The sequence below is a fragment of the Mustela lutreola genome, chromosome 11 (genome assembly GCF_030435805.1).
Source record: "Mustela lutreola isolate mMusLut2 chromosome 11, mMusLut2.pri, whole genome shotgun sequence".
Classification (NCBI taxonomy): domain Eukaryota; kingdom Metazoa; phylum Chordata; class Mammalia; order Carnivora; family Mustelidae; genus Mustela; species Mustela lutreola.
The window spans coordinates 16,743,651-16,864,694 of NC_081300.1; the positions used below are offsets into that span (position 1 = coordinate 16,743,651).

Here is a 121,044-nt window from a genome sequence, read left to right on the forward strand (position 1 = left end):
TGATAACTTTTGTTTATTTTTTATCATCACACCTTCCTCTTATCTGCTCTCTTAACTTAATGTTCTCTCCTTTTACTTGGAAGGAGCCTCTGTGAAGAGGATCCAGCTTTAAATAAAACCAGCCGATGGCCACCGTCACCAAGGAGTGGTAATTTCTACACGTGGTTGCCTTTCATAGATGTGTTCCCAACGAGACAGTCATTATACTTTAGAGTCTCTCAGCTTTCAGAAAACTGAGAAACAGAACACATCAGCCGTATACTTCTTGATATTTAATAACTTTAGATGATGACTTTTCTTCTTGTGAAAAATTTCATTCCTTCCTGGTGTAGTGATGCATACGTTGCACTGTGTAAGAACAGTCTGCTTTTGAGGATTCCGCTGCCCGGTACAGAGTGAATATATCCAGTTCTGTCCCTTTCAAAGTCACCCACTCAGAGCTGCTAATTTTAGCCGTCTCTGTGAGTGTCCTGAGACGTTTCTTTCCAAGCTGTCCGTTTCCAGGTGTGGCACACACTTTTCCAGAGAAACAAAGTAGTTACAGAAGAACACGTCTGGATTTTTTTTTTAATCTTCTGTCTTGGACTTGGACAAAATTCAATAAAAGAAATGCCCCCGTGACAAATTCTACTTTGGTATGTAACATGAACAATTCTTGACAGTTTGACGGATTTGGGGGGGGGGTTCTTCTAAGGTGTGCTTCCTCTCTTCTTACTACTATGGTCAAAATAGGAAGAGAGAAAATGTGTGTGCGTGTGTGTGTGTGTGTGTGTGTGAGAGAGAGAGAGAGAGAGAGAGAGAGAGATTGAGAGAGAGAGAGGAAGGGAGGGAGGGGTGTGGGGGGAGGACCATGACAGGGGGAGGGAGGAGGGCGGATCCTGCCTTGCGGTGGTTTCTGCGTTTTTCAGAGAACTTCAGAGAACGACTGTAACGCCAGTTCTAAACGAACAACATCATGCCTCTTCTTTCTCCTCCCCTCCACCCCCTTGCACCCCCTACACCGGTTTCCTACGTGTGCTTCAGATGCCTTGTATTCTTGGTATGAGAACTGCCCATGTTACTCTGGCCTCACAGACCTTATCAGACAGCAAGATTCTGCTTTTCTAAGAGGCAAGGCACTAAACCTGAGGTCCTGCACAGCCCTGAGAGCAGTGCTCAGTGTCCCAAGCCTCAGGGACAGAGCCTCGGGGACAGCTCCTCTGCGTTTCGTTTCGTCAGCTCACTGGAGCTGCATTTCACCAGCCCCCTCTGCCAGGGCCTCCCCGGCGGCGTCAACAAGTGTCACACCTCCTGCAGAAACAGCCCTCAAGTTTCATCACAGGGATGCTAAAAAATATTCTCCAGCTTCAGCAATGACCTAGTTCATTCAAGGGCAGAGGAAAAAAATGTCTTCTTCCAGAAGTTCCCCGGGGAACGGAATTTTCCCTCTTAGGAAGATAGGAGCTTTTCTGGAAACAGACCCAACTGTGCTTTGACCCGAACGTGGAAAAGACCCCGAACCTGGTAACTTCTCTGAATCCCCTGTCCCAGGAGCAGGGACACCCAGTGAATACCTCCCACACAGCCCGGGGAGCCCACAGCCGAGCCAGTCCTCTTATCACGTCTCTTGGATAAAAGGTATTGAAAAGTAAGTATCTAGCCTTTGGTTTTTACATAAGGAATGGCTGCGCTTTAAATATATAGTTGTTTGCATTATCTGCAGTAAGGAACAAAGCCGATGGTTTCCTTAGGACCTAGAACAGGAGGGAACAAGGAGGAGCTGTCTGGCATATTTGGCTATCTAGGGTTTTAAAGTGGTCAAATTATCATTTGTAGTTTAGGTCCATTGAAACCCTTTTTTGGAAATATTTTTCTTGTCTGTTTATTTTGACCTGGCAGCAATTAAAATAGACTCTCTCACATCAGGGCTCTCTCAACACGTATAGAAAACAAACATATAGGATGACTCAAAGGAGTGATCCGCAAAGGCTTTGCAAAGTAACCTGAAAAACTGAAGTAATTACCCAGGTAACTCAGGCCCCAGATCCTTTTGCTTGGAATATTTGAGGATTTTAGTCAAAAGTTATTGCTTGAATTATATGAATGATTGAAAATCCCTACTCTCTGGGTAGGCTCAGAATGACACCCAGAATGCAAGTTGCTGAAAAGCTATCAAGCATTTCAAGATGGCTGACGCAGACACTCATTGAGTCATTAGATAGATTTGCTTTCCTCTCTCCCCCGACTTTTTTTTAAAATTGAAGAATACTTAGCATGACATCTACTATCCTGATGAATTTTAAAGTGTACAATACAGTATTGTTAACTATAGGCATGACCTTGTACTCTAGTTGTTAAACGGAATCTTTAAAAATCTAAGGCAAAAAGTCAATCAACAAATCCACCAATAAAATGGCACCACTGTCACATTGCATTTTGATGAACACATCTCAACTTGAAAACCACTGATTGAGGGTGTCAGTTACAGACATCTGGCAAGCATTTAAAAATAGATAAAAGCAAGAACATCATTTAGAGCTGCTTCTGCTCTAATATTTCCCTTTGCCAACCTTTTCCTGAAGCAAAGGTATCCTTCATTTTGGAAGCTTAAGTAACCAGGAATGGAAAGAGAAGATTTTTTTTACTAAGGGTAAATTGCTGTGAGGCTTTGGTACCAAAATCCAGCATGCTGGGAGTGACCTCAATCAACAAACTGACAAATCCTGTATTATCAGGCACTGATGGTCAATAAGCATGTTCAGATCTGGGAAATCAGGATTTAAAACAAGTCTAGTGCCAAAGTTATTTTGAAGTTTTACAAAAACAGTCACAGTTTGGGGCATACTTTTGGGTCGGGTGGAATTCCTGTTTTTGTCAACTGCAAAAATTATCCTCCCCCGGCCCCCATCTAATTCATTTTTAAGCACCCCATGCACACCTACATGTAGATATGAGCCTATGCAAGCAGGAAACAGTGGGTGTTGTCACCTGGGTGGATGCACGGGGGAAGCAGGGGTGCTGAGTAAAGTCCAGGCTCTAGAGTCAGATTTCCAATCAAATCCTGACTCTAGCCCAGTTTCCCAGCTTGTCTAAACTTCTCATCTATAAAATGATGATAGCAACATCCAATCTGACAGGAGTGATGGGGACATGAGTAAATGTACCTAAGGTATGTGTTACATCCTAGCTTCTCCCCAAAGGCCAGTTCTTCTTGGTTAATTTTTAAAAAAAACCCTCTCTCTCTCTCTCTTTTTTGGCTAAAACTTCCAAATGCTTTCATAATGCAAACTATTAAAGCAGTAGGAGCAACACATTTTTGATGCCATGATCAAACAAAAATAACATAGGAAATTAGATTTTTCGAGGAATCTTCTGACCTTAAAAACAGTGTGTTTGAGACCAAAACAAAAGGGACTATATTTAAGAACACATCTATGATAAATAAGAAAAGCTATTTTTTGTTTGGAAATGGTTGATGGGGCATATATTATCTAAAAGGAGAGGCAGTGATTTCTCAATATCATCTGGCCTGATACTTCTTAGTATATATCAGTACTGTATTTATATGAGTTCTCATAATTCATAGGAATGGAGGGTCAAGTTAAATCCATGCATACAAGGTGATATCTCTGTGATGATTATGAAAATTAAGGCACAAATCCAGTCTTTTGTCAAAGGTTCTAGCTGTGCCTTTCACTGATCCCTTTTTGCTTGGATAGAGGCAGAATGGAGTGAGGGCACGTGAGACTGAAGTGGGCTGGCCATAGTGGCTGAGTGGAGACAGTGACTGGGTGGACATTTCAGGAGCCATGAAATTTCGAGGTCAGTCATGGAAGTGCATAACGAACAGGATGCTTCCTGGTTCTGGAGTGAGGGCGAGTCAGGCACAGAGGGATGGAGCAGACAAGGGTCACAAGCAGGCCTCATGGAACTGCTCCAAAGAAAGCTATCCACATCTTTATCACTGCACTGTCTTTACTGAGCTATGCCACAGCTTCTGCCCTGGCACACCAGAGTAGCCTGATAAATTCTTTGTTTGAGCTACTGACAGATCCCCAAGGAATCCTGTTATTCTGGGTTTAATTCTACCAAAAAAAGAAATCTAGAAATTCAGAAATGTAAAGAAACTTGGGAGAAGGTAAGCATATCATCTTAGGGTTGGCAAAAAGGAAAGAATAAATGCCCAACCTCCAGAAGAGAAAAGGACCCACAACTCACCTTGATCTTCACTTCGGTCCTGCTCTTGGATAACCAGGCTCATTTGCTCCTCAGTTGGTAGTTCAAGATTTTCTTCTACTCCACTGGTTCTCAAACTATAAAGTGCAACAGCATCCAGAGAGCTTGTTAAAATGCAGGTTACTGGGGCCCTCCTCCAGAGTTTCTGGTTCTGAAGATCCCAAGAATTTGCAGTGCTCGCCAGTCCCCAGGTGATGCTAATGGCGCGGTCCAGGGACCACACCTGAGAACCATTGCTTTAGCCGGTTCTTTGGCCTGTAATTCCTGAGGAAAACCAATTCTTTTCAGTCACTAACCTTGCTTCTTTCTCGGGAGATGTGGAAGGCCCAGCCACAGTATGCTAGAGCTGGGGTGACTATAAAAGATAAGCCCAGGAGTTGGCTTGCAGGCAAACATCTCACAGTGAGTGTGTTTGTGGGGGATACTGACTGTGGGCCCGGCCCATGGAGATGAGCGGTCCACCATTTGGGAGACAGCTGTTTTGTTTTGTTTTGTTTTTCCCCCGAGCTGAGGCTGTCAGGGCAGGCTTCAAGGACAAGCTAGCACTTGAGCTGGGGTTTGAAAACTGGTGGGACTGATCGTAAGAACCAGATGGAAGGTGGTCTTTCTGTGGAAACAACAACAAAAAGCGAAACAAAACACAAAGGCCAGAAAGAGGAGGCAAATCCAAAGGGAGCTCAGAAATTCATGTGGTTATATTAGGCGTCCCCAGAGCTTTCTTGGAGAAGCATTCCTTGATTCATCTGTCTAATCTTAAAGGCTTCCCTTCTGCCGGTAGCTTGGCAAAGGGAGGTCGCACGAGATGTGGAATGGAGAGCCCGTGGTAGGAATTTCAGGCGCCATGGGCCAGGGAGGAGAAGGTACGGATGCTTCAGTATGCTTTCGAGAAGCAACAATCAAAAATCAACTCAGACTAGCTTAAACAGCAGCAACTGCGGGAGTGTACTGCTCACACAACAGAAAAGTTCAGGGGTTCGGTCAGGACCTCGGTTCTGGTTCTCTGCATTTCGGGAGATTCTGCTCTTCTCTGTGCTTTGCTTTCAACCTCCAGCTGGCTTTCCACGGTCTCAAATGGTACCCTCCTCCCTGGGGCTCCGCATGCGTTCTTTTTCCTGTTTACAAACCTGAGCTTTGCGCTGATTGGATGACTCTTGAACCACTTTCTGGAGAGAGCCGCGTGCTGATTGGCTTAGAACTAGGTTCACAAGCCAATCACTGAGCAAGAGTACGTGACCAATTTGGACCAATCAGGGCCCACGAAGTGGGAAGGGTGAGGTCCCGCATGTTGGTTCCCAGGCTTGAGTGATGGGAGAGGCCTAGGGGAAGGCAGTGAGGACAAGGCAATGGCCAGGAGGTTTGGGATATATTCTAAAGTCAAAGCATCTCTTCCCTTAGTCACGAGGATACCTCATAGCTTAGGATGGGCCTGCTTTAAACTCAGCCCAAACCAATGAAAAGGATCTCCCGTAGGAGAGTCCCGTGTTTGAATGCAGTGCACTCACGGATGCAGTACTACTCCCGTGCTTTCCTAAGGGGCGGTGGTGCTCCTTACCTCTAAAGCACCCTTTACCAAAAACAATTCGATAATGAACGATAAAAATAATTTTTCAGGAAACAAGACAAATGGAGGCAAAACCACAAAGCCTTCTCCTGAGACCGTCTGACTGGCTGGGGGAAGGGCGGTGGATGAAGGTGGCCCAGGTGACGCTGGCCCTCCCCACAGCTCCCCTTCCTCGACCCAGGCAGGAAGGGGACAGAAGGGAAGATAACTTTTCCTGGGTGCTCCCTTTTCTGCAGAGGCCTGAAATTGCACACCTCTTGGTCCACTTTAAAACAGACATTCTCTCTAAAGAGGGACACAGGTTGCCTAGAGAAAGCAGAGGACAAGAGGAGAGGGGACCAGAGAGAGGGTGTTTTCATGACACAGTGAGGACTCTGATGACCCATGCCTGGATGGGACACCGCCTTCAGCCCACCATCTTCAGCCTCGAACCAAAGTGATGTTAACCAGTTAATCCACAGCAGCTGGTCTCATTAGCAGCACTGTCATGCTCTGTATGTTGCCAGCATCGTGATCTCTCCTTTCCATTACCCTGAGAGAGGACAAGGATAGCCCCAGCAGAGAAATATGTCCTCTGAACAGAGTGAGTTGAAAATCAGAATCAAGAATCAGGGGCTCTGCCACAAACAAGTGGTGTGACCTTGGAAAAGTCACTTGAGCTGCCTGTCCCAGGGGAATTCTTCAGTTGTAAAATCAAGGAGATACTAAACTCTCTCATAGGTTTCACTGAACCTTGAGCTCTCTGTTTTAGCCCTCCCTTAAAGAAGTGGAAACTCTCATAGATTTTAAGTAGCAGAGGAGAGGAGCACTAGTGGAAAGGCTCTATTCTACCTTAAAAAAAGTTCAAGCAACTTCCGCATGCAGAGCAAGAGGCAGCTGGGGCTCCGTGGTCTGCACAGATATGTGCCAGGCATGCCGTAGGCACATGGAGTTGTTCAATATTAATATTTAAAAGTTAAATTGTGTTTTTTAGGTAACGTATAAATTTAAATTATCCAAAAGGATCTGTAGAGACAATTACTGTCCTTAACAGGTTCCCCACCCCTCTTTCCTTGGATACTTGGACCTCCCGGCAGCAACCACGTTACTGGTTTCTTGTCTGTTTTTAGAATCCTTATATGTATAAATATGCATATTAGCATATTCTTCTTGTTTTGCCTCTACAAGTGATAGCATACTCTACACTCACTTCTATATTTTATTTTACTGAACAATATACCTTGGAGATCATTTCATAACAATGCATACAGAACTGCCTTACTCATTTTTAATGCCCATTGCCGTCAGTAGAAAATCCCGTTCAACAGATAAACTGTAACCATATTCCTACTGATGAACATTTTGGTTGCTTGCAATTTTTTGCAAGTCTGCAATGAATGTAGTATGTGCTTATGAAATGTTTGTCTCCTTCTTGCCTCTATTTTAAAAATTAACTTTATTGAGGCATATACCATATAATTCATCTTTTTTTTTCTCACCCACCCCACACCCCTATGATTCACCTTTTCTAAGTGTTTACTTCAATGATGTTTTTAGTAAATTTACCTAGTGGTACAACCATCACCATCAATCAGTTTTGGAACATTTTCATCACCCTAAAAAGAAACCTTGTGCACATTTATTATTATTTTTTTAAAGTAGGCTCCACATCCAGCATGGAGCCCAACATGGGACTCAGACTCAAGACTGTGAGATCAAGACCTGAGCCGAGATCAGGTGTTGGATGCTTAACCAACTAAGCCACCCAGGTGCCTTCATGCATATTTATTATTAATCAGTGTTTTTCCCTCAGCCTCCATCTCCAGCAATCACGAAATTTTTGGTCTTTATGGCTTCTTTTTGATATCTCATATAAGTGGAACCTTACAATATGTGGTCTCTTGTGTTTGGTTTCTTTCATTGGAATGCTTTTGAGGTTCATCTGTTTGTACCCAGTATCCAAGTTTGCTTCTTTTTGTTGCTCCACAGTCTCCTATGGTTGGCTTTACCCCATTTATCTATCTATTCACTAGTTGAACATTTAGGTTGTTTCCAATGGACATTTAGGTTATTTCCAATTTGGGGTTATTATGAATAATCCTGTTAGGAACATTTGTGTGCAAGTCTTTGGGTGGGTATATGTTTTCATTTCTCTTGGGTAGACACCCAGGAATGGAATTTCTGAGTCTTTTGTTCAATTCCTGTTTAACGTTTTCAGGAAATGCCAAACCGTCTTCCAAAGTGTCTGTCCTGTTTTACATTCCCACCAGCCGTGCTTGAGGATTTTCTCCACATCCTTGCCCACATTGGGCTGCCCATCGTGTTATATAACCATTCCAGTGATTGTGAAACGCTATCTCATTCATTACGGTTTTTAATTCGAATTTCCCTAATGACTAATGATATTGAGCATCTTTTCCAGGGCTGCTTTTCTTGCCTCTACTTCCCACACACAACCCTAAAATCATACCCAAGAAAGACAGCAATGCTTGAACTACAACAAACCTGAACTCCTATCCCCACTCTGTCACTCACAGGCAGTGAGGAATTAAGTTTGTTACATCGACGCTTTTAAAGTTACCTTAAGCTTTAAAGTCATTATCTGTGAAGTGGGCAAAAACACCTGCCTTGATAATTTTGCTGTGAGCATTAAATGTGATCATGTCCCTGAAGCATCCAGCCTGGCTGCTGACCCATACAAGGGACCCAAGACATGTTCATTGTGTCTCTCCCCGCCTGTTCGCCTCCTCCCCACCAACCTCCCCAGATTCTCAGAACCCATCTTTGGGGAGGGTACTCTTCCCTAACTAACATGGGATAGTAGGCATAGTTACTCAGCGCGTGCAGGAACCCAGTGGCCATTGGATTAGGCTGGGTAATCAGAACTAATCCCTGCTGTCCCCAGTGAGAAAGCACTGTGACAGCTGGCTTTCCTGCCAGCTCCCGAGGACCTGGTTCCCCGTTATCTGCACGTGGACTGAGATTGCTTCCCTGACCCTGTCAACTGACGGCAGCTTTCCTGCTGACAGCAGCCACGCCACCAGCTATCTGAACGGGGCAGACTGGCCAGAAGAAAACTTGGCGACAGTTGAGGGCTCTAAATATTCAAAGAATTCTCCTGTAACTTCTGGTCTGTTCTCTAATTGAAGAGGAAGATATTTGAGTAATTTTACTGATCTTAACCCCAAAGCTCCTGAGAGCAATTAACACAGAGTTCTTACTCTGCCATTTAGAAGAGCTTTATACGTACTCAAGTCATTTTCCTAACAATGAGGTTGATACTGCGATTATCTTAGTTTTATGGGTGAAGAATGTCAGCAGAGCAAAGGTGAGCTGGGAAGGGGCAGAGCTAAGATTTGAACTCAGGAATCTGGCCTTTCGTCACCACATCCTTTTACTGCTCTGTAAAGGGCCCAGTCCATTTGGGAGTATCTATCAAAAGGGAATCTGGGAGGGCTCTCTGATTCAGCAGCTTAATTTCGTGGTATTTAATACTGAACCACTTATGTGCCTAAGGAAGCATGTAGCAGGATGGGTTTTGTTTTTGCTTTTATTTTAAAGATTTTATTTATTTATTTATTTGACAGAGAGAGAGAACGAGAGATCACAAGTAGGCAGAGATGCAGGCAGAGGGGGGTGTGGGAAGCAGGCTCCCTTCTGAGCAGAGAGCCCAATGCGGGTCTCGATCCCAGGACCCTGTGACCATGACCTGAACCGAAGGCAGAGGCTTTACCCACTGAGCCACCCAGGCGCCCCTAGGTTTTGGGTTTTTTGTTTTGTTTTGTTTTTTGAGGTTTTTTTGAGACACATTTTGTAAGTGTGAAAATCTCCAGCCTGGTTTTATGTCCTCAATACAAGAACACACAGATTAAGCCTGGTGTTGCCGTGCTAGGCAATACTGATGTCTTTGAGTAGTGTTTCCAACATGGTGCGGCCCTTTATGGATTGGATTGACATTGGAAGACTGTCTATACTTACTACTAAGTAAGATAAACCAACTGTCTGGGAAATTAACACAATTTAATGCCATGCATGCAACAAAATTATATATGTATGTTTAGATGACTATACACATGCATGGGTAGAAATTGTATAGATATGTTTGTGGATACATATATAAATATAATAGAATATAAATGTAAATATAGACACACACACACACACGTATATATATATATATACTGAGATGATGATATACATACATGGATAGAAAAGTGCCTGAAAGTCTAGGAGACCCCTCCTTTTGAGAAGGTACTGAGATGGAGGGAGGCTTTGCCTTTATATGTATTTTTACAAATACAAATGTATGCATTTATAATCTGTACAATTAAAAGTAAACCAATTTTTTTTTTAAATGAAGTGGGTTTGGGGTACCTGAGTGGCTCAGTTGGTTAAGCATCTGCCTTTGGCTTAGGTCATGATCCCAGGGTCTTGAGATCGAGCCCAACATTGGGATCCCTGCTCAGTCGGGAGCCTGCTTCTCTCTCTCTCCCTCTACTGCTCCCCCTGCCTGTGCTCTCCTCCTCTCTGTCTAATAAATAAATAAGTAAAATCTTAAAAAGGAAGAAAAAGGAAGCAGCTCATTCTGGACTCCACAGTTTAAAAAAAAAATCAAACAAAACCCCCCCCACACACAAATAAAATCATGCAAATCTTGCGTTCCTTCCAGTTAGCATGTTACCTCTCCATAGTGTCTCCATGGCCCCCTCTGGTCATATCAGTAATTCAATATTGGTTGTCCACATATAGCTGAGAATGATAAATCTGTCTTCAGGGGTTCTAATCTTCAGAGAAGCCACGAAACATGAACCACAGCCTGACTTAACTGTCCTCTCTCCTTTACAGTCAGTACCGCGCTGGTGACTGAACCGTCTCTATGAGTCAAAGAGCCTGTTTGTCAGTGTTGTAACCTGTGGGACCTCACTGTCAGGAAGCAGTCACCTGGGGAGGAGTCAGAGATGACACATAAGGTTCCCAGTGTCGCCCCAGCTCTTCTTGGCAGTTTGACTTGTCCTTTCATCCCTTTCCATCCATAGCAGTGGACCCTGGGCATGGGAATGGGAGGAGCCGTGTCTTGAGATTATTATTACAGGTGAATGTTCCACGAGGAGAGATTTTTAGACATTTAATTGGTATATCACTTAAAAAAATAATTGTGGTAACCCACAGCAGGAAAGGAAATTGATGAAACCAAGTGACGTCTTTCCCTAAAGCCTACTGATGATCACCTCAGAAACCGATTATGTAGCAGATTCTCCCTGGGCCATTTCTATAAGGATTATTCTAATCCTTAGAATATTAGCATTATCTCCTTTTACAGATGAAGAACTTTGACCAGGTAAGTGGCAGAGCTAGATGTAGATTTGTCCCTGACCCGGCTTGGGTGAGTCCTCAGTCCTATGATGCTTACTGATGAGGAGAGTTTTCTGGACTCTGGGGCCCTTCCTCTGCTACCGTCCTGGTTGTCTGAGTAAGTGTCCTAGGAATGTGGAGAGCCAGGGGAGTCACACACTTCTGCCCCGACAGCTGCTCCGAAGAAGGGTTGTAGAATGGTGTAAAAAGGACTGAATACTGACCTGTGCTACACCACGGAAGAACCTTGGAAATGTACGAAGAGAAAGGAGCCTGTCACAAAGGACCATGTAGCGTGTGGTTCGATTTACCCGAAATGTCCAGAATAGGCAAATCCACAGAGACAGAAAGGAGATTAGTGGTTGCTTGGGGCTGTGTGTTTGGGTGGAGGGACAGGAGGATCAGGACTCGAAAACTAAAGAGTGGGGGATTCTTTCTGGGAAACGAGAATGTTCCAAAATTGATTGTGGTGATGGTCGCACAACTCTAAATATATTGAAAGGGACTGAATTGCATACTGCAAATGACTGAATTATATGGTATGTGAATTACATCTCATTAAAGCTGATTAAAAAAAAAAGTGTCGTAGAGCTCTCAGCCTCGCTGCCAGTTGTATGGGCTAGGTTTTTTTTTTTTTTTGCTTTTTTCAGTAATCATCTGAGCACTTACATTTGTGCCTAGTGCTGTACTAAAAGCTCTACAGGCAATAACTCATTTGATCTTTATAACAACCTATGATGTATAGACCATTTTACAGATGAGGAAGCTGAGGCATGGAGGGGCTCTGACATGCTTATTGACAAGGCTAGTAAGGAGTGCAGCCGGAATGTGAACCCAGGGCTCTGGAGCTCTTAACCCCCTGTGCGATGTTGCCTCTCAAATATGATAAATGGTTGTATTGGAACCAAAACTTCTGACTCTTACTCTACTGCTTTTCTTGGGTAGGAAAACCTACCCATGTGCTATGTCCAATCAATATACTAACTGGGGATATAAGATATGTAAATTGCATGCTTATCATCTTTGGGAAATTTACCAGACCAACAATAAATATCCCAAATATCCTTATTTGGAGGACAGTTCTAAATCTGACTCTCTACGCCTCTTTTTCTTGCCTTTCTTCCTTCCTTCCTCCTTCCCCTCTTTCCTTTCCTTTCCTTTCTTTTTTTTTTTTTTTTTAAGATTTTATTTATTTATTTGACACAGAGAGAGAGAGATCACAAGTAGGCAGAGAATCAGGCAGAGAGAGAGAGGGGGAAGCAGGCTCCCTGCTGAGCAGAGAGCCCGATGCGGGGCCCAATCCCAGGACCCTGAGATCATGACCTGAGCCTAAGGCAGAGGCTTGACCCACTGAGCCACTTTTCTTTTCTTCTTTTTCCTTTCCTTTTCTTCTTTCTCTCTCTTTCTGAAGCTATACTTTTATGTGTTTGCCAACCCTTGTTCTGTATTTTATACTGAGTTAAACCAGTAGAGGAGGTCATGAATACAACTTGCACTTTCAGTTGTAAAATACCATAAAAAATTTGAAATTGGTCTTGGGTTCCATTCTTACAGCCTTATGCTTACATTTAGCCCTAACATTGTTTGTTCAATAATACTGAGAAATATTAACTTTTATCTCAAGTCAAACCCACAGCTCTAGCTTCCATCACCTGCTCAAACCTCTGAAACGGATAAGCAGACACACGGGCATTAAGCAAAAAGCTGCTGCTTTCTGTGCAGGTTTGTGGGGGTGGGGTGGAGGGGCAGCATTTCCTCGGCAGTGAAAGGACAGCATGTTTCCATTCATTTTGTGGGTTCTCTGTGCACTGCGGGACCCGTGCTCATTCTGGCTTAGCCATCTAGTCATACAGTAAATCAGCCACACTCACCACGTCTTCTCTAAATAGTGTTATCCTTGTGCAAGGTGGCTGCCATGATGGTTGTCCTTTGGAGTTATTCGGTTTTGAGACTTCTTTCAACCTAGGTGAGAGAGTTTTTCCATTAGGCATTTCTGTGATTGCTGAGTAAGTAGTAAGACATGTCAAATCTGGCCTTTTTATACAGATCGGAACCATCAACCATCAAATGTACTTATCACATAATCTGGAGTGCAGGTGTCTCTTTGCCATCTTGCAGATGGAGTTTCTTTCTGTTCTGTTCAACTAGATTACCATCTTTTTTTTTTTTTTTTTTGAGATTTTATTTATTTATTTGTCAGAGAAATAGAGAGAGCACAGGCAGGCAGAGTGGCAGACAGAGGCAGAGGGAGAAGCAGGGTCACTGCGGAGCAAGGAGCCCGATGTGGGACTTGATCCCAGGATGCTGGGATCATGACCTGAGCCCAAGGCAGCTGCTTAACCAGCTGAACCACCCAGGCACCCCACCAAATTACCATCTAGATCAAGAGGGGCTTATGATGCTTTTAAATATAACCCCTGTTAACCATAATCCCCTTGGGTCCAGTCTCTGCACAGCTGAATTAAAATGCTCTATAACCAAAACCCACTGGAAATGCAATTCAAGTCTTTATTAAAGAATGTCGAGAGGGTTCAATTAACAACCGCAGAACAACAAAACTCCTTCCAGTCCTCCCTTCTACCTCTCTGGCTCGGTCTCCCACACTCCTCCCACTACATCCCTGCAGCTCCTCAGGCTTCTCTCCCTGCCCTCGTGCTCTGTTCCAAACCCAAGCAGTTGTCTTCCGTTTTGATGCTAACATACTGCTTCTTCAGCTTTCTGGCTTTTTCTCCCCATTAGCTGAACCTTAGGTCAAAGCACAAGGTTGCTTCCTGTACAGGAAGAAAGGAAAGGAAGGAGAAAGGAAAGGGGGTGTATTCTCCTAAATTGTGTTTACCCTGCTATTCAGAGAGCTTGGGTGTTTCGGTTTGGGAATTTTTTTGTTTGTTTCCAAGGAATAACCTTATTTCTAAACAAAATACCTAGAGATTAAGGAAATGCTGTGGGAACTTCAGAAGCTGCAGGACAGGCCTAAAGGGGAAGAAAGAGCTAGGGGTCATTCATGAGCTGAATGTTCCCGGGGCTGTGTCAACCAGGCAGGGCCGGCCTTGGGATCCCACAATGTGGGCCTTACACACTGATCCCCGCCCCCCGAAGGGCCCCAGTGCCCAGTTTTTGCCATCACAAATAGCTTAATCATTTTTGAACAGGGACCCCCTCTTTTTCATCTTGAACCAGGCCCTGCAACTTAGAACCAATTCCTAAACAGTTAAGAAACTGGTCCACTCATACGGAGAGAGGTCCCCCTCCTAGAATACAGTTGTAACCAGGAAGATCCAGCCTTCTCCACCCAGAGCTCCACTTGCTCCTGCTGTAGGACCTTCAGCACCCCTGGAATCACCATTTGCAGGTCTAAGTGCCCCTCTCCCGTCCACGCCAAACGGATCCTACTGTGAAGGGGGCTGGCCTTCTCCTTAGCTTGGTGGCACATGACACTTGCTCACCAAGGTAAGGAGAAATGGGAGCCTCACATGTGGACAGTGTGAAATGTTATTTACAAGCGTGGGGCTCTCCAGAGGATGGTTTGGGCAGAGCGGTGCTAGCACTGTACCCAGAGGATATTGTGGAAAGGGTCCTCTGGGTTCGGACAGACCTGCCTTCTTAGGGGGTGTAAGTTGCGCACTGTGCAACTCTGGGGGTGCCCTGCACACTGACAGTGTCAGCCGGCACCTCTGCGAAGGGCACTCGAGGGCAGCAGCCGCTTGAGCTGTGTGATCTTGAGCAAGTTGTCACATCTCTCTGGGCCTCCGCTTCCTCCTCGGTAAGGGGCAGGAGGTGCTAATCACCATTCAGGGAAATTAAAAAGACATGAAATGAACTAACACACATGGTGACTAATCAGGTGTTAAATGCCTTCTTGTATCCGGGAGCCCAGACTTGCCCAAAAATGCTAGGCAAAGGAGCAGTACTTTCCCCGTTTCAAAGTAACCCCTCCTTGAGATTCATCTGCATGCCATCAGCTCCTCTATTTTGGAGGCAAGTGTGGCTGTGTCCTTTTTGAGTCCAGTGAAAAGACTTTGAGGACAGGAAGAAAAGAGAAAGGAGACATGGCAGTGGCTGCAGGCTTAGGTGATTCTCAGTCTGGGTGCGGGCTGCCTGACCCTCCTCGAGGACCCGTGGTTCTCCACTGGGGCTGCCCTCCCCAGGGAAACCTACGATGTTTGCAGATATTTTCAATGGTCACGACTTGGGGGAGGGGTGCTGGTGGCATCTGCTGGGTGGAAGCCAGGGGTGCTGCTGAGCACTCGAGAGGGCCCACGACAGCCCCCTGCAGTGAAGCATCTGGTCCTGAGAAAACCAGCCCATCTGCCCGAGTGCCAAGGTCCAGCCTTTTCCAAGCCAGGGAGTGGTGCTAGCTCCTTCCCTCCCAAAGAGCCACCGAGAAAGTTGGAGGTGTCCCGGAACCACTGGTGTGATGTCAGGGATTTTTGTTTTTCAGATTCACGTGGCATGAAAGGATGACAGACTCGGGAGAGCCCCAGAGGCGCACACTTTGTTTTCTATCTACATTGCTTTCCCAGAAAGTTCCTGAGAAGTCAGATGCCGTGCTTCGCTGCATTATATCTGGTAACCGTCAGCGGCTAATTACCCTCTGAAATCTCCCTGTGGACTAGGGTTTTAGGTTCACAAAGAGGGCATTATTAAAACATCATTTGTGGGAAGGATCTGGGATGTTTGGCCTGAGTGGCGGGCAGAACAACTAAACCTTCTATGATGATTTTTCTTTTCTTTTCTTTTTTTTTCTGGAGGATTTCTTCGAGTAACTTCCTGGACACGTTTTAGTGTTCTTTTTCACTTCACATTGTGGTTCTTGGTGAGACGACTCCCATACTGGTTATTTTTTCAAATAATACACTCTTCATTTCCTGTGTGCATAGGAATGGCTTTGCTTCAGACAACTTACTGAATTCTTCCATCGCTCATTCCTTGATATCCCCAAGCTGGCTAGATGCATCTCCGGCTGCTTGCCATCTTCAGGTGGCCCAGTCAGCAGTGCAGAGGCCACAACCAAGGCAGAGGGTGCCCAGTGGAGGAAAAGCAGGGACCTGGAACTGGAACTCTCCCCGGACTGGAGAGTGCATAACCCAGACCCGAGCCCAAATAGGGACCCCCAGTGGTAAGAAGGATTTAGTATTAAAAGGAAATAGTAGAAGCAAAATAAAAGGGTAGCGAAGCACCTTGTACCTTGTGAGCTGTTCTCCTTCCTGGATTCTGTCCCTACTTTCTGAAACATAGAGGCACCAGTGGTCTTTCTTGAGGGTTCACAGAAAACTCTTCTCCCCTGAGATCCCTTTTTCTAGAGAAAAAAAGAGCCAGCTTTAGAAATGGCCAGGCTTCCTTAGCTAAAGTCATGATAAAATCTCATCTCTGGTCTGGGGGCTGGGGTACACAATTGTGTGCTCAGGCTCTTCGATGAGGGCAGAGCCAAGCCACCCCCACTTCTTGGTGTTTGTCCACAGCCTATCGTAGGAGGGACAGGCCCAAGTCCACCACTGGGCCTTCATACCCCGCGGCTCCTCAGGAAGGCCCACTGCTTGGACATGCCCCGAACGTGGCCAACAATCCCCACACACATTAGCCAGGTGCTTGTGAAACATTCTGGAGGTGGCTCTTAGTATGTGACCTGCAGGTGAGCGTAAGAAAACAAGGGTAGGAATTTGGGGTGAGGTTTCCAGCAAGCGGAGGGAGAGAAGAGAACCGCCCACAAGGTCTAAGATACCACTTCCCTGTGCCGGTCTCATTTATGGCTGATTATTCAGATCTATACTGCTCAGAAGGAAAATACCAGTCAGCCATGAAGAAACGAGGGGCATCAGCCAGTCCTGATCAGTCTGAATTAAAAAAAATAAGAAATGGGAGCGCAAGTGATTAGAATAGTTTCTCAGGCCCAGTTACATACGTACTTTATTTACCTTCTTCTTCTTCTTCGTCTTCTTTTTAAAAGATTTTATTTGTCAGAAAGAGAGAGAGAGCACAAGGATGGGGAGGGACAGGCAGAAGGAGAAGCTGGCTCCCCAGTGAGCAAGAACCTAATGCGGGTCTCGATTCCAGGACCCTGGGATCATGACCTGGGCCGAAGGCAGAAGTTTAACTGACTGAGCCACCCAGGTGCCCCTATATACCTTCTTAAAAAAAAAAAAAAAAAAAAAAAAAAAAAAAAAGAGTCAATTATACACAAAAAAGGAGCAATTAGATGCTTCCTAAGGAGGAACCTAATCAAACTGACTGAAAGGGGGGACGCAAGGCTGATAAAAACAGGCGAAAATGAATTATGATCAGCAGTGTCCTGATGGTTTTTCGAGGAAGCTCATTTTTGGAGGTTTAGTCATTTGCCTGGAAGGGACTCAGCCAAGACACCGGTAAAGAAGGATGTGTCCTTGCACGCAGATCTATCTGTTCCCGGTTCTGGGGACTGATGGGGCACCGACCTAAATGGGTGGGGGCAAGGAGTAACAAGCGCAGATGCCACCAAGCACATTTGTGGTGTTAGCACAGAGGTAGCCTAGCTGGGAGACCCCGAATCAGACGAGACACAGAGAGGGAGGCAGGGCTCTGAGCACACTCAGCTCCTGTCCACGGCACAGGTCCCAGAAGCACATGGAGGGGCACCTGGGTGGCTCAGTGGGTTAAGCCTCTGCCTTCAGCTCAGGTCATGATCTCAGGGTCCTGGGATCGAGCCCCGCATCGGGCTCTCTGCTCGGCAGGGAGCCTGCTTCCTTCTCTCTCTCTGCCTGCCTCTCTGCCTACTTGTGATCTCTGTCTGTCAAATAAATAAATAAAATAATTAAAAAAAAAAAAAAAAAAGAAGCAGCACATGGAGTTCTCTCAGTGGTCTCGGGGGTTGCTCACCAAATACGCTGAGATAAATCAGACTGAAACACAGGAAGGCTGGATCTAGAAAGTGTCTTGTTTCCCAATACTGGGCTTTCCTCCTACACATATGGCACATTTTGATACATTTTCAATGATACAGAGGCTCGGGGGGGTAGCTCCTTGAGACACACTGGAAACCTTCCTCTGCCTGTCACAAGGGCGAGGTGGGGGCTGGAATTCCTGGGGGTTTCACCAGATGAGTCCGTGAGCATCACAAGGGCCAGGCGAGCTGCTTCGGAGGGAGAAGGCATAGGGCAGTTCCCGTGATGACCTCACTCAGGTACGCACAGTCCCAGCCTGGGACACATACACCCCGGACTCCTTCACCCTCGGGAGGCCGCATTGGCTCCTCCCTTCCATTCTTCCCTCCACCGACCGACCGTGCCGTAACAGACGCTCCGCTCTGAGCACTGCTGAAGTATAATTTTCCAAAGGTCGAGGGACATCCATGCAAATACGAAACAAACATTTCAGTGGTTTTGTTCAGTTCTTTGAGTAAAGAGGGAACTGCACAGTGGGAAGTCCTGGTCAGAGGACATTTGAGGAATTAGGTATTTATAGGCAATTTAATAAAAAAAAGTTAGAAGATTGCTGACCTAGGTAAACCCCTGGGTAATGTCCTGTAGGTCAATAAGTCATGACTTACAGAGTAATTTTTTTCTGCCAGGCAAAGATGACTTAGATCTCCATTGGATAAAAATCGACCAGTTTACATGTAACTTTACTAAATCTGGGAATTTTCATCAGTCATTGCTTAGCGAATGATGCATTCGAGTCAAGGGAAGGGAGATTTTCCGGTTCCCCGGCTGACATACTTTATCATGCTCACCCATTCTCGTTAGTGGCTTTATGATCTTCTTTCCTAAAAATACTTAATGTAATAAGAATATTCTTATTTTCTTCATTATCAGGTCAGCCCAAGCCAGAGGTAACTTGGTATAAGAATGGCCGAGCCATCGAGGAGTGTGGCATCATTTCCAGCTACGAATTCTTCCAGAATCAGTATATTCACGTGTTACACCTCTATTGGTGAGTCAGCGTGCCTCTGTGGACCATTTGCAAAGGTCCCTGCATTCTGTCATTGTCATTCTGGGTGCTATCAGGTAAGGCCAAAAGATTGGCTCCTGTTGGCCCCCTTTTTTTTTTTTTTAACATATAATGTATTATTAGCCCCGGGGGTACAGGTCTCTGAATTGCCAGGTTTACACGCTTCACAGCACTCACCATAGCACACACCCTCCCCAATGTCCATAACCCACCCCCCTCTCCCGACCCCCCTCCCCCCGGCAACCCTCAGTTTGTTTTGTGAGATTAAGATTCTATTATGGTTTGTCTCCCTCCCGATCCCATCTTGTTTCATTTATTCTTCTCCTACCCACTTAAGCCCCCATGTTGCCTCTCCACTTCCTCATATCAGGCAGATCATAGGATAGTTGTCTTTCTCTGACTGACTTATTTCGCTCAGCTTAATACACTCTAGTTCCATCCACAACGTCGCAAATGGCAAGATTTCATTTCTTTTGATGGCTGCATAGTATTCCATTGTGTATATATACCACATCTTCTTTATCCATTCATCTGTTGATGGACATCTAGGTTCTTTCCATAGTTTGGCTATCATGGACATTGCTGCTTTAAACATTCGGGTGCACGTGCCCCTTCGGATCACTACATTTTTATCTTTAGGGTAAATACCCACTGTTTGCTTTTTATATCCTAATGTACAATGTTGTGAGCAGGTGTCAGCCGGCGCACCCAGCTGAGCTCTGCCTGGCAACTGTTCCCACACCTGTAAGTTGCTGCCGTTGATGGAATCAACAACTTTATCTAGAATTGTATTCAAGGTGCCCAGCCTTTTTCATTCATTAAATGAGCTTTTCATTTAATCTTGCTCTCTCCGGCAAGTCAAGAAATTCAACAGGGTTTGGGCGCTGTCATCCGACCTTTCTTGCGAAAGGGTAGGAAGGAGGCGTGGCTGGCGGCGACCCCACGGCACACTGGCACTTGTGATGGTGGAGGGCTGGAAAGCAAGGCCTTCTGGCTTTATTTTAGGAAGTGGTCTGGTTCAGTGCGGTGGTTTCTATTCTTTTTCGTTTCCCCAAGAACTATTTGTTCGGATGAAATCAGAAAGCTCCGCGTGGAAGTAGAGAAGATGAGAGAACAGCTTTGGTTGAAGCTGGGTGGAGAGTCTGTGCTCTTGGGCCCCAGTGCTTCTGAACGGGTCACGATGCTCCTTATGGGGACTCTGAGGAGCCCGAGGTCTGCAGAGCGTGGTATGAAAGTGGTAGGCACACGCATGTGCCGATAGCCTTGGATCTGAGAATAACAAAGGTTAAGACGCAGGTGTGAATTCTGGCTCTAGTATTTTCTGGCCAGTGGCTGTAGCCAGCCTTTGAAACTCTCCAAAATGGAATTTCTTTATCTGCAAAATAAAAGGACTGCTGAGAGAGTCAAAGCGAAGTTCTTGCTATGTAGTGGTTGTTCAGTAAACAACCACTTTCTTATCTTCTCACCCACACTTTTGTATCAAAGTATGATCAGAGATCATTTTATCGTGGTTGAAGCGCTTGACTCAGCTGGCTTACAGGATAGCTAACCTGATATTCAAGACATTCATTTATTCATCTTCTATTCAATCCTTTAAAAAAAAAAAGTATTTATTTATTTATATATGAGGGAGAGAGAAAGAGTGTGTGTGTGCAGGGAAAGGCGGAGAGAGAAGCAGAGTCTCAAGCAGACTCTGCTCTGAGCTTGGAGCCCATTGCCGAGCTTGATCTTACGACCCTGAGTTCGCAACTTGAGTCAAAACCCAGAGTCAGGCGTTGAACCGACTGAGTCACCCAGGTGCCCCCATCTAGTACTTAATTCTTTAAACAATCTTCATCAAACAACTATTACCTGGCAGGCATGTTACATAACGCTAGGGCTAGAAATGGACAACACAGATGTTGTCCCTGCCTTCATGAAACCTCAAGTCCGGTATAGAAGACCCAGGGTGAACAAATCACATGAACAAATCACATGCCGTTTCCCCCGTTGCTCCCCAGTATACTGGGATCCAGACCAGTTGCCCCTTGCTGCCCCCCCAACATGGAGCAGACTTTCCTGCCTCTTCAGTTCAAATTTGCCAAGACCTTCCCCTCCCTCCTCTTCATCCTGTTCAACTCAGAATCCATCTGTACGGTTCACAGTAATCGTAGTTACCACGGCTCTGTCCAGGCTCAGACATTCTCTTCTCTTTTGCACAGGCCCTCCCGCTGGTGCTTATTTATTGCTTCAGATTGACATAGTTCAGTAGACTCTGGGTTTTGGGGCAGGAACCTTCTCTGTTTCACACTAACACATCGCCCAGGGCTTAGTACAGTGCAACGTACATATTTAGTAAGAGGATGGGTGGGTGGATGCTTTAAACATACCATAAATAGACATGATGTTAATTTAGATCAGCGTTGGCAAACTTTTTCTATAAAGGGACAGATAGTAAATAGTTTAGGCTTCGAAAGCCAAATGGTCTCTGTCACAGCTACTCAACTCCACCATTGTTGTGTAAAAACAGCCATAGGCAATATATATATATATATATATATATATATATATATATGAAAGAACACAACCATGCTTAAAAAATATATATATATTGCCTATATACATATATATGTGTGTGTATATATATATTTTTAAAAAATATTAAAATCTTAAGATATATATAATATATATATATAAAATCTTAAAAATATATATATACACACACACATATATATGCCTATATAAATATGCCTATATAAATATGCCTATATAAAAAATATATACACACACATATATATATACCTATATATATAAATATATATATATAAATATATATAAAAATCTTAAAAATATATATATACACACACACACACATATATATAGGCCTATATATATGTGTGTGTGTGTGTATATATATATTTTTAAGATTTTTTTTATATATTTATACATATAGGCATATATATATGTGTGTGTGTATATTTTTTATATAGGCATATTTATATAGGCCTATATATATGTGTGTGTGTGTGTGTGTATATATTTTTAAGATTTTTAATATATATTTATATATATTTTAAGATTTTAAAAAATATATATACATACACATATATATGTATATAGGCAATATATATATATTTTTAAAGCATGGTTGTGTTCTTATGCCTATATATATGTGTGTGTGTGTATATATATATATTTTTTAAGCATGGTTGTGTTCTAATAAAACTCTATTTACAGAAACAGGGAGGGGACCAGATTTGGTCTGTGGACTACAGTTTGTCAGTCCCTGGTCTAGCTATAAGATCCTTGAGTAGCTACATACTGTATACTTCTTTGTATGTTTTCCATTCTTGCCTTTGTCCCTCTGAGCACTCAGTGCATATTTCTTGATTAATTTTAGTCTCACACTAAGCTAAAATATCATACTCACTTTTTTTAACCAGAAGAGAGACCCAATGGGTGAGTATCCTTTTCCTGACGGAATGCCATTTAAGAATTGAGGTTTGTTATTTCTGTTATTTGCTGTTGATACGGGACTGGAAATGTAGGCAAAACCAGTTTGTGGGTAAGGGAGCTCAGGGATGAAGGAATGGGAAGGCCGTGACGAAGCCCAGGGGCAGGTGGGCAGGTTAAAATGGGAAGAGAAATTTAGGAAGAGACCTTGAGCTGCAAACGGGGCATGGAGTCCTCATTCTCGTCCGGGAAGTGCAGCAGGGCACTGGTTTACGGTAACAGCTGAAGATGTGAGATGACAGAATGTACTCTTTCCAAACTCCTCTTCTGCCATTTTGAAAAGTAGCCCACTTCCTAGAAAAAGCGTTCAGTCATGGTGTGAGAAGTATTGGTGGGACAATATGATAATAGATGAGGTTGTACTTTTTCTGCTTAGTAGTCAGTGTGCTGGGTACTAATCATCTTTTGAAAGTTCCAACTTTTTATACCTGTAAAGTTCTGAACCATAGCTGCCCATGTGCATCTCCCAGGGAAATTTTAAAACCCCCTAATGCTTGGCCTTCAACCTTGACTAGTTCAATCCGGACCCCAGGTGATTCCAGTGTAATTGCCCAAGGTGAAAAATTCTTGTTTATTTATTTAATCTCTACACCCAATGTGGGGCTTGAAATCACAACCCCAAGATCAAGAGTTGCGTGTTCTTCCAACTGAACCGGCCAGGTTCCCCCGAGATGAAAAATTCTTTACATCCTAAAATACCTGCCAAGTCGTTTGACTTCTATGAGCGGTTAGGCAAATGAACGGTAGTTTGTGCCAATGCCTTCCAAAGATTAAACGCTGGTTGTTCATTATAATATTAGTCTCAGATTTTCTTGCCATCATCAAATCACCATAAACCACAAGATTTAGTCATCATTCCCCTAAAGAAAAGTACTTTTGTTTTTAACCTCCCTGAGTTTAGTCTTTGGGTCATTACATCTCCATTCTTGGATGTTCCAAAGCTCCCAGGTGAAACACAGGTGTATCCCAGGGTTTTTTGTTTGTTTGTTTGTTTGTTTGTTTGTTTTCTGGTTTGACAGACCTGGTCTGCATTTCCACTGTGGGGTCACGAGCTGATGAGTTGACCTCCCAATCTTCCCTCTTTCCTCACCTGGCATGGTCCTTCTCCATCCTCCCTGGGTCCTACTCCACATGCCCCTCTAATCTTGTCACACCACATACTTCGGACAAGTGAGACAGCTCGGGGGAGACTGGTCAGTGCTGTTGGGACCTTTGCATACCACAGGTCAAGTGTGCTTGGCAGGCAGAGGAGTGGAAAGCCGGGAGAGCATTCCAAGGGTGAGCGACATCAATAACAGTGTGGTTTTCACTGTAGGATGAAAAAAAAAATTTTTTTTTTCAGAAGATGTGGAGGTTGGGAGGAGGGGAGGAAAATGCAACTAGATGTTTTCTACCTCATAGAAAGCAAGTTGCAAAGAGCACGTACACAAACGAGGAATTGTGGTCTCTTCTGAACATGATATAAAGAAAGGCAGCTGAACAAGAGATAAAAATCTGTCCAGGAACCCACACCTAGAGAGCGACACCCCTCTTCTCAGCAAGGAGGCCTCTTAGCGGTCATGATTGTGTCCCGTGGCGCTGAGCACAATGACAAGAGAAGCAGAAGGGAGGGGGATGGTGGGGGAGGGTGGACTGCACCCCCCGAAAGCCTGGAGCAGAAGGAGGGGTGAGGCTGCTCCTCCCGCCCCTCCTCAGCTCAGCCCTGGCCCCTGCAGAGGACCTGGTGGGAACCGTGGCCACGAGGCCTGCACAGTCACCACGAGCCAGTCTACTTATGATGTGTGTGGGTTGAATGGTGTCCCCCCCCAAAATTCATGTTCACCTGGGACGTCAGGATGTGACCTTATTTGGAAAGAAGATGTTTTCAGCTGTAATTATTTAAATGAAAGTGAGGTCATGGTGGATTAATGTGGGTGTTAATTCAATAACTGGTGTTTTCATAAAAAGGAAAAAGCAGACGCAGAGGGGACATAGCCATGTGAAGACAAGCAGAGACCACAGGGACTCAGCTACAAGTCAGGAAGTGCTGAGGACTCCCTCCTCACCACCAGAAGCTAGGAAGGGGCAAGGAAAGAATCTTCCCTAGAACCAACCTTCAGAGAGAGAACCTTTTCCACACCTTGATTTAGGACTTCTAACCTCCAGAACTGTGAAAGAATACATTTTTGTTGTTTTCTTGCTACCCTCTTTGTAGTAACTGTGTTATGGCAGCTCTAGGAAATGAGGACATGGTGTATCTGAACATTCTAGAAAAAACACTGCTGCCATTTGCCTACCCTGACTTAGGGCTGACCTTATCTGACAATGTAGTACTCCTTCCTCCCAGTACCAGCTGGGTTCATCTGGACCTCCTGGGAGGCATCTATGGGTCTGGAGCCAGGAACATTTTTCCAGTTATGCCTCATATTGGATATCGATTCCTCAAGAACTTGAAGGAAAAATCAGTATGAAGGTTTCCTGGGTCACTTGTGTTTTTTTCTCCCAGGGGACATTTGGCCATGTCTAGAGATATTTTTGATTGTCCCTGCTGGAAAGGAATGCTCCTGGGATCCAGCGAGGAGAGGCTAAGGGTATTGCTAGACATTAGACATTGCCTGGGGCAACCCCCCACAACAAAGAACTATCCAGTCTACAATGTCAATGGCATTGAGGCTGAGAAGCTATGTGATAAGCCACCACAAAACAGAGGGCCTTGAATCAGCACTGGCTTATTATTTCTCATGGTTCAGTGGGCCGGCTGTGGTTCTTCTGCCGGCTTGGCCTGGCTCACCCAATGCTCCCTCCGACCACTTGAGTCAGTTGGAAGATTGGTTGAGCTGGAAGGTCCAAGACAGCTTCACCAACAGGTCTGGCCATTGACGCTCGCTGTTGACTGGGCCACCTCAGCTCTCCTCCATGTGGGCTCCTGTCCTCCAGTAGGCTAGAACCTCTTGAGCTCCACGGTAACGCCAATCCCAACACATCCCCCGGTCAGAGCAAGACACCGGACCCAATTTCAACATCACGAAAGTAGGTGCCACCCCTTTAAGAGTGGATTGGTGAAGTCAGAGTGCAGTAGGGCACGGGTAGTGGATGGGAGGAATTCATGGCAAACTGCGCAATCTACTACCCTCTCTATCCATCGAACACCTACCTAATTAATCTTTTAAAATCACCTACTTGCAGGCCTCTTTAACCTGCTTGAAAACAACTTTCTAAGCCTCCCTTTTTGCCTATAGAACAATTGTTTTCATTCTTAATACATTTATTGATTCTGCAAACGTCAAGGGTACCTTGTTGGTTCTCATCCCAGCCCGAGGTTGGAGGAAGCCTGGTGGTGAGAAGATGTCTCGCCCCTGTCTTCTGTGATCTCACAGTCCAGTGGGGGAAGCAGACACGTAAGAGGACAGTCAGCAGAATGAGTTGGGGTTTTTCCTCCTGACCCAAGCCAGTTCTGACACCAGCTGCCTATTGTTCAATCCTATTCCGTTCTGACGCCGAATACTCAGAGGGAGCATCTGACCCCATTGGTGTAAGACCTCACTCCCTCAAGACTGCCCTTCTACCCCCACTTGAGACACCAGATTACCCACATTTCTCTCTGACTGGCTACAGAGTTAGGGGGTTCCCACGATCTCCTCTCCCTCCTTCAGGTTCCATGGTTTGCCTGACCAACTCAGGACTCAGGGAAAGCACTTGACTTACAATTACCATTTTGTTAGAAAGGGTACAATTCAGGAACAGCCTAATAGAATCACTACGTAGGACAGGGTGTGGAGTCAGGGTTGCCAGGCTTGGTGACCTCTCCAGCTATGTCACTGTCCCAGAACCTTGATACATTCACTGACCTGGACCCTTTCTGAACCCTGTCCTTTAGGGGTTTTTATGGACCTTCCATTATGTACATATGACTGACTGCATCAGTGGCCCTTGGGATGAACATAGTCACGAGCTCCTCTCCCTCCCTGGAGGTCTGGGGTTGGGGCTGGAGGTTTCAACCCTGTAATCATGCCTTGGTCTTTCTGGGACCAGCCCCCTCCTGAAGCTACTTAGCGGTTCCCAGCCACCAGTCATCTCATTACCATGCAAAAGACATCACTCCCGAGATGTCAAGGGTTTTCGGAGCCCTGTGCCAGGAACCTGGACAAAGACTGAATATTCGTCTTTATTTAACCACACCAAGCATGTGCTGAGACGGAGGGGAAGATGAAAGCATCCTGGAAGACCAGAGTCAAGGCAGTGAAGTCAGCCTCTCCCTGGTAGGGATAGGTGAGGGCCCAGTGCAGATGCACTGGAAAGTTTTCTCCAAGGTTCCCCAGCACGAAGCCCTGAAGGGCCTGGAAATGTGGATGGGAGGGAGAAGAGGACCATGCGAGCCCTGGGATGAGAAAAGCATGAGCAAAGGCACGAGGGCATGGCTTCCTGGGGTGACCGGGGTGCATTCAGTCTCTGGCCGGGGTACTGGTAGGGCCTGGCGGGGGAGCAGCATGCAGAGAAGGACAGCCAGGAGGGCGGGCAGGTGCTGGACCGAGAACCTATGTGTCCTGGCTAAGGGGTTTGCACCCTTGTCCTGAAAATGATGTTCAGACTAGGAAGGAGTTTGTGGCAGCAGAGGGTCATGGGAACATTTGCATTTTTAAAAACCCCCTCTGACTGGGACCCCTGAGGTCGGTCGGTTAAGCAACTGACCCTTGATTTCACCTCAGGTCATGATCTCAGGGTTGTGAGATCGAGCCTGGCTTCTACTCTTTGTTGGAAGGCCAGCTCCTCGGGGCAGGGACTGGGATTTCTGTTATCCCTTATCCCTACAGCCTCGTGTGTTTGCAAATGACGACAAAATTCTCCAGGTCCTTCCCCAAAGTCCACACTTTTGCTGTTGCTGTGCTCTGCCACTTATTAGCGGCGTGGCCTGGAGCAAGTCAATTAACTTCTCTGTGCTTTGATGTCTTCATAAAACGATTTTTTTGAGATTAGCCATGCAAAATGGTCAGCAAAGCATGTATTACGCATGCAACAAATATTAGTTATTAACTATTAGTTAATTAGCTATTAATTATTAGTTAGTAACCAGTATCATTTTACTGTTCACTCCCTAAAAGCAATGTGGTTCCAGAGTTACTCTGTATCACTCTGCCCTAGCTTATAGTAGCTGTATTTAGAGTCAGGATACTTTGATGTGAATAGTTTTGAAAAGTGTTAGAATCAGTGGAGCATTTTCTTTCTTTTTATTTTTTTATTTTTAAAGATTTTATTTATTTGTTTGACAGAGATCACAAGTAGGCAGAGAGGCAGGCAGAGAGAGAGGAGGAAACAGCTCCCTGCTGAGCAGAGAGCCGGAGGTGGGGCTCGATCCCAGGGCCCTGACTGAGATCATGACCTGAGCTGAAGGCAGAGGCTTTAACCCACTGAGCCACCCAGGCGCCCCCAGTGGAGCATTTTCAAAGACCGGAAACAACTGGACATTTAGCAGGGGAGCTGGAACCCAGACACCGGTTGAAGCTGCTTTTCTCATCCATATTTGTGCTCGAAACCCTGTTTGGATGGTTTTTAGTAGGCGCATTCTATGATTTTAGCAATACCTTGGACTTTCTAGTTATTCCTCACACCTAGGTAGACAGATGGATGCCAGGAGCTTTGGGATACTGTTATATTCTTGAAGCCATTCCGGTTTGTAACAAAAAGTTGTTTACAAGTTTTTGTTGTCTGAGTTAAAGACTTTGGTTTCTGGAGGGCTCTTGCTGGACATGATCACCCAGAGAAACTCAAAGTCCTTCCAAACATTGAAGAAACTTGAGTTGTTGGTCGAGAGTGAGTTTGGGCAAGTGAGTATTAGGGAATTGGTTTAAAACCTCTCTATTCCAGCAAGAAACCCTTCTGACACACATCCTGCTAACAGTAGAATTGTTACCATCAACTTTACCTACAAAGGACAGGAGGTTATTTCCACCATGTAAAACAAAGATCTGAAGCTGGTTTGTCTGGATTGACTGATTGATTATTTTATTTTTTTAAAGATTTTATTTATTTATCCGAGAGAAAGAGAAAGAGACAGTGACTGGGGGGGTGGGGAGGGAGAAGCAGGCTTCCTGCTGAGCAGGGAGCCTGACTCAGGGCTTGATCCCAGACCCTGGGATCATGACCTGAACTGAAAGCAGACACTTAACCGACTGAGCCACCCAGGTGTCCCTGGGTTGTCTGAAGTAAATCCCAGATCTTATGCATTGTATCATCTTCAGCAAGTTATGTAGCCTCTCTGAGACTCAGTTTTCTCATCTGCAAGAAGGGGATATGATAGTACCGCTTTATGGGCTCGGTATGGGGATTAATCAAGATGTAAGATGAATTTAGGATACTCTATAAATAATAGTTATCTTATGCTATCTCAACATGTCCCCACACTGAACTGTGATTTTGGAACTGATTAAAAATAGGGCAACTTGGAGATAGGAAAGGTGACAAAGCTTGGCAGCATTTTCCCTCTGCTATTTCCCTCTTAGAGGATAAGATATAAATAATGTGTTTCATCAAGGAACCATCAGGTAGAGGGGGGCCTGGGCAGCTCAGTCAGTGAGGTGTCTGCCTTTGGCTCAGGTCATGATCCCAGGGTCCTGGGTTGGAGCCTCACATTAGGCTCCCAGCTCAGCAGGGAGCCTACTTCTCCCTCTGCCTCTCCCCCTTGCTCATGTTCTCTGTCTGTCTGTCTGTCTCTCTCTTTCTCTCACTCTCAAGTGAATAAATAAAATTAAAAAAAAAAAAAAAAGGGAACCATTGGGTAGAAATAGGGATGACTGAATCTTGCTATGTCTTGACTAAGATAGAAAAGGCATTTCATCTGCAGTTGGAAAGCATTTTGTGAACTTCATGTTCCTGTGAGCTTAAGTAGGTGTAACAAGTCTTAAGGATGACTGGTCGAACTTTCAGCACTCTGAAGGCCTCTGTGTTCCCAGGTCAGCATTCCTCCTGAATGAATTCAGTGTCGTGGTCATTTCTCAGACCACGCCTAGAGTATTTCTTGAATGAGTCCTGAGGGTCTGACGAGAAACTCCCATTTAGTCCCCAGGGTAATATGTCTGTGCTGAGAATCCACAGCCTGTCCTCACATTCTGGTTTTGACTTTGGTTAGATAAGTGTGTCGGAGGAGTGAATGGGACCCTCCTCTTTGGCTGGGGGCTGGACTTGGGCGGTTGGTCTCACTATGGTGTTGGCTCTCAGGGCATATTATGCTAATATGGGAACAGGTGACAGTTTGATCCAGGAGCCCCTCCCAAGATGCTGGGATGGAGAAAGGTGCAGTAATCCCTGGAAATTGGACGTTGGCTCCTTGTCTTTGTAAATACCACTCCATCATCACCTTCTGAGGTGAACTTAGAGCAGATGGTAACATTAGGGAAGTTCTGGGCCAGTTGGGGTTCAGTCTTAATTTGTAATCACAGAACCTTGGTCCAGTACTTCTGATGATTGACAAGATGGGGAGTCTCACTGCTGTCGCAATCACAGCATTAATCCTAGCGGTCATTTCACTGACTTCTGTTTTAATGGTGAGCATCATAAAGAAGGTATTTGATGAGGGCAGACCTCTACTTGGGGTAAGAGCTGGAACCAAATCAGGCCCTGTGAGTCCCAGGATGGGCTTTGCTTCAACCCTGAAGGGAGGGGCTCAGGGCAGGGGGTTAGGGGTGGGGGGGAGGCAGGACTAAGAACAAAATTTGGTTTGGGAACATGTGTCCTTGTCCTGGCCAGCACAGCCTTATTTTCTCCCTCTCGTGCCCTCAGCCAAGGGCCTCCCATGAAATTTACCTCTATCATGCCCCATCATGCCTGGAGCTTTCCATATCTCTGACTCTATTCCCCTCCTCCCCTTTTAGTTCCTTGTGAGCCTTGGACCCTGAGCCTTCTCTCTGCCTGCCTCCAGACTGCATCACTTCTGACTGCCTGGTCTGCCCTCTCCCTTCTCCTGAGTCCTACAAGTTCGGGCCAGTCCCAGCACCTCAACCTCTCAGTTCCTAAGACTAAATCCAAATGATTTCTCAGTGCCCCTTTGCAGTCCAGCCCGCCTCCCCTCTCTCCCACGCGTCTTTACACAGCCACCTATCTACCTTCTATCCCTGGCGACAGGTTGGTCTTTTCTATAATTTTATACAGATGAGATCATAGAGCATGTTCTCTTTTGTATCTGGCTGCTTTCGCTTGCCATAATTATCTTCAGAATCATCTGCATCCTTTCTGGTGTCAGTAGTTCCTTCCTTTTGTCATTGAACAGTGTTCAGTGTTTCATTGTTTGGATCCACCAGAAGTTGTTATTCTGTTCACCTGTGGATGGACACTTGGGTTGTTGCCAGTCATGATGCATATTTATTTGTATTTGTGTTTATTGTGAGCATCCCCCAGCTGGAATGTAAATTCCACAGGAGCAGAAATGTGTCCAGTATTCCCTGCTGTGCCTCCAGGGCCTGCTCTGTGCCTGGCTGTCACCAGACGTTTCAGTAAGGATTTATGGGATAAATTACATAATGGATTCAAGTGCTTTTGTTGTAGTCTCCACTATTTTTGCCAAGAGAGCGGGAAATGCTGATAGGGTTCAGGCACACTTCCTCAAAATATGTCACCTTGGCATATTAAATAACTTAAGCTGAAGGAATTATTAAAAATGGCAAGAGGAGGAAGGTCTGAGCCCTCCACCCCCTCCACCATCTGTCCTCTCCCTGTTTCCCTGAAACAGGTCATAGAACTCCTATGTGAAAGGTACATTCCCTGTGCCTGGAGGACAGAAACCATTTTTATCACCAGATACAGGGAATTTGAGGCAAGAGGAGATCTGTACAAACAACCCTGGAAAACTCATTCTTACCTTCTAGTTACTTCTTCACCATTTGCTACCTCTAGCCCAAACCCCTTTGTCTTATCAACTCTTTACAAACTTATTATTTCTTTGCCTAAAAGGTATAAAAGCTTTCTGTTCTTGTCACTTTTTGGGTCTTCATTCTCTTGTGAAAGCTCTCTTATACGTGTAAAAATTCATTAAAATATGTATGATTTTCTCCTGCAAATCTGTCCTTGTCATTAAATGTTCAAACCCATCCAGGGACCCTAACAGGGTTTAGGAAATTTTTTCCTCCCCCGCAGAACCATTTCATAGTTCCTCCCCATGGACATGGGGACCTGATTTTAATTACTGTGTCTTGGTGGTCAGCTGACTATGACTTTAGAGACTATGCAGTCTAAGGGGATCATTATATAATTATAAAAGACCTCCCCTACAGCCCCAAGAGCTGTAGAAGCAGGCAACTATGTCAACAACCCCTGGGGCCATTTGAGCTCCAATGAGTCTGAACTTCTGGTCATTATGTGGCTACCCCCCTCTCTGTCCTTGTCATTTCCCACTCCCTGGATTGCCATGCCAGCGGGGCAGGGGTTCTTCCTCCTCCCAGCCTAGACCAGCTTTCCTACAACCTGGGGTTACTCTTCCCAGGTGCCTTGTGGCTCCCTGCTTTCATGCTGGATGCCAGGGGCCTCACCTACTCACCCACAAGGTCCCAGGACATAGGAGTGAGGCAGAGGTGCACTGAGATGGCCCCAAAGAATGACAGAGAGGGACATCACCAGCACCAAGGCTGCAGTGCAGCAGCAAAGAGAAGTGACCCAATTGTCCCAGTTTCTTGCCTCCCGGGCAGCTTTTGAGAGAGAAGTTCTCAGGTCTGGTTTTATGCGTTCCCCCTTCCTAGGGTGCAGTGGTTGGTTTTCTAAAAAAAAGCACAACTAGCTCCAGCACCTACAGAGCTGCCTGCGAGGGCAGCCCGTCAGGTACTTATTGGGAACTCAGCTCAAAGTGAGCAGTGAGTCAAGTGACAGCTGATATTTTTCTACAAATTCACTAAAGGGACTTTCACTCTTTAGAAACACTGGGGTCCTGAAGCTGGACGTGAACCTAAGACCTTGCTCCTCAAAATTTATTTCAGAGCAGAAGCAGCAGCCACCACCCCCGGAGCTCATTAGAATGTCTGAGTCCTAGCCCCTACCCCTGCCAATCAGATTCTGCATTTTAACAAGATCCCAGGGGATTCTGTGCACAGTGACACAAGGAAGCCCAGCTCTAAGGATTATCCCACTCCTGGCTCTCTGTTACACGTGAAGAACTCTAAAAAATATGACACTCAAGGTCCAGTACCTAAGAAGGGCAGAGGTGATTGGTCAAATCCCATTGATTTTTTACTTTATAGATCACCTAAGGCCCAGAGAGGTCATGGGACTCATCCAAGTTCTTAACAACTGGTTAGGAACAAAGCCAGGATCAGAAGCCAAAAGTTCTGTCTCCCAGCACCCACAGGTCCTATTATATTACTCACTGCATTTCCCTCTACCAGAGCTATCCTCCAAAAACAAAATCTACTTACATGTGTGCTGCGGTATAACTCAAAAAGAAGTGATCATGAGAACTGCCTTCAAAGATCAAGATTAATGGAGGGCCTCCTGTATGCCGGAGCCATTTAAGACCCTGGGGACCCAGGAGGGAGCACAGTGAAGTCCTGATCTGATGGGACAGGGATAGAGTCATATATTAGTAGCACCAGCAAAACCAGCAGTGTCAGGTGACAAAGAGTAGAAGAGGGGCAGGGAAGGGATGGAGTCTCAGGAAAGAAGGTGTTTTCTGCTGAGGTTCCATGGCACAGGTGGGAAGGGTAAGAGTGGGACAGTGGGGAGATTAACCTGTGGCAGAGTGTTCCCTTCAGAGGGACCAGAAGGGGCAGAAGGAAGCTGGAGGTGGGAGCATTCAAGGTCACTGTGGCTGCAGAGAAGACAGGGCAGAGTGAGGAAGACTCACAGGCAGCCATGCCATGATCCAGACAAGAGAGGAAGTGGCCCAGTCCAGGGCTGTCCTGGAGCAGGTGGCATGAAGCCACCAGGTTCCGGATCCATCTGCCAGGAGTTCCTGCTGGATTGGATGCAGAAGAGGAGTGAAAAATGGGACTCTGACGTGTGCCCCATGAATGATTAGTAGAACGGAAGGGTGAATTTTTTTGAGACAAGAGCAGGTTTGGATAGGAAATTCCAGAATGTGATTTGGGGAATGCTGGGTGTTTGATGAGTTAGCAGCACTGGTCTTGCAGGATGTGAAGTTAGCTTGCTCTTACAAAAGAGCTCTGGGTCCTGCAGTGTCAGGGGGTGTGTTCTTGGTCCTGTGCTCAAGATGCCATGTCTTTCATAGATGGATTTACAACTTAACATAGGAGTTTTTCTATTGTCACAATGTACTTGAGATTTTTGGACACATTCTGGGCATTATGCTAGACTGAGTGCAGGGTAGGGACTATTTCCAACCATCTTTGAGTTTTCTTTTGATAAGAGGGTTCTGTTGTCTATTAACTAAGCCTGATGGTAGTAATGCTCTAATTGTTTGTTTGTTTGTTTTTTCTCCTTTCTGAAGTCAGTTGGCTTCTTTCTTATTTAAAGACTATCTGGTCAGCCACCACTATACCCAAAGACTCAAAATGCTGTCAAAAGCTTAGTGCTTTTATGCCAAAAAAGAGCCAAGAAATCACTCCTGATACACGCCAAGCAAAGATCCTTCCTCTTCCATCAATTTACCAGCTCCCCTACCTCTTTCACAACCACACATGGGCTAACATCCTTTTCAGCTCAATGCCTCTGAGCTCTGGCTCCCCTTTAGAGTCACCTAAGAAGCTTCGAAACCACCCGTGGTGAAACCCATCACCTTTGAAATGCTGCTTAATTGCCTTTTTTTGGTAGAGCCCTGACCCTGGTATTTCTCCCCCTTTTAAAATATTTCACTCTTTAGAGCAGTTTTAGGTCCGGTGCAAAGCTGAGCAGAAAGCAGTTTCCATAGCTGCGCTTGACCCATCCCCCTGCGCAGCCTCCCCCACCGTCAACAACCCCCACTGGGGTAGTAGCGCTGTTACTCATCAGTGAGCCTACAGCAGCCACCATCCTCACCCCGAGTCCGCGTCTTATGTTAGGACTCACTGTTGGTGTCGCACAGCCCCTGCTTTTCGATGACCGCGTAATGACATGTATTCAACATTACAGTAACCTACGGAGTGCTTCACTGCCCTAAAAAGTCCTCTGACCCTGGTACTTTTAGAAAGCACCCTTAGTGACCGTAACGTCCAGCCAGCCCTGAGAGCTCCCAATTCCCGGCTTCCTGTGCATGGGGCCCTGCTGTAAGCCCTTGTAGGAATAACCTCCCTTCGTCCTCATGTCATCCTCTGGTGTGGGTCCAGTTACAGTACTTTCGTAGCTTGTCCACGTTGCACAGTGAGTGGGCAGCGTGTGGACCCCGGCAGTCTTGCCACTAAGTCTGCCCCTTCACCCTTGTGCTGTACTGGCTTTGCATTCTGCCTCTTCTCTGCTCAGAATTACACTCGGGTGAAGGCGAATAGTAGAATTTCCACTGCCGTTCACTCATGCGCCATGCCCCTGAGCAGAATTCTGTGCCTTTCAGCCCCCAGCTCTGGTCCTTTAGAGCTCTCTCCCTACCAGCTCATTCCTTCACTGTCCCTTACACACGATCTGCTCCTTCCAGCTCTGGTACGTCTGCCAGGAATGCCCTCCCCACTTCCCCACCAGCCAAAATTTAATCCTTCCTACTACACTCAAGTTGCATGCTCCTGGCACACTGTCTGAAGATCGGGGCCACCCTGACCTCTCCCCTCCTAGCACCAGAAATGCTCCCTGCCTCAACTGTGCTTTTTGGGATTCAATGACACTAGAGTTTGCAAATTGTCTACTGCTCCCCATATAACACCTGAAAGTCTTACCTCTCTGCAAAAAGCTCCCCTGGGGAAGGAGACAAGTCTTATGCTGTCAATTTCTCTCCCTGGTTTCTGCCTGTGGTTTCGGTGTAAGTATTGATAGTGTCCCTTTTCATCCTCAAAACTGTTGTGTGTAAATAATAAATAAAGAAAGTGGCCCTGCCTTTTAGCCCACTGTGCCCTCAGTCTCACCTTGAGGCTGTTTCTTCTGCCTGGAGTGATCAGCTCCCTCCCCCACCCCAGCCAGATACCGACTTCCCTGCCAAAATCCTACTGTGTATTTCGCAGGCCTGCTTCAGCTTATTAATTTATTTTTTTTAAGATTTTATGTATTTATTTGAGAGAGAGAGTGAGCAAAAGAGAGAGAGCACAAGCCAGGGGAGGGGCAGAGAGGCATACTCCTGCCTGATTCGAGACTCAATTTCAGGACTCTGGGATCATGACATGAGCCAAAGGCACTGGCTTAACCCACTGAACCATCCAGGTGCCCCTGCTTCAGCTTTTGAATACCCAGGAAACCTTCCCTCATTATCTTGCACCCCTGACCTGAATCTCCATAATTGATTGGATTTTTAATTGCCCTTACCACGTACCGTCCTGTATTGTAGCTGTTGGTATATCTACATCATTTCTTATTGGCTGAGAAGCTCCTAGAAAGGGCCTAGGAATTTACCATCTTTATTGTCTACACAGAGCCTACTATAGTGCCTTACACCTCGTAGTTGTTTCTTATAATTTTTTAACTCTGTTACATAAGACGCTCACATCTTCCCAGGGCCTCAGTTCCAACATCCATGAACTAAATCATCTCTCTATCTGTCAGGGTCTAACCAGGAAGACAAAAACTATCTTCGGGGCACCTGTGCCGCTCAGTCAGTTAAGCATCTGCCTTTAGCTTAGGTCATGATCCGAGGGTCCTGGGATGGAGCCCCACATTGGGCTCCCTGTTCAGCCAGGAGCCTGCTTCCTCTCCCTCTGTCCCTCTCCCCACTCATTCTCTCTCTCTGTCAAATAAATAAATAAATAAATATTTAAAAAAAACAAACAAACAACCAACTATTTTCGAACATTCAATGTGGGGTTGTACAGGTGAGTGATCCCAATGCGGGTCACCCAGAAGTGAGCACCAGTAGGAAGCCACCATTCCCTAGGCTGCTCGGGCGAGGGGAGGCGGTAAGGCAACTAGCTCTGGGTTACAAGGCAGAAGCTGGAACCCTGTGGGCCTGTCCTGTGGGACCTGGAGCTGCTGAAGAGGACAGAAGGAATGTCCCTAGAAACAAAAGTTATAAAGGGTGACTTTTCCTTTCTCCCCACTCTCCAACCTCCTGCCTCCCTGTAGTCCAATGCAAAAGGATGCCAGTGGCCCCAGGAACTGGGGAGTCTGGGCCTAAAGGGTCAGCACCAGGAGGCAGAACAGAGCAGGGAAAGGAGCAGGGGTTAGGGTAAGGAGGCAGGTGGGCCTAGGAGCCACACAGTTCCAAGTCCCCTTTCAGTCTTCAGACTCGTGGTTCAATAAATCCATTGGATAAATGAGTAAATTGGGAAATGTATATGGAAACGCCTCATCGGTGTTGAAATGTATCTCACTGCTTATAGAAAATACGATCAAGAATTGTGTGTTGCTAGTATTAGAATTCTTCTATCTCTACAACAAATTTAGCTTGAGGGCATGAAAAAACCCAAGCCTTTCTTATTCCTTTAGTCATTCTGAATAATTCAATCCATCAAATTGATAGTAGCAAGCAAGTAATAAGATACAGAGAATATTCTGACCTTCACCTGGCGCTGTGATGGCAGCAGGGACCCGGATGTCATCATGTATTTACTGAGCCAGGCGCTCTCCCTCTCCCTGCTGCACCGGCAGGCAAAGCTCAGAAAACCCACAGGGCGCGGAGGGGGTGGGAGGCCTCCAAAGTCTCCCCACCCCCCACATTCCTGGCTGCCCCGGTGAAGACATTGCTGACATTTTGTTCCCAGATATTGTTTTCCTCCCCTGGAAAGTGGCGCAAGTAAAACAGAACAACACCTGAAGCCCAGAAAGGATTTCGTGTCTTACCTTCAGCCAATGGCTTGAGCTCTGGCTCCCACAAACTCTGTCCTTGGGGCGTCTGGTCAGATGCAGGGTTTGTTCCAGCAATTTTAATCTTGTTGAGAGAGTTTTCTAGGGGAGCAGAGGAATGACCTCCAGGAGACAAAAGGGAGAAGAGAAGCAACTGAGCCGGGGAAACCCACTTTTCAGTCCACATGGGAGTAAGTCGTTCTGTTTTATGTGTGTCAGTGGAGTGGGGAATGAAGAGGTAGATGGCCGAGTGTGTGTGAAAACCCAACCCCCCAGGGGGGCAGTAAGGGTGGGGATTGGAATGTAGGGGTTTCAAAGACGATCTGGACTGATAGGTCTGTCACCCCGGTAGCTAGATGAAAAAATATGATTCCTTCTCTTTTCGCACCTGTTACATTCTATTTCCCAACCCCCTATTTTCATATTCTTGCTTGTCCTGTGCCCTCGGTTCTCTCACATTTATAATCCTTGTTCCCAAAGCACAAAACCAACCATCCTAAGTTGGCGAGATCCCAGGGAACTTCTAAGGTTGGCACCCTCCCTTCCACTCCTGGATTGATGGACCCAGCCTTCTGCCCCAAATTAAATCGAGGAACCCCATGCACTGAGCATTAAATCAGAATCTCTAAGGGGTAGTGGGACCCAGACATAGGTCTTCTTCCTCTTAGTAAATCAGGAAATTGAGGCCCAAAGAGAGGAAGTCATCTGCCTAAGAGAGCACCTAAGTGATTACAGTGAGCACAATGTCAGCCCCCCCTGCTGCTGCCCACTGCCAGAGTTCAAGAGCCCTCCTCTGCCAGCTATGTGCTATGAGAAAATTGCTGAGAGCATTTTAAAGCTTCCCTTGGTGAATAGCTTTAATTAGTGGTTTTCAAAGTGTGGTCTATGGACCCCTAGGGTTCCCAATGACCTTTCAGAGAATCCAGCAGATCAAAACTATGATCACAAAAATACTGAAACATTATTTGTCTTTTTCACTGTGTTGACATATGGAGTGATGATAAAAAGCAAAGGATGGGAAAACTGTTGGTGGCTTAGCATGAATCTAGGCAGTGGTTCCAAATTATCCTAGCTGCCACAGAATTCTTCACTGCTGTACAGCTGCAGTTAAAAACAAACCAAAACCCAAAACATTTCACTTCATATGTTTCTGATGCATCAGTAAAAATTGTTAATTTTATTAAAGCTTTTTTTTTTTTTAAAGATTTTATTTATTTAGTTGACAGACATCACAAGTAGGCAGAGAGCCAGGCAGAGAGAGGGGGAAGCAGGCTCCCCACTGAGTAGAGAGCCTGATGTGGGGCTTGATACCAGGACCCTAGGACCGTGACCTGAGCGAAGGCAGAGGCTTTAACCCACTTAGCCATCCAGGTGCCCCAATTTCATTAAATCTTGACAAAGCCCTTTAACTGCCCTGTAAGGAAATGAGAAATATGCTCAAAACATCTCTGCTGGAGGAGCACCTGAGTGGCTCAGTAGGTTAAAGCCTCTGCCCTCAGCTCAGGTCATGATTCCAGGGTCTTGGGATCGAGCCCCACATCAGGCTCTCTTCTTAGCGAGGAGCCTGCTTCCCTTCTTCTCTCTCTGCCTGCCTCTCTGCCTACTTGTGATCTTTGTCAAGTAAATAAATAAAATCTTTTAAAAAAAAATCTTCTAGATTTCCTTGAGAGGATAGTCATCTCGAGGGAAAGCACCTGTATGATTGTTTAAGTTGCAAGCTGAACTAGCCGCTTTTTCATGGAGTATAATTTTTGCTTGAAAGAACAATGGACAAATGATTTTCAATCCTCAGATATGTGGTGAACATCGTCTTGAAAACAAAGTAGACCTGCCACTTCAAGGAAAACTGAAAGTATTTGTTGCTAGTGATAAAAATCCAAAGTTTTTTAAAAGATACAAACTTCCAATTATAAAATAAGTAAGTCCTGAGGCATGGTGACTATAGTTAATAATGCTGTATTGTGTATTGGAAGTTGCTAAAAGAGAAGATCTTTAAAGTTCTCATGACAAGAAAAAGAAATTTGTAGCTATGTGTGGTGATTGATGTTAACTAGATTTCCTGCGCTGATCATTTCACAATGTATGTAAACCTTGAATCATTAGGTTGTACACCTGGAACTAATGTGGTGTTATATGTCAGTTATATCTCAATTAAAAAAAAATAAAAAATCCAAGTGTTCAAGCTATCACTGCAGTCTCTTCTCTGAACTATGAACTTCCACTTTCTTCAGATATTCTTTCTGCCTCTTTCATCTCCTTCTGGGACTCCCTTTATACATATGTTGTCTCTGAGATTCTGTCCACTTTTTCCCCATTCTTTTTCCTTTCTGCTCTGAAAACTGGGTGATCTCAATCCATTACCTTCAAGTTCACGGCCTCACCTCTGCTCTTGAGCCCTCGAGTGAATTTTTCATGTCAGTCATTATACCTTTCAGCTTCGAAATTTCCATGTAGTTCTTATTTACAATTTCTGTCTCTTTACTGAGACATTGTTCTGACATTTTCCTTTCGTTGTTTAGACATAGTTTCTTTTAGTTCTTTGAACATGCTTAAAATCGCTAATTAAAATCTCTATCTAGCATGTCCACAGATGGTTTCTATTATTTGCTTCTTCCCTGCCCCCCAACCCTGTATGGGCCATGCTTTATTCTTTCTTTGCATATCTCCAATTGTTTTATAAAGACTGGACATTCTAAACAATGTAATGTGGCCACTCTGGAAAGCAGATTCTCCCCCTTTTCCACCATTTGTTGTTGTTTGTTTAGTGACTTTTCTGAGCTAATTCTTTAAATCCGTATTCTTTGTTGTTTGTGATCACTGAAGTCTTCTGCTCGGTTAACTTCGAAGGAGATGTCCTTAGATACCTGGAACCAGTAAGTCTCCCACTTTTTGTTGAGGAGCTCTGTGCACATGGTAGGGCATGCCTTCAGCACTCAGCCAAGCAGTGGACAACTCTATCTTAGCCTTTACTTCCTGCTAGCACAGAGCCTTCAGGTCAGTTAGAGTTGAGAGCTTAATGTCTTCTCAGGTCTTTCCTGAGCATGCATACAGCCCTGGACAAGCTCACAGCCATACACATGTGCACGGCCCTCTGGATTCCCAGAAACATGCTGGAGATTTTCAATGCCCCCTGTGGACATCTCATTCCCTAGCCTTCCCTTTTAATCCTTTTGGTTAGCCTGTTGTTTGTCTCACCAGTTATCTAGTGCCTCAGGCAGCCATGATGTTAAATAGTTGCCTCTGAATATTTTCCCAACAAATGTCTCAGGGAGAAGGTTGCTCCTGCTAGTTGAACTCTGAGTCTGAACACACAAAGACAGTCCTGTGAGTGTGATTGTTCAGGGGGCCACCAAACAGGTCTGATGACAATTCCCTGGGAATGGAGCTTTGCAGTTGCTCCAACACTGTTCTGCCCCTTCTGGTGGCTGCCAGAATGATGATTTTTACCATGATTGTCAACACTTGGTTTACCAGACTCCATGGAGGTGGGGATGAGGGGTAGGACAGGAAAAGTGACACCACCAGAAAATTTGCTATTCTTCCTGAGATTCAGCCATTTTTCTTGAATAAATCCTCCTCAGATTTTCCAATTGACTTTCAGAATTCTGAAAAAGCTGATTCAGATACATTTTGCCAGCATTCTTATTATTTTTATGGAGGAGAAATGTTCAGAAGTTCTTTACTCTGCCCTTTTACTGATGTCCTCAGCCCTTCCACTGCTGCCAAGCAACTTAGCACAAAATAGACTTACATTGTTATGATCAATTAATATCCCTAACTAGTATTATTTCCCTAACTAGAAATTTCAAAAACATATCCTTCATCAGAAGCTTGACAGTTTCCCAATACTTCCAAATTATCAGTAGGAATATTAATTAATGTGATTTAAAAAAATGTATAATGAAGTGTGTTAATGTTTAGGATATCTCACAAACCAAGTTCCTCCAATTGAACAATGTATGATGTTATAAAATCACATCTGAGTAAAGATGCATGTAAAATGCAGTCAAAGCCAATGGATTTTATGTAACTTGCTGATAGGGTTTCAGATCCAACATTGCAACCACTCTTGTTATAGTATGAAATATTTTCCGCAATCATATGAAAAGACTATTAAAATACTTTTCCTTTTCCAACTACATATCTGCGCGAGGCCAGATTTTCTCCATATACTTCAACCAAAACAATGTATTATTACATCACAATGCAGAAGCAGATTTTTAAAAAGCTATCATTTATTAAGCCAGATATTAGATGTGTGAAAAATATAAAACAATGCCACGCTTAAGAAATTTCCTATACATATGCTATTATATATCATATATGCTATTTGTGCTAATGTTAATGAGCTTATTTGTGTTATTTTTAAATGAATAAACATTTAAAATTTTTTTGTTTTAATTTCAATATGGTAAATATTGATAGATAGAACCCGTAAACAAGCATTCTTGGGAGTCCTCTGTTGTTTTTCAGAGTCTATAAAGAGTTCTTCCTGCTCAAATATTTAAGAACCTCTGGTTTATACCAACTCATGGGGTTCAAGCCCAGAAGAAGCCCCATCCACTTAAGGTCACACGGAGCTCTTTTTTTAAAATATGGAAGTGATTAATTTAGAAAGAACCTAGAGGATTCCAGCAAGACTTTTACAGCAAGGTGGAGGAACGCTGCTGCTTCCTTTAGTCAAAAGGAAAGATCCACAAGGAGGGAACACAACTAATTGTTCAGGGAATTTCTTCTGGGATGCTTCTGCATTCCTGTCAAATGACTGTGGAGCAACACAGGTCACTCTGCCAGCATCTTGCAGATTCTAAAGCCCAACCCTACTCACACCCTTCCAGCTACTCCCTCTGGAGTCCCCTCTTTGAGCTTCTCTTCTCTTCCAGTTGCCACCGGACAACGCAGCGCAGAACTAACCTACAAGGTTCTCGCAGAAATTCAGATTATCTCCCCCAGTAAGTTTTTAGTCATTTTAGGGCTGGACATGACGCGGTACGCATCTCTTTGACTCTGGTTTGGCACTCAACGTAATACTGGGCACCGCAATGAACTCGTCACTAGTGTTGTCATTTGGCCAATGAAGATGAAAACTTAAGATAGAAACACTTTATTTGCAAAAATGATCTCTCTACATTGGCCACTTCCCTTTTCTGAATGTGAGTTTTTTAACATGACATACCGAGCCTGGCTTCAGAGTAGAAGGCTCTGGTTTCCTAGCCCCCTCCACCACTTACCAACTTGGTCACTTCGGGGAAATTACTCAACCCCCCCCCCCCGACCCTCTGTTTTGCACGCAGAGGAATGGCACGCACATTGTTCACTAGTGGGGACATTCAACAAATGCCATGCTCGTGGCCGAATTGCTCCCTCTCTTCTTTAAGATGCTTAGAGATAATGATCAAGGACATGTCAACCACAAATCGTAAGTCTCTGAAAAGAGGTCATTAGCCAGTGAGAAGAATTCTACCTAATCAACTTCTGAGAGGTCAGTTATATTTTTCCTCTTAAGTAAATTAAGATAGTTTGTAAATCTTCTATCGGCTAAAACACATACTCCATAAAATCACACATTACTAAATCCTAACATTCTCCCCTTCACTTATTTAGTCCTTCAGAAGTGAAATATATTTAACTCAATCATTTTCTCCACATTTTTTCCTAAAATTTCTTTGGTTTTCTCTCCTTGGTTCTTGAGAACCATCTCTGTTCCCTGCCTTTAATGCTTTCTTACCTGGTCCTCTGGCTTCTCTGTCTTATTTTCTTCTCTTCCCTTCTGTTTTTTCCATAAGTCTTGGTGCTTTCAGGGTGGGTGGTTTCTCTGGCACTGGGATCACGGTCTGGATAAATCAGGACATCGGAATTACTTGGGATGTTCCAGTAGACCATGGTACTGTCCTGTGCTCCTTTTAAGTCCAAAACTGAGGACAGGTCTCCAAGAGCTAAGGAAGAAGAGGCAAGATGGCAGTGGTGTGGGCCATGTGAATATCAAACAGAGGCCCCTTTCTCTTTATTCAGGTTTAATTCCGCTCGATTGAGATCTACGTGTAAGTAATGAGGACGAGGATGAGGCTGTCTCCAAGGGCAGGCCCAGGACAATTTGTAGCAGAAGGTGTTTGGGATCTTTTTTTTTTTTTTTTTTTTTTTTTAAGATTCATTTATTTATTTGGAGCCCCTAGGTGGCTCAGTGGGTTAAAGCCTCTGCCTTCGGCTCGGGTCATGATCTCCAGGTCCTGGGATCGAACCCCATGTCGGGCTCTCTGCTCTGCCGGGAGCCTGCTTCCTCCTCTCTCTCTGCCTGCCTCTCTGCCTACTTGTGATCTCTGTCTGTCAAATAAATAAATAAAAATATATTTTTTAAAGATTTATTTATTTATTTGAGGGGGGAGGCACAGAGGGACAGAGAGAAGCCGACTCCCTGCTAAGCATGGAGCCTAACATGGGGCTCGATCCTATGACCCTGAGATCACAACCCAAGCTGAAATCAAAAGTCGGATGCTCAATTGACTAAGCCACTGTGGCACTCCTGTTTAGGGTCTTTAAAAGCAGATTCTTAGGCCTTTTACCCATGGGTTTCTGTTTCAAAAATTTTAAGCAGTTTCCTGATGATTCTTCTGCACACTTCTTGAGAACCCGAGGTAATCTGGTTTTAGAACTCTCACATCTTTTTTGTTTGTTTGTTTTGAGTTATAGTTGACATACAACATTGTGTCTGTTTTAAGGTGTGCAACATATTGATTTGATGCATTTATGATGGCCATAGCAGTGTCAGCTCCTGACTCTATCCCATCGTGTAAATATCACTTATCACTTCCACATTCTTATAGAATATATATGGCATAAACTTTCTGCTTTGCCAAGCCCCTTCACATTGATTTTTCTCATTTGAACTTCAGCATAACCTTGTGAAGTCGACAGGAGGGGCAGGTACTATTTCCTCTAGAAAGTCACCCTAAAGTCCAATCTCCCCATGCTGTTGCCCAAGGTAAACCCAAAGATCAGTGGTGGCCAGCCTCAGCCACCCCTGACTGGCTTCTACTTGGGAACCAGATTATTAAAGACCAAGATATTAACAAAATTGCAATTAATCTATGATTTTTGAAAAATGAGGCATGTGTGAGCAGGTACCCAAATATTGAGGGCTTATGAGCACATAGGAGCTTGGAGAGACACAGGGAAGCAGGCCTTCAGGGAGAAAACAGAGAATAAGACTCTGTGCCATTGAATCTCTAACACTGAGCCTTCTGGCTTAGATACTGGTGCACATTTTACACAGATCAGTCAATAAATATCTAAATATGACCTCCAAATCTGGCCAGACCCATAGCTGCCGCCTTCCAAAAATGCTGATTGACTTCTGAGCTGCATAATGCATGGAGTGAGACCAGCAATGTTATAGCTGCACTGAGGTCCAATGAGATAAATGAGTGTAAATTATAACAAGTGTAACAAGTGTTTATCCGGACTGCAGAGTCTGAAGGGAGGCCCTAGTGGGAAAGGTCACCGAAGCCTGTTAGGTTGGAGTCAATAAAGGGAGGGGCCACGGGAGCACCGTCTCTCCTGGAGCAGGGAGAGCAGGCTCAGCATGATCTAGGATCCAGTTTCTTCCCTGCTGGGCCCAAGCCGAATGTCTGACTTGGTCCAGGTAAGTCAGGATGGCATGTGGACACGAGTTTCCAGCCAGAGGGACTTGTGGGGTGGGGTTTGGACTTCACAGTCATGTAAAATGTAGAGAAATGGCACCATTCTTCATACACATAATCCCAGCCTGATACCTTTATAGCTTCCTGGCAGGAACCTTGCCTTCTCAGCACAGGCTTAAGAAGAGCGATGGCTTATGCCGTTCCACTGCATGAGGTCGAATTCTTCAGCTGTTTGTATACAAGGTCTCGCTCCAGATAATATTTTTTTCAAACCCCCAGCATAGAAAAGACTTAAAATACGAGGAGAGAAGAAGAAAACTAGAATATCAGATGCTTCCCCATTCATCTGAATAATTCTCAGCATTTTTCAAGTTGGGGCAAGCATGTGGAAAGTTCTATGGGAAAGTGCGGAACTTCCTGGATTCTCAGCGTGAGCGCAGCTGGAACTCAGAAGCTGGTTTGCGGGGAGCTCACAAGCCCCTTTGCGGGGAGACCACAGATCCCCTTGAGGGGGCAGCAAAATCATGGGGGTTTTCTGGGTGCTGTGACATGAGAAAGGTTGGCATATCCATCCAAATGCGGCAAACTTACCTGTGTATTCTCTTCATCCCAGCTGTAGCCCAGATGACGCTGCTGTTTACCAAATCTCGGCTAAAAATTCTTCTGGAATGATTTGCTGCTCTGCTTCTGTTGAAGTCAAGTGCTCAGCAGAGAACCCACAGCTCTCTCCTGACCCAAAAGATGGTGGGGGCACAGGATGGAGACATGCAACAGAGGCATGTGCGCAGGAGAAAACAGATCAGCTCGATGAGAAAGACCATCCTCGTGAGGGGGAGGAAAATGTCTCCACAGGTACTGCCATGTCAGCTGATTCCCCCTCCTCCAAATTCAGCTGTTCCTGCTCACTGCAGGCCAGTAGTGACCCTCGTGCCTCCAGCTCGGAAAATCCCTTGGATGTTAAAGGAACGAGGCCAACCGAAGAGGCTCGTGATCTGGGTGACGCCGAGGAAGTTGCAGACGGGCTGCTTTTTTCTAATTTAAGTCGTATTCCCGCCAACCACAATGTATATTGCCACAGGACAGTCCATTCCCAAGGATCGAGGCTAACAAATGCCTTACACAGTGATGGCCCTCAGGAGGGAGTCTCGGACTCTGGCCAAGCAGACCCCACAGGACAGAAATACATCAGCTTCAGCCTGCCGCTGTCGGAGGGGACTGCATCCGTCTGCCCAGGTGACAGGGCCTCGATCAAGCAGCAAGTCAGCCCACAGGTGTCCAGCGAAGACTCTGACAGTGACTATGAACTTTGCCCAGAGATAACCCTAACCTGCACCGAGGAGTTTTCAGATGATGACCTAGAGTATCTGGAATGTTCCGACGTTATGACGGATTACTCTAATGCAGTTTGGCAAAGGAACCTGCAGGGGACTGAGCATGTTTTTTTATTAGAAAGCGATGACGAAGAGATGGAATTCAGTGCGTCTTGCCTGGGTGGGTGTGAGCATCTCCTCGGTGAAATGGGTTGTGGGCCTCGGGTGTCAGATGACATCGGGCCTATGGAGGCCACCACTGGCCTCTGCGGTTATCACTCACACCCCCAAGAAGTGGGGGTGAGGAGCGGCCAAGCCTCCACCCACAGTCCCTCATCCCTGCAAACGGGGATGATTCTGACTTTGGGACCTCACTGGGACGCGACGTCTGCGGTGACAGACCCGGGGAGATATAAACCACCCGCTGCTTCCGAGGCCGCTGAAAATGATTATCCAGGAATTCGAAGAGAAACCAGAGACAGCCATCAGGCAGGAGAGGAATTCACCAGTGACAATCTGCTAAACACAGATAAAGCAGTGATCGAGACGGCAATGCAGCGCTTGTCTGGTGAGTTAGAAAAGCCAGGGGCGAGCCAGTGGTTGGAGATCGCAGCCGAGGGAAGAGTAGGGGATGAGGGTTCGTTAACCAAGAGGGGCTCAGAGAAACCTGCCAGGCTGAGGCGGCCCAGCATGAGAGGAAAACCCAAGAAACTGAGCCCCAACCTGAAATCGAATACAACAGAAAGCACCTTTAATCTCTTCTATCCCAAAGAACCTGTTAAGCACCCACGAACCCAGAGTGATAAAAGAGACGGTTCTTGGGCCAGAGCAGAAGCTGACTGGAATTCCCAGCTCCCTGCAGGACAATGTGCTAGTCCGGTCCAAGCAGAGCGAGAAGGAAAAACCCCGCAAACTCCCCTGGGCTTACTCCCCCAAAGAGGCTTCTCGGGAGAAGGGATGCCCGTCCAGAACCTGATTGAAACAGGTGGAGTTCCAGACTGGAGTGCTCATCCTCGGGTAAGACTCCTCTTTTTAAAAATTACTAGATGAAAGGTATTTGTGTGTGTGTGTGTGTGTGTGTGTGTGTGTGTGTGTGTGTGTTTCCCCTTTCCCTTCGTAGTCATGATCACTGGGCCACAGTGCAAATCAAAAGAAGTCTCCCAGTACAATGAGGGTACTTGTGAATGACAGCTGCTGCTGCTGGGAAGGAAATCTGGTTTTGAAAAAAGGCCCAGATAAACCCTAAGCCATCCTAATTATAGCAAAAGACAGATAGGAGTAAGAGGCACTAATGGGATTCTGGACAGCTGGAAAGAGAAATTTGATATTTTGTCGACTGCATGTGTTTTACCAGGCAATGTCCCTATTCAGAACGTTTTTCAAGCAAATGTTTTGGGTGAAGAGTTTAAAAGAAAAAACAATTCTCTTTAGTCATTTTTCAGGAGCGCTTTGAAAACGATAAGCGTTGGTTTTAATCAGAATTTATAGTAAAATGAAAGATTTTGGTGTGTCTGATTGGTGTGTGGAATCTGTTTCGCAGAGCTGGGGAAAGTGGAGTCAGTTTTCTGTGCCCCAAAATCAAAGTAGATTTTTGAACGAATGTTTGTTTTGATTTTCTTAGATCACAAAGTATTAGAGAGGCTAAGAAAATACTGCCAGGGAATACTATAATACTGTTTCACCCTATTACTGATTGGGGGGTATATTTGAAAGAGATGGAATTAAATTAATGGGAATAAGGCACAAAAGATATTGTGTCTCATATGTGAATTTCTTTAATTTCAAAGGGGCCCAAGTGGGCTTTGGACTGATGTTGTGCTGCATGGCCACGATTTTGTTTTTGTAACTAACCACCTAAGAAAAGTTACTCAATTGTTTTTACCACCTGTGTTCTCCCTACCCCCAAATTCATAATGGAACCTAGTACTGTTTTTGCAGATGAGACAGACTCTAAAAAACATTAAATATTGCCAAACCCATTCATAGTTAACTGAACTCTAGCTATGAAAAAGTAAACATGTAATACATCGGTTTCTAAAGACCCAGACCTGAGATAACCAAACTAAAACTCTCCAGATCTGAGGTAGCTTTTTCCTGACCAGATTGTCTGCTCCACCCGGCCAAACTTGCCACTTACAAATCACACTTATACTTTATTTTTTTGCAGGAGAACCAGCTTTATGCTATTTGGTTGTTTAACACCTACCACGGGGGTGATCACATGCCAAGGCCCACAGATGGGGATGCCCAGGATAAGTTTATGGAGATGGTTTGGCCAAAGATTAATACAAAATGAAGTTGCAGTGTCAGTAGACATGTCAGTAGACATAGCATTTTCTTTTCTATTCATAAAATGCTCTTCCTGGTTCAACTAAGTACCTTGTTAGCATTGTTTCTCCACACTGAGCATTTCATTGGGCAGATTATCTTCATGATGAAAGGTGACGGGGGTGAACGGGTAAAGCAACACTTGGAGAGGAGGCGGCTGGTGACAATGTTAGTGTTAGATCCACCACGGGGGGAGGCTCTGGGTCTGGGGTGGGTTTTGTGTTTTGTGGCACGACTCCAGCAAGTACCTGAGACCCATAAAGGTGACTCTTCAGAGAGTTCGCATTCTGCAGGTGGTAAGACTGTCCCTGACTATGCTGTGCTCAGTAACAGAGCCAGCCTCGCACTCAAGGGCGACCAGAAATGTGAATGGAAGCTGTGGATTCAGGGGCAGTTCTGTGCAGCCGGAAGTTAGAGATGGGAGCTCTGTATCTGTGGCATTTTTTACCACCAGCCCCCTTCGCATAACAAAAGTAGAAAAATTCTTCCCCAGGGCCAGGGGCACAGTGAGAGCAGATTCTTTTATCCATGCAGAAACTGTGGGAGATGCCCCAGTCCCATACATCCATACAAGATAGAAGCCAGATTTACAACAAAGGGCTAAATACCATTATAAATATGACACAAAACCATGAGAAGGTCCCTGGGAGCTAAATCAGACATTTAAAAAATACTGCTGGAAAAAAAAAAATTGGTGGATTTTTTGATAAGTCTAAAAGACATTTTAAGTATTTATTCTCAGACACCTGAGACTTTGGGAACTTAAAATTCGAAATGGTTAAAAATCGTTGGTTGGGGGTAATACTGATGGATCTCCCCACTCTTGACTCTTGGCTGATGCACTTACCTTTAGGTGCCCTTTTGTAGAAACAGTGACCGTCAGCTTATCTTTTAGTGGTTTGTCTCCGTCTGTATATTGCTTTTAGCATTCTGAGGAAAAGTCCATACCTCAGTCTGCATTTTAAGAACAAGGAAAGAACCAAATATTGTAGAAAGCCCCCTGCCCACACAGAGGTCTCCGGGAGTCTTTACTTCCTGTCCTTCCCTACTGCTTTTACAAGGTAAGGCCATCTTGTGCTGATTTGTGTGGAAAGAGTATTTACCCAGGCTGGGATTGGAAAGCCCCCAGTTTCTCTCCATTTATGGAAGATTCCAAAGTTAATCCCAGTTTGGGAGTGGAAAACAGAGAGGGTATCCCGGGCTAACTTGAATCATCTTCAAGGATCACACCGCCAATCCCTCACCTTGGTTTGGCTCTTGTCTTACGATCCAACTCAGAGGCAAAGACCTGACGACCTGCCCGGCTTAGGTTTCCTTCTAGCCACACGGGGGTAAGATCATCCTCACTCTTAAACCAGAAGCACTGTGTCTGCCCTTCTCCATGATGCCCAGATGCACCCCAGAGAGATTTGCATTTCTCTGTGGGGTCGTGGGATCTCAAGTGTACAGTATGAAAGTACAATCTTCGGGCTTGAGAGTTAAGAATCTTCCTGATCAGGAGTCAGCACTAAGCACAGAAGGTGAGTGAGCTCCTTGACGGCAGGGGGTTTTGGTCACTGTATTTCTTTCACGGAGAAGTCCCAAGTCCTTGGAATCATGCTGGCCACATAGTAGGCACTCAAGAATGGAAAGAATAAGTAGCCATATGGGACGAGATTTAATTCCATTAATTCTGTAATGATCACTGGTCTCAACCACTTTATGGCCTTTGATGTCATAAATATTTTCTTTGGCTCCCTTTACATACCAATTTTCCCATTACTAAACTGCTTCCCATTGCTCTTTGGGCCTGGCAATGGATTACTTTGTACTAAACTGTAAACACCTTGCACTTGGGGTCCCTTGTGCATGCTGGCGGTTCACATATAACCTTGGCCTCGTCAGTGCCTTGTTAGCTTTCCCAGATCGCTGGCGAGACCCAGGAAGACCTTTCCACATCCCCCTAGCATTCAAGACCCTCTGCCATGTTGTTTTCATCTACCTCGGAGTGGCAAAGCAGACAAACACACTGGTTTTTTTATCTGAAGGATGAAGCATTCTCTCAGGCGTGTGGTGTTTCTCCTGTCTTCTTGCCTGGAATGCCCTCGCTTGGCTTGTTGCCAGCTCAGCTCCTCTCATCTTTCAAGGCCAAGGTCCTGCCAGGTACTTCAAGTGGCCCGGCACCCCCGCCCCCGCAGCACAGTCCTCCTTCCTTCTGAGGGTTTCTCTTTCCTCCAAAACACAGCATTCTTGTGCAAATAAGGTATAAGGTAGGGGAGCGGGCTCTGGACCTGAGTTTGGGTCCTGCCTTTCTACTTTCTCATTCTGTGACTCTGGGAAAAACTACTTAAGCTCTCCGAGGCCCAGTTTCCTTGTCTAAAAACAGAAATAATAATAATAATGATGATAATAATAATAATGCCTCACAGAGTGTTGTGAGGATTAAAGTCTTACTAAAATGTTTATCACAGTACCTCTTATGCAGTTAGCATTTAATGAGCCACCATTTTTATTTTGCTTATTACTTACCTTTCATCTCTCTACGGAGCACGGGGCTCAAACTCACAAACCCAGGATCAAGAGTCGCACGCTCCAGTGACCGAGCCAGCCAGGCCTCCTATGGTTTACTTTCTTAATACGTATGTCCATGCCCCCCCCCATATTAAAGGCATATCGAGGGCCGACTGTGAGTGGTTTTATACCTTTTTTAATTGAAACTTGTATTGAGATCATTGTACTTGCACACACAGTGTCAGAAACAACACAGGGAACTCTCATACACTTAGCCCAGGTTTCTCGGACGGTAACATTTTGTAACACTATAGCACAAAATCACAACCAAGATATTGATATGGATACCATCCAGTGATCTTATGCAGACTTCCCAGTTTTGCTTGTGTGTGTGTGTGTGTGCATGAAGATCTCTCAAAATCTATCATTTGTGTGGGCTTGTGTGGTAAATGCGGTGTGAAACTTCATGCTCATCGGAGTTCAGACTGGTAGCGAGGCAGGTGGTTCCGTAAAACAATTTATGGCAGCTTGGAATGGGCATGGCCATCCAGTGACAGGCAGGACTCATAGTAGGTCGGTGTGTGTATGTGTGTGTGTGTGTGTGTGTGTGTGTGTAGATATAGATATGTATTTTTTACATAGGAAAATATCAAGCAGATAGTCTAAACCTCCTTGTAATGTAGTTTCCATCTCTGGGACAGAGCAACCTGAGGTTTGAATTCATCTGCATAATAAAATGTATCCCCCGCATAACAACTGTTTCAAAGGGCCTCCAGAAAGCTGATAAGCCAGCTCTCTGCTGATGATAGGAAGGGCCGAAGTTTATAGTCGCTCATCTCTTAGCACGCGGCAGTCAGGCCTCTTGTCAACACCACCGCAGATGGGCAAGTAACGCAAATATTTGTTTTGTTTTTAATCACGAAGCCTACTGTGCCACTTCTGCCAAACGCCATTACTGCTCCGCACCAGCAGGATCACCGGAGGGCTAGTTCCCGAAGTAATTGTACTCAAGGATTGTTAAATAATCCGCGGAAAGTCCTACAGCCTTGCTACTCCCAACGTGGTCTGCAGACCGGCTTGTCCAAGTACATACCCTCCAACCCAGCCCCAGCCTTGCAAAATGTGCATTTTAACTTGATTCCTGGGAGATTCCTATACATACTGAAGTTCCGAACGCTCTTGTCTACAGACAGGAGATCATTCTCAGATTAGAAAAGACCCAAGCAGGGATGCCTGGGTGGCTACCTTAAGCCTCTGCCTTTGGCTCAGGTCATGATCCCAAGACCCTGGGGTCGAGTCTTGCTCAGCAGAGAGCCTGCTTCTCCCTCCCCCTGCCGTGCTCTCTCTGACGAAGAGATGAATAAAATCTTAAAAAATAAGTAAATAGGCCCTAAACAATTTACAAAAAAAACAAGAACAAAAAACAAAAAACAAATCCTAAAGCAGAGGTCTGGTGGTGGCGGGGACCTTAACATAGTCTGGTTCCTGAATCCGGCCCTGGGAGATTCGGATGCCCTTTGGTCCAAGCGTGGCTTGGATGGTGGGGGTTTTAAAAGCTCTGGGATGGTTCTCTGTACCTGTAAGGGCCTATTTAGCTAGAGCAGCTCCATCCTGACCACCCCCCGCTTCAGGGAACTTACTTAAAAACAAGTCCCAGAAACCAGTCCCAGGTAACAAAGCCTAAATACAAGGGCGGGTTAGGTCAGGTAGAGATAACAGCCCGAATGCAGGAATGAGTCCAGCTGGTGAAGACATCCAATCAGTGGGGCGCACATACTGTCTCCCTAGCTAGCAAGGAGTGTGGGCCCTGACTTTTGGGTGCCTTTTGGGCTCCAATTCTGACCAAGGTGATAGGCTAGTTCAAATAGCTACTATGGGGTGAACTGTAATTCAATTGGCCACCCGTGTGTGACCTAGCATGACTGTGCAGCTTTCTCTGTGTGTTACAATCTCATTGGCCACCTGTGTGGAGCCAGGCCCAACCAATGGCCTTTGCTCTATAAAAGTTAGTCTTGGAGGCAGGGAGGGGTTGCCTCTTTGCAAGAGACAGCCCTGGCTGGTCAGTTTGACTCTCGATGCTTGGCGCAAAATAAATCTTTGCTTGACCTTTGCTTTGTATCAGTCTTGCTGCTTTGCCCATAGACCCAACAGTACCTACAAATCTGAGAATCTTAGCTGTGCTTTAGAACCATCCCTGTTACTCTCTAAATGTACAGATGCCTAGGCTCCACCCCCGGAAGTCCTGAGGTCAGTGGTCCTAGGGTACTAGGGCTCAAGCTTGCAGACCTGCAGTCCTTAGGGGAATAGGAGGGTCGTCTTGGGAGGCTCAGGGTTGAAGCCCCGCAGAGTGAGGCCGCAGGGAGCTGACGGTTGTATAGCCCATGAAAGCACCGTCTCAGGGATTCGGGCGCCCCTTGCCCCTGACTTCTCTCCAGTGTCAGCTGAGGAGTCTGGCCCCGGGTTACTCTGGACTACTTTCCAAACAGGCAATGGGTGTTCTCCACCCCAAAGATCTGCTGCTCTCGGGTTGTGTGTGCATTCCTGCAATACCTCGTATTCTGTGAGAATCACACCCTCTCCACGATCAGGGCTTCTGGGGGAAAACAACATTGCCTGCAGGTTGCTTCCTAAACGGGTCGTCAGAAAACCAGAGACAGAAGCAAAAAACTGTGCATGGGAAGTTCCCTCAGACAGTGCAGGGAGGCAGCCCAGGTGGGCCGGTGGTCGCCAGGGCAGATATTAGAGACGCACAAGAGAACTGGGTGGAGATGCTGGCAGCCCTCAGGTTAGGCAGGTGGGAGGGTGCTGAGGGTTGCGGGGACAGAAAAGGATCTCTGTGTCTGCGTGGCTGGGGGGTGAGTGCCACCTGGCCTCAGGACACACCCCCCCACCTGGCTGCCTGCCAGCCTAGAGTGCTTGTCTCAGGAGACAGAAGTGCGGGACAGGCCTCTTTTTTTTTTTTTTTTTTTTAAGATTTTATCTATTTATTTGATGGAGATCACCAGTAGGCAGAGAGGCAGGCAGAGAGGAAGGGAAGCAGACTCCCTGCTGAGCAGAGAGCTGGATGTCGGGCTCAATCCCAGGGCTCTGGGATCGTGACCTGAGCCGAAGGCAGAGGCTTTAACCCACTGAGCCACCCAGGCGCCCCACAGGCCTCATTTTTAATTGTATTCAAAGACGCCTAGAGAGCGTCTCTGCTGCCAGTGCAAAAGCTGAGCTGGAGGCTCTTCCCCTTCCTGCTGGAGATTCTCTACTAGATTCAGGCGCCTGGGGGTGGGGGTGGGGGGTGTTGGGATCACGTGGGAACCAAGGCAGCACTTGGTCACACCCACGTCTACTCACCCATCACAGAGGGGGGTCGCGTCACAGATCCTGTGTATGGCCCAGAGGCGCCTGGGGCCCACGGTCTGCTTCTGCTCGGGGCTCAGGGCAGTGCGTCCCCACTGAGAGGGCCTGGATTACTGGCACCAGAGTCACCTGTGCGGTGATTTCAGATCTCTAAATCCTACTGGGCGCTCCGAACCAACGCTGGGGGTGGTTCTCGTGGCAGTAAAATTCCAACCTTGGTCTTCATTAGACCGAGATCTCGAGGTTCTACTACCCCTTTCTAATGCCCCTTTCGGGGGCATTCCCGAAAGGAATCAGGGATTTTGGAAGCAACAGGAAGTTTCAGGCTTGTCAAGTATAACCCCTTTGCCCTAAGAGGGGGGAAACCCCTAACGATTGGGATGTTTCTCTGCTTTCTAGTTGGCTTGGGCGGAGTGCCGCCTGTTCCGCACCTGCCCCGCAACTGAAATGAATACGGATCCTGATTTATTGTAACTAATCCAAAACAGGTGTGCTGTCTCCAGCTGAGCTTTATTTTAAGGAGTAGTTCAGGGACAGGAATTTGGGCGGCAGCAGTGGAGGCGGAGAGAGGAGGGTCCGCGGCTGCTTGGGTGGGTGTTGCTTGAAGCCAGTCTCTCTCCACGGACTTGGATGGGAGCTGAGTGCCCGAGACATGCCTTGTTGGTGTTTGTTGGCTATGAGGGAAAATGAACTTGATAATGGGATAGGAAAAAACTGTAGGACTAACCATCCGTCTATCAATAGAAATGATAAAGCTGTGGCAGAAAAGGGTGGGTGCAGCCCCCACTAGATCAATAGGTAAATCAAACCAAGTAGAGAGTATAGAATCAGATCCACGAATATATTGGAATTTGGTTTATGATGGAAATAGCACCTCAATTTTAGGAAAGAAACGTCTTCAATGCTGACACAATTAGCCATCTACGTGGAGACAAGAAGATAAGCCTTGCAGTGGACCCCAAATAAATTCGAGATGGATCTTTGAGTTAAATATATATTTTTTAAAAACCCAAAATCATTGAAAAAAATATTGAGAACTGTTTTTATGAACTGGAAAGCCATAAGACCTTCTTGGGACACAAAGGACAAAAAAGGAAGAAAACATTGATCATTTTGGTTACATCAAGTTAATTTCTATATAACAAAAAAAAATGTCACAAACAAGTTAAGTGAAAGTGACATACTGGAAGAAATATGTAGGACAGCTGTAACCGATGAAGATTAATTTCCCAAATTATATAAAAAGCAGATAAGAAAACATTTCCCTAACAATTGAATTTTAAGCAAAAGTAAAAGTAAGTACGAAGCCCATAGAAGAGATATACAAATGGTCACTAAACATGTGAGATGTTCAACTTCATGAGAATTAGGAAAATATACATTTTAAACATGTAATATCTCTCACCTATCAGGTAGGCAAAAAATTTACAGGATGGGAGATAATATCAAGGTGTTGAGACTTTGGAGAAATGGGTACTCTGTCAGCGAGCGTGTAATTTGGTGATATCTTTTAAAACTCAAAGAGGCTATTACCCATCATCCTGCAGTTTCACGGGCCCAAGGAGACATATACCATGATGTAGAGCAAGAAAAGTATATTACAAAAGGATTCACACAACATGGTACCATGTAGCCCCCTCCCCGAATCACCCCATAACCATACACGTCATTTGTACCTACACGTGGGAGTACATGAAATATCTTTGTGAAGTGTAGAAGGAGCCACACCAAAATGACAACCGTGGCTACTCCGGGAGCGACACAGGAAATTGGCGTTGAGATAGGTGATGAGGAACGTTAGAGTTCTTAAGGAAACGACACTCATTTCTTACTTGTATTATTGAAAACTACTATTTTTAAAAAGGCGAATAAATGGAGGTCTAGGAATCTGTGATTTTGGTTCTGGTTCTGCCATTAACCAGTTTCGTGTCCCTGAGTTCATTTCACCCCTTCTTTGGGCTTTTTCCCTCCGTTTTTACTTAAACTGAAGACGTTTGAACATGAGGGTCTCCAAGTTTCCAAGGCGGTAAAGTCCTGTGAATCCCTAATTCCACATCAGCTGCCAAAATAAATACCAAGTAGAAGGGGAAGAAAATGTGGACCTTAAGGTGAGGAAATCCTTTCTAAGCATAAGGAGGAAAATTGGTAAATTCTGCATATGAAAAACCTTATAAACAGAATGTAAAAACAAATGAAAACTTAGAGAAGTAGGTACTGGTGATGTGTAGACAGTTTAATCCAAAACAGGCAAAGGAATCACAGTCAATTCATTAAAAAACAATGTACTTATCAGCTGACTTCCTTCACACCCTCCGTTTTTAGTGATTGCTTTTAAAGTGATACTATCTCCAGCTGATAAGACTGTGAGGAAAGAGGCTTTCTTCTTCACTGCCGGTGGAAGTGCGAATTGGTATCATCATTCTGGGAGGCAGATCGGCAATATTCACTTCATACCTTTAAGATGCAGACTTTGGCCCAGTAACTCACCGTATGCAGTGATCAGAGCAGTTAAGACCTAGCATGAGAATGTTCATTGCAGCGTGACTTGTAATCATGAACCTTTGGGGACAATCTAGATCTTTAATGGGGAAAGGGATGCTTAAATGTTGTGGTACAAAATCCTTTGGAACACCACGCAACCATTACAAATCATGCTTTGAAAGCATTTAAGGCGATAAGAAAATGCTTGTCAACAAATGACAAAAACTACATATATGTACTCTCTTCCCTTGAAAAACTTGGTGTCGTGACAGAAAGTTCCAGCTCTTCCCCTGCAGTCCTATGGAAAGCCCTGGGCTCTCCTGTTCAATGCCTTTACACCTTGCTCCAATTCTAGCATAAATGAGTCCGTCTCAAAATCACTCAAGGACCTGTGGCTTTTAAAAGGAAATAGCCTCGGGGGCTCCTGAGTGGTGTGGTTGGCTAGGTCTCTGACTCCTGATTTTGTCTCAGGTCATGATCTTGAGGTCCTGAGATCGCGCCCCGTGTCAGGCTCTGTGCTCAACGGGGTGTCTGCCTGAGGTTCTCTCTCCCTTGGCTCCTCCCCACTCCCTGTGTGCTCACTTGCTCTATTTCTGAAAAATAAATAAAAAGAAAAAGAAATGGCCTCTCTTCTCTTCTCCCAGCTACTTTATAGTATAAATAAGCTCCATTCCATTTTTCTTGAAAAACAACCTACTTAATACTACAACTTTCCCCAATCCCTTAAGAAGCTGCCCCAAATCTAGCAAGACAACCTTCCTCTTTGATCAATGAAAATTAGTTCTCTTCGAGGCTGAAAGTTAGATGCTGAGTAGAGGCCCCAGGAGCATCCAAGGGGCCTGAAAATGAGTTAACATTGTTAAAAATAGAACCGATAAATAGGGATAAAATCGCCTTTCTTACCATTTTCCTGTAACCATATATGGTGAGACTGTATTATGTGAGAGGTCAGGTTTCTCCGGGAGGAAAGCTACTCTGTAATGGTAAGCAAGGTGTCCCGGCTGCTTGCGAACCCTCCCCCCCATTCATGTAGGAAAGCCCAGCTCCCACAGTGTTGGTATTTAGAAGTGGGGCCTTTAGATGAGCTCATGAGGGTGAAGCCTCCATGATGGGGGTTCGGGTCCTTATGGGCAGAGGAAGAGAGCCCAGAGCTGGCTCGCTCTCCCTCCTGCCCTCCCCCCACTTGGTATGTGTGCAGAAGCGTCTCTTTCCCTCTCCCTCCCCCCCTCCCCCCTCCTCCTGTCTCCCTGACTCTCCCTCCTTCTCTCTCTCTTTTCCTCCTTTCTCTGTCTCCCTCTGTGTATATATAATGTTTCTCTCCCTCACTCCCCCCCCCCTCTCCTTCTGTGTGTGTGTGTATTTGTAGGTATTTCTTCCCTCTCCCTCCGTTCGCTCCCTCTGTGCCGTGCGAGGACACAGCGAGAAGGCAGACTTGGGCCAGCCAGAGAAGGAGTCCTCACCACGCTGCTCTCCAGAACTAGGAGAAACCCCTCTCTGTTGCTTGAGCCGCCCCGTCTGTGGCATGTTGTTAGAACAGCCCAAGCAGACTGAGACGTCCGGCCACCCTCAGAGTTCAGAGCCCCAGGTAATGGGGGAGCCGTTCGGGGCACTAATGTAGTAAATTACTACAAAGCAAGCCCGGAGTCCCCAAGAGCTTTCATTTGTACCTAATTTAAATCAGAGGCTATTCACAGGGAGGTTGGACGTTCTTATAAATGATGGTTTGGGTGGTGTTCTGTTCATTGCGTGACATTTACAGGACGCTTTAGTAAGGCATTTTTCTGAAACGGAATTTTTATTTACCAAAACCCAAGCAATGAGGCAGTCATTGCAGGCAGGTGTGTCATTAGAAAGCGTGACGAAGAAGCTGTGGTGGGCGGGCACTTTCCGATCATCATCTCAAGTTCCGTCCCTGTCACAGTCTGCACCGGCTGGAGGGAGGAACAAGTGTTGTCTTCCGTAAAAATAGTAACCATTCATAGAGGGTTCACATGTTCCCAGGACTATGCTAATGCCCTGCGTTGGGTAGTAATCCCTGTAATAAAGATGTGAGCTGGCCTACACAGCTCAAAGAGGTTAATTAACATGCCCGCGGTACATCTATTTTAAGGGACAAAACTGGAATTCACACTCACTAAGGAAATCCGATCAGCGCGGCACAAAGGGAGGCTGAGGGTTATGGGGCCAGCGCATTCTGACAGATGGCAGAGAACCCCAACTGAGGGACCCCAGCATCCGGGGGGTGTATGAAGTTATCGAATTGTCCCCGCGGCACTGTGCCCCAAGGCTCCTCCGTCACTTACATTGCCCTGCAAGTGCGGGTGAAGACCGTTTCTAGCTCCCCCTGCCCAAGGTCTTTCTTCAAGGCCCGGAAGGTTTTCTGGCCACACAGGACAAGGTAGCTGGAAGGAGGAGACCTCACTTCCCCATAGGATGATTCTAAGGCAGGGGCCACACAGTTTTGGACCGGTGCCCCGTAGGGTCTGGTTCCTGTGTCCACACCCGCCACCTGTTCGGTCCCATGCAGGTGCCTCCCGTCCCTGACTCACACTCCTCCTCTCCTGTGCTCCCTGAGGTCACCTCCTGATAGGCTCCCTACATCCCTGCTGTTGAATCAAGGTCAGCTTTTTGGAGGGGATTCCAATGAAGACCACTCCCTAAAGTCTCCCATTAAAGGTTGCGTCTTGCATCCCTAGAACACCGAGGGAGCTCCCTTTAAAGGCTTGACTGTGGAGGCATCTGGTTGATTCCTTAAGGCCCAGTGTTCAACGTCACTCATTTCATAACACTTCCAGAATCCTAATGCCCCGCCTCACCGTCCTGCCCTAATGCTCTCCCTTCGCCCAAGCCCTATGGCTCTTCGTTTCTCTGACTTATATGGCCTTTACTGCAAATGACACCGGATTAGATAGACAGTAAAACTGATCCATGATTCCTCACGGGCCAGGGGCGAGCCTTCTGGAACACACACAGGGCCTGAGAGTCAGAGATGCCCAATACATGCTGAGTTGAACTCTGACATGTGATCGGACAGGCCCGTCTGTGAGAGGGGATTTCAACTCAGCACACGGGACAAGACCTTCCGGGACTTTGTAAACCAGAGTCATAGGAAAAGATTTGAATTGTTATAATTCATTTCAAACCACACAATGGTATGACTGGAAAAGTAGCGTTTTAGTTTACTAGGGTTACCGTAATAAAATACCATAGACTGGCTGGATGAAATAATGGAAAATTTGCTTTCTCCCAGTTCTGGAGGCTGGATGTCCAAAGCCAAGGAGGTAGTTGGCCCAGTAGGTGTCTTCTTGGGCCTCTTTCTGTGGGTTAAGGATGGCCACCTTCTCACTGCATGTGTCTGGTGTCTGTCTATGTCCTAACCTCCTTTCTTGTAAGGACATCAGTCATTTCAGGCCCCCCTGAATGACCTCATTTTACCTTAATTACCTCTTTCAAGGCTCTATCTACACACATCACGTCATTCTGAGGTGCAGGGGTTAGGACTTCAACATATGAACTGGGGCAGGGGGCACTTTTTAGCCCCTAATGAGTAGTCTGTAAATCTCTCCTAGACTATTTTGAGGGCATGTGTCAATAGGAATGAAGATACGGAGAGTCAGCACTTAACTATCTAAACCAGGAAACTCCACCGTTCTGGAAAAGCAAACATGCCTGGTTCCATCTTATGGAATGAGGGTGACAGATGCTGGCTGGGGGGGCACCCCAGCAGGTGGTCCAGACCTGTGAGACACTGTAGGAGGCTGAACAATGCATCTAAAGATAGAGATCTATGCCCCTGTCCCCAGTTCCTAGAACTTGTGACTATATTACCTTACGCGGTGAAAGGCACCTCGCAGCCGGAAGTTAAAGGTTTCGATTACCCTGGGTGGTCCAGTGACCCAGATGTAACCACAAGGGCCCTTCTGAGTGGGAGGGAGAGAAGAGGGTCAAAGTCTGAGAAAGATCTGAAGTCCCCACGCTGCTGGCTTTGAACCTGGAGGAAGAGGCCAGGAGTCTGGGATGGCAGGCAGCCTCCAAAAGCCTGAAAAGGCAAGGAGCTCTCTTCTGGAGCCTCTAGAAGGAATGCAGCTTTGCTGATACCGTGATGTTAGCCCGGTGAGATCCATGTTGGACTTCTGACTGCAGAACTGTAAGGTCATAAATTTGCTGAGAAACTACTACGGACAGAAAGGGTAATTTTTTAAAAAAGATTTTTATTTGTTTATTTGACAGACAAAGATCACAAGTAGACAGAGAGGCAGGCAGAGAGAGAGAGGAGGAAGCAGGCTCCCCCCTGAGCAGAGAGCCCGATGTGGGGCTCCATCCCAGGACCCTGAGATCATGACCTGAGCTGAAGGCAGAGGCTTTAGCCCACTGAGCCACCCAGGTGCCCCAGAAAGGGTAATTTAAAAACAGAGTACCTGAAAGTAAGTCTGGGGATATCTTTCTTCAGGTTTTTTGCTTCAGACATCAGAGAAGGGACCCATTCATGACATAGACTTTGCTAATTCCAGTTGTCTTTGGCTTAGAAAATCTGATGTGCAAGAGAAAACAAGAAAAATGGCCATCTTTGCCCCGGAATTTGGCTTAATTTAAAATAACTATAACAGGGCAGCCTCAATGATGGGAGGCAAAAAACAAAACAAAACAAACAAAAAAAAACAAAAAACAACAACAACAAAAAACCAGGGTGCCTGGGTGGCTCAGTTGGTTAAGCATCTGCCCTTGGCTCAGGTCATGATCCCAGGGTCCTGGGATCGAGTCCTGTGTCGGGCTCCTTGCTTAGCGGGGAACCTGCTTCTCCCTTTCCCTCTGTGCTCTCTAACTTTCTCTCACTCTCTCTCAAGTACATAAGTAAAATCTTCAAAAATAAGTAAATAAAGTAAGTATAACATTTGGGAACTCAGGAAGCCTCTGAGAGGAAGGACAGAGCCACGGACTCCACAGCTAATTTACTCGGGAATTCCTGGGTGCTGTCTGGACCCTGCCTGGGACATCTCCAGGTGCACTGACTCAGGTGTGCAGAGGAGCTGAGCACACCGGTGAGGGGGCTGGGCTCCAGAGAAGGCCACGCCCCTGTGCACCTTCTGACCTCAGGGCTGTGTAGGAGGCCAGGAACCCCTGAGCAGCCTCCAGGGCTTGGCTCCTCCAACCAGATGCCAGTGCATGTGGAGCCCCGATAGTTCTTTGTCACGGGCAACAGTCCTGCCCATCGTAGGGTATGTACGAGTGTCTCTGACCGGCTTACCCCACCTCACCCCTCTGGCTACTTCTCACCCCCACCCCAGCTGCCAACGACAAATACCTCTAGACTTTGGCGAATATCCTCTGGGGAAGGGGCAAAAATGACCCGAAGTCCATTAGCTCTGGCTAAAGGCTGTACCCTCACCAGCAACAGGAGAGAACAGCAGAGGCCCTCTAAATCCAGGCTGTGCAACAGAAACGTCACCCAAGCCACATACATAATTTTTTGCCTGTTCCCAAGTTGAGCAACCATCACCACTCTTGAATTCCAGAATGTTCTCATCATCCTCAAAAGAAACCCTACCCATTAACAGTCATTTCCTCTTCTCTTCTCCCCCCAAGCACTTGGTAAACCTGAATTAATTTCTGTCTCTATAGATTTGCCTATTCTGGATATTTCATAGAACCAGAATCATACAGAATTTGACTTTTCTGTGTCTGCCTTCTTTCGCTTAGAATAGGATTATCCAGGGTCATCCATGTTGGATCATCTACCCACACTTCGTTCCTTTTCACGGCTGAATAAGATCACACGGTATGGATAAACGTGGTATATCCATTCTTCATCCATTCCTCAGCTGATGGACATCTGGGCTGTTTCCACTTTGTAGTTATTAGGCATAATGCTGCTGTGAAAATTCATGTGCCAGGTTTATGTGTGGGCATATGTTTTCAGTTCCCCTGGGCGAATGCCCAGGAGAGGAGTTGCGAGATGACTTTCCATCTAACTTTTTGAGGAGCCACCATTCTGGTTTTCCAAGCAGCTGGACCATTTGCATCTCTACCCGTAGTACAGAGGAGTGAGCCACACACGTAAATTTAATTTTTTTGGAAGCTACGTTTTAAAGTTATAAGACAGGTGGAGTAAGCTTTAATTTTTTATTAACTGAGTAATTTAATTTTTATTAATGAAATATAACTGAAATATTATTTCAGTATATAATCCATATAAAAATGAATGAGATATTTTACTTTTTTTCCCTGGTATTAAGGTTTCAAAATTTTACACTTGTGTTGTCTCTCAGTTTGGATGCTAACTATTCACTGGAAAACACTTGATCCGTATTTAGCTTTCACAAAATTAACAATTGAAAGAATAGATTCATATACCCAAATTGTTCCAAAACTGCCTTACAAATTTTACTATGGATCTCGTACATGTCAGCTTTTGGACTTACACGTCACTTAATTAAAATTATTTCAAATGAAAAGTTTAGTTCCTTAGTTGCACTGGGAACATTTCAAGTGTTCCTTAGCGGCAAATGGCTATCTTCTGGATGGGACATCTCAGTTCTAAGTTATTTCCTTTATAATTGTGATTTTTTTTTTTAGAGCATACTGCCCCAGTCTCAACCTTGGTTTCTTTTTTTCCTCTCCTACAGCTGATTCAGTAACGAATTATCATTTTCTTTTTATTTTGAAAAATAGACTTTTTTTTTTTTTCAGAACAGTTTTTGGCAAAATCGAGCAGGAGCCATAGACAGTTCCCATACGCTTCCTGCCCTGCATATGCACAGCCTCCCCCATTACCAACATCCCCCATCAGACATTGGTTATGACTGATGAACCTCCACTGACACACCATTATCACCCAGAGTCCACGGTTTATGATAGCGTTCACTCTTGGTGGTGTGCGTTCTGTGACTTTGGACAAATGTATAGTGACGTGCACCCACCATTATGGTATGTGGTTCTATTTTGTTTTTAAGAAAAGGAGGGGGGAGGAGAGAGAGCGAGCAGGAAGAGGCAGAAGGAGAGGGAGAGAACCTTAAGCAAGCTCCACACTCAGTACAAAGCCCCTGACTTGGGTCTCAATCCCACGACCCTGAGATCACGACCTGAGTTGAAATCAAGAGTCGACTGAGCCACCCAGGTGCCCCTGTGCTTCCATTTTTAAAGGAAAGGGCTGTTTCCTGTATCCCATATATCTAGCTATGGTCTACCAGTTTGGACCAAGTGGCAAAGAGCTGCGATTGTCACCCTGTGAGCCCCTTCAGCCTTGGAGCCCTAACCCCGTGGAGCCTCTACGTTCAATACCAAGTTCCAACGCAGCCCCCCATGGCCAGGGCCTTCGTGTCCCAGATGGCATCCTGGCAGCCTCGCTGCTTGTTGGGCAGGCTCTTGTATCACTTTAAAAACAACAAGCCACCCTGCCCCCGAGCTGTCTATCAGGTTACTCAGGACAAAAGGGGACACTTCCCAGTTGTCTTTGAGGTCACAGGTTCCTGGGCTTGGGAAATCAGATGTGCAATTGAAGGCTGGAGCCGGGCTCGGGGGAGCGACTGCTTTCCCCTTGAAAGTGAGTTTTCATCGTAAGATGTCTAAGGACTTATGTCTGAAGGTCAAGGTTCAGCAGGAACATCTGCCCAGAATCAGGGAATCTGTGGCCCACTCCCTCAAGGATTTGGGGCTCATATAGGATGGTGCTTCTCACGTTCTCATCTGCACGCAGGTCACCTGAGAAGTTGTTGGAAAGCAGCTTCTGATTCACCAGGTCTAGGGCGGGGTCTGGGATCCTACATTTCCAGTAAGTTCTAAGGGATTTCCAGTGACCGCACTTGGAGCAACCAAGGCTTTCCCCAGAAAGTGCTCGATGTGTCCTGCCTTTCCCTTCCACTCTCCGCCATCACACGCAACTGCCCAATAGCTAATATTAGCTCGTGCTGATGGAGTTCAAATATGTGCCAGGCACTGTGCTAGGACTTCGGTGGGTTAGCTTACTGAATTACCTCGCAACCCAGCAAGATACATCCTGCGGCTGTCCGGGCTCTGGGTCGGGGCAGGGAGGGCGGGGGTGGTAGGGTGCATCCTGGCTTTAAACGGAGTCTGGCTGACTCCAGGCCCTCAGCCCTAACCACATTACATAGCCTCCTGATTCCGTGTTAGGTCCGAGCTCCTTAACTGTCTTTAGAATGAAAATAAATTCTGATAACTGCGAATGCCTCTGGGGAAGGCGACTGAGTGGGTAGTGGGGGTAGGAAGGGCACTTTTCAGTCATGCATGCCCGTTCTCCAGGTACCTTGTGAATGTTGTACTGTGTGTGTGAGACCTACTGTGATAGAGCGATGAACACTTTGAAAAAAACTAAGCCTGTGGCCTCCATCGTCAGAGCCATATACCACTCGGGGGTCAGTATCAGACCGGTTCCCAGGGCAAGGGCATCAGATATCTTTCTCCAGACTGGGCATTCGGCATCATTGGTGAATTGACGAAGGTTCTTCAGGCTCTAGCCATAGCTTTCCCGTCCTCTTCTAAGACCCTCCCCGCATGCTACTGCAGCAGTCTTCCTCAAACCTGAACCTGGGAATATCATTCCCTTGTTTAAATCGAGAACACCTTCCTGGCTCCAGCCAAACCTTGGTGGACCCTCTCTCTACAGGACTAAATCCGAATGCTTTGGATGACACGTATGGATCTCCATATCTGGGCAGTAGGCTCTTGCCAAAGTCTCCCGGCTACCTCGCCCTTCCCACGAACCCCATATCCTAGTCATTCCAGATGACGCAGGGAGGGGGACTTCCCTGCTCCGCTGTCTGGTTCATGCTGTTTCCTTGACCTGCTCTCCCGAGGGCACCCTGGCTGATCCCCTCCACCTTCTCTGCCTCCTTACATGGAAAGTAAATTCCAAGAAGCCAGTCTTTGGCTGCTGATGTCCCTTTTCCAGCAGCTGTGATGAGGCCTGGCACACAGAGAGCTTTCTGTAAGTGTGTGTGGAATAAAGGAATGAAAGAATTAAGAAACATAAAGGCACGGGCAGCTCATAAATGGATTCTGGGTCTTTCCCTGATATGCTGGTCCTTTCCCCTCTCCCTGAAGGAGAATTCATTTCCCCCATAAGGTTTTATTCCTACCTCTGTACTCCTACAGTACAGCTGTGTGTTCGTTCACCTGGGCCGCTACTGTGCAGAGCCGTGTGGAGGCAGACTCTGGGTCTGATTCATCTGTGAGTGCCCAGGACAAACACGGCGCTGAGTTAGATCTCATTCGAGAGGCACGACAAACATGAACAATCATTTCCCCCCACCCCCTCCAATCTGCTGCCCCCACCGCATTTGCAGAGCTGAGGAGGGGGAAGGGGGCGGGCGGGTGGTAAAATTACAAATTCTGTAAGTCCCCCTTTCTGCTGATGCTTGAAAAATTTATCTTTCTGAGTCAGCACAGGTATTTTGATATTGCCTTGAGATTTCGGGCTTTTTTTTTTTTTTTTTTTTTTTTTTTTTAAGTGATGGCTTAAAAACAAGTGCTTTCACATTTACCATCAAACTGATGGTGTTGGGTGGGAAAATAACCATCATGAGAACCCTCCCTCCCTAGCTCCGGACCCAGCTCTGACAGTAAATGCAAGGAACTCCCTAGTCACTGCCTGTCCATCAGCAGCTCGGAGAAGGTCCAGCTCAGGCCTGGCCTGGTCCCTGGAGGGACATTCTGAAGTGGCTGGCACTGATTACAGGGGTCCAGAAGCCAGGCAGCAACCAGGGATAGACTCTTGGTTGTTCTGAATTCCACCATCCTGACAGACCCCTTACCATGGAAGCAAGTGGGCCCTCCAGAAGAGAGCCAGCCTCCCTAGAGCAATCCTGTGGCTAGAACATCATTCTAAACCTCAAGTCCACACCACCCATCACGGGGCAAAACATCACAGCTGAGCCAGCTGGAGACAGTGGGGGAGGGCAGGCCAACAGGACAGGCCCGGAAAGGAGTGGGTTGCTGTAGTGGGTTGAAAATTGTCCTCTCCAATGTATGTCCGTCCACCTGGAACACCAGAATGTGACTTTTTTAGAAATGGGGCTTTTGCAGATGTAGTTAAAGAGGAGGTCAAAAGACTGGAAGGCGGATTCTTCCCTAGAGCTTTCAGAGAGAGCATGGCCCTGGGGACACCTTGATTTCAAGCTTCCGGCCTACAGATCTGAGACAGAGGAATGCGGGTTGTTCTAAGTCACCCACTTGATGGTCATTTGTTTCCGTAACTCGAGGAAACTGATGCGGTCGCCAGGAGTATGTCCATGGATATGTCTGAAAGAAAAATTTCTGTTTTTCCATTTCTGCCTCTAGGACCCACTTCCAAAGTAGCTCAGGAGACAAGGGTCGCCTCAAGGGTGAGGTGAAAATGGTCAAAGGTTGTGCCGAGGAAAGCAAACAGCTGGAAAGAAAAAGGCATCTGTTCTTACTTTTGTTTAGGCGGGACAGTGAGTTTTAGCTGGATTTTGTTGAGAGAGGAGTTTTCAAAATTCCTTTCTTCTCAGATTAGGGAGCCCTATATCTGTACACACAGTGGGAGGGCGTGAGGGTTTGGACAAGTGGACACAGCCCTTGGAAGGTGCCCTCGGAGATGCTGGGACAAAAGGCTGACAGAGTCAGGGCCCAGAGAGACACGTCTGCCCAGACTTCACACCTCCTGGTATCAGGATTCTGCCTGCACCAGCTGAGGGAAACCGTGAGCACAAATCTTTCCCCTGCTTCCATTTTGGGACGTGGAGAGTAGTCCAGCACCCATATACCAGTGTGGAAAACTCTGACACCAGCTCCCACAGGGGCAGGAGCAGAACCAGGCAGAACCAAGGACCCGGGAATTTCCTAAAACAATGTTCAAGTTATTGGATCAGAGCCAGGCCTAGGCAGAGAGAAAACTGTTACTCCCTACACAGTCCTCAGCTTCCTATGTGTGATGGAGAGCTCCAGAGGAAGACAAGATAAGTTCTAGAAAAACAACAACAACAACAAAAACCCAGGGCTTCCATGTACGCATGCTTCAGGGAAGAAATATATGAATTTTCAATCCACTGTCAGGACAAATATCAGCTCAGAATAGTTTCTGCTCTTCTGGCTCAAATCATTGCACCGAATCCAGACCTTGTCTTTCTTCCTTGGGTCTCCCAGCATTTCCCTAACAACTTCAGCTTCCTGAAACTTCTTTCTGAATCATTCTGTTTCCTCCCATCTACAGTGGGAGAGTTGACGTTGGTGGTTCCCTGAATTTCCGGTCTAATCACCACATTCCTCTTTGCTCTTCCCCTGGCCTTTGATTTCCTTCGTCTTTACCATGCAGGGGTTTTCAACTTAACCCTTCAACCGCACATTCTAGCCGTACAACGCTGTGTCCATAGTCACTTGGACATGGCCACCTTCAGTGCCTTGTGCCCACTGGAACAAGTGTTCTGATTCTTCTGGACAGTCTTGTTTGGAACCTCAGTCGCTCACGGTAGAAACAAGAGGTGCTTCTCCCTCTCTCTACTCAAAAAAGAACTGATGGCTTCAGTTTAGATCTAAAGAAGACCGAGCCCAACCAAGCAACCAATTATTAGAGATGAAGATTTAATTTTAGTAGAATACATGTTAACCAAAGCACAGGACCCTCAGCAATTTTTCAAGTAGCAGATCAACATCTCAACAGAGAACGAGAAGAGACCCATACTCCGAAGATGCAAAACCTTCCTGGGTTGGCAAAGACACCCTGACCCAAGAACAGACTGGATGGATTTGACCTCTTTTCTACACATCTGCTGTGTGCCTCGCACAAGGCTGAGTAAGCCTACCTAGGAAATTTTGCCTCTGCTGAGCAAAGCTGTCTCTGAATCTAATCGGGTACCATGCTGCCTGCTGGGTATCTGTGCCCTTCTAGAACTGAACTCTCTGGGGAGACATTTTCTAACCAGAAGCCAAACCTGGGCACAGCTCTCTCCTGCTACTTACAAGAGATAGATGGCAGAGAAGGGACACTTCAAGCCCATGCTTACATTTTCTCCTGATTTTTCGGAATGACTATCCGAGACAAGTGACCTGCCTATATTTACACTTATATTCAGATTTTCCGTGTGCCCAATGCCATCTCAGCTGTGCCCCACGAAGCCAGGCTAAACAGACAAGGTAGGAGTGTCATAACCATGACACGTATTTCCTGTTCCTAAGGTTTACAAGAACTTGCTTTGTACAGTGTATTATTTTCAGGGCAGTAACAGTAATTGCTACTATGTCGGTTTTGATTTTGCTCACAAATTGTAAAAACTGTAAAGAGAGAGACTGATTTGAAAATGCTCCCCTAAAACCTGACTAAGGGTTCATTGCCTGCTCCCCACCCCCCACCACACAACTCACCCCCGCTTACAGCCAATAGCAGGAATTCAGTCCGAGGCTCCCGTGGGCCCCGGGGAGGAGACTGATGGGCTCAAGGGGGTCTGGAAACCCCTGCAATGATACACAGAACCGTGTAGGTAAAACAAGATTTGGGGGAAGAAGAAGAAGCCAAAACTTTTCTCAACCCCAAAAAGCATTAGCAGAGTTGGGGGCTCTACCATTGTGCTCTGTGGCTGTGAAGATTTTCATCAGCTTGGGCTGCGAATGTGAGCCTCCAGAACTCTGTGGGGCGGGCTGGACGGCCCCTATGTCCGAGCAGCGCAGCCTACTGGAAGCACAGGCCCTTCACTGCACCCAGGAGGGAGAAGCCCCAACTCTAGAGGCAGCACAAGAATCAGGACACGAGGCCGTAGGGTGACCAGCCCACCGTCTTCTCCCTGGTCCTCTCTGGGGTGCCCACGGGCTTCTTCTGGATCAGGTTCGTAGGTATGACGGCAGGCTGTGTCTTCTGCTCTAACAGCTCTCCTAGCTCACGGAGAGGATTAGATCTGGAAGCTTGACAAGCCCAAGGGAAATCCAGCTCCGAGGAGAGGGTGAGGTTTAAGCCCCATTTCAGTGTTTGTGATGTTTACAAGGCAGTGTGACATAGAATACCAGGGACGTCCGAGTCAAGAGATACCCTCCAGCCTCTCACTTTACTGTGGAAGAAACGGCCTCCGAGGGGCCGGTGACTTCTCCAAAGCCACTTTCCATGGCGCTGCAGATCCAGGACCCGAGCCAGGGGTCCTTTAACCTTCTCATCCAATCACCGTGTCCCCAAGACTGCAGAAAACCGAGAGACTCTTCAGAAAAGGAATTCGAGAAAAATCACGGCCCTTCCCAACTCCGTTTCCCTTAGGATTTCATAACTCCTCGCCGACCTCCATATATACCAGGGCAAGGATGAAGGCTGCTTTTCTGACTCATTGTACTTGGCAGCTGAATATGATGGAGGTCTTCTCGTCTGTTGCGATAGCTGGTGTACTTGTCCTTAACCTTGCACGACCCCAAGTCCCAAAGGTGTGCTTTTCTATGACATTTTACAGATGTTACCTGTATTAACATACGTAAAGCACTTAGCACAGTATCTGCCCCATTTTAAGGGCCACACAGGGCTTAGTGATTGGTAGCAAGGAGAGCACCAGCTTCCCAGCACCTGAGAGGCACGAGGAACAGGCGGATCTGACTCACAAGTGATGGTCCTTTGCTCACACCTTGTTTCCAGGCAGAGATTCCACCAAATGTACAAGAGGCCCTCGGCCCTAGGAAAGGACACATGTTATGGAAACCCAGTCCCTTCCAATAAAAAGATCCAACTGGCATTTTACCAACTCTACTGCTTTTCCAAGAAATCAGGATGGGATTGGAGCGCCAGCCAGCTGCAGATTCCTGGTCTCTGGGAGGGAACGGAACGCAGAGGAGCAGGTCGATTGACAGGGGTCACGTTTCGGGGTGAGGATTTCCGACAAGTGTCCTCCACCTTCTTCTGTGTTATTGAACCGTTCAAAGCCTTTAAGTGACGCTCCTTTCTGGGCCACCCGGCAGCTCCTAAAAATAAAGTCAAGTTCTGAAATATTCTAGCTTGCCCATTTCAGGGGCTATTTCAGGGGTGCCGCCCCAGGTGGTGTGGATTCGCTCTACTGAATGACCGAAAGGCTGAAGGACACTGTGCCCACAGTGGGGGCTCAGCAGACAATGAGAAAGGGGGAGGCGCAGGGCGAGGCTGCAGCCGCCCGGGGTGGCCGGGAGAGGGGAAGGGCCCGTTAGACGGTTCCTGGAACCACGAGGAGGTGGAAATTGATGATGCGTGTACAACTGGGGAAGAACATGGTGCTATTTAGGTCTAGGCCAGATAAGGAAGAAAGGGCATTTAAGGAACATTTTAAAAGAAGCAGGAGTTAGAGAAAGAAAATTATCCACCCCTCAACACAACCCCCAACCCCGCAACATCCCCCCTCCCCGCCCCCACCCTGCCCCTGCAACCAGCACACATCAGCCTCTGGCAGTATTCCCAGCTGAAGCAAGGATCCAAGCGGCTTGACCTTCCTGGCCCTGGGGGGTTGAACTTGGCCTTTAGAACCTTGGCCTCGCCTTTGATGGTCCATCTTCTCACATTTCCCCAGTCCCCTCCCCCACACCTTCAAGATCACCTTGCCTCGTGCCTTTTTGATCCCTTGGCACTTAGACCAGCCCCTCGAGTCCCCTTTCCAGGAGCCATACCCTTGCCCTTTGTGACATCAGCCATCATACTAATAATGTCTGCCCAAAGCCACCCACATGCCTCCAGAAGGTGTCCAAGGCCAACCTCACATGCCTTTTCCTTCATCCCCCAGCAATCTATTTCCCTCTTGGATCCATAGGAGGACTTTTAGCCACAGCAAACAGAATGGCCAACTCTGGCCTCAGACACGAGGACCTTTGCCATTCACTTCACTACAAGTGTGGGTAGAAGGTCTCACTGTTGTCCTAGTTGCTCAAGCAACTGCCCGTGAGCTCCCAAATCTTTTCTCTCATTCTGCTCCACTGGCCACAGCTTGTTGACTTTCATTTTTGTGCTGCTGTCTTCTTCCCGACAAGAGGGCAGCTCAACACTAGGCATCACCGCTTCATGACAGGAAGAAGGATGAGGGGAGGCAAGGTACCTGCTCTGTCTGTGCCTTCTATAAGGAAAGCAAAAGCTCCTCTGTAGTCCCTTAGCAGAATGCCCCTTGTGTCTCGTTAGCAAGAACTGACCCCTTGGCCCCGTCTCGCTACGCATCTAGCTGTTTATGTGGTTTTCCAGCTTTTTTGGTTGGAGGTAGCAGGGGAGAAGGGGGTTGGGGATGCTGTTGAGTTAGTCAACCGCAATGCCTACACACCGCTCAGTAGAGAAGATACCCAAGACTGCAGAGAAATGTCCAAGAATTATCTGAGAGTTGATACAAGTAATATAAGCGTGCGACATCACGGGGGCATCTGGGTGGCTCAGTAGGTGAAGTGTCTGACTCTTGATTTCCACTCGGGTCATGATCTCATGGGTCATGAGGTCGAGCCCACATCAGGCTCGTGCTCAACAAGGAGTCTGCTTGAGATTCTTTCTCTCCCTCTCCCTCTTCCCCTCTCCCCCTCTCACACTCTCTCTCTCAAAAAAAAAAAAAAAAAAAAAAAAAAGAGTGCGACATCTGGTCTTCACAAGGCAGGGCTGTATCCGTGGAGCGAGAAGAGGAAAGTTAGGTGTGACCTTGTTTCCTCTCCTGGAGCAGCACCAGTAGCTAAAATCTATCCATTTGGCTGTTGGCTTGACTTGTCATAATTGTTATTTATCTTTTCCATGTACCTCTTGTCTCTTCAGCGGGATCATAAGCTCTTTGGGAGGAGGGATCTTATCTCTTACCACCTTCTATTGTTAGTGACTAAGTTAGCCTCATGGACTTGGTTGGCATTGAGGACACTCTCGTTAATGAAGACGAGTGTAATTCTGAACCTCACGGGGCAGATGAAGAGACGTCACAGCTTTCCTAAGGGGTCCTCCTGGGGAGGCGACAGTTTTGAAAAGGCTGGCGAAGGAAGCAAGGCGTTTATAGGAGAGGGTGTTGCTAGAGAGGGGGCTGGAAAATGCGGTAGGAGCAGAAGGTAGGTTTTCAAGGGCAATACTGCTTTCAGGACGAGGTTTGGAAGTGTTACTAAATTTGGTCCACTATTTTCTTTCCTTGTCTTCAGTCATGTGTTTATTCAAGCAGCAAGTTATCGGAGCCCCTACTGTGGGCTAAGGTTCTGGAAATTCAGAAATGAATGACAGAGTCCCTGTCCTTAGGGCTTGTGAGGAAGCTGGCGGATGAACAAGGGGTCATGTTGCATAACAAGGACCATTACAGTCTTCTACTCCAAATGTCTCGGGACCCCAGGACTGCTAGCTTTCACATTAAGCAGGAGTTCCCAGCCTCTTGGTGGTGTTTGCATGAACTTCTCTTGTTAGAAAACTCAAGTTGGAAAGGGCTTTCCAGCCAGACAGACTTGGCTTTCAATCCTGCTTCTGTCATGGATGACGGGATCTTGGGGGAGATTTCTAACCCGTGAATATCAGCGAACCCCCGTGTCGCTTCTCAACGGACTGCCCCTCAGCTCGCCGTGCGCACTTCCCTGCATGCTCACTGAGAAGGGAATTTCATTAACCATTTCTCTGTTCAGGGAAGCCCGGTGTGAAGCGTTCTCAGCAGGGGGTGCTGGAAGGACACAGCAGGAGGAAGACGGTGCGTGGCATTTTCAGTATGGAGTGTGTGTGTGTGTGTGTGTGTGTGTTTTCACCCCACAGAGCCGGCCCAAGCACGGGGCTCAGAACATGGCCCATCTGCTACCTTGTAGGCCTGGCCGAGGGAGGATCTTCCTGCAGGCCACTCTCCTCGGGAGCCAGAGCTCTGCATGGCCCCCTCTTTGCACCCACATCCGGCCTCCTGTGGCCCCAAATACACGGGGCTGCCATTCCCTGTCTTTACTCCTGCCACATGTCGCCCACCCACTGTGAAGGCCCCAGCGCCTGCCCCTGCCAGGGCCTAGACCACCGCTGCCTGCCTCTGAGCTGAGTGCTGACTGCCTGCCCCCTGCCCACATGTGAAAGGGTGGTCTGTGGCTCACCCAGCAGTTCCAGACCGACTCTGGTCTGGCTAACCCAGCGAAGTTCTCTGTCATCTGGCAGCCTGTTTCAGACCTTCTCCAGCGAGGTCTGAGTAACTAAAAAGCTGCCCTTCCTGGGTGCTTCCCCTCCCCTTAGAGCACGGTGGGGTCTCCCCTCCCGCTAGCTGACAGTTACTCTTCTATGCAACTAACAACTGTAGATTTCAACCTCCCTTCCTGGAGGTACTGTGTGGTTGCCGTCTCCTGACTGGACCCAGGCCGTTCACCTCATATGTGAAGAAGACACGATAGCATCAGTCTTTCTGATTTACTTGACCACTGAAATGAGAAAACCTATGTAAAGTCCAGGGCTCACAACTCTGCTCACCAGGGCCGCTCAGCTTTCTCTCGGTCCTGGCCACTACTTTCTTTTCACAGACAACAAGGGAAGCTAATGTCAGTCAGAGTCAGGGATTCGACAGGATGGTGCCGACAAATGTGTGGTTAGCCCTGGAGGAGGAGACTGAGGGTCAGAGAGGCCCAAGAGGTTACTTGGGGTCATGTATACAATACTGTACTGAGCTGAACTCAGGTTCCCAGACCTCGGAGTCCACACTTCTCCCACTGCACTGGGCATCCTCCTGGAACCCCAAACCCACCCCATCTTTTCATCTGAGTGAGAACAGCTTTCTGGCCACCAGCACCTCTTGAGTTTCAACACTTAACTCTGTAATGAGAACAGCCGAGCGGCAGGAGAATCACTTGCTGGGGTTCTTTCACAATGACTTCCCTGAGAGATCTCCTCCTAAAAGAAAGGCCTGACTCATTTGAAAGGTGTGAGTCTGTGGTTTCCCTCTTTCTCTGAGTCAGTCTCTGAATGAGACCCAAGGAGCCTGCCCTTGGAACTGTGTCTCAGCCTTGACGAGCATACACTGGGCTGTTAAAAGTTCCACTTTGAGAAAATCCCATTGTTTCAAATAACATTTATGGAATTTCACATCAGCAGTGGACTGTTTGTGTGGCTTGTTGCCTGGACATAATTTCCAAAAGGCCAGCAGTCTTTGTTATGCTCACTGATGCTTCCCTGGTGCTTAGAATAGAACTTGGAACATAGTAGATGCTCAGTAAACGTTTGTCGAGTAGATGAATTTACACAGTCAAGGGTTTGCCATACTTCTTTACCTATGTGGGGCTTCACTAGGCTATTTTAAAATGGGACTTTATTTTTAAAGCAAGAGAGGGGAGGAGAGAATATACATTAACAGGAACATGACTGCTCTGGAAATTAAGGCAAGATACCGTGGTTATGCTGATGTATCTCAATGACCAAACTCTCCCTGATCAAAACTTATTTGTCCTGTCACTCATTCACTCCACACACCAGTGTCTTCTAGGTGTCAGCCTATAACTCTTTTTTTGGGGGGGGGGGTAATAAGCAATAATGGGTGGTTAAAATCCCAGTAAGTAACATAGGGCTTTTTAGTGGGAGCCCTTTGGGAAAAAACTGTCCAGTGCCTGGCAGAGAGTTGTACACAAGGCAGCTACTCCATAAATGTCTGTTGGCACTGAGGATAATGTGATGATGACAGGATCTTAAAATAAAGGACTGACACCGGTAGCAAAAATTCAGGCCAGGGAAGAAGGCTCAGGAAAGGGTCGTGGTGTTTTTAACTGGACAGTCTGTCTTCATTTCTCAAGTCATGCCCAGGAAGCTACCCCAATTTTCTTTCTTCATATTTCAGTATATTTGTACTAATAGTCTCATTATGAAAATAGTGAACGAAAAAGGCAAATGAAAAGAGCATAGAGGTTCAGGTATAGAGGTGAAACCATACACATCTTAAACTTCTTGATACTAAGAAGAAGAAGAAAAAAAACACCCTTGCTTTGTGTTTCCCAGAAGTGATCTTCCTTGTTTTCTCTTTTCCATTTTAAGGTGATGGGGGATACAGAAAGAGAATAAGTACATTTTTCTTTTTAGAAACACCGGGATGTGATTCAGTAGTGCCCCAGCTTCTGGTTAAAGGACTTTTTAAAAATAGTTTTCCCAAAGTCAGGAGCAGACGGGAAGTCCAAAGCCCTTCAGCTTGTAGAGGTTTCATGGGTGATGTTGGCTTGAGCTCCCTGATCGTGCGTGGTTCATTCATTTACTCCTTCTTTCAACAAGTGCTCATGGTGCACCTGCAGGGTGCTAATTGCTGTAACTAACAGCCTCGAAGACCACATAGAAAGGGAGCTCCTTCCCGGCTGCGGGGCAGATTGCCTGTGCTCTATCGCACTACCAGGGACACTCCCTGATACGCTGGAGGCGGTCAAGAAACATTTGTTGAATAGAAGATGGTCCCAGCCCTCATGGAGTGGATAGCACAGGAAATGATACTGAGTTTCTTCTTGCTCGTGAGGCCCTTTTATGCCAATAAGTTCAGAATTAAATGAACGTCAGGGTGGGTTGAAGGAGGAGAGATGAGAGGGGAATCACTGGTGACAGCAGGCAGCCTTGGGGGAGTGTCGGGCGGTGTGGCTCTGCTGGTCTCTCTCCCACTGGTAGTACGTAAAGGGATTGACGGCAGGGCAGAAGACCCAGGATTCTCCCGTGCGGTTTCTGGGAGTGAGCCTTGGGACTTGGAGCCACACTGTGCCCAGAAACATTCCAGGTTGTCTTTGTTATGCCCTGTGAGACTCTGTCTCCTCTCCTTTATAAGCCCAGGTATCAGTTTCTGTCCTATCGAAAGGGGTTGCTCTAAAGCGGGGTCCTGGAGGCGAAGACGGAGGTACTTGCCAAAATGTAGCAGCAATTCCCTTTTTGTTGCCTGGGCGTGATTTTGACGTGTGTTGAAATAATTGATGAAATTCAAGTTGTAAGAGATAAGAATGTAGTCTAAGATCTTGTTGCTTCCTTCAACAATAACCGGTATCATACAAGAGTCAGGGTTTACTGCTCACAAAGTGAGTTTCCTCTCTCCTTACCCCCCTCCCCTCTCTCCTCCCTTCCTTCCTTCCTTCCTCCACCCGTTTCTCTCTCTCTCTCTTCCCTGAATCTTCTACTTCTCATGGGCATGGTCCGCCTGCCACGGGACATCCGTTTTAAAGTGGAAGAGGCATTGTAGAATTCTATAATCCTCCTGGGGCAGAAACAATTGGAAGCGCTGGTGACCCGACATAACCCCGTTACTTCATTAGAGGCAGGTTCAAAGGACAGGCCTTTCTCTGTTCTTTAGTAACATGATTAGCCATTACTGGGGACAAAGTTTATTCATTGCTACTTTACAAGCCTTGTATATTTCATTTGTTATGATCATGTGAAATGTATCTTTCTGGAGAGATGCATGCAAGCTCTGGTGGCTTAACTTGATCAAAATAGTTTACATTCAATTTATTTCTGTCTTTCCTCCTGAGAGACAAGAAAGCATCATCTGACGACTGTCGGAAGGCTTTTTGTTTAAAATGGGGAATTTGACCAAGGGTCCCCTGGAACACAGTTGCTTAAATGTGCATTTCTCCAGGAAGTCTCTAATAGCTAGAGAGGGTCTGGGGACCGGCGTTTAGATTTCAATCATTCCTGCTTCTCCTCTTGTCCATTATTACAGTCATCGAGGATTAACATTCTTGGGCTCACAGGAATGCCCAATTGTGGGCTCTCCTAGGAACAAGTCTATTAATATCACTTTCATCTTCCTAGGTGCAAATTCGGGAAACAGTCAGGGAGAGAGACTTTCTCAGCCAGCTGCCAGCTTTCTCAGATCCTGCTGGGGAAGAGTCTGCATTTGCTGGGACCACAACAAATTCCTTCCCCAACGCAGGAGGGATCAATGAGGAAGGCACATCCTTGGCCCGACACGTGGAGCTAGGAAGCTGTACTCAATGTCCACAACACGGAGAAAAGCAGGACAGAAAAGACCATGTACTTGGAGGTTCCTGGCCAGAACCAGGATATGAGCTGAGCATCCCAGATGCCCATAATGAAAATATATCCCCCCGGGAGCTGTCAGTGCTTCTCCCCCAAGAGGGCAGTGCTGACCCCTGGGAGCCCAAGGCTCTCTCTGTTGCTTCCCCGGAACCCGAAAAGCCCAGCCTCACCCTGGAAACTCCATGCGATGAGCCAGGGGGCAGGGAAGCAGCAAGCGTGTTGGAGCGTCTTGAAGCACGAGACCAAGGAACACGGGACACAAAGGATTCTCCTGCTGGAGCCTCAGCTGATAGATATTTGCCTCCGGAAACTTGCTCCACGGACTTAGAGCCGGCGGAGATTCAAAGCAAAGTATCTGATTCACGTTCTCCTGATAACGAGATGCCAGGCATCCTCTCTCACACGCAGCATTCTGAGTTCCCACAGCACCCGTGCAGGAGCAGCAAGGGGGGAGACTCTGCCACGCCACCTCTTTTTACCAATACTTTTGCCTGGAACATTTCGCAGGCCAGCGAAGGTGGCACAGGGGAAAATTTAGCAGAGACGGAGAATGTCACCTCTGCGCTGGTCTCCGCAGTCCAGCCTGGCCGGGAGAGGCCAAGCCCCGGCAGCTCCGGAGGGTTTGAGGAAAGACAGCCGCTGTGTTCTGACAACAGCTCTTCTGTGCAGTTTCCAGAAGGCGGTGACGAGAGCCCCAGGACCCGTGCCCCAGGCACTGCAGACACACCAGCCGGAAATGGTTCAGTGGTGATGTTTCCTCCTGAGAAGCTGGTGTCTTTAACTGCTAATCTTGAGGGTCTTCAGGTGACCAGGGAAAGTGGGGACACATCGACGGTTACCATGGCCACCAAAGTCCACCCAGCCAAATACCTCCCTGTTTCAATCGCGGAGGACAGTCACCCCAATGGTCCCAGGGAGAGTTCTCCTCAGGCTCCGGAAGGAAATACTTGCCAGCTTCCTTCCAATGAACAGTTGGGCCATATTTTTAATTATTCCACAATGGCATCTCTAGAAGAGCCCTTTGGCCTGGCTCCCGGGGGGCCAGAAGTCCACATCCACGTTCCTCAGCTCCCAGAAGGAGAGGGTTTCTCCTGCACTTCCCCTCTTCAGACTGATAACCATTCTGGAAATAAGAACCCGGCCGAGGATGGAGCAGGCCGGAGGAGCCTCGAGGAGCATTTCCAAGACAAAGAAAGTGAAACAACACAGAGGATCCAGCCAGAGAGCTTACCCCAAAAGAGTTCTCCTCCTGAAGATGATCTCCAAGAAAGCTGGCCCAGGATGCCAGTTGCCCGAGGGCAGATAGACCCAGCGTCCTCGGACTGCTTATCAGCAAACTCCAGGGAGGAGAGACGACAGAGCTCAAGCTCGGGGACTAGCGTGTGCAAGGCGGCTGAAGCCGCTGTGGAAGTTGGAGGTCAGGCTCCAAGCCACATTTCTCCTCTCTCTAATGTCCCCCTGGAAGAGTCCGGAGGGAGCAGGCCAGGACTTTGGGAAACAGGAAGCAAGCTCAAGATTATAACTCTGGAAGCTTCCGTTCCAGAAGTCTGGCCACCCAGACAACAGCCAGGTTCCGAGTCCAAGGAGCTGGAAGCGGGTCCTGACGTTCTCAAGGCTCACGGCCCTCCGGCTGAGTCTGGCTCAGCACTTGCCATTGACAGAGAAACGCTCGTTAGTGGAAAATCAGCCAGCCATGCATCCTGGAGGAGTCTTTCGTCTGAGTATTTGAGCCAACCCAGACTCCTAGAGTCATCAGTGGATCCTGTGGACAAAAAGGAATTAGAAGTCGCAGATTTGCTATGCGAGCCTTCGAAAACTGGAAAGAGGGAAAACGTTGACGGTGTGAGCCAAAACCGAGAGGGCAACCGAGTCCAGGCGGATCACGCTGCTTTCTTTAAACAGTTTCTGACCCGCCTGAAGGTCGTGGAGTCCTCTGTGGACCCCACGGATGCGGTGTGTGCCCGGGCTGAGACGGCGGGGCCTCCCGCGTCCTCCGTGTCTGTTGTCAGCGAGGACAGTGAACAGGATGCTGGGCCCATGGGCCAGAGACCGGCCGTCCAGCCGGCCGTCTTGCAAGTCCCGAGTCCTGACGAAGGTCAGGGAGCACGTCCCCGGGCTCATGGAATCGGCCAAATGCAAGAGCGCAGCGAGAGAAGCTCGGGGGAGGCTGAACGCAGTAAAAACGACAAAGCGGAGTCTGTTTTCCCCACTTTACCTCTTTCTGATGGGCCTGCAGTGATGACTCACGCATGTGTTGGAGCGGATATTCGTGACTCCTCGGGTCAAATTCATGACGTCTCTGAGAAGGGTGTAGTGGGGCCCAGAAGCCACCCCTACACATTTTCTGACTCAAAGGACAGAGGAGCCATTGAGAGTGAGTGTGGGAAACATCCACTGTCTCCCAGTGCTCTTACTCGGTTGCCTTTTACCACCTGTCCTGAAGGAAACATCACAAACTTTTCAGAAAGACACAAAATCCAGGAACCTACAGGGGAGGAGCCCCGCACCGGGGAAGCCACATCCACCGGCGCATCGGGCTCGCCTGCTGTGACCTTGGCCTCCACGGCAGGTGGATGTGTGTCGGAGAAAGCTCCCGAGATACTGCCGTCCCCATGCCAACAGGGCTCCAGCCTGGGCTCTGGGCAAAAACCCAGGGACGAGAAGCTCGGGCACATGGCCGCCCAGACCCTCGGCTTCCCCAAGTCCCCCACAGCAGGGAGTGGCTCCGGGGAGGTCAAGAAGCAAGAGGCTTCAGGGAGAGGACCCATAGCTGAGGGCGTGAAGAAGAAACTTCTGTCCAGGGTGGCCGCCCTGAGGCTGCGTTTGGAGGAGAAGGAGAACGTCAGGCGGAGTTCGAGCCTTCTCAGAAGGATTCCTGCACCTGAACCACCGGCATCAGGCCCGGACGAGAGACAAGACGCGGAGGAGCCGCCTTGCAGAAGAGACGGGAAAGGTGAGGCTCCGTGGCTGTCGCTGTTAGCGTTTGGGCTGGCGAGCCGGAGGCCCAGCTCCTGTATGCAGACTGCCGGGCTCTACCTCCAGAGTTTTTGATTCAAGTTTCAGGCTGGAGAAAGTGGCTTCTTTCTTTCTTTGTTTTTTTTTTTTAAAGATTTTATTTATTCATTAGAGAAAGAACACATAAGCAGGGGGAGAGGCAGAGGGAGAGAGAGAAGTAAGCTCCCCGCTGAGCTGGGAGCCCAATGCGGGGCTCCACCCCAGGACCTGGAGATCATGACCTGAGCCGAAGGCAGACGCCAACCATCCGAGCCACCCAGGTGCCCCGAGAAAGTGGTTTCTAACAGGTCCCCAGGTGATCTCGAGAGAGAACCGCTAAAAGAGGCTGCCGGGAGGTAGGTTTAACCAAGGGAGTGTGATTAAGATGACTTTCTGTTTAATTATCCTTTAAAAAATATTTTAAAAGATAAACAGAAGCATTCATCAGTGTAGCTAATTAGTATAATTAAATAGACCACACACTAAGCAGGATTTACAGAAATAAACATTTAGGTACAATTTGGGAGTCTCCTCTTTAATTGGTGATTTTCATTAAAAACAGCTTAATTGAATCCTGGATTCTCTTCCAAATGTGAACATAAAATTTCTTTCCAACTTACCCTCCTCTTTGTCTGAGTCTAAAGTGCCCTGGGGACTCCGTTCCAGGTTTCAAACCAACTGAGTCTCAAAGCGCTATAAATGCTGTCATCGCTGCTTTGCAATGGGAGTGCTGCCTCAACCCCAAACTCCACCCCTTAACCCGAATTTTAGCCTCTGTTATTTCAGAGCTCTTCTTTCCCTCCCCATGGGTGGGAGGAGTCAGAAGAGAAGCCTCCGCAGCCAGTGATGCCATCTGCGCATGTGGGATCTTGATGCTGGGGGCCCCCTTCACGCTAAGGGGGCTTTGCTCCTCCTGCCGGAGTTTTCAGACCTCCACACTGATGCTCCTTATTCCTGTGGACACTGCGGGCCCTCTGCGCCTGCTGCAGGCAGGATTCAATACAAAACTCCCTTCAGAACGTTTGGGGGCATCCAGCCAGGTCTCTAGGAGACATGTTTTAAAACATTTAAAGTTGGGGCACCCAGGTGGCTCCGTCGGTTAAGTGTCTGCCTTCAGCTCACGTCATGATCCTGGGGTCCTGGGATCCAGTTCCAAGTTGGGAATCCCAAGTTGGGAATGCTCAGTGGTGAGTCTGCCCTCCCCCTCTGCCCCTCCCCAGCTTGTGGCTCTCCTCTCTCAAATAAAGAAAAAAAAAAATCCAAAAACCCACATATTTAAAGAGGATGGAGCAGTATTTTATAAGATTTCTAAAGTGGTTTCAGCCCCAAGGGAAATATCTATTTGGAATCCTTTTCCGTGGTTTTTCGAGTTTCTGTAGGAACAAGGATCCTGCAGGTAAGCGCGGACTGGTGGAGCTTGTGCTGGGTGTCCCCAAGACCCCCTGGGTCAGCGCAGTGCTCTTCTGGGAGGGAGGCTGCGCTCTCAAACCACAGACCACTCAGGGAAGGAGTTAGTATGTGGGGGGTGCTGTGCCTCACATGACTCAAAGAAATAAAACTGAGTAACCTTTCCTGGGGACATTCAAAGCTTTCTATTCTAGTCTTTCCACCCAACACTTGGCCAGAATACGCACAGAAGGAAAACCCAGCCACACTCCCAGGCTTCCCTGTAGCTCCTTCCTCTCCATCTCTCCCTTCCTCCCACCCAAAGAGAGGTCTTTTCGGAAGCCCCCAGACCTCTTGTCGAAGCCAGCTTTCTAGCTCTCCGGGACCCTCATTTCGTCCTGCTGCCCACTGTATGCCCTTCCCTCTGTCCCCCCAACTTTCTGTGTTCAGAACTCAGAATGCGCAGTGGACAGGGTTGGCTGCTTTAGGAACATTCAGGTTTCCACAAATCATCATGAAGGCTGTCCCTGCATAAGTGTTGGAAGGGCCCTTGAGGAATTAGGTCCCAGAGGAGGAGGCAGGCTGGGTCTGGACCGAGAGTTTGAGACCAATGGCCTCAGGACCTAGCCCAGCTAGCCCCATCGGCCATTTGCACTGAAATGGAGGTCGCCATCGATAAGCACTTGGTATGTTTTCTCTCTCCCATCATATTGTCAGTATCTTCAGCTACTTCCTAGTTGGGGGACTTGTTCCCTGATCAGCCCATTATCACTTTCTGGGAAGAAAATAAGCTTTTAAATGTGCATTCTGTTGCCCACATGTCTGTTGGCATCAAGGAGGGAAGAGAGGCACCTTTAATCCATTGGCGCCTTCACAGTGGGATTCGCGGGAAAGGGGCAAACAAAGCGTCAGCATCGAGGACTTCTGGCTTGGCGGAGGATTACGTCATGTTTTGGGTTACCACCGCTGCAGCGTTAGGGAAGTCGGTTTGCAGAAGATTGACACCAGGTTTCCAGTAACCTTATGGCCAAATCACTCTGCCCACCTGGCTGGGTCCGCCGTCCGTGTCCCGTTCTAATGTCTGTCCTGCCGCCCAGTGGCTGGCCTGAGTAATGACACATTTCCCCATCCGGCTGTGCGCTCATCCCGGGTTTAATTAAAAAGGCGATGTTCAAAGAGCTCAGGCTAACCCCCGAATGGTTTCTTGCTCGCTCCTATTTCATTCAAGAAGATGCTTCTCTTTTGCTAATGAAATTGATGTCAGACATCACTGCACTCCGTTAGGATATTTTCAGCCAAGACAATAGATCAAGGGGAAAGATGGATGAATGTTATTCAGAGATAACCCACCCATCTGGATTTTATTCTGCTCCTAATCCCCAGCTCTGATTTTGACCTGGACCATCTGGTGATCCTTTAAAAGCATCTCTATTTGGCCCAGGTTTATAGGCTAGGTATCCCCAGCCCCCCACCCTCTTCTTTAAAAAAAAAAAAAAAAAAGTCTCTCACATTCTATTTCTGTAATTTGTGCATTACAGAGCTCACTCGTGGAGTGTTTTGTAGTGAAAAATGAGGTGGATTAGTTCATTTTTCTGACTGTTTAGGTATGCCACTTCTCCCCTCAGACACTTGGCTTCCTCATCCATGAATGGAGGGTAATAATTATTATCCCATTTGGGGGATTGTTGTTAGCATGACATGTGATACAATGGCAAAGTCTCTTCCCCACCATGAAGTCTATCTTTGCAACTGTTGTAAGAACACTGACCTGCAAATCTCTCCTTCACAGCTCCGATATTACTGAAAAAGATCCAAGCCGAGATGTACCCTGACCACTCTGGGAATATTAAATTAAGCTGCCAGTTTGCAGAAATTCATGAAGATTCTACTGTCTGGTGGACAAAAGATTCAAAGTCAATAGCCCAAGTGCAGAGAAGGTGCGCTATTTGCCCGGTCACTTTTCACTGCTGTTGCGTGTTTCACAATGTAGTTCTAGAAGAAAATTATTATAGGAAGTGAAAAGGGAAACTAAAGTCGAAACCCCACACCCAAAGTATCCAAGACGAGTAAGTAACCGAAGACAGATGTCTAGACAGAGGAAGCCATGGAGGGTTCTTAGCTGGGCTCTGCCATCCCTGAGTTTTGGGGCCTCAGGAAGTCAGGAAACTTTTCATGATGTTTCTAGAATCAGGGAAACGGGTCAGATCATTTTCTAGGTGGAGGTTCTGTGGTCCCAAGAGTACAGAGCTCTCTCTTCTGCATGTCTGTGAATTTGGCTGTGTTCTCTGTGTCATAATTCCCATGAGCCTGACAAATTCCAATGCTGAAAAGGTGAACCCAAAGAAAGAAGAGAAGGAAAACTACCTCTCCACCATGAGGTCGTTGAAAGCAGCCGCTTGGAGGGTGATAAACAGCCCTTTCTGAGATGGGAAAAGCTGTTTGGTTCTGGGATGGAGAGGAGGGGAGGAGGGAGAGAATCATTGCCGAGAATTCCCGTGTGGAGTGAACCTGGCGAACGGCTTCCTAGAACGCGGTGCTGGCAATACACGCTCGCTCGGGTGAACTGCAGACCTGGAGCTTCATCTGACACACTGGAGGGGGCGTGGCTGGTTCTTAAACAGATCACTGGGCTCCGTGGCAACGACTGTCACTCCAACAGTCCTCAGGTGCTTTTTCTGCCAAAGGAGGTCTCTGTTCAGCTCCCTGAGTCACGGAGGTTCCTACCCCCTTCATCTCGCCACAAGTAGCCTGAAAAAGGAAGCACAACCGGAGAGCTTTCTGTCGAATGAAATCAAATGGGTCCTCTGGGAACCCATGTCCGGAAATTAGGTCCCAAATGCAACCAAGGCAGATTTGAGCTACAGTTTCTTTGCCGTGACATCTCTCCAGAACATCTAACGGGGTTGTCGCGGGTGGAGTCACGTTCGCTGCCTAAAACGCTGCTCTCATCCTGTCCGTCTTGTGTGTGGCTTCAGAAGAATTTTAATGGGGAATAAATGACTTGATTTTAAAATCAAGGCTGCTCCCTAGAGCTTTATAGAAAGGAAGCACTCATTATTCATTTAAAAAACTTGCTGTAGTTGTCAGCCAAGGATAATTAACCAGTGGGGGTTTCTGCCATCTTGCTCTGAGCTCAGAATTGGCATTGGAATCCTTTGGGTCCCTTTTCCATCTGAGATGTCTTTAGAAAACCCAGCCTCCCTCTGGGGAGCATTTGGCAACAGTAGGCTTGCCCTGTGCTGGCGATGCGTGGTCAAGCCTTTACAATCTTAGCCACGCTGGCTTCCTTCTTTCTTGGCCACACTGGCTTAGGGGCACCCCTTTGCCGCTCCTGTGGTTTATGGGGACTATTTGGGAGGCCTGCGTCCTCTGTATATCAAGAAATCATTTACATTAGTTCGAGTGGCTTTTTAAATGTTATCGAATTTCTTTCACCTTAATTCCAGTCCCTCCAAGAAGTATCTCACTGCCTTGTAAAAACATCATTTCCCAGAAGCTGAAATCTCTCAAGCAAGTATAATATAAACACACAGCCAAGATCTCTTTCAGCTCATTAAATAATGAAGAACCAGGAAGATGGTAAAGCCATTCAAAGGAACATTTGAGAAATGGAGATTTATATAGTCTGTGGGGCAAATCGATAATAGTTTTGCAAACAGGTACAAAACTGGTTAATATTTGACAGATAATAAACACTGAGGGTTATCTTCTCCCCCCAGCAGAACTTGTAAGTTGCAAGTTAAAAATGTCTCTGGGGGTTCTATTTAAACAGCAAAGTCAGGCACAGGAGCATTCTCCCATAATTAAATTCTCCTTGGGTGACATGTGAAGCGCAAGAAGAGGCCTCCAAGGTTCTCCGTCAGGTGTCAGAGGATCAGGGAATTTGGGTCAGAAGCCACACAGAGAGACACCACCCCAGGCCTTCTGTGACTCAGCGTTTTGCAGCCCAACAGGAAATCTTCTGCTCGTGACTGGGACTGTCCACTTCCCACCATGCATTCAGGACGCATTCAGAGGCTGTCTCGGTGGATGATGTATTATCATTTCATGGGCTTTTCTTTCAAGCCATTGGTGCATGAAACATGTGTAAATCAGAGACTTGATGTCCACTGAAAAACCAACCGAGCGTCTCTACTTCGGGGGCTAAGCAACTGAGACAGGATAAGTGGAATCTGGGTTTGAATTGTGAAATGACCCAAAACTGAAACAGACAAACCTGGTGAATGTTTAACAACATTCCGAACAAAACTACAACAATATTTAATGTAACTTTTTGGCTACAAAGTAAATTTTTAGTGTGAGACTTTGGAATGAAGATTGCAGAGTTAGCCATAATTCCCATGATCCCAGATTTGAGGGGAGTGATCCCAAATCACTTGAAGAGGCAGCGTCTTGAGATCAAGGTGAGGACTCCAGACTCAGGCTTTCTTGGTTCAAGTCCCAGCTCAACCCAGCTGTGGGAACTTAGGTCACGTGCTTGACCTCTGTCTGCCTCAGTTTTCTCATCTGTGAAGTGGGGATAGTAATACCACTTCTCTCATTACATTGATCTGTGTGTGACATGAAATAGATGTTTAAGTCATCAGTACGATGCCAGATGCATACCAAGTGCTAAGTACATACACGTTAGCTCTCATCATCATCGTCACCACCAGTTTTTCTGTTCATAGCACGGTGCCTGGAACTTACCATGTTGAATGGGTGGGAGGGCGGATGGATGGCTGGTATTCAGTCTGGGGGTATCCTATTTAAAAAAAAAAAAAAAAAAAAAACCTCAGCCACGTGTCCTTATTTACAGCAGAGACCTCCTTTCTCTTGTCCCTTATTGTGTCTGTGTTTAGATTTGGGTTTGGAATTTTCAGGTCTCCTTTAAGCACAGGGCACCTGGATTGGTAACATAATTGAGGTGAATTCTGAGCAGAAATGTTAATGACAGCCCCCAGAATCCACATTTCTGGTTCTTTACTAGCAGCAGCCAAACCTCTCAAATGTTTCTGTTTTAATATTGCATGTTGGAGTGAGGATGTTAAACCAAAATCGCGCTGATCGTCCCCTCAGATGAATGAAGGATTTGAACAGCTCATCGAGGTCTTGCTCTTTAGCCAACCCACTGGCCCAGAACATGAGGGCTGGGAAGCATGTTTCTTTCTCCATAAGTGCATTAGAAACCTCCAACCTCAGGACGATGAAGCGTTCCAATATTCATGCCCCCTATTGCAGTGCGGGTGACAACTCCATTGTGTCCTTGGCCATCATGCAAGCTGGTCAGAAGGACCAGGGCACCTATGACTGCTGCATCAAGAACAGCTATGGGAAACTGACCACTGAGTTTAACCTCACGGCTGAAGGTAAGCCTTGGAGGGTCAGTTTCAGGCGAGCTCTAACTCCCCTGCCCCCCCTTCCCCCAGTTCAGAATGCCCATGCGTACTGAACACCCTCTCTTCCTTTGCTTCTAGTTCTGAAACAACTCACGAGTCACCAGGATCTGAAAGGTAAGCCAGTCGTTGGTTGTCCAAGGACGTGGGCCCTCTGTAAAAGCGTGAAATAGCTCCCGGAATCAAGGGCAGAAGCAGTATTCCTGCTGACTCTTCCAACCAAGTAGGAGAGGACACAGGAATGACTGAGACACGAAAGACAATTTCAAGCTAGTTGCAGGCCTACCGTAAGTGCGGGAGGTGACGACTGTCTGGAAGTGTTAACGAAAGATCAGACTGCAGGTGTGGTGCTCCAGGACACCTTGGTGGGCTTTGAAGGAAGAGTCCTCCCTGTAAGCCTCAGGCTGGCGTCCAGGCCCTCTGCAGGCTGTTTTCAGCCTCTGGCACTGTTGTAACCTGTTTTGCATCTTCAGTTTGCTTGTCAGTTTGACTAGCCCATCCGATTCCAAAGACAGCCCAGTGTTGAGGGGAATAACTTCATTTGCATCTTAATGAAAATGAGAGATGGGTTTGGATGCTTTCCTTTGGTGTTTGGTGCTGGCATGGCAACAGCCAAACAGGGGGCTCCTGAGCAGTCACCTGCCGCTGGGCCACCTAGTGTAGCTTGGTGGAGTCCATGCTTGGCCTGTGTTTCCTCTTAGGGAAAATTCCCTGCCCCCGTACACATGCCCATCCCCACTCAGTGGCTGCTGGGAAATGTTTAACGACCTGCCCAGGGTGTGTGGGGTAGGGTGCACTGATTTGTTGAGTTTTCTCATTTCTGTGGTGTAAATACTATCACCATGGCCAATTTTTACTGCGCATGTGAGATGAAGAAAACACGGAGCCAGGAAGAGATGCCCACCGGCAGCGGGAGGGAGCTGGCTGCAGCCCACCCGTGCACACCCACCTGTGCACACCCACCCGTGCATGCCCGCATCACTGACCATAGCTTTTTGCACCTCATAGGAGCTTTGGTGACTTTTAGAAGATGTGAGTAAAACGGATAGCTCAGTTGATTCAGCCTCATAAAGAAATTCACCTCATGGGCTGATTTTTAGACAAACAAAAACACCTGAAGACGGGGAGGTCTTTGTAGAGACAAGACAGTAAATGTGATTATGATGGGGGGACACCTAGTTCATAAAGGGTGAGGAGCTGGGATCTTGACTTAGAAATGGTCTAGCAAGGGCGCCTGAGTGGTGCAGTGGGTTAAAGCCTCTGCCTTCGGCTCAGGTCATGATCTCAGGGTCTTGGGGTGGAGCCCCGCCTCAGGCTCTCTGCTCGGTGGGGAGCCTGCTTCCCCCTGCCTCTCTGCCTACCTGTGATCTCTCTCTCTGTCAAATAAATAAATAAAATATTTTTAAAAAAATAAAAAAGGAAATGGTCTAGGAAACACGTATCATGATATTTATATCATGATATTTATCGGCAACAACAAACAGGCTCTTCGCAAACCTATTCAAATGCTACGTACCTGTCTTTAGTGTGGAGTATGCTTGTATGATTTCAGATCCTTTTGCCATGTCTGCCCCCCCATCTCCCCAAAAGTCTAAATATGCAAAAGGATGTCCTTCCTCCTTATGCTTGAGAAAACAAAATAACTTCCAGAAGAAGAGCTTCTCTGTGTCATCAGCTTAGCATTGCTGGGTGTTCACATGCCGGATACTTGCCACAACCTCGTTCATTTAGGTTCGCATAAACTCATCTTTCTAGGTGTTTACCAGTTAGGAACTGGTAAAAGAGACCCCAGTGGGAATGAGCTGCTGGCCACCTTATGAAAACAGTGCTGATGTAGCCCTGTGACTCCAGCCAGAGGGTTTGGGTCTAGACCCAATGACATCACCTCCTCCCAGTGTCAGACCCCCCTGTGACTGGGGGGGGGGGGGGTCCAGTGTCAGTGACTCACTGGAAAGTGAGGGGATCCCATATTTTCCTCCCCACCCCTTGATCTTTCAGATGAAGAAGCCTCAAATGACTTCTTGATCACCTTTCTTGTTTGGGGGAGTCTCTCTCACATTTTATTAATTGAGTTCTCTAGAGGAGGAACAAATAATATTTTACAAGTTGGTCCCTAATTAAAAAACTAATAAAATCAAGCTTGTGGGAAGGTCCCAAATGAAAGATGGTCCAAATAAAACACAAGCAAGCACAATTTAATGATCACACAGGGCTTTCAAAGAGAAGTCCTAAGATTTATTTTTTCCCTTTCATTGTTTTATCTTTAAGTAGACATTTCTGTTGGAAATTATAGATAGGATTGTTAATTATACCTAATATAATACTATACAGAAAATGTCCCTTGGTATTTCTAAGCACATAGTCTGGACAACTTTTGTGTTAAATTTGATGCATTTCTAAGTACTTGGTACACGCATTTCTGTTAAGAATAATTGAGTTTCGGGAATTTGGGGGGATTATGCAAGAAAACATAATGGGGAAATACAGCTCATATTTATTGGGCTCTGATGTATTTACACAAAACACTTCCTATGTTTACTAAATGGTATTAGGACCCAAACTGTTAACATGAAATTAATCATGTAACTAGAATTGAGATTTGGGTTATATGTATTAAAAAAATATATATCCCTTCTTCATTTTGTGATCCCATTTTAAAATTTAACTTAAGAAAAAACTATCCTCTTCTCCATAAATTAATTTCTTTTTCTGGTTCTTTCCCTAAGGTTGACATCTGTGATACAAGGATCTCCTTAAAAATCTGCCTGGGAGGCGTTTGGGTAGCACAGTTGGTTGGGAGACCGACTGCTGGTTTCGGCTCGGGTCATGATCTCTGGGTCATGAGAAATGTTTGTCTGGGAAAATGTCCCATGTGCTTCCTGTTTCCCTACTTTTCCACCCCAGTTCTCTCTAGAGACCCAGGACAGGTTACTTGGCCAGAGGCTCCTGCTCGGCTTGGTGAAATCTTGGATAGTCTTTTCTGTCCACTCTCACTGACACCTTCAGCCCTTTTCCTATGTGAACCACTCCCTCCCCCCTCTTCTTTTTCTGTCAATAACTAGGCCTCTTCATTCATCCCCAGAGAGGGAGAGACGCAATCCCAAGCAGGCTCCACACCAGCAAGGGGGCTTCATCTCACAACCCCAAGATCATGACTTGAGTCGAAATCAGGAGCTGGACACCCAACTGTCTGAGTCCCCCCAAGTGTCCCAAGAATAATTTTATCTCCTTATGCCTTTAATAGCTAGCTTCAGGCATAGACTGTTCTTAAAACACATGATCTGAAAATATTTTTAAAAGCAGAGAAAAAAATGTTTCTCTGTGCAGTCAAAGTAGAAATGTGAAGTGAGATTTTTCACACGACCCAGGATTTCTTTCTTCCTTAAACATTCAGAAAGATGTTAGTCTTTATCGACTTCGAGAACTGGAGGACATTTTAAAAAATCTAAACAAACTTACGTCACTGAAAACCATCTTCTTTTCTTCTGTTAGCTCATCAGAATGCTGACTGCTTGCCTCTAGTTTAAAAGGGAGCCTTCTGATTGCCTCCATTGTCACCTGAAACATGGAGAATCAAATCTGAAGAAAGCTCATGCTAGAAAAATAATTCTACTTATCTTTTTACAAATAAATCCAAAATGATTAGACTTTTTTTTTGGTATTTCTTCAGAGGCAGTTTCTTTTACTGTTTGGTTTTTGTCTGCTTCTTTCTTTCTTTCTTTTTTTTTTTTTTTTTAAAGATTTTATTTATTTATTTGACACCGAGAGAGCACAAGCAGGGAGGAGCGGAGGTTGAGAGAGAGAAGCAGGCTCCCCACTGAGCAGGGAACCTGACGGGGCCTTGATCCCAGGACTCTGGCACCATGACCCAAGCTGAAGGCATGTGCTTAACCGACTGAGCCACCCAGGCGCCCCTGTCTGCCTATTTCTTTTGTCTACCCCAGACATTCTCAACACAGGGAGGCAGTATTGCTCCCGAGAAGGCAAAAATTGCTTCTTAAGGAGGCAAAACAAAACAAAACAAAACAAAACCCTGTACTCCGATTGTGTGTGCAGCACAGATATACACATAGTATGTAAACAGATATACAGTACAAGTGTGGAATTAAAATTTCAGGGTAGGGGCAATTTGGAAAAAAGTCTAAAAAGACTCCTTTCAAAGGGCAATCATGAGGAGAAAGGTTGAGAAGCATCGCTCTATCACACCTAATCACTGGTCCCTTCTCCGTTCTGCACCCTTCACCTGTCTTTTCAACTTGCTTAATGACCTTGCACAGTCCTGTCTGTATTTTCCAGGTCTGTCTAAACTGCTTTTCCTGGAGAGCCCAGGAAACATGAAATTAATCATGTAACTCGAATTGAGATTTGGGTTATATTAAAAAAACACCGCTTCTTCATTTTTGCGATCCAATTTTAAAATTTAACTTATAAAAAAACCTGCACTGTTTCAACTTCTTTTCCTTGCCCCAATTAGTCTTCTCCCCTCCCCCTGGAGGGCTCACCCCCCTCCCCCACCATCTCATCTCTGAGCCGGGCCTCCGTGGGGAGTGCAGTTTCCGTCCGGGCTCTGCGGGCCAGCCTTGCCCTCAGCCCTGTGTGGCAACACGCGTAGCCGAGAAGCAGCACTGGGGGGTCTTCTAACTAAAGGCGAGCTGTGTTTCAGGATGTGAAGAGATCGAATTCAGCCAGCTCATCTTCAGGGAAGACTTCCTCAGCGACAGCTACTTCGGGGACCACCTGCGCGGTCAGATCGCCACAGAGGAGCTGCACTTTGGGGAAGGCGTCCACCGGAAGGCCTTCCGCAGCAAGGTGATGCGGGGGCTCACGCCCGTCTTCCAGCCCGGCCATGCCTGCGTGCTCAAAGTGCACAACGCTGTTGCCTATGGGACCAGAAACAACGACGAGCTCATCCAGAGGAACTACAAACTCGCTGCCCAGGTGGGTCCACCTGCCCGGAAAAGTCAGCTGGATGGGACTCAGCTCAAGTCTGGAGGTCCCTCCCTGGTGTCTGACCCCGCCTGGGATCCATTCTGTTCCTAGGGTGCCCCATGAGGTCCTTGAAGGTTTGAGTCCACTTGGACACAGGACGTATGCAAGCTACATGGGCTGCCTGGATCCTCAAGCATCCCCAAGAGAGCAGTTTCTAGATTGCTTTGCTTTTTGGTTTGGTTTATGGAGGGGTGTGGGGTATAACCAGAAGGCCCAGGCTTTGTCCTGTTTCTTGCCTTTCTGAGTTTGAGCCAAGACTCCAGCCAAGTTCACGCCTTCCTGTGCTACTGAATCACAGAATCTTGAGACAAGAGGAGATCTGGGCTTCCCTCCCTGCCTCCCCCTCCCGCTTTGGCGCCAGCTTTTGGGAGTGCTGGGACTAGCTCTGTCACAAGCGAGGCGCCCTTCTAACACTGTCCCCTGGAAAACAATTAGGTTAGACTTTGATGAATCTCCTGGGTACTGTCAAGCCACCCAGGCTGGTCTCAGACGTGCTGATGTCAGGTGGGACTTGCGGCTCATGAAGGCAGCCCCTGTTCTGAGGATAGAATTTTGCCAGCTGTATTCCTTTCTCCCAATCAACGGTTCTTTTTTCTTTTCTTTCACTTCATTCTCTTTCTGCCTCAAGTACCATCTGGTCTGGTCAGGGAAAAGCCCCAGCATCCAGACTCCCTCTTGGGGAGGCCCTACAGAGTGGAAAGCAGAATCCAGTTTGCTTTTCCGGGGCAAACAGTCTTGTCAAGGTGTTCACTACCCACAACCCTTGTCACACCCCTGAGGAAGACTTCCGACGGGAGAGCTCACAGGCAGCCCAGCAGGTTCCCCCAAGCTTTACCTGACATCCTGCCCTGGGGCCAGTCCTCTTAGCCCAGGGTGAATTTCAGCCGTGCACGTTCTAGAACTTTTTTAGTTCAGGATGCCTGGCCCCAGAGACCGCTTGAGCTTTACCTGGAGAGTTCCTTCAGGTCTCAGAGAGGCTCTTCCAGTGGACAGCTCTAGGTTGTAGCAATGCAGCGGTGTAGCAATCACTGTTACTTCTGGGCCCCCAACGAGGGGATGGCTGGGTTTGGGAATCCATTGGCTTGACCCACACCAGGAAACCTGATGGGCTTTACCGCAGCTCTGAATTTCCTCTAATCACTTGTCCTTCCTATGTGTGTGGGTGATGTAGGAATGCTACGTCCAAAACACCGCCAGACACTATGCCCAGATCTATGCTGCCGAAGCACAGCCTCTGGAGGGCTTTGGAGAAGTGCCGGAGTAAGTGTGTTTACCTGCTCTTGCGTTCTCACTTGGGATCTGTCGGGGACTTGGGGGGCTGGAGGGAGGAGAGGGTGAGAAGGACCAGCAGAACAAGCATTTCACCTGTCTGTCTGTCTGGGAGCTATGAAAGCACACGTGTGGGCTGCTGTCCTGCTCCTTACCAGGTTGCCAGAGGCTTACAGAGAGATATTTGGTACATATTCTTTAAATCAATGCACGTACGTATGTACGTTTATAAGGATAGATGGATGAAGAATGGGTAGATGGATGGAGAGGTGAATTCAGTAAGTGTATCGTATCAAATAGAAAAGAATTGGGTCGAAAATGAATGGGATAAATGTATCATGTTAAGCAGAAAAGAAAGAGAGTCTACTTCATGGATATTACAGTGTCTCAACAATAAGCCCACCCAAGAGAACACGAGTCTATCACAAAACAATTACCCTATGGTGAAAATAAAGTACGGTGCCGTGTCTAAGAAGAGTGAACTGGGGATCAGCAGTGTAGGAACGTACCACCCCTTTCCTGGAACCCTGCAGAGAGGAATCACACTGATTATTTTCATCCACTCATTGGCCAAATATGGACTGAACCAAGCAGATGTTTGGGGGTCTGGAACTTGTGGTTGCTAGCCTGCTCCTCTGGTTGAGATTGTGTGTGGGGGTTTAAGTGAAAAGAGAAAGAGGTATGCCAGGGCACATTGGAGATTTCAGGTACAATAGCCATTTGTGTAATCGGTAGAAACCTGGAGAGGAAGGAAGGAAGGAATCGTTGCCTTCATCGACCCTGTCAGCTCACCAAGGGGCAAACATACTCCCCCTGAGGTGGTATCTTGGGCTTATGGTATAGAAAGCCCAGTGCTTTCTGCTCTTGGCCAGGAAATGCTTAGCGTACTTATTGAGTTCACAGACATCTCTCAGCAACTTCAAGGAAAACTAACATAATGCAAAGAAAATACACAATTGCTTTTCTGTTCAATCCCCTGAGACCACAGTCTGGAGTGAGTGAGGGCTTCGTGTCACGGGCACTCACACGTTCTCACTCTTCTCCGGCCCTGTCCCAGTGTCTGCCCCCAGCAGTTCTCAAGGAGGAAGAGGGTCAATTGTGTGAGCTGTCCGCAACGCACAAGACCGCGGAGCCCTCGGGTGGGGCACACCCAAGTTTTGTGTGACTTGACACCACAGTTTGGGGGCTTTCTAAAGAAAACAACACAAAATTATGGATATAAAGATCGGTGCAGGGACTTGAGAAGGGCTTATGCTCGCGAGGGACACAGGGCTGATGAGTGCCATTGGCAGCCCCACATATATGCCACCGGCCTAAAGATAGATTGGGACGTTTGGTGTGTAAACACCTGTCCCTTCCTTACGGGGGAAGAATTTGTGAGCGTATGAATGGTAACATATGGAAGGATGGGGGTCCTCGCAAAGGCATCTGCTCCTGATTCCCTGCTCACTGGACCAAAATCAGAGGATTGCGCACTGGGAAACACACACACACACACACGCACACACGTTCACACACACACACGCATGCACTCACACACAGACCTCTCCCCAGCGCTGTCCATGCAAAGTAGGGGCTGTGCCTCTTCCGTGTTTGCTCTCCTGGTGAGTTTTCGAGATTCTGGCATAAGCTACTGGGGAGATGTTTATTGGATGAAAAGAATAGGAGGGTGAGTCATCAGTCACCAAGGTGGGGCCGAGACAGGAGTCTGGGGCCCGTGAGGAGTTCGGTTTGGGCTGGGTTCAATCTGAGATGCCTTTTAAAGATGGATCGAAGACAGCAGGAGGCCAGGCGCGTGAGTCAGGAGCGCAGGGAAGAGGTCTGCACCGGGGATAGAAATGTGGAAACCGTCGCCCTGCGGACCGTCCTTCGAGCAAGGAGGTCACCAGCCGGTGTGGGCAGAGCGAGCAGAGCTCTTTCTCAAGGCTGGGGAGAAATGAGGCTCCAGCGAAGGAGACGGGAAGAACGTAGCCAGTGGAGCAAGGAGACCAAGAGGAAGTGAGTTTCTGGAAGCAGCGGGAAGGTGCTTTGAGAGCTCAGCTGTGTCCAGTACCACTGAGGGCACGTAAGACCCGGGCACAGAGGAGACCGTTGGACTCGGCCACACGGGTGCTGCTGGTGCCCTTCGTTGGTGGACACGCCCCTGTGAGGGGGTTCCAGGGCGATTGGGAGGGGAGGGGTCGCCCACCGTGAGGCTAAACTGACCTGAGTTTGGGTGTCAGCCGTGAGTCAGGCGTCGAGGGGCGGAGAGCTGGGCCCTGGCAAGGATGCTTCTTAGAGGGAAAAGCGGGCGGAGGAGGCGGGAGAACTTCCTGGCGAAACATCCCTGAGCATGAGAGGGGTTGGCCAGACTGGGACACCAGTGGGAGAAGAGGCGCAGGGGGAGGGGGCGAGGAAGCTCTCTTCTGAGTGTTTCAGTCTTCACGGTAAAACAGGAAGCGAGAGCGCGGCTGGGGAGGGGAGGAGCGGGTGTGAAATACCATCTAAGGTGCTACAGCGAATGGGTTGTGCTGAAAACCGCAGTCGGGACGCATCCCTTCTCCCCCCGGGGCCGCCGTCACAGTTGTGCAGTGTGCCGCCTGATCTCCCTGCTCTGCCCTTGCCCCCACACGGCCCCTTCTCCGCAGAGTGGCAGAGTCCTCCTGCCACAAGGGTGTGTGATTGCGGCACTCCTCTGTCTAAGACCCTCCAGTGGCTTCTCATCCGAATGGTTTTTCAAATGGCCTCCCAGACCCCACAAGTTCTGGCTTCCCATTTGCCCCCTGTCCGCACCCACCTGCTCCCACCTCCCCTTTGCTGACCCTACTCCAGCCACACAGGCCCCTCCCTGCTCTTGGAACCCACCAAGAATGCTCCTGCACTGGTGCCTTTTCCCTTTGTTCCTTCTACTTAGAATGCTTCTCCCCTAGATACCCTCATGGCTCCCTACCCCGCCTTCCTACAGGTCTCTGCTCAAACGTTCTTTCTTAGCAAGGCCTCCTCTGGCCTCCCTCAGTAAAACAGCATCCCCCTCCCCGACCCCGGTGCTACCTAGCACCTTTCCACTGCTTCATTTTATCACCTAGCCCCTGGCACTATACATTGACTTGTTTATTGCCTGTCTCCCTCATTTAAATGTAAGATCCTTGAGCGCAGAGCCTCTGTGTTCTTTGCTGTTTTCTGGAACAGCATCGGAAGACTGAGATAGAAACCACTGAATGAGTATTTGCTGAATGAATGGACGGGAGGAAGGAGGAAGGAGGGAGATGTGATGAATGGACACATGGCCGGTGGGTCACTGAGACACAAACATTCATTCCTACATGGGCAGGCAAACTCCATCCCAAGGAGGGCTTTCCGACCAACTCGAGGCACAAATGAAAGACGGGAATACATCTTCCCACCTGCTGAGCAGTCATTGTGGTCGGGGTCTGCCTACATCTAGTGGAGTCCAGGAATTTGTTCTGCACCTGCCTCCCCCGAGTGAAGACAGAATACCCTCAGTCTCCATCTCCAGGTGAGAACGTGATGTGTGGCCGTGCTGTCTTGCCTTCCAGGATAATTCCTATCTTCCTCATCTATCGCCCTGACAACAACATCCCGTACGCAACCGTGGAGGAGGAGCTGATCGGCGAGTTCGTGAAGTACTCCATCCGGGATGGGAAGGAGATCAACTTCTTGAGGAGGGACTCGGAGGCTGGTCAGAAGTGCTGTACCTTCCAGCACTGGGTATACCAGAAGACGAGTGGCTGCCTCTTGGTCACGGACATGCAGGGTGAGGAAAGCAGCCTGACCTGGCTTGCAGGGGTGTCGTGGGGCCTGGAATGTTCCTTGGGGTGTGGATGGGAGGAGGGGGAGAGGTCTGCCGGATGCCTTTAAGCATCTTTACCAGCAGGAGGTGTTACTAATGTCTCATCAGAAACAAGCCTGAAATGAGCAGCCAAACGGAGTAATAGAGTGCATTATAATAATTCACGCCAATAACACCTATTACCACAGGTGACCGAAGACTGGCTTGATTGTTCTGTCCTCTACAGGGGCAATTCAGAAATGTAGAGGAAAATCTGACTGTACCAAAAGATAAATTAAGACGTAATCGTTTGTTGTTAATAGGGCAGTTGCTTTAGATTTTCAAGCCCTGCTGGCTAGTTTGCACATTTTCAATTTATATGCAAATCGATGGGAGTGCATTTTTCCTATGAAGTGGGCTATGACAATTAGGATACCCAGAGAGACCACCCTGAGACAAGTTGCAGTTTGAGGTTCCCCAAGACCTCCTTCTGTTTCAATAATTTGCTGGAAGGACTCACAGAACTCAGAAAATCCTTTACACTCTTGGTTATGGTTTCTTACAGTGAAAGGATACAGACTCAAATTAGCAAAAGGAAGAGACTCGTGGGGCAGAGACAGGGGGAGGCCCGGGGGAACTTCCAGATCCCCTGTCACGGTGGAGCCGCATAGACAGCACCAACGTCTCCCAGCAGTGATGTGTGTGGCCGTGTGCATGCTACTGCCTTCCGGGGAAGTTCGCCCAAACCTTGGTGGTGAGAGTTTTTACTGGAGATCCATCCCATTGGCATAACTCGCCTCAAGATGGACTTTGGTTTCTAGCCTCTCCAGAGGTCACACCACCACCCCAGGTAGACAAAGACGGTCTTACCAGGTGGGTCATTCCAGGGCTCGGAGGTTACCTCTCAGGAGCCGGGTGGGGATTGAGCCTTTATTTGGGCAAGGTGAGTCCTTTCCTGCACACTCATGTTCAGGTACAAATATTGGGGAGGGGATCCCAGGCGACCCTGCTAGGAGAGAGGAGTATGACAGGCAGTGAAAAGGCAGCCAATAGGGAGCCTTGGAACACAGCCAGTTCCTGCTGCAGGTCACTAAAGGTCCTGCCTGCTGGGGAGACTCTGGGAGCTTGTGCAGAGCACGCCGCTCAGAATTATCTCACGCAAGAAGGGAGGGAGCAGTGGTATTTATACACCAGTTGTCTTTAGCTACCAGTGGGCAGCTACTCCTGGTGTGGGTGTTAATGCCCCTGAACTTGCCACCTGCCCACGGACAAGCCAAGCTGAGCAAAGCAGGCTCCCGTGAGCTCAGGCAAAGAGATGCTGGTGGCACGGGGATGGGGGGGTAGCCAGAGTGCACGGAAGTGGTTAGGGTGAGGACAGTGGGTGGGGCACCAACAGTTTCTACCACAAAGGTTTTCCTTTTCCTCTTCCTTTCCAAATAATACTGTGAAGAAAAATCTGAGCTATAATCGTATGCCCGCTGTACGTCAGACCTTGTTGCCGATGAGGACCTCTAGCTCTTGTTACAGCTGGTGGTAAAGAGCAAGACGGCCTCTGGGTTCTGTTCCCACGGCTTCCTAGCTGTGAGCCTTGGGCAAGTTACTTCCCTCTCTGCGCTTCAGTCCTTTACCTGAGTGGTGAGGGGGTAGGGGGGTGTTGGGGGGCTCAAACAGGCTGGGAAGTCACATAGCACAGCACTGCCACAGAGTGAGTGTACCCCGATTTTTTAAGCTTTTTATTTTGAAATAAACACAGACATAAGACATTGCAAAAAGATTCAATGACATCCTCCTTTGCGTATGTACTCATTTTTTCCTGTGATTTCTGTCTGATCTTCGTAAGACAAAAGGAAGACATAAGACGTAAGACAAACAGAAGACAGAAGTCTGAGAGGAAGACATTAGGATCCCATTTTACGGATGAGAAAACAGAGGCCTAGAGACAATGCTTTAATTGCCTGCTGTCACCCAGCTAATAAGCAGAGGAGTCCGAGACCCTGCCCTGTGGCTTCGGACCCCAAAACCCAAGCTCTTTCCACTAAACCGCAAATTTACCAATTTGTAAGAGATTTCCAAGTGTCTCCCGAAATTAGAGCATCCAGTGAGGGCCTTCTTGAGGGCCAGCTGGGAACTGCAAGGTCAGAGCCTTGCAGGTGGGGTCGATCTGCATATTGGAGGCTGCACACCCGCTCAGCTGCCTTGGAGACTCCGCTGCCACACACACACGTACACATGCCCACGATCTTAATACACAGCTCTCTAGTTAGACTCCGGCTGTGTGGGTCTGGATTCCCCCCTCCATCTTTTCTCCCTCAGAGTTAATTTTGCAATAAGTATAGTTCTTCTGCTGAAAAGCAGCGCCCCAGAGCTCCGTGCAGGGTTCGTTTTGCTTCTAGGCACCTGCGAACAAGCTCCGTGGAATGTTACATCTCTCGGGGAACGGCGTGTGCGGTCCACTGCGCTGGCACGGTGTCTAACGGGGTGTTTTTACTCTCTGCTGCTGGGGAAAATCTTGTTACTGTCATCATCTTTGTGGAGGAGATAGCACATCCACTCTCTAGAGAACCCATACATTTTCTAATTTGACTGAGATGCCGGAACTAGGATGAAAAAAGAAAAAAAAAGCCCAAACAAACCCAAACTCAACTATGACCTTCTCAGACTCTTAAAAGCGATCCCTTCACATGTTGCCGTAGCTTGTTGACGGGATTGAGGGGGGTTCGGCAAGCTTGGGGGGGAAAGCCCCGCGTGTGGTTGGCCCTGAGATCTGCCCGTCGCTGAGACCACGAGGGTTCCTAAGAAGCAGTCACCCCAAAAGACCCAATAACCCAAGTTCTGGAGAACAAATTCCTGATGCTGCCTTCTTCCTTCCTTTCACCAGACACGACCCGCTATCCCCCGCTACCTCCCATGGCTGCACACTAGAATTCAAATTATTACCCTTTTGGAGATTTTGATTGAACCGCCAGCAAATTACTGAACTGAGATGTTTCCTTTTCAAAATTATATTCTCTTTTTCTCCACTGTGAGTGATAGCTGGTAATTGCGAGAGGCGGGAAAAGCGATCCACAAGTTCAAGGACCTTTGGCCAAATGACTTCTTGAAATTGGACTAAAATGCAGCTCAGAGCTGAGATTTTTAAATACAGAGCTCCACAAAAACAAGATGTCCGAAGAGGGCTTTTACAATTTGGTGCCCTTTTTTCTTTCTTTCTTCCTTTCTTTTTTTTTTTTTAAAGCGCAGCCCCCGTAATAAAGGCTACATGAAGCACTTCTGCATACGTTCTAGTTGTTAGCTTTGGGAGAATGAGGTGAATCAGTCGCCCACTGCAAAAGCGGCCTTTAAAATGCTCACTGGCCCTCCGAAGTGCCGGGTCTGATCAGCTCACAGGTGCACGCGGCAAAGCAGCTTCTGTCGGACCAGCCAGCCTGAAGAGCCGCATGGCCTGTGTTTTTGCTGACTCAGAGCATTAACCCATTAGTGTTCCTCTCCTGGGCCTCTGAAAGCAGCGTTCCCAGCGTGGAGGCTCACGGAGCTTAGCTGCCATCACGTCTGACCTCGGGGGGGGGGGGGGGGGGGGACTTGGGAGAGAGAGGACGCTGGTTGCTTGGTCCACACCCCAGACCGGTTTCTGTGCTGCCAGTCCCCTCAGAGAGCGGGTCACCCGCAGGCCATGGGAAATACAGTGACCACAGGCCTGGGGGGGGGGGACAAGACGTAGGGGCAAGAGAAGAGGAGGCAAGCCAGACAGACTGGTGGGGAGCACCGTGGACTCCATGCTCCGCCACGGAGGGCCTGTCACGAGACTGTAGGAGCGCCCTTGAGGCGGAGGCCCACTGAGCTGGAGCCCGCGCCCATGGCCACCACCCTAGAGAGACAGTTGCCGAGCTGCTCCCGGGCCTGGCAAGGAGAGTCTGGAGAGGCTCGGGGCCATCCACACTCTGGGCGTCGGAAAGGCTTGTCTTCCTCCAGATCTGGAAGAGGTCAGGGATGCGGGGTGAGACGGGGACAGGGTGAGAGCCTGGCTCTTCTCTGCGGCCCCAGGGGACAGCGACTCTTGCCCTTCCCCTCCCTGCAAGACAGAAGGATTTTCCGTTTTCTGTATGTCCCTGGTTCCTCAGCCACTCTCTCGGCTGCTCCTGCTGGAGAGGCAGAGGTGAAAAGCCTTCTGTGTTCTTATGTTTCCATCAGGGATATTGTGGCTTTTTGCTGAACCAGAGTGGGACGCTTGGGCAGCCGTGTGGATGGCTGTGGTGTTGGTAACCGCCCCCACATGGTTTAATGGGTGGAGATTAGGATGAGTCAAAGGGTCAGACCATGGGTCACAGTGGCCAGCATCTCCAGGCCAGTTGTGACAAGTCTCCATGTATAACTCAGGAGTGCGTCCCTGGGCCTAGAGCCAAGCCTGAGAATCTTCCCTCCTTGATTGGGAAACCATCATTATGGAGATGGGACATGGCTGGGAACAGATCCTGTGCCATCTTGAACTCTCTCACGGCTGACCTCACCCCCCACCCGCCGCACACATGCACGCCCCCTGCCACTGCGGGGACCCAGTGGTGCAGACCAGTCCCCAGTCAGAGCTCTTCTAGGGAGAGAGCTTGCGGGGCAAGCAGCGAGCTTCAGAGCCACTCACAGGGCTGCTGACCTCCCTCCTCCTGTAGCAGGGATGGGCCAGGCACACAGGGGGCATCGCTGCCCAAGCTACAAAGGGCAGCAGGGGGTGGCAGGCCCCACCGTTGGATCCCGAGAGACACAACTCCCCTAAGCCGCGGTCCTAGGGCTGCCATCCCCCCATTATTATCCTGCCACGCTGGATGTATGTCCAAAAGGCTGTCAGTGTCGACAGAAAGAGGCCTCTACCGATGAAACAGGGAGGAACGTGTGTTTCTGTAGGGAAGGAAGGCAGGTGGGGCTGTCACTCCCCCCAGGAAACCCGGGCTGGTCCTTTCCCAGGAGCCCTGGGTAACACAAATCCCGTCTCTGCTCTCTCTTCCTGTAGGTGTAGGAATGAAGTTAACAGACGTTGGCATAGCAACACTGGCTAAAGGGTGAGTAGAAAAAAACCCCAGCACATCTCATTCGATTCTGAGCTTCCAAAGCCCTGCCAGGCACACACTGTGGAACTGACGGGGCCAAGTCGATTTCTTGTCCTAACTGCGGATGACAAATGTTCCTGGGATGAACTCAATTCGCTTCTCTCACGTCCATAAAATATTTATGGGCTTTGTTCTCCCCGGGAAACACATTTGTTTTCTAACTTTGCAACAAACAAACAAACAAAAAAAGAACTCTAGGAAAACAAGGCAGGATGAATTGCTTCCAGGAGGGCGGGGTCGGCGTGGGGGGAGGTGGTGGTCAGCGCCAACATGACTGGAATTTCTTTTAATCATGAACGTTCCATCTTTCTGCCTTTGATAGCTTCACTATTAGAAGCTTCTTAAATTTCTTCTTTGCATTTGAGCGCAGTGAATTCAATTTGCGTATTTTTAATGTGTTCCCCACCCCCATCCCAAAAAGTCCTTCCCGAGGCTCCCACACTTCCCTGGAGGTGGTTTCAGGAGCAAATGGCAAGGGAAGAGCTGTGATGAGTTACTCTGGTGTTTGCGTGGCTTTGTTTCCCAGTTTAGTGTAGGGCACTGCTTGGTTCCCTGTGGGCTACGCCCAGACAGCACTGTAACAACTTACTGGCGTATCTCTTGTACACCTGTGCCTTCTGTCTGCTTTGCTGGACCACCACTGAGAAAGCAGGCGATTTGTGGTTCTTAGTGAACATGAAGTTCTGAGTTGGACCCATGTCCTAAGACAGTCTGTCACAAGGACGAAATAGAGGGACAGATGACGTTTAGAAGCGGTGGATGGCTTTTGCATTATTACTGTTCAGGTATGGGGAGGCCAGTCCTTTTCTGGGTGGAAAAGGAGACAACAGCCACCAAGAAGGGTTTGTTGCTCACGGTCCCCAAGAGGGCTGGACCATGGTGTTCACACAGGGAAGCACCAGGCTCAGTTGGGAGGCAGAGGGAGTGTGGGGAAAGCATGAGCAACGACTTTGATTTGGTTTCCAAGGGAAGGATTGGGTGGGGCAGGGAAAGCAAGCTTGGGATTGGCCGGTGAGAAATGTCAGTGGGCTCTAGGATGGGGGGGGGGCAGGGGGCTGTACTTGTCCAGCCCTGGGGCCATGAAGAAAGCTGTGAGACCCCAGGAGAGAGGTGGTGAGAACAGGGCTTGAGATGGGCTAGTTTGCATAGGAAAGTTGTTCCTGGAGGCCAGTGATCTACTATCTCTAGGAACTGGCTAGCCCTGGGAAGGGCAGTCTCTCCACGGTAACAAGACCCCAGATGTCAAAGCATCAGAAGCAGAGTAAACAGAATGGCCCGAATAGAGCTTACTCTCTTACGGCTGCTAAGGACTTAACCAAAGAACTTTCTGGTTATTTCCGCCCATCGACATCAGTGGACCTTCAACAAGTAAACCCATCTTCAACCTTAGTGAAGGGCAGAGAACAGTGGAAGGATGGGGGGTTAAAAGAGAGACTTTTTTAACCTCCAGATCATTGACTCGGACGCACTAAGTTCTCACTGATGACACAAAGCTTCTGACATGGGTTTAGAACTAAGATACAGTTTGGGTATTTTCCTTCCCAAGAGCGGCTCAGGAGAAGACAGTTTTGTGTGGGGATTCTCTCCGTGCTGCATCCCCAGGGCCGACGAGAGCCCTGAACGGCAGACAAATCTAGAAACTTGGTCGTAGCCTTGTGCATGTGAGGAGAGTGTGGAGGGAGGCGTACAGTACAGTCGGGAGAAGGAGGGTTTGAGAGAGAGTCGGGTTCAAATCGTGATCGCGCCATTTACTTGTGACTCTGCCAGTGGCAATCTCGCTTCTTCTTGCGTTATGGGAGTCTGTCTGGCCCGTGGTATGGGCGTCTAGGCATCCTGCGTGTGCATGGGACAGTGCTATCTCATGCCCGCCATCCTCGCGGCCACGGAGTTAGACCTTTGTCCTGGACAATTTCCCCCACTGCGAGAAGAAAACATATGGTGCTGCTATCTATGAAGGGATTTCTCTGGACCTCAGAAGCATTGCCCAAGTAAAGCAGATTCCACGCTCTCTGTGGGACCCTGCAAATTCAGTCCAGCATGCACACCTGGTTTGAATGCTGGTTCTTATCTATGTGGTCAGGTGATTTTTTAAAAAAATATTTTCAAGATTTTATTTATTTATTTACTTGAGAAAGAGAGAGACGGTGAGAGCAAGCATGTAAGTGGGGTGGGGGAGGGGTGGCAGAGGAGGGAAATGGACAAGCCAACTCCACACTGAGTGTAGACCCTGTCCTGGGGCTTGATCCCATAACCCGAGATCATGACCCCAGCAAAAACCAAGAGTTGGGAGCCTAAAGGACTGAGCCACCCAGGCATCCCTGGTCATGTGACTTTAAGTTCTAGAAGCCACTGATCTACAGAATGTGGACACAGAGGGTTGTCACGAGGAGCCCCTCCTCCTGTTAATCCACATCCGGGCCCAGAAGCTCAGTACACATGTGATCAATATCGGTCTCCCCTCTCCCTCTTGCCTCAGCCTGATGCCAGGGTAGGCAAATTTCATTCCATTCTTTAGAATAACTTTCCACCAAAACGAAGCAGAAACCTACCCAAGAAGTTTCAGAAACTAAGACAAGCTTAAGAGCATGATTACTTAAGACATCTTTTAAAAGCATCTTAACAGTTTTCGGGAATTCGTACATTTTGGTCCTCATTTAAAAAGAAATCCAATCCCTTGGTCTTGTTCTCAGCTTTAATGTGACTTATCTGGCTTGGGACAAGTGCCCAATATCCATTAGAAGAGCTGATGGATGGAGCCCAGGGCAAAATGTTGTCTCTAAAATGTTACTTAAGGCCTTTCCTCCCCAGGAGTGGTCAGGGAGGAGACGGGAGAGAAGGAAGTTCTGAAGCATCTGAGAGCTTTGGAAGGGATATGAGATCATCTTGTCCATTGTTTTTTATAGACTTTTCCTTAAACTTTCCCTAAGTCCCAACCTTTTTTACCCCAAAGAAATGTTTCTTAGAAGCCCAGTTTAAAAAACTGGTAAAAGGGGGACCCTCAATTGGAGATCTCTTCAGAGGCCCCTGGGAACCCCTCTGCTCTGGAGAGCCAACAATTGGGACCAGCCTTCTTACTTCCCAACTGAGGAGCAGGAGGTGCAGGGAAAGGCAGGCTGCTGGCAGGCTCCCCAAGGAAAAGGGTCAGATCCTCAATATCGGAGCTGAGATTTGACTGAAAGGGAAAGCCAGAGCTGCAGCATGGAGCGCAAAAGGCAGAACCCATAAGGTTCTCATTCAAAGGCAGCTCCAAGACAGGCTAAGGAGACTCCAGGGGGAAGGATCGCAAGCCCAGGAAGAGGCTGGGGGGCACTGCGGAGAGCAGGAGAGAGGACTGACGGCTGAGGGTCCATTATGCACTTTCTCTTAATCCTTAGTAAACACGCTGGGGGGTTGAGTTCATCCCTGCTGGAAGAGGAGGCGCCTGGGGAATGGGCACCATTCCAAGAAGCAGTGCTCCTGTAGGCAACATTACACGCGGTCTCTTAAGCACGTTAGAAAGATACAAAGCATGGATGGGAGAAGCATGGGGAGGCTAGTCTAACTTACTTTACTAATAATTAATATAATCAAAATAATAAACAGGGACATCTGGCTGTCTCAGTCCAAAGAGCATGTGACTTTTGATCTTGGGGTCATGAGTTTGGGCCCCAGGTTGGGTCCAGAGATTACTGAAAAAAATAAACTTAGGAAAAAACATTTTTACATAATAAGTGATACACTTGTGGTTTTTTTTTTAAAGAGCAAGAAAGAGGTCTCCCAAGTTTAGGGCCCACCCTTTTCTGGCCAGCAGTAGTTAGGATCTTTGGCACGAACAGAAGCCATTGTGTCATTTAAAGAAAATAGTCCCTTCTGTCTCAATCTGCACTCTGTATTTGGGTGCTGACCTCCCGGAAAGTGCAATCTGTCTTGTCCTCCTGTTGAGTGAAGGCAGAGGAAATGCGACGATTTTGAAGGCGGTTATTTGCCATCTCATAAAATAGAATGGGAACAGTCATGGCTTATTTGTTTGAGGCTGCTTTACCTCCTAGAACGATCCTTAAGGCAAAAGTATGTCCTGTCTCTCCTGGGAGCCAGAGAGAGGAAGCTTCTGGAAACCCATCGCCTGTACCTCAGTACCCATGTCTTCCAGCAGTGGTAAGCGCGAAAACTTCAGAGCACAAAGAGTGGCCAACAGCACCGTCACCACATCTAATAACCCATGTTCTCTGCACACCCAAGATACTGACTGGACAGTTGAGTATTTTCCCCATTTGAAACTGCTCGGCGGTGGAGAGTTCTTGGAAGGGGAAAAGGGAAAACACCTAATTCCATAACTAGGAATTTAACTTCACCAAATCAAAACCTGCGTAAACCACGGGCAGGGGAGCAGACCCGCGGGTGTCCCAGTAGGTCCCCGCAAATACGCGCCCCTCCCCCGCCGAGCCGGGGAATTTCTGGGGCGATGATATGATGGCAATTCGCCACCAGAGGGCACCAGAGCCAATATGTTTTCCCTTTATAGTCTCCAAAATAAAAGAGCTGAGTTTATGTCGCGGGATTAAAGAAAAACAAAGAAGAGAGCGCTGGGCAGATTTCTTTCCAGTCAGTAAGCACCGGACCACTTCGGTCTGATAGGAAGGGCCCCGAAGGACAGTGCTCAGGCTGGCCAGCATCCAGTATCTCAGATTTCTACACTTGAAAGAAAGAAGAAGCCATGAGACGCATGGCAATGTCTAGTGTCCCTTCCACAGAAACCAAATTCAGGGGACCCCGCGGGAGAACAGACAAGAGGTGATGGGGAGCCCCATGTCAAGGCAGGAGCCTGATAAGGACAATGGTTCCAATAAAGCGGACTCTGCTGGTGTCGATATGTCCAGCTCACGTCCTACCAGCCCTGAAGAAGAGAAGGACTAAGACAGACTCCTACAGTTAGTCCAGCTGAGCTCCAGAAAAAGGCTCTGCCCTCACTGCCAAGAGCAGCCCACCGGGGAGTCTTGTGTGCCCACCGGCAGCCACCAGTCTGCAACCCTGGAGAGAACCTGGAGAGGAAGGACAACACAAGCTCGGGGGTGCAAAGAAATAGGATTTGTATTCGAGAGATGCAGCCCTACGATAGGCTTGTGCATGTGGTATGTGTGTGAGTGTGTGTGTGTGTGTGTGTGTACACGTGTGTGGTGACTCCAGGCAGACCACTAATGCATGAATCTGCAGGAGGGAGGAAACAAAGGGACCCGAGGACAGAATTTCCTGACATCCCGTAAGTGCTTCTCACAGCAGGGCTGTGTCCCCACAGAACCCACACAGTCCAGCTGAGCTGCCAATGCAGGCTTTGGAGGACCGTCTCTCAGGTCCTGAGAGAGACACTTTACCCCATGATGATCTGCTTCCCCCCACGGCCCCCACTGCCATCTACTCTGGAGGGCAGTCTGCACCCTGCTTTAATCTGATCAAGCCTTTGGCCAGTAGAGCGCGTTGGCCAGTGGCTGGTTTGTTTGGCCAGTCTTGGCCATCAAGGAGGCCTGGAGGCCCACGAACAGAACATTTACCTTTTTCACAATTTTGGCAAGGCTGGCACTACGAACAATGTTGTTGGTGCACATTCCGGGTCTCCTGGATCCCAGAGTCAGCAAGAACGTACCGTTCCACGGAGTGGGGATAGCTTGGCGGTCTCCTGGTCTTTGCCCAAAAGTCTTGCAAAGGACAGCTTGTTGAAGTGACTGAAGTTGGACCTGTGGTGTTCTCCCGCTTCGTTGGCACTACCCCCCAGCCCGGCCATCCCCAGGACTGGAGGGACCTGCAGCCAGGCTCCTTGTCATTTGCCATTCAGCTTCAGAGGCAAGTCTGAGCAGACAGAACATCTGAAGAGCTGGGTGGGATTGAGATGTCCCCTGCGGGACAGTCTGGGAGACAGGAGCGGGGAAATGGCAGGTGAGGAGGAACGGAGGGCCACAAGGGTCAGGGTTCACAAAAGTGAACCCTGGATGAAGACCGGACTGTGGAGAGAGAAGTTCTCAGAGCCTTCAGGAAGGTCCTAGCAAAGTGCCAGGTTACAGGGATGGAAGAGGGAACGTGCTGCAGAGATGCCACCAATGCAAGTGTGTCCATAGAAGACTCGAAAATTTCTAGAAGGTAGCTAGAAAAAGGAATGGTGTGTGTGTGTGTGTGTGTGCGCGCGCGCGCCCCATAAAGAATGAGGGACTCACTGTGGAGTGATGTTCCATAGGAGCTGAAGCTCCTCCCTGAGGCTTTCAGAGCTCGTCACCTACAGAAGGGGCCGCGGCCAGCGCCACCCCACCCTGAGCACACTGACAATGTGGCCTCCACCAGCAGCCCATGCCCGGGTGCTCTCTGACGGGGACACTTCAGTGGGAATGCTGATGTCCTGTCATCTCAACTGCTGGGCCCTATGCCCTAAAGGGGCTGCCCTCTCTGCAGCTAAGATTTGAGGTTATGAGTGGAGCTTTGGGAATCAAAGCTCTGAGACGGAAGACAGTGGGTGCCCCTCAGACTGCCTCCATCAGAGCTGTCTGCTCTCCAGGATCCCCTCCGTGGCCCTCCGTGGCCTGACTCGAGTGTGGGTTTCGGATATGAAGGAGAGTTCTTCCTGCTTCTGGTGTGTCTGTGGGGACGGGACTCGTGGTCACAAGAACGGGGACCATGGTGGATGCCTGGCTCTCCCTCACCTCCCCAGGGCCTGCCTCCTGCTCTCACTCCCTGGGGCTCCCAGCACAGAACCCCTCCTGGCTTGGTGGGGGAGGGGGTCCTCCAGCAGCAAGGGAGCAGGAACCATGCAAGAGTGCAAGGCTTCTAGGATGCCCTTGCCAGCAGGACCAGAGAACCAGACTCGTGGGTCGCTTCTGCTTTCCTCTCTTGAGGATTCCGCTTTTTTCCCCAGCGGGGGCGGATGTCAGGGAAGAAAGCGCCAGGGCTGGTTTCCATGGAGGCTTCCCAGGCTGCTGCTGAGCCTGGGGCCTGAGGGAGGAGCCAAGAGGAAGCGTCAGGGCGAGGGCAGGGCAGGGGAGGGCAGGGCGGGCTGTCCGTCAAGCAGCAGAGCCTGGACAGCTTCTCAGGGACAGGGACCCCCTTGAGCAGCTGTGTGCGCCCATGATCTGACTGACCCTGGGGGTGGTGTGGGAGACGGCCCAACAGGGCCAGCAGCAAGGACAGTCCCCGGGGGGCTCCGGTCAGAGTCTGGGTGAGGTGCTGGGCCAGGGTTCCCATGGTGCCTGTGGGGTGGGGTGCAAAGGTCCCCTCTCCAAAGGGAGGAAGATCCCACAACTGGTGCAGAAAACACAGATTCGGTGACCTCACAGCATCCCCTCCCCCCAAAGAGCTCGGTGACTCTTACAGAAGCATTTCTGAAAGGGATTGTGTGAAAACAAGATTCCTGATGTCAAATAATCTTGGGAAACCCTGGGTTGGATAAATGTAGGTCTCTTCAGTGCGAGACTTTGTACGGTGTTTAAAGAGCCCGTGGGTGATCTCGAGGCCCAAGGGTGCAGGGAGAGAGATTACAGAGCATTACCTGTGGTGCTCACACCACAGGATGAATTTTTACTTCAAAGCATCTTGTGGGACTATTGCTCCTTGGAACATATTTCAGGAAATACCGACCCGCGGGACAATTACATAGCATGGGTCCCGAAGCCTTCCACGAACATCCTCTGGCCTCATCCCTCCTCAGAAGACCTGCGCTTGCCCAGAACGTCCTCCGAATCTTTGCCCATGTCGTTCCCTCTGCCACATAACCCCCCCCAGCTCTCCCTCCTGTGTGACTCCTGCCAGGACCCCCCTTGCAGTAGGGAAAGCCCCGTCTCCCAGGTCCCTGTAGTTGTTTATCACATACAATGTGATTGTTTGTGTGTTTGTCTTCCCTACAAGATGCCCAGCTTCTGGAAATGGGCGGCGCACCTTATCAATCCTTATCAGCCCCTCGCCCTTCATGTCGGCCATCTAGCTGGTGCCTCATGAAGGAACTGACGAAGACATAGAGGGTGTTGGCAGAACTGTAGGAATTACCAGATGGTCCCAGAGTGAGGGGCTGGCCTGGGCCCCTCCTTTCCTACATGTAGATCGGTTCTATTTACTCATAAATCCAGCCCTGGCTTTGTTGTACACACGCCCCCCCACCAAACCAGAGGTTTAGTTCAATTGCTCACCCCTATCCTCAGCCTGAATTCTGGGTCCTTGTAGTCATTCCCTATAAATTAAAAATTAAAACTTTCTTCAGAAAGGATATCAAACTAAAACTTCCATTATAAATGGCCTCTGGCTTGCTTCTAAAAGGATTGCCCAAAGTATGGGGATTCTCTATTGCTGCTTCTGGCCCCGCAAAGTTTTCTTTAACTGGCCCCTTAGTAAGCCCGATGAAAACCTTAACTCCTTCGACAGAGCCAGAGCTCGGAGTCTCTGCCGCTTGTCTCCACCCACTTCCCCCTCTCCAGGTGTGTTTGGAGGCGATCCATGGCACAGGGAAGTCGTGATGAGCCGAGAGAGAGAGAGAGAGAGAGAGAGAGAGAGAGAGAGAAGCCAGCCATGCCTTCAACTGGTGATTTTCGTATGAGTCTGATTAACAAGATGAGAGAAAAGAGGAAGAGTTGTTCAGCAAGAAATCGGTCTAGCATGACTGCCAATACGTAGCGACTACCATGCTGAGTTGGGGCAGGCTTGTGGAAACAGGATGTTCCTAGGGTGTCGTAGGACACAACTTTCTGAACAAACCATATGACTGTGTTCCAATCTAAATAGAAAAGTGTCTCCAAGGTGCAGTAGGGGTGACTTGACGTCATCACACTTCATTTCGTCTCCTGGCTCCTCCAGGTGGGGTTTCTGGACCAGCGGCATCAGCATCCCGTGCCCCACCCCACCCCCCAGAGCTCCTTAGAAATGCAAGATCCCAGACCGCAGTCCAGACCTACTGAGCCCAAACCAGCATTTTAACAAGATCCCTGGGTAATTTGTATGCTCCACTCCCATCCCAAGGGAAACATAAATTAAGCAAAGTCCCCATTGGGTAACTTTCGGTGGAATGCATGTAGGTCCTATTTACAGAGGTCACGAGGGAGGACAGACTGATAGACATCAAGTGATGGGCTAGAAAATCATACTAATTTGAGGTGAAGGATAAAAAGATCCAGTTAGTAAAATTCCCCAGAGCTAAGCTTTCTATGGAAACGTGTGAAAAAGTTCTGTAAGGTCCTCTTTGTTCCATTGTATTGATTCCCAGGGACACCATATCAAACGACCACAGACTAGTGGCTTAAAACAACAGAAATATATTCTCTCACATTCTGGAAGCCAGAAGTCTGAAGTTGGGGCAGGTGTCTGCACAGTAGGGTCCTTCTGGAGCTTGTGAGGGAGAATGTGCCCCACACTTCTCTCCTGGCTTCCCAAGCTGGCTGTCAATTGTCAGCCTTCCCGGGCTTGTGTATTTCCCACTCGAGTCTCTGCCCTCTGTCGTCACGTGGTATCTCTCGTGTGCCTGTATCTTTTTTCCCCTTCTTGCTCAGACACCAGTAACGTTGGCTTAAAGGCCGACTTTCCTCCAGGGTGAGTTCATTTTGATTACATCTGTAATAACACTCTTTCCAAATAAGACCATGCTTCTGAGGTCCCAGGAAGGATACACCTCTTGGAGGAACCAAGTTCAACCTGGTACATGCATCTAACAAGAACAACAGAGGTGAATGCCATGGGGGGTCAAGCTGGAGAGATGTCAGCCTACTTGAGATTCAGGGTCTCCTCTACTCCTGCTGGTAGCGAGTGGCACATGGGGCTTGCAAGGGGGACCAGAGGCAGGAGAACCTGTATTCCCCATTGTTTGGTGCTATAGGAGAGCTTTGTGTCCTTTGAAACACTCGGAGCTAATTGATCTTGGAACGCAAAGGATGTTGGCCTGTTTTTTCCTAAGGCATCGGCCATGGCTGTGAGTTTGAGAGATGAGGAAGTCATGGCAGAAGTCCAGCATCCTTACTGAGACCAAAACTAAACTGAGAAAGGAGAAAGATTTTTAATTCTGCAGATGTTACATACCAGAAAAGATCTACAACTGAGCTAGGGAAGGGATGGAAGTTCATTATTGCGTGACATGCCAAGTTGAAGGTCCAAAATTAGACCCAGAGAGAAGGAAAAGTTCAGAAATGTGGTCTGGAGACCCTCTGGGCCGAGGTGAGGCAGCTCTGGGGATGGGGCTGGTGTCCATTTTTTTCCTTGACCTTTACTGAAAAGCCTCCCCTGGACAGGTATGTTGGGAATCAGGTAGCGTCCTAGGAGAGATCACAGTCTGTGCAGAGATGTGAGGCATTCCTTGACGTCTGAGAAGTGGATGTAATTCTCCTAAAGATACGGGGAGGACAGAGATATTTCTTCCCATAGTGAGGATAGGGTCAGAGAGGGCTCCGCTGAAATGCACTTGAGGTGGGGGCTGAGAAAGGGGCTCCTAGACCAAGCAAAACAGCCTTCTCTCTCTAGGACCTCCACAGGTTCATGGCCATCTATAGTAAAAACCAGCCTCAGTCCCTGCTCCTCTGGTTTTCCGTGAGGACTCGCGAGAGGGATCTAAAGGGGCCAGATTTCCAGGAACAGCTCTGGGCTCCTAGGGGCTGCTTGTGAAGGCAGCTGGGCTGCCCGGAAGTCCTGCTGCTTTGCCCACACTCAGCCTTTCTCATTCCAGAGCACAGGAACCATTACGTCAGGGCTCCCTTGTTACCCGGCATCACACACTCAGCGGCCAGACAGTGCTTAAGGAGTGACTCTCAAATTTTCTGGGAGGCACAAGTGTGAATTAGTGATTTTTCTCTGCAGAGACTAGATGTTGTCTGAATGTTTAAAAGCCTCAAGGCCTCCTGAGACAGGTGACCGTGACTTGTGTGACAAGTGCACTTAGACAGGGAGGCTGCCCCAGCCCATGACCTTCCTAGTTTGTATGAGGAGGGAAGCCTCCCTCGAGCAGGACAGGGTTGGGTTTCCCATTACATCTGACAAGCACAGGCTGAGAGGCAGACTCGCGTCCTGCCTGGGTCCTGCCGGGGAGCGCTCAGGCACCAGAGGGATGCAGAGGGGTGACATTTCAGCCTTTCTCGCGGGGTCTTCCAGAAGATAGAGGCATAAGGATGATGTGATTGGCAGTGGAATTGCTTCTGCTCTGCTGGATTCAACTCCCGTCTCCAGACTTTTCCTTCAATGAGGGAGCTTGGCTTTTAGGAGCCAAGCCGTTTTTTCACAAGCAAATGGACTGCGGGCTCGAGGGGGACAGGGCAGTTCCTCACAGCAGGGAGAGGCAGGGAGAAGGCTGGATTTGTAACAAACTTGTCAAGATAGAGCTGCTTCCTGATGTTCTGGACCCAGAGATGAAGGAAGGGAACCTTTTACTCCCTTAACAGCTTCAAACCCACTCGGATTTCATAGGGAAACACGCACCATCCTGGTCCCCATTCATTCCAGGTTTGCTCACCTCTGTGGTTCCTACCAGCTGATGGAACAGTGTGGATTTCTTGTTTGTCCTATTAATTGGGTGTGGCCAGAGCTCTCTCCCACCCAGGGGGCCCGGTTTTGGGGACATGCTCTCTGTGTGCTCTGGCGGGACCTGCGCCCGGAAGGACCCTGGGCTTCGGTGAACGCATGCTCCACTGCTGTCTCAAATGTCTTCCTAATTTTTGAACATGGTGCCACGGTTTCACTTTGTATGGGGCCTACAAATTATGTCAATCATTCCATATACCATATACCATATACCATATACCATATTCCATATACCATATACCTGCTCCCCCATTCACCTCCCACACCCTTCAATCTTGGCTTCTACATCCCTTCCACAGGATGAAATGTTACTGATCATCAAATAACTCGACCAACATTAACTGAATCAGTACAGCACGTCATGTGTTGAGCTGGGGGGGGGGGGTCTGTGTGGATTTTCTCATTTCATCCTCTCAACAGCCCATTAAATGGCTTTCTTGGTGGGTGGGGACATTGGGGGCCTGGAGATTTGTCCCCTCAAGGAGGATACTAACCTTCTGTGATTGGGGTGTGAAAAAACAGTCATGTATAGTTTGAGTATTAAATGTCCTAACCCAAAGGAGAAACCTCTGAGACTACGCTGAGGCCGGTCAGGATGGTCCCTTCTAGTACCCACCACTGACAAAGGCCCATTTTCTTCTCCTGCTGGGGAGCCGGGCAGGGGGTAAAACAGGACAGAGCTCCGCTCAAGAAGGAAGACTGAGGGGAGCACCCTACCTTGGCTTTTGTACCAACTTGCTTTGTTTTCTTGGCTGGTGCCAGAAACCCTGGGCCTAAATTCCTTTAACTATGAATCGAAAGGTCTAAACTAATTTCTTCCAGCCCCATATATAATTCCAGCCCCATGTATAATTTTTTATTCAGATCCTCTGGGTGGGATAGGGTGGCTATTAGACCACCAGGACACCTGAATTTTGGCAAGATGGTCCGGCCCTCGTCACTACGACTAAAAGAAAAGGAGCAGTAGCAGCTTATTTCAGTGGGACCATAAGCTTCTAGAACACTTGTGCAATCCCAGGCCTTGGGTCTGTCCTGTGCATACCAGCGGGCCTCTGCCTTTACTCCATCCTACAGGGTTGGTTTCTCCTGCTGATGGTTGTGGCAAACATGTGCTCGCCTAGAGCAAGAATCAGTATATTTTCCATGTGCATTAGTCTCCCCTGTTAAAGCTGGTGGGATGTCCTGTTTTTAAAAAGAATGTGTCCTTCTACCCAAATTCACAGGTACAAAGGATTTAAAGGCAACTGTTCTATGACCTTCATCGATCAGTTCAAAGCGCTGCACCAGTGTAACAAGTATTGTAAAATGCTGGGGCTGAAGTCACTTCAGAACAACAGCCAGAAACAGAAGAAGCCAAGCGTCAGTAGAAGCAAGACTCAGCCCAACTCTACCCCCGTCAGGAAGGTGGCACCAGGGACCCCAGCCGAAAAGAAAACCTCTCGTCCCCTATGAACTGCCGGCCACCTGGCAGCGGTCACACACAGTCTCGTGGGTGGAAATCTGAGAACACTCGAGAGAGAACGTGTAACCTGCATCACACACAGCGGTGTGACCGTCCCATTTCTGGCTGCCCCAGTGCCACCCTGCTTCCAAGCCCACCACCTACTGGCCTCCCCAGAGTGATTTCGGGGCAGGACTTGTGACCAGACGTGCGGAGAGACAGAATCAGCTGTCCCTCCCGAAAGACGCTCCATCGTTGTGCTCACCGTTAGCATGTCTACTGACGTCATGTTATTTGTCTGCTTGTGTGTTGGCACGTGGTTGTGTTGTCAAAGACTTGGTGCTGAGGAGTGTCTGTCCACAGCCCATCCCCACACCATCCCCCCTTCCTTTCTGTATACACAGAAAAACGTGAATTCCTCCATTGGGTCAAGTTGCCCCACTAGTGTTGAATGTGCTGTTGTTGCCAGAGGTGGTTGCAAACACACAAGGCCATTTCCTTCATTCTTCACACATCAGACAATAATTCTCTGTTTAATTAAATTCATATTTAAACCAAGAGTGTGAGATGCAAAGTTTGGCACAGACATTTGCTGCTTAGAATCTGTGCTATATTCTGCCTTCCTCCAGGATTAGTAACTCGGTGACCTCCTACTCAGCTCACTGGAGCGCGACACAGATGCATCTGTGTTTTCTCTCCATTCCTACGTCCTGGTGAAGGTTCCATCACAGCTCCACTCTGTAAAACCAGGGCTGACCCCATCGGAGGCCACAGGAAGAGGGCGCAGAGCCTGGCTGGGGCACCCCAGCTCCTAGGGACCCCAGGCCCTGCCCACAGCCCGCAGGGACTCCTTCCCAGCCAGTGGGGGGGTCCCGCCCAGCTGCAGGGCAGAATGACAGTGGCCATTCACATCAGGCAAGAAGAAATGACAGAAAGATGGCTCGGGGATACTTTTATGCACCCCAAAGTGGGAGAGAATATCTGCCCACCCCATTGCTTTGTTGCGGTTGTTGTCGAATTAACAGACTAGTTGGGAGAGTAGTCTAAGGCTTATGGGAAAAGAGTGGAAAGTATGGAGGGTCCCCGTATGCTCCCTCACCCCCGCTCCGTTGTTGTCCCCTATAACTGTCATTGTGCATCCGTGGGACACGGTTATCACGCTTGAGGAGCAAATGTTATACCTCATGACTCATCAGAATCCATAGATTACATTGGGTTCAACTCTCCCTGCTCTGCCTTCCTGGGTCTGACATACATGTGATGACGTGAGTCCTCCGTGACACTATCCTACAGAGTGGTTTCTCTACCCTACTGGCCCCCTATGCTCCCTAATTCATCTTTCCTGTCCCCCTGCCTCCAACTCCTGGTAGCCACTGGCCTTTGCCTGTCTCTGCAGGTTTGCTTTTTCCAGAATGTTCTATATACTTGCTGGACTCCCAAAGTAGACAGCCTTCTTGGATAGGTTTTGAGAACGATTTTAACCACTTCCTGACTTATCATTAGGTCACTTCTGAGCTGTGTGACCCACTCTTCTCAAACTGGAAGTGCACACGGGCCACCTGGGATCCTGTGAAAATGCACGTGTAGGGAGGAACCTGAGATTCTGCCTTTCTAGCACATTCCAGGGGCTCTCCATGCCGACCAGGGACTGCAGGGTGTCCACACCACAGGGCCCCAAACTGTTGAGGGGAGTGGCTAGACCTCCTAGAATTCACATAACCACCCCCCTCCCCCGAGAAGCACCGGTGACTTCTGGTGTGGATGTGTGAAACCACAGGAGGCCCCTGCTTGAGGCCATGTGAGGGTCGGTGTGGCCTCCCTGGAGGGGCAGCGTGCCTCCACAGAAGACGCCTGGCTTCCGCTCTAAAATATTGTTCTCCTTGGGCACCAGCTTTGGATTAAAAAAAAGAAGAACAACAACATACATGGGATTTTTGTCTTTGAAAAGGGACTTGGAGGAAATCCTTCAGTCAGTCACGTTTCATCTTTTCAGAAAATCTGCCACTGCCAGCTGTCCTCCTGAAGTGATTCCCTGGCTATAGATCATAAGATGCTCATTTTTCTATGAGACAGCCTGCAGCCTGCTTTCCCCACAGAGATCCTACAAATGTATTTAGCCACAGAGTTCTAGAAAGTTCTGTTGAGCCCTCTCAACAGAGCAGAGTACTTCCTTTAGTTATCATTTATAATTATAAACGTAATATCAACACAAGCAATAAAAAATAAAAATATAGAAAGGTACAAAGTGAAAAGTCAAGTCACCCTGTAGCCATCTTCCCCTCGGGCTGGCTCTGAAGTTCGATTTGGAGAGACGGTTGAAGGGAAAGGCTTTTCTACTCCCAGATTTTGCATTTGACAGTGCACAGGGTAGTTCTCTTGGTTGGAGGTGTTCTTGCCTCCTTCCATGGATGCTTAGATTTTTTTTTTCCCCAAAAGTGCCTTTATTGTTTATTGTCATCTGATTTCATCTGTCTGAAAATATGGGGAGGACCAGGGCCACCAGGGGTGTCCATGGTGGAATGTGTCCCAGCCAGGGCTCCTATGGATGGCCTTCGTGGGGCTGTGTGGCCATCTGTCCGCCACCCAAAGCCTGACCTTCTGTTCTGAGACGATCAGTCGTTTTCCTTGCGCGAATGAAGTGAGGGTGCAGTGGGCTTCCTTACGCCAAAGATAACGGTACTGGGGTCTCAGTCAGAAATGCCCACACCAGTTGTCATTGTTTTTAGCTCAGTTTGTAACCCGGTCCGCTTCCACTGATTTTCCTGTTTGTCTTCCTAAGGGGGCTGTTAGGTCTGTAGACCGAGGCACTGAGCTGGGCCAGCCTTGTGGGTCCAGCTGGGGATTTTGTACCCAAGGCCCCGGGGTAGCCGTGTACATTAAGCATCTCAGTTTCTTAAAGGGCTCAACCGTGGAGCTCTGTGATAGGCAGATGACAAAAATAAATGAATGTCTCATTAAAATGGGCTTCTGTTTTCAACAGCAGGTTTATCACTAATGAGAATGGCAGAGAGCTGACGCCTTCTTGCCAATGGGCATCAGGTCCCGGAGAGGTCTCATTTCAGATGGGCCGATGGCTGGCTTGTGTTCATAGTTCAGTTTCTCTGATGGTACTCGGCCTCCCCAGCCAGGCTCCTGAGAAGCCCCGTATTAGCAAGGGGTTTCAATGGATTCATATTAAAAAGAATGCCAAAGAAGCAACAATTATTTTCTAATCATAAAGCACTCTCCTGTCTGAATATCCAAACTGGTTGCGGGGGGGGTGTTCACCTGGATGCAGGTGGGAGGAGCCGGTCACTCCCCCCCATCCCCCCCCACTGGCTTGCTCGAAGCGGGGATGTTCCGCTCCGCTGGACCACGTGTGCCAAAGTGAGCAGATTGGCATTTCTCCCCCACTTGGATCTGCAGATGCCACTTGGGCTTAAATAGTTTAAAAAAAAGAAAGAAAGAAAGAAAGAAAGAAAGAAAGAAAGAAAGAAAGAAAGAAAGAAAGAAAGAAAGAAAGAAAGAAAGAAAGAAAATCAAAGCGACAGCAAACCTCCTCTGCCTCCCCGCACAGGGTATGTTTTCCAATGCTTTGCTGTAGCGGCTTTGGAATCCTTTGAGGTCCTGCGGGCGCTGAAACCGGCTTGTGAAAGCCTTGGGCACGGTGGATGCCGCGGGGACTGCGCGGTCCCCGGAGGGCAGCCTTCGGCTTTGCGATACACTCAACAAACAGTAACAAGTACTCAGCGCAGCACCAGATCAAGACGTTTTCAAGTTCTGCTTTCCACAGAAGCCCAAATGGTTCCAGAGAGAAATCAGCTCAGAGGTTTTCTCTCCCTCCGTTTTCTTCCTTCCTTCCATCCTTCCTCTCTCTCTCTCTCTTTCTAGAATTTATTTATTTTAGAGGGAGAGAGAATCTCAAGCCGACTCCACGCTGAGGGCAGCCTGACACGGGGCTCCATCTCAGGACCCTGAGATCATGACCGGGGCCCAAACCGAGAGCTGGATGCTTAACCGACTTTGCCACCCAGATGCCCTTGGAGGCTTTTGTCGCCCTCAAAACCCCATGTTCTGGATCGGATTTGACCTAGAAAAGCCATCTGTCTGCTTCTATTTTAGGGAAGGAAGTGCCGCGTTCATATCAGAAGCAATTCTAATGACCCTCCGTCTTCCTCTTCATTCCGTCATTTGTTCTTTCTCTGTCCGTGTCCGGGAGGAATGAGAAGACGGTGTTCTCTCTGGTGTCTGTGTCAGTGTCCTGGGGCTGCCCTCTGGTGTCTGTGTCAGTGTCCTGGGGCTGCCCTAACACGGGCCACAGACTGGGTGGCTTAAATAGCAAGAGTTTATTGTCTCCCAGTTCTGTGTCCTGAGTTCTAGATCACGGTGCTGGCAGGGCCACCATCCTGACTGGTGCCCAGGAAGGCTCTACCCCAGGCTTCTCTCTTGGCTTCGCCCACGACGGCGGGACTCTGGTCATCACATGGCTCTCTCCCCACGTGCACATGTGTCTGAATTCCTCCCTTTTATAAGCTCACCAGTCATACTGGAGGAAGGCCTGCCCTGACGACACTTTAACTTGGTTCGGACCCTATCTCCAAATAAGGCCACATTCTGAGGTCTTGTGGATTAGGACTTCGGTGTATGAGTTTTGGGGGAGACAATTCAATCCATACAGCACCCCTGCCTTCCGTACCCACGCTGCGGGCAGTTTGTTCAGGCTCAGAGGCCAGGCCCAAGAAAATCAACATGGTGCCTGCACGACCCCCTCAGAGCCTCCCCTGACATCAGCCCACAGGAAGGGTCCCTGCTCACTGGGAGACCACCCACACCTCCAGCTCTCGTCATTCCCGGAGAAAGATCTTCATTTGGGTGCCTCCGTGTCCTCTCCTAGAGTCTTAGAGAAATCTCCCCCCTTCTCAAAAGCTGGAGAAGGAGCCACAGCTGCCACTGAATCCCAGGGCCCAGGGCCGTCTCCTTGCCCCGCCCTCCCGTGGTGGGACGTGACTGAGCAAACCATCCTCGGCGGCCCCCGGTGGCTCACTCACTTCAAACCACTGCCCACCTTGCGGTTTTCATTCCCATCCCTTCTAGATGCCCCTGTGCCCACACACCAGCTTCTGAGACACTCCATGGTTGACTCATTCATTTTGTTCAGTGTTTATCTCCCCCATTGCAGTGTAAGCTCTATGAGGATAGAGATCTTCGTCTCCTTTGTTTACTGCTGGATCCCTAACGCCCCAGAGTGCCTGGAACATAGCAGAGGCTCAATAAATAGTTGGTGAAGCAATCGTCCCGTTCCTTTAATGCCTAGCAGTTTGCAGTGGCTACTGTCTCCAGACTGTGGTCTGGATTACGGCTGTTCTCTGGTTGCTCTCTGTATATCGGACATTCTTCCAAACGCTTCATTCTTTTTGTTCGTTTCAGCAGATCGGAGGCTGAGACTTGGCCCTCTTCTCCCCTCTCCCATTTAAGAATGTA

At 47.8% G+C, this 121,044-nt stretch overlaps 1 protein-coding gene and 1 long non-coding RNA gene across 3 annotated transcripts; one reads left to right on the forward strand and one right to left on the reverse strand.

Moving 5' to 3' along the window:
- The first annotated feature begins 486 nt into the window (after positions 1-486).
- Positions 487-116,144, forward strand: ALPK2 (alpha kinase 2). Of its 2 annotated transcripts, XM_059139483.1 has the most exons (14): positions 487-635; positions 1,024-1,627; positions 15,546-15,673; positions 18,892-19,009; positions 45,575-47,288; positions 77,539-80,719; positions 83,936-84,083; positions 87,367-87,494; positions 87,603-87,638; positions 92,185-92,459; positions 93,682-93,770; positions 97,316-97,533; positions 102,548-102,596; positions 115,367-116,144. In XM_059139483.1, the coding sequence occupies exons 3-14, from the start codon at positions 15,565-15,567 to the stop codon at positions 115,593-115,595; spliced, it is 6,294 nt and encodes a 2,097-aa protein (XP_058995466.1). In that variant the 5' UTR covers positions 487-635; positions 1,024-1,627; positions 15,546-15,564; the 3' UTR covers positions 115,596-116,144. The 2 variants fall into 2 exon arrangements, with proteins under 2 accessions (XP_058995466.1, XP_058995467.1); XM_059139484.1 differs by lacking the exons at positions 97,316-97,533; positions 102,548-102,596; positions 115,367-116,144 and adding an exon at positions 97,090-97,309.
- On the reverse strand, positions 86,229-88,159 carry LOC131811214 (uncharacterized). Its single transcript, XR_009345850.1, has 3 exons — positions 87,808-88,159; positions 86,836-86,890; positions 86,229-86,696 (listed from the first exon to the last, which is right to left on the reverse strand). It is a non-coding gene; the product is annotated as an uncharacterized LOC131811214 (long non-coding RNA).
- Positions 116,145-121,044: the final 4,900 nt, after the last annotated feature.

Coding starts and splice junctions, on each gene's coding strand:
- ALPK2 (XM_059139483.1), top strand. CDS start 15,565: ATGACAGACTCGGGAGAGCCCCAGAGGCGCACACTTTGTTTTCTATCT. Junction 15,674..18,891: donor GCTTCGCTGCATTATATCTG/GTAACCGTCAGC, acceptor CTTCATTATCAG/GTCAGCCCAAGCCAGAGGTA. Junction 80,720..83,935: donor TTGCAGAAGAGACGGGAAAG/GTGAGGCTCCGT, acceptor TCTCCTTCACAG/CTCCGATATTACTGAAAAAG.